Below are 136,245 nucleotides of genomic sequence, written 5' to 3'. Positions count from 1 at the left end.
AGAGCCCGGCCTCCCCCACGCGCGGGGCCCCACGCACAAGGTCCTCCCCGCCCCCTCCAGGCGCGGGTTCCGAGGTGCCTGGAGAAGGGGCGGTCCCGGCAATGTTGTTTTTCACTTGGGATGAATTCGATGTTAAATCCCCTGCGGCTGTTGGAGTCTTCAGCGCCCAGTCTTCCCCCACCCGGCCCCCTAGGCTACTGTCTCTGAGAAGAGAGGTTTTGGGACGGGACCTCCTTGGAGCCCCCTTCTCTCTCTGCCGGGAAAAACTTCTTTACATCAGACTAAAACTGAATCGTTGAGCAAGTTGAAAGGTGGAATTATGGGTATTTAACCCCCAAAATGTTTTTAAGAGTTGGAGTAAGACTTTTTCTACGATATATGGAAACGAGCCCGAAGAAGCCCCTCCACCTGTGCTCTGGGTTCTCTCGGAGTCTGTCCCCTCAGTCTATAAACACGCTCCCGCTTCCCGCATCCTAGGACACCTTCTCTGAGCCCTGCCACCCTCTCCACCCTCTGTCCTCTCGCCTTCCCCGTCTAACTCCAGATGCTGGGAGAAAGAAGTTCACCGCCTCCTCCCTCCTACCCTCAACCAACCCTGCTGACCTCCACCTCCCCACCCACATCCCGCCCCAAGCTGGCCTCCCTCCTTGTGGGACCCCGTGGGCGCTCCCAGGCTTCACCCTTCCAGCCTCCCTGCCCCTGTGCTCCAAGGGCCTGGTTGCCCCAGAAACGCTGTGCCCCCTGAGCTGCCCGGACACAACTACCTCTCCACCTGCTCCTCTGCCCAATGACTGACCCAGGACCAAAGCACTGGGTACCCTTCTGGGCCTTTTATTCTCTCTAGCCCTGCTGTCTTCCTGGCTCACGTCCCCACTCTAAATGGCTCCCAAGTCTGTTACCTCAGCACCATCTGTCTCCTGATTTCCTCAGCTTTCTGGTTGCCTGTAAACACTGCCTTTTGCATGTTCTACTCATACCTCCAGCTCAACGTGCTCAAAATGCAACAAGAATTCGTTCTTTATCTACATCACCCCTCCAAAACCAAAGCAACAATAACAGAAGTTCCTCCCTCAGAGCTCTGTATTGTTTTTTAATATATATACGTATATAATTCAAAAAGCAGTTTTAGGGCTTCCCTGGTGGAGCAGTGGTTGAGAGTCTGCCTGCCGATGCAGAGGACACGGGTTCGTGCCCCGGTCCGGGAAGATCCCACGTGCCGCGGAGCGGCTGGGCCCGTGAGCCATGGCCGCTGAGCCTGCGCGTCCGGAGCCTGTGCTCCGCAACGGGAGAGGCCACAACAGTGAGAGGCCCGCGTATCGCAAAAAAAAAAAAAAAAAAAACCGGAGAGGAGGACCTCAGATTGGGACAGCGAGAATTGTTTTTCTCTTTAATCTCTTCTGTTTAATTTTTTAACCATATGCATATATTGCTTAGTTAAATTATAAGTGTTTAAATAATTTTCATTATAAATTTCTACTGAAGAATTTTTTTTGGTTTTCTTTAAATTTTTTTATTGAGGTATAATTGACATATAATAAACTGCACATATTTTAAAGTATGCAACTTGGTAGTTTTGACATATATATACAACTGTGAAGCTCTCACCATAATCAGCATAGAGAATGTATCCATCACCCCTAAAAGTTTCCTTATGCTCTTTTTTTCTTTTTTTAATATATATCTTTTTCTAAATTTATTTATTTATTTATTTTTGGCTGCGTTGGGTCTTCGTTGCTGTGTGCGGGCTTTCTCTAGTTGCAGCAAGCAGGGGCTACTCTTCGTTACGGTGCGCGGGCTTCTCATTGCGGTGGTTTCTCTTGTTGCAGAGCATGGGCTCTAGGCACACGGGCTTCAGCAGTTGTGGCCCACGGACTCAGTAGCTGTGGCTCACGGGCTCTAGAGCACAGGCTCAGTAGCTGTGGTGCACGGGCCCAGCTGCCCCGCGGCATGTGGGATCTTCCGGGACCAGGGCTTGAACCCTTATCGCCCGCACTGGCAGGCGGACTCCCAACCACTGCACCACCAGGGAAGTCCTCCTTTTGCTCTTTTAAATCTCTCCTTCCCGTTACCCCCAGTGCAGTTACTGATCTGCTTTCTGTTACCACAGGTTAGTTTCTGTTTTCTAGAGTTTTCTATAAATGGGATCGTCTAGCATGTGCCAGGTTTTTTGCTTGCTTGTTTTTTGGTCTGGCTCCTTTCACTCAGAATAATTATTTTGAGGTTCATACATGTTGTTGGCAGTATCAGTAGTTTATTCCTTTTTATTGCAGTATAATATTGCATTGTACTACAGTTTGTTTATCCACTCAATTGTTGAATGAAACATTTGTGTTGTCTCCAGATTTTGGCTACTACAAGTAAAACTGCTGTGAACTTCCATGTGTAAGTCTTTGTATACCTTTTTTAAAATTAATTAATTAATAGTTTATTCTTTTATTTTATTTATTTATTAATAGTTTATTCTTTTATTTATTTATTTAGGCTGCGTTGGGTCTTCATTGCTGTGCACAAGCTTCCCATTGCGGTGGCTTCTCTTGTTGTGAAGCACGGGCTTAGTTGTTCCACAGCACGTGGGATCTTCCTGGACCAGCGCTCGAACCTGTGTCCCCTGCACTGGCAGGCAGATTCTTAACCAATGCGCCACCAGGGAAGCCCTGTATATCTTTTTATATTCTCTTTTCTCTTGATAGACACGTCAGAGTGGAATGGCTGGATCATATGGTAGGTGTATACTTAACTTTTAAGAAACTGTCAGTTTTCCAAAGTGATTGTACCATTTTACATTCCCTTAACCGTGTATGAGAGTCCCAATTCCTCCATATCCTTGCTGACACTTAGTATAATCAGTTTCTAATTCTAAAATTTTAGCCATTTATAGGTAAGTTGTGGTATGTCATGGTAGTTTTAATTTGCATTTCCCTAATGACTAATATTGTTAAGCAACTTTTCATATGCTTATTTTCCATCTATATATCTTCCTTAAAAAAATATCTCTTCAGATCTTTTGCCCACTTTTTTATTGGTGCTATGCGTCTGCTTCCCACTAGCTATTTGTTTTCTTACTGTTTTGAGAGTTCTTTATGTATTTCTAGATTCAAGTCCTTTATGAGATACAGGCTTTAGAAACATTTTCTTGTCTTTACAAAAAATAAACTTTTGCAGTGGTTAAGAATCCGCCTGCCAATGCAGGGGACATGGGTTCGATCCCTGGTCTGGGAAGATCCCACATGCCGCGGAGCAGCTAAGCCCGTGCACCACAACTACCAAGCCTGCCCTCTAGAGCCCATGAGCCACAACTACTGAAGCCCGCGTGCCTACAGCCTGTGCTCTACAAGAGAAGCCACCGCGATGAGAAGCCCGCACACTGCAACGAAGATCTAATGCAACCAAAAATAAATAAATAAAACACAAAATTTTTAAAAAAATAAGCTTTTAATTTTAGAATAGTGTTACATTTACAGAAAAATAGTGCAGAGAGTTCCCACACCCAGTTTTCCCTGGTACATTAATATTTGTAACATTTGTTACAATTAATAAACCAATATTGCTACATTAATATTAAGGCCCATACTTTATTCAGATTTCCTTACTTTTTATTTAATGTCCTTTTTCTGTTTCAATATCCCATCCATGACACTACATTAGTCTCCTTAGTTTTCTTAGGCTGTAACAACTTCTCAGACTTGCCTTGTATTAATAACCTTGAGAGTTTGAGGAGTACTGGTCAAGTATTCCGTAGAATGTCCCTCCACTGGGATTTGTCTAATGTTTTTTTCATGATTAGACTGGGGTTATGGGTTTGTGGGGGGAGTGCCATTTTTATCACATTATATCAAGAGTACATAATACTAGCGTTACTTATCACTGGGATGTTAACCTTGATCACCTAGCTGAGGTAATGTTTGTCATGTGTTTCTACTGTAAAATTACACATTCCCCCCCACCTTTTCATACTGCACTTTCTGGAAGGAGCTCACACTTAAGGGATGGGAAACTATGCTCTACCTCAAGAGTAGGGTATATGTTATTTAGACTTCTTCTGCATGAGAGATTTGTCTATTCTCCCCCATTTATTTACTTACTCAATAATTTATTTATATCAGTATGGACTCATGGATATTTATTGATATTTTATACATTGAGTTATAATCCAACACTACTTCACTGATTTTGTTGTGCAAATTATTCCAGCTTTGGCCACTGGGAGCTCTTTCAGTTAGGTCCTGTGTTCCTTTGACATATCTTCATGACTGTGTGTGTGGGGAGGTTGTTTATTTGTTTTGTTTGAGCATTTTCTTACCTCTGGCACTACAAGCTTCTTCAGGCTCATCTTGTGTATTTCCTGCCCAAGTCCTAAAAGCAATCATTTTTCTAAGAATCCCCAGTTCCTTTTATTGGAGAATGGTATTAGAAACCAAGATCTGGACATGAAGTGTGCTCCTTTCTTTTCTTTTTTTGGTAACATCTTTATTGGAGTATAATTGCTTTACAATGGTGTGTTAGTTTCTGCTTTATAACAAAGTGAATCAGTTATACATATACATACGTTCCCATATCTCTTCCCTCTTGTGTCTCCCTCCCTCCCACCCTCCCTATCCCCCCCCCGCCAAGGTGGTCACAAAGCACTGAGCTGATCTCCCTGTGCTATGCGGCTGCTTCCCACTAGCTATCTATTTTACGTTTGGTAGTGTATATACGTCCATGCCACTCTCTCACTTTGTCACAGCTTACCCTTCCCCCTCCCCATATCCTCAAGTCCGTTCTCTAGTAGGTCTGTGTCTAAGTGTGCTCATTTCTAATGGGTGTGGTTTCTTCTGGGCCCTCTCAGTTGACATAGCAAAGAAATATATGTATACTAACCCATGTATATAGATATGTCTGTAAATATTTCTATATATAACCATCTGTATCTATTTAAGCTAAACATGAGTTTATACTAATGGCTCCAACTCTAATCCACAAATTGTTCTGTCATTCTAGCCTCCTCTCCTTGCTCACCTATACCACTACACAGTAAGAAACCCAGCTCCTACAATCACTACCCATTTATTTAGTTGCTCAATTCCAGTATACATACGTCCCAGTATCAGAATTGTGAACCTGTACCCCTCCAGAAAATAACTTTAACAACTAGAACCAGTGCTAATGTCCAGTTTCTTCTGACTTTAGTCTTACACATGAAACTCATTCCCATATTTCCCAGAACTCTTTCTCCCCATCTCCTTTAGTGGGTTGTTTCATACATTTGTAATAGATTATTTTGTCACAATCTGCATTCTTTTGTAACTGAGCAGGACCCTATGGGGCCTTCCCAGGACAGACCCCCTCCCATGTCCTCTGCCTGCCTCTTGTTTAGCCTCCTAGGCCTTCCCCAAGTTCCAAAGAATAAGTTTAATCAGAAATGTGAGAAAATGCAGAAAGAAAGGAAACCAGTCAAGCAAGACAAAATAATAATAGTTTTGCCATTAAACAAAATCAAGGACTCTTATTTCCTCCTAAAGGGCTATAGACAATATTCTGAGCCATATCCTTCAGCAGTTTTGCAGATGCTGAAACCAGGCGGAAAAAGTTAACTGTATGCTGCCCACAAGCCATAGACCCAGACTGGTTGGAACTAGAAGGAACTAGAAGGTTGATGATGTTGACTCCTGATTACCTCACCACCAACCAATCAGAAAAATGCCCAAGAGTTGATCACACACCCACAACCCCCTCCCTCAGCCTGTCTTTAAAAACCTGTCCCTGAGGGACTTCCCTGGTGGTCCAGTGGGTAAGACCCCACGCTCCCAGTGCAGGGGGCCTGGGTTTGATCCCTGGTCAGAGAACTTAGATCCGGCATGCATGCTGCAACTGAGAAGTCTGTATGCTGCAACTAAGAAGTCTGCATGCCACAACTAAGAAGTCTGCATGCCACAACTAAAGATCCCGCACACCACAACTAATTCCCGGTACAACCTAAACAAACAAACAAATAAATAAATAGATATTTTAAAAATAAAAATAACAAAATTAAAACCTTTCCCTGGAAGCCATTGGGGAGTTCAGGTCTTTTGAGCACTAGCTGCCTGGACTCTGCTTGGCGCCTGCAATAAACACTGCACTTTCCTTCACCACAACCTGGTGTCAGTAAATTGATTTTGCTGCACGTGGGGGAGTGGACCCAAGTTTGGTTCAGAACAATTTCCTGAGAGCTCTCAACTTCCTAGATGATTTTGTAAATTTGTATGCATTACAGTTCACTCTTTGTGCTGTAAGGTAATATGGGTTTTGACAAATGCATAGTGTCATGTGTCCAGAATTACAGTATCACTATCCTAAAACAAAATCCCCTGTGCTTCACCTGTTCAACCCTTCCTTCCTCCTCACAAACTCCTTGCAAACATTGATCTTTTTACTATCACTATAGTTTTGCCTTTCCAGAATCATATAATTGGAATCATACAATATGTAGCCTTTTCAGATGGGCTTTTTTGACTTAAAAATATGCATTTAAAATTCATCCATGACTTTTCTTTCATCACTGAATAATATTCCCCTGAATAGATGTACACGGTTTGTTTATCCATTAACTCACCGAAACATCTTGATAGCTTCCAGTTTTTGGAAATTATAAATAAAGTTGCTAAAAACATTTTCATGTAGCTCTTTGTGTGGACATAAAGTTTTCAAATCAACTGGGTAAATACGTAGAAGGTTGATTGCTGGATCATATATTTAGCTTTGTATAAAACTGCTATACTGTCTTCCAAAGGGGCTGTACCACTTTGCAATCCCACCAGCGCTGAATGAGACTTCCTATTGTTCCATATCCTTGCCAGCAGTTGGTACTGTCAGTTTTTTAAATTTTAGCCATTCTAATAGATATACCATTTGTGTTTTAATTTGCAATTTCCTAATGACAAATGATGTTGAGTGTGTTTTCATATACTTAGTTGCCATCTATGTATTTTCTTTGGGAAGGTGTCTATGCATATCATTTGCCATTTCTTAATTGGTTGGCTTGTTTTCTTACTGTCAAGTTTTAAGCGTTCTTTATATATTTTGGATACAAGTCGTTTTTTAGAAATGTGTTTTGCCCATAATTTTTCCCAGTCTGTGACTTGTCTTTTCATTCTCTTAACAGTATCTCCTGAAAAGAAGACTTTTATTTTGGTGAAGTCCAATGTATCCACTTGTTCTTTTATGAATCCTGGTTTTGGTGTCATATCCCAGAAATGTTTGCCTAACTCAAGGTTATAAAATGAATTGTATTTTATTAATATTAATAATTAATATTTTATCAATATAATAAAAATCTTTTGTTTTCTTCTAGAAGTTTTGTAATTTGACGTTCAGGTCTATGACAGATTTTGAGTTCATTTTGTATGTGATGTATCATACGAGTCAAAGATTTTTGGGGGGGCTTCCCTGGTGGCGCAGTGGTTGAGAGTCCGCCTGCCGACGCAGGGGACACGGGTTCGTGCCCCGGTCCGGGAAGATCCCACATGCCGCAGAGCGGCTGGGCCCGTGAGCCATGGCCGCTGAGCCTGCGCGTCCGGAGCCTGTGCTCCGCAACGGGAGAGGCCACAACAGTGAGAGGCCCGCGTACGGCAAAAAAAAAAAAAAAAAAAAAAAAAAAGATTTTTGGGTTTTGGCTTGGGGGTTTTTTGGCATAGAACTGTCTAATCATTCCAGCACCATTTATTGCAAAGACGACACTTTCTCCACTGAAGTGCCTCTGTACCTTTATTAAGAATCAGTTGCCCATATATGTGTGGGTTATTTCTGGACTCTGTTCTGTTCCATTGATCTATTTGTCTATCTCTGTGCCAATACTATATTGTCTTGATTACTACAGCTTTATAATTAAGTCTTGAAATCAGGTAGCATTAGCTCTCCAACTTTGTTTCAGAGCGGTACTAAGTCTAATCATTCCCCATCACTGAAGTAACACCTTCCTTGGTAGTCTACCCAATGCTGCATGAATTATGGCTTTTTCCAGTCTGGCTGGTGGGAACAGGCACTATTCCTTGACGGACACTGCTCTCTAATCCTTTTGGATTGTCTTTCCTGGCCAGGGGTGGTTTTCTCACCCACATGCGCTGATCGGTTCTCTGCAGAACACCTGAGGGGTCTCCTCTGCAGATCTGGGGGTGACCTCTGAGCAGGTCTCTCCTCTCAGGTACCATTTCCTGTTAACTCTAGACTCCTTGGTCTCCCTGGACTCACCTCCACTCCTCCTCTGCAGGAGCCCCTCAGGCTCTGCCTCAGTCTCTCCCCGTGCACAGCCTGAAAACCCTCCCCAGGCAGGAGCTGGGGAAACTCAGGGCCCAGTTTCCTATCTCTCAGGGATTACTGCCTTCACCGCCTGATGTCCAGCGCCTTGACAACATTGTTTCACATATCCTGTCCGGTGTTTTTGGTTGTTTGGAGAAGGTGGGCGAACACAATCCCTGTTACGCCATCTTTAAATCTTGCCATTTATCTGGGACTTCCCTGGCGGTCCAGTGGTTAAGACTCCATGCTTCCACTGCAGGGGGCACGGGTTCGATCCCATCCCACATGCCGCGCGGTACACCAAAAAAAAAAAGCTTGCCGTTTATCAAGACTTCTGATGATCTCCCTCTCCACATATGCCTCCTTGCTGAGTCTAAGACGACCCTGCCAGGGTGCAGGAGGGCGAGGACATGTTAGGCAGAATGAAATGTGCCTGGCATGGAGGGGGACTGCAGGGCAGGGTTTGGGGGCTCATGCCAGTAGGAAACAGAAGAGAGAAAGGGGAGCAAGGGAGAGAAAGTCACATGGCTATAGAAGAGCAGATGGAAGAGGCGTGGGATCCAGGGTGGAGCTGAGGAAAGGAGACCCCGGGAGGCCCAGTGAATCACCCTGGGGCACAAGCTGGTGCATGGTAAAGCCACGGCTGAATCTGGCTCTGTGTGACCCAGGAGCTCAAACTCTGAACTGCTTGCAACTTGCCCTGCTCTGAGAGCCCGGCAAGAAAGATAAAGAGGGGAGAGAGGGGCTTGCAGGGACCTAGGTCAAGGGACCCTGCTGGAGGCTCACAGCTCCCAGGAGTAGCAGAAAAGTGGGACAACTGGGTTTTCCTGGGCCCAGAAGGGCCTCTTCCCTCCAGAAGGCTGAGTGGAGCCCCTGTTATGTGAGAGGCTTAGCCTTGGGGGCCTCCCAGGAGCCCAGAGCTCCTGCCCGGTGCCCCACGTGGTGCCGAGAGCAGGGGAGCAGAGGCGGTGTCTCATGGGAGATACCTTCTTGTGCCCCTGAAGATTCTGGGGGTCAGAACTGTTGTGGCCTGTAGAGTCAACCTGGCAACTTGCTGGACATTCAGAAGCCCAGTCCCCTGCCCCCTACGGGAGATGGAGATTGGATTCAGTTGGGCTGGGCCTCTGAGTCCCAGCTGATTCTTTGGCAGCAGGTGGTCTGGGATTCCATTCTGAAAGGCCACGGACATCTTTCACCCAAGAGTGCCTGGGGAGTTGAGGCCTGGGGAGAGCACAGGCAAGCGTGGAGGGAAGGAGCCCAGGTAGGCAGGCAGAGGTACGCTTGGGAGGGGGCCGCTGTCAGCATCCCTTTAAAGTCTGCCTTTAAAGGGGCTCCCCCCCATCCCAGGTCTTATCTCTGGGTGCTGTCGTGCCCTGGGCTCCCCCCCATCCCAGGTCTTATCTCTGGGTGCTGTCGTGCCCTGGGCTCCCCCCATCCCAGGTCTTATCTCTGGGTGCTGTCGTGCCCTGGGCTCCCTTCCATCCCAGGTCTTATCTCTGGGTGCTGTCCCCGGACGGAGCTTTCTCCGGGGCACCTCGGGGTCCCTGGGGCAGGAGGAGGGGACAGATCAAAGGGCAGGCGCCCTAACAACGGAACTTGAGATGGCCTCTTTGCATCCTGGAGAGGCCCAGACTGAGACAGGATGGATGGGAGCCCTGGGCCAGGGGGCAGGGAGGGGGTGTGAGTGGAGAAACCAAATCCTGGCGCATTCACTGTGGACAAAAGGAAGGGCTTGGAGAGGGGCTCAGCCTCCTCTCACAGCTGCTCTGGCTGGAGGCTTCCGGAAAGGTCTGGGGACATCTGATTCAGGTTCCCTTCAGGGGTAGGAAGGACCCAAAGGGGGTGGTGGTTTGCACGCCTATTGGTTGGGGACCCAGGCCCACTTGCTAAACCCTGTGTTTAGCTGATTCCAAGTTACCCATACCCAGGAGGGGGCCTAGGAGCAGAGCTGGGGGCAGGGGGGAGTAAGAAGTAGCCCCCTCCCAGATTCTCAAATCCCAGACATCCCTCCTGGGAAAGCAGACTAGCCACTTGGGTGTAACGCTATCCCTAGGCTTGGGGCTCCCCCACATCTGGAGCCCCAGCTGCCGACCCACCATGGAGGCTGGGAACTCTTCCCCCCAAATTCTGCCTGGTCCCAACGACAGTAGCAGAGCTGAGGGAGTAGCAGCTGTCTGCTCCGGGGCGTCTGGGCCACAGGCGGGCGCCAGGGCTCGGTAGGGGGTGATGGGGGGAGGATCCGTGTTTCACCTGCCTCTGGTAATCTGGGGCCTTGCAGTTGGTGTTAGGGTTGGGAGGGTATCTGGGATACAGTTATCCTTCTGCCAACTTTGGTCTGAGTTCAAGGAGACCCAGAGACACTGGGACCCTCAAACTATGTACACCGCCCCCCCATGCCCCGCCAAGGCCCCCACTGAGACCAGTTGGATTCCACATAGACTCACCGGACCAAGCGCCCGATGCAGCCAGGCCAGGTCTGGAGGTGGAGATGGGTGGGGACTGGGCCGGGTCAAACCAGCGGCAGGTGGGATGTGAAGGCCTGAATTCAGCCCCCTCTCCTCCAGGTTCTCTCATAGCCCATGACCCTCCCCCCAGCATTCTCCCTGAGCCTCGTTGTTCTCAAGCCCACCTGGGCTAGTCGCTGAGTACCAAGTGCCACAATTCAGCAACCGAAAACGATGCCCATTTATTAGCTCACAGTTTCCATGGGTCAGAGTCTGGGTCCAGCTTAGCTGGATGATCCGCTTGGGTCTCAGAGGCTGCAGTCAAGGGGTCGGTCAGGCTGCATCCCTGCCTGAGTTTGGTGTCTTCCGAGCTCGCAAGGTCGTTGGCAGAGTTCAGCTCCTAAGGCTGCAGGACTGAGGTTCCAGTTGTCTTCCTGGCTGCCAGCCAGAGGCTGCTCTCAGCTCCCAGAGGCTGCCCACAGTTCTTTGCCAGGTGGCCCTCTCCCAGGCCCTCTCACTACAGGGCAGGTTACTTCTTCAAGAAAGACCAACAAGAGAATCTCTCTGACCTCAGGGAGGGCTTCATTCTCCCTTTTAAGAGCTTTTATCTGGTTAAGCCAGGCCCACCCAGAATCAGCTCCCTTTGGAGAACTCACAATCAAAAGATTTGGAACTTAACTACAGCTGCAAAACCCCTCCATGTTCGTCATAGTCTATTGGCTAGAAGCAAGTCACAGGTTCTGACCATGCTCATGGGGAAGGGATTATACGCAAGGGTTTGACTCACGGGGTGTCCCCTTAGCCTTGCCTCTGCCCATGCCACCCACTGAGGGTCTTTATAACGTGGCCACCCTCCTTCCTCAAAGCTCTGCCATCTCTGGACTGTGGCAGTGAGAGCCTGGGCAGGGGCCAGTATGGACTCTTCTTTTTTTGCCTTCCAGGCAGCCAAGAGCTGCAAGTGGGCACGAGGCATCCGGGGGGTAGGGGGGGTAGGGGCAGGTGGGGAGGCTGGGACCCCCATCCTCAAGGGTGAGGCCAACCCCATAAAGAAGTCACTTTAGACCTTTAGGAGAGTCCAGGAAAGCTTCTGAAGGGAGGGATGATCTGAGCTGAGTCTGGTGGGATTTTGAAGGCAACCAGGGTTGGGAGTGGGTAGGGAAAGGGCTGCTCTCGCTGAGGGACAACCTGACCGAGGTGAATTTGGGGAACCGCGTGACTGTTGACCGACCACAAGGCTTTAGATGGAAGGACCAGGCTAGAAGGCAGATGCAGGAGGGCTGAGCACGGCAGGCTGGGGCGGCAATGGGGAGCCATGAACGTGAACTTCTGTGAGCCGGGGAAAGATACGCTATCCTGCCATGGACACAGCCGGGGAGGCCTGTCCCCCTCTCTAAACTGAGCCCCCACTACGAGCCAGACGCTCACAGTTTGGCGCTGTGAACGCAATACTGAATCAGCAGAGAGGGGATTTCAGGGATCTGCGAGACGAGTCAGGGACACAGACATCAACCAAATCATCAATTCCATCTGGAATATGAGGTCGGAGGAGAGAAGAGGGTATTGTATGAGCGTAGATCTGGGTTCCGACCTAGTCTGGTGAGTCCAAGGAGGCCTGGGGGGGGTGTGAAGGTGGCCGGTATATCACACCCCAGCAGAGAAAGGAGGAAACAGGAGAGTGCCCCCGGCTTCAGCCTGAAAGCAGCCTTCCTGTCCCCAGATCACATCCTCTCTAATAGCAAAGGCCTAGCCCAGAGCCAGCACCCTCCCTCTGCCTTCACACCCTGAGAAGGAAAATCCCGTGTGGGCTCTCCTGCCCGGGGGGCACAGCGGTGTGTCCCCCAGAGCGGTGGGAGACCCTCTGTGTGACCACAGCAGGCCCAGGGGCCCTGCCCCACTGCCTCGCTGCTCGACACACCCAGCCCCAGATGTTCTCACGCCCCATCGCCCCAGACACAGCCCCGGACAGCTGCACAGCTGGCCGGCCTGTGGGAGAGTGGGCCTGCCAATAGCCCTGGGAAGGAGGACAAAAAGGGGACACCTCAGACAAACAGATATGGCTCCCGGAGCCAAAGCATACACCCCGGTCAGAGGCCTGAGCAAGCAGGCTGGGGGGGGGGGGGGGGGCTTAACACCTTCTCTCCCAGCAGGGCTCCAAGCAGTCCCCAATACACTCATCTCTGCCATGCCCCTGCCTCCAGTCGGATGTCCCCGCCCCTCGGCCAACCCAGCAGGCTCTCCGGCTGGACAAGGGGAATCTTTCCCTGCTCCCTGGGGGCAGCTTCATTCATTTTCCTAGAAACAAGACACGGGTCTTGTCCCCAGGGAGCCAGGGTCTGGAAGTTCTTTCTGCTGTCTGACCTTGCTGCCACTCTCTGACTTGGCCACTGCTGTCCATCTGCTCCCCCTTGATCTCCAAGCAGAGAAACAGGAAATGCGTCCGGGAAAGGCAGGAGCAGAAGTGGCGGAGGCAGGGTCTGGAGGAGGCCCCAGAGCCTTGGTGTCCTGAGGGCGTCCCCTTGTTCTGGACGAGGCACATGCAGCGGGTGAAGCCTGGGCTCCCGACACAGTCCCCCACCCGCTGACAGCGTGTCCCCAGGCAAGATGCCGAGGTCTCTGCTGACCTGTGTGTCAGAAGGAGTGAATGTCGGAGCTGCCTCCCTGGGGCTCAGAGGAAGAAAGATGCATTTTGTGCAAAGAAACGGGCCTAGACCCCTGGGGGCCACGGTAAGCGCTCAGACAGGGCTGCCAGCCACTGCTCGGGCGACAGCAGGGCCAGCGTGCTCCAGGCAGAGACAGACCCGAGCCGTCTCGAGCTCCCACGCTAGTGGCAGGGGCAGACATGGAACATGTCAGCAATCAGCAAACGAGATCATCCCAGGCTGTGACGGGTGACAAGAAGGCATTCAGAGCGGGCTGGCTGGGGGCCTGGACAGATGGATAAGAGGCAGCGTGGGGAGGGCCAGGGTGCCAGGGAGCACCCACTTGTCCATCTCTCTGAGTCTGTGTCCCGCTGAGCAGACGGAGACTTAACGGTGAGTGGCCGCCAGGCCCCGAGACAGAGACCTCGCAGTGCTGACAAACGCTCAGAGAGACATGAGGTTACAGGAGCACAGAGCAGGCATCCTTCATCCCCGGGGCAAGCAGAGGGAGAAGAGAGGCTTGGGGCTCTTGGAGAGAACGTTCAAGGCTGGGATGAGGCAGGGAAGCCCTGTGAGACCAGGTATGAAAGGCTCTGAATGCCAGAGAAGGAGCTGGGCATGGTCTCCTAGGGCAATGGAGAGCCATGGGAGGTTTGGGCCCAGAAGCGACAGTTCAGATGTGGGTTCTGGCTGCGGTGAGGAGACGAAATTGGAAAGGCTGGCCTGAGGGGAGGCAGGGAGCCCAGGCAAGGGCCAAGCCTATGTTTTATGGAGGAAAACCAGTAGTTCCTGGCGACTGATGGGACCTGCAGAGAAACACTGGGTTTCCCTGAGCTGCACTGTGACTCTTCCTGCCCTGTTCAGTCCAACACATCTCAACACATCTGCTGGGGGCGAGAGACAGCCGCGAGCAAGCCAGGTGAGGGCCTCGAGGAGATCTTAGCTGGTGGGGAAAAACAGACAAGACACAAACCGCACTGAGAGTGGCGGTTTCTGAATTATTAAAGGAAAGTGGGACGGGCTGTCTGCTTTAGACCTGAGCTCCCTGAGGGCAGGGGCTGTGTCTCCCCTCCACACTCCAGATGCCTGAGGTCGGGACAATGTTTTCTCCATGAGGCTGGAGGCTCCCTAAGAGAGGGTCTGTTTCCTGCCGGTCCTGGGGCTGTAGTAGGGCAGCCAGGCGCCTGCCCACTCCCCACCCATCCTGAGGGGGCAGGAACAGAGGGAGCGGGTCATGTCATTCTGAAACACTCGCCAGCCGCCCACCATTTCCTGAAGCCAGCCCACGGCTCCCAGGGTGGCAGGACCACCCGCTCTATCTCAGAAGCATCTCTTGGGGTGTGACCGGGCCAGGGGAGGATCAGTTCCCCATGGAGGGTCTCCGCTGGGGCTCACCACCCTCCCCCAGCTCCAACCTTACCTGCCTGCGCTCCCCCAGCTGTAAGCTCACTCAGTTGCCCATGTCAGGGGAGACTGCTAAAAGGGCCCCGGTGGGCGCTGGGCAGAAGCCGAAGGTCCATAGTCATCCTCAGGAGGGGCCTGAGGGGGCAGGACCAGGGTTGGAAGAAGACCCTGGAGAGATTTTGCTAGAACAAGGAGGGTCTAGGAACAAGAGCTGGGAGACAGAGCCCCCAGCCTCTGCCCTCCATTCCTGTGGGCCTAGGGCAAAGCTCTTCCATTCTATCAGCCTGTTTACCCACAAGGTGATGGGCCTGGGGTGGTCATTGCCGTCCCTCTGGCCCTCAGTCTTTTTTTATTCCAACAGGGACAATCATCTTAGAAAACTGTAAGGTCAGGAGACCTCATGTGAGAGTGCCAGAAAGCCAAATGAGAGGGAATGCTGTAGAGCATGAGGGGTGTGAGGCTGACACTGAGGAAGCCTTCCTGGAAGGACGGGCAGGAGCCCCTGGACAGGCCCTGGGTCACTGCTGTCCAGGGCTCCATCTGGCTGGGCAGCAGGAGGGACCTGTGACCGAGGCATCGGGGGCTACCTCCTGCCCTTGTCGCCGGGATGGCCGGACTTCGTCCCGGTCCGGCTGGATATCCCCTCCTGGCACGCATGAGGTTTGACCTTTGACCTTTGGCTTAGTCATGGGGCGAGGCCGTTTGTCCACTCATCCCATGCCATTAGGTTCGTGCGGAGCCCTTTGCAGGCTCTGAGCGGGGCGGGCAGTCTGTCTGACGGGGAAGACACAGCCTCTGCCTTCAGGAGCCCAGTGGAGGAAAGGAGGCAGCCCCTCCCTCAGGGGAGAGGCCTATCACCTGGAGAAATGACCTAGGAGTTAGGCAAACACCAACCCCCCCTCCTCTGGAGGCAGCTGGACCCCCAACTGCGTGTGAATCTGAAACTGGATCAGGGAAGCAGGGCTGGCAGCATGCCCAGCAGTGAGTGCAGTGTGTTGGGGAGCTGGTGGGGGTGAGGAAACCCCCATGCATCCCCCTGCCCCCGGCCTGTCTGCAGACATGTGCACGGGTGTAAGGGAAGAGGGCTGGGTGGGGGACTGTGTGCGCATCCTTGGGCAGGTGTCCTGGTACCTGTGTTCAGGCCCGGGAGATGGGTGTGGTCACCATGGGGGCGTGGTCATGGGGGCGTGGTCCTCAGTGCTGGTGACGTGCTGTGCACAGGCTGCATGGAGGGTCTGCAAGGGTGTGAGGTGCAGCTGTGTGACTGCTCCTGCAACATGTGTGCGTGAGTCAGGATGCAGACCCCCCGGGGGAGTGGGGAGACTGGGCCCAGTGTCTGCCCCACGAGGTCATGCTGGGTAATCTGCCCGCCCTCCCTGGACCTCGAGTCCCCTGCACACAGGGAGGTGTCAGCAGAAGGCTGTGTGAGGCTTCCCCAGCTCCATCAGTCTGTGCTCTGAGCACCAGGGAAGACCCCAGGGGCCCTGCCTGCCCACTGCCAGGCCTTCTGTCTGCCCTTGATCCCTCGCTTTGGCGCCTGAACAACTGTGCCTGACCAGCGAATGCAGGCCGGGCCAGCTGTCACTGTGACATCCATTCTCCTCGGTGGGCCTGGGAGCTCCCACCCAGCTCCCCCAGCTCCTCTCGCCCTTCTCCCTCCCTGTTGCACCCACATCTGGAAATTAGGCAGGGTGACACCTGGAAGCATCCCATGGCCATGGGGTCTCGTGGGGTTCTGAGCCTTAATCCAGGAGCTGGGAGAGACGAAGGTGACAAGGAGTTCCGCTCCCAGCACCCCCAGAGCCCCACTTTCCACTGTCTCTGCCCCCAGCGTTCCCGGAAGATTCCTGGGGCCCCAGCCCAGACCAGGAAGAAGCCTTCTTATTTGCATATCACGTACATCTGATTTGCATGTGCCTCCTGGTTGGCCATTTCTAAACAACCCTGGAATTCGGATCTCACAGGACGCTGAGCCTTTTCTAGGAGTTTGCTCCTCTCTGTCTCCCCTTGACCCAGGTGTCTCCTAAAGGACAGTCACACACACACAGACCCCTCCCTACACACACCTGTTCCTGCACACAGGCACAAGAGTATACCAGCCTCCACCTACATGCAAAAATGCAGAGTCCTGGGCTTCCCTGGTGGCGCAGTGGTTGAGAGTCCGCCTGCCGATGCAGGGGACACGAGTTCGTGCCCCGGTCCGGGAAGATACCACATGCCGCGGAGCGGCTGGGCCCGAGAGCCATGGCCGCTGAGCCTGCGCATCCGGAGCCTGTGCCCCGCAACGGGAGAGGCCACAACAGTGAGAGGCCCGCGTACCGCAAAAAAAAAAAAAAAAAAGTGCAGAGTCCTGTTTCTTATCCCTGTGCACCCTCCCCCTTGCCCTGTGGAATACGCGTTGAGTATACCTCACACATGCAACTGCACAGATGCCCGTGCTTCTGTCCTCACACACACTCAAAACTCACACACATCTGTCTACACACATGCCCCCACAGCCCCAGTGCACAAGCAAACACAACTCAGCTTCACGTAGGAGTTGGGGGGCTGCACACAGAAGCTGCCAGTGAAGTGCCCTGAGCAATAGATCCCTCCCAGACCCCCAAGTGGGCAGGACTAGCAAGGGCGCTCCCGTGTGATTGGCTGGGAGGAGACAGCGCGGGTCAGGTGGCTGTTTTCAGTGGTTTTACCACCAGTGGGTCCCTGGTGGTAAGAGTAGCACAGTCAGAGTAGCGGTCCTTGAGAGTTTTGTCTTCCCTGAAATATGGCTCCAACCTGCATTTTCTGCATCATTTCTGTTGCTCTCACCCCAGGCCTCCTCCCCTTATTGGTCCCCAAACACAGCTTCCTTGGGTGGCCCTGCCTCTGACCTTTTTCTCCCTGCTCCCCACCAAGAACACCTCCCTGCTTTCCTCCACCATAAACACTCACACCTTTTTTTTGTGCTGTGCTGTGCCCTCTTCCTGGATGGGCCTCTTTCTCTGTCCACCCAGCACACTCCTATACATCCTTCAAGTCCCACCTCGAATGTCACCTCCTAGGTGAATCCTTCTCTAATCTTACCAGGCAGAAGTAATCTCGTTCCTCACTCTGAACATCCAAAGGCAGAGCAGTGGGGTGGAGAGACATGGTTGGTCCTAAATATCTGTACGGGGGATGCCTAGGGGCTTGGAGGCTGCAACCTTTCATTTGTATGGAGGGGACAGACTTTTCTGAAAATTGCAATTACATGGTGAGCACTTCGACTTAAATGATATTTTGTGTTCATTTTCAGGGGAAGAGAATAGGCACAAGAATCAGAAAATGCTGCTTCCATCCCTTCTGCTGTGCACCTTTGGGTGATTGTTGCAGCCTCTCGGGGTCTCAGTTTCCTTGTCTGTAAAATGGTCTCACTGTTGGGGATTATGAGAAGCCAATTAGAACTTGAACAGTTATGGCCTTAAATTCTCATTTCATTGAACAGTAAAGATTATTTTTGCTCAAAGGATTTTTGCTCACTTCTCTGTCTCCCCACTGGACTAGAAGTTCCTTCACAGCAAGGGTTATATCTCTATCTACAAAATGGGGATAATAATGGGATAGACCTCATTTGTGAGGATTAAATGAATTAGCTCACGTAATATGCTTAGAAGAGTTTGCTGGCACTACTCAGTGTTCACTATTATAGTTATTACCACATACCTTATCATTTAATTCTTACAGCCATCCTGTGTCGTTGGAGATATTGTTATCCCACTTTACATAGCATTTAGGAGCTTCCTTGCCAAGGTCACACAGCGAGCAAGTATCAGAATCTAGATTTGAACCTGGATTTAGCAGAGTCTTAACCACCGATCAGGATGTGACAGTTCTGGGCAGACAGATCAAATGTCCAGCCCACGACTTCCTGATACAGTTTATTTGCACATGCCCACATCCCTTACTGTGTCCCTACAGCACATAGGCCTGTGTTCCATCTGGACTCAGCAACTGATGACAGTGTGGGGCACCCTGAATAGGAGCTGCCCATTGGCCCAATCCCCACAGCTGACTGAGGTTCGTAGGTACCACCCTGAGAACAGGATTTCACCTGGGGAGGGGGAGACAGGCCCGGGGTGAAGCCCGGGGTGACGGCCCGGGGTGAAGCCTTTGTCCACACTGGCCCAGGATGCTGGTCATTCAGCCCCACCCCACATATCCATTCAGCCTTCCAGCCCAGAGCACCTGGATGGAGAGACACTCTCTACCCCACATGTCATCCCGTGAGTGCCGGACACTCGTGCTGGAAAGCTTGACCTGGAACGTGTTTCCATGCAGCAGGCCAAGCCTCACTCACACCACCGCGCACCAAATACTCTGGTGCAACAGCCTCATGGGGCCCCCCAGTCCTGCTGGGGAGAGCCCTGGGGGCAGCAGACGTCCAGGGAGGAAGGGAAACATGGAGTTCCCCAGTGTGCGTGGCAGCTGAATTCCTCCAGATCACACAGCCCGGCTCCCGGAATCAGTGGGAGCCCCTTTTCCTGGGCCTGCTGGGGGTTTGGCCAACAGGCAGCTGGAGTCCTTGGATGTTCTTCTGAGGGCCTCTCGTCCTATCCGTGTGCCCAGTAGCTCCAGAGAGCATGGCCCAGATGGCCAGAATCCCAGGAGGGAAAATCTCGGCTGGAGCCCAGCCAGCTCTGGGCTTGGGGAGGGCTGCAGGGAGAGAGCAGGGGAGCAGAAGATTAGACGCAGGGGCATGGAAGGAATGATTTCTCGAACCCCTTCAGGCTCCAAATCCAGTCTGCCCACTTCGGCCCAGGCTCAGAGAACCGGACACCCGAGACCTGTGGACACGGTCGTGACCAGGGCTGTGGAGAGAAGAATCTGACGGATGGGGAGGCAGCGGACTGCGGGGCACACCCAGGAGGACCTCAGCTTCAGCAAACGGCTCAGGGACGCGCTGAGCCCAACCAAGTACTGCGGTGCCGCAGCGCCCTCTGTTGGCCAGAGGCGGAGGCCGCCTGTCCAGAGCTCTGCAATGGTTGGGGGAAAGCGGATGCCCGCAGGACTCAGGCCCAAACACAAGTTCCCTAAAGGGCCCCAGGAGTCAGCGCCCATTGAAGTGGTCATCCGAGCTGGGAGAACCTTGGCGACTCCTGCGTCAATCCCTATTTTGTCGCTGGGAAAACTGAAGCCAAGAGAGGGGAGATGATTGACCGCAAAATGGGCTGGAGCCAGGGACTGGATTACGGGGCTGGCTAAGTCCCAGTGCTGGTGCCATGGGATGGCCTGGGATTTCCCAGTCACCCCCACCGCCATGCTCCCCACCAACCACCCGGAATCGACCTACATCCGGGCAACTCCAGACAGGTCTCCCAGCCCCGTCTCTGCCCCACCTCTTCTACCCAGACCCCTCCTATAACAATTCTAGAACCTCCCTGTCTCGCCACCAGCCCCCTCCTCAGACACCATACCCTCCAATCTTCTTCAGCACCCCCGTCCCCCAGACTCAGGAGACTGCCTGTGCTCCCCAACAACCAACGATTTCCCACGTAAAGCCTTCGGCTTTTTTCTTATTTTTTTCCCCAGGAAATGAAAACTTCAATTTATTTCTTTTCTTTTCTTTTTTTAAATTAACTTTATTGGATTTTCTTTTTAATTACAAACCACAGTACTACATGTTCTTTGTAACAGCTAAACAAACCAGAGGTATCTAAAGAAAAAGTCGAGAATCTCCTCTCTCCCTTTCCAGCCCCACACCCCTGAGATCACTAACGTGGTCGAAGGAGTGTTGTCTTTCCTTATTGCTCTAAGGCTGTTCACTCAATAGGTAGGAAGACTTGAAACCTGCTGTGCATCGGGCCCTGTGCGAAGCCTGGGCTACTGAGGAAAATAAGACAACAGCCACGATGCCCACTGCCCTCAAGGGGCTTACATTCTAGAAGCAGGAGGAGAGGCAATAGAGAGTAAATAAGAATATTTCAGGCAGTGATGAGTTCTCTGGGGGGGAAATGGTGGGGTGATGGGCTGGGATTGATGGGTTCTGAGTCAGGGACCCGGCCGCTTTGGGTGGAATTGCAAGAGGAGGGACGTTTGAGTTGAGGCCCAATAGAGGGCACTGTAGGCCACTGTTCGAATTGTTATTCTAAGGGCACCAAAAAGCCACTGAGCATAGGAAGGGGTTGCACAAGGACCCCTTGGGAGAATGGATTGAGGGTGGGCCAGTATGGCTGCCATGAGACAGAGGGAGAGAGAGAGAGATTTCTACTTTTAGATATTCCTTCTTTTTTATATAAAAATGGGCTTAGACTACATCCATTGCTCTGCTCATGTTCTTTTTCCTTCCAGTGCTTCAGTCAGAAAATGCAACTCCAGTTCCAAAGGGTCGGCAGGTCACACACACCCTGGGCAGCCAGCACCCCTCAGCTGCCGTAGCCCTGGTGGTTAAATCAATCTTTTAATTTTTCCAATCCAAAGGGTAAAAATTACATCACAGCAATTTAAGCAACAAAATTAATAAAGGAGTATTGGATTATAACCCAAAGTATAAAATAAATATCCATGAGTCCATACTGATTTAAATACATGATTGAATAAATTAATAAATGGGGAAAGAAGAAAGACATCTCCGGTGCAGAAGAATTCCAAGTAAATGACGTAGATACTTCATCCTAAAAGAGAAACGTATAATCCCCCACTCCTTACCTGGGGGCTGCACATAACGACTTCCTTCTAAAGGCATAATTTTACAGGGAAAAAGCCTGGCAATTAAGTCAAGAACTGTCATAAGTCACGTTGACAGTGTCTGTGACCGAGTCCAAATTGGCTCGTCCTGCTTGCCACACAACAGGCCAATGAGACGATGAGTTGTTCGGGGCAAGGAATAGCAGCTTTATTTGGAAAGCCAGCAGACGGAGAAGGTGGTGGACTAGCGTCCCAAAGAGCCCTCCTGGCTGGGTTTGGACGCAGCTTCTTTTGTAGAACAAAGAGGGGGAGGTGAGGAGGTGAAGTTAAAAAGGCGATAAGTCGCTGCAAATATTTCCTGGTTCCGGCCAGACTCTGGAAGGGATGTGTTAATTTCTTCTTTCCTGCAGACCTGGGCAGGATGTTTCCTGTGAGCTAAGGCTCAGGCATGGAGGCAGGTTTCCCAGAGATGAGCCATTACGTATACTTTAAGCTCTGCGCAACACCCTTTCACTGATTAACTTGTAGCAAAAACAATATAATACAAAGGTTAATGTGAAAGAAACAGATCCAATATGGAGTCAGGTTTGTTCTTCCCTATTACGTATGTACCCTTGATATGATGTGATAAGAATGGCGCTTTACCTCTGTGGTCAACCTCCCCAAAAGGCATAGCCCCCGCCTATGAGAAAAAGATCAAATTCCAGCAGAGGGGCATTCTACAAAATCCTGACCAATACTTCTCAAACTGTCAAGTCATCAAAAATAAGCACAGGGCTTCCCTGGTGGCGCAGTGGTTGAGAGTCCGCCTGCCGATGCGGGGGACACGGGTTTGTGCCCCGGTCCAGGAGGATCCCGCGTGCCGTGGAGCGGCTGGGCCCGTGAGCCATGGCCGCTGAGCCTGCGCGTCTCTGCAACGGGAGAGGCCACAAGAGTGAGAGGCCCGCGTACCGCAAAAAAAAAAAAAAAAAAAAAAAAAAAAAAGCACTGTCTGAGGAAAGGTCACAGCCAAGAGGAGCTTAAAGAGATTAAATGTAATGAGGTATCCTGGATGGGATCCTGAGACAGAAGAATGTAAAAACTAGGAAGATCTGAATAAAGTATGGACTTTAGTTAATAATAATATACCAGTATCGTTTCTTTAATTGTAACAGATGCACCATGCTAATATAAATTGTTAATATCAGGGGAAACCGTGTATGGGGTGGGGGGAGGGTTGCCTATGGGAACTCTCTATCTGCTCAATTTTTTCTGTAAGTCTAAAACTGTTCTGAAAAATAAAGTCTACTAGTTTAAAAAATACATATCTCATGCAACTGACAAGGGCTTAATTTCCAAAATATACAAACAGCTCATACAACTCAACAACCCAATCGAAAAATGGGCAGAGACATAGATATTTCTCCAAAGAAGACATACAGATGGACAACAGTCACATGAAAAGATACTCAACGTCACTAATTATTAGAGAAATGCAAATCAAAGCTACAATGAGGTACCACCTCACACCGATCAGAATGGTCATCATTACAAAATCTACAAATAACAAATGCTGGAGAGGGTGTGGAGAAAAGGGAACCTCCTACTTTGTTGGTGGGAATGTAAATTGGTGCAGCCACTATAGAAAACAGCATGGAGGTTCCTCAAAAAACTATAAATAGAGTTGCCATATGACCCAGCAATCCCACTCCCGGGCATATATCCAGAAAAAACTATAATTCAAAAAGACACAAGCACCCCTATGTTCATAGCAGCACTATTCACAATAGCCAAGACATGGAAACAACCTAAATGCCCATCAACAGACGAATGCGTAAAGAAAATATGGTACATATATACAATAGAATACTACTCAGCCATAAAAGAGAATGAAATAATGCCATTTGCAGCGACATGGATGCAACTAGAGATTACCATACTAAGTGAAGTAAGTCAGAAAGAGAAAGACAAATACCATATGATATCACTTCTATGTGGAATCTAAAATATGACACAAATGAACTTATCTACAAAACAGAAACAAAATCAGACATAGAGCACAGACTCGTGGTTGCCAAGGGGTTGGAGGAGGGATGGATTGGGAGTTTGGGATTAGCAAATGCAAACTATTATATATAGAATGGACAAACAACAAGGTCCTATTGTATAGCACAGGGAACTATAGTCAATATCCTGTGATAAACCATAACGGAAAAGAATATGAAAAAGAATATATATATGTATAGCTGAATCACTTTGCTGTACAGCAGAAATTAACACAACATTGTAAATCAACTATACGTCAATAAAATAAGTTTTAACAATACATACCTCATTGTTGTTTTAAATTGTATTTCTCTGACACCTGCTGAGGCTGACTGACTTTCCATATATATTTTCTGTTAACTGCTTGTTTATACTTCTGCCCACTCTTTTATTTTTTGCCTTTTTCTTATTGGTTTATAAAATTTTTTTCATAGTAAGGATACTAACCGTTTGTCTATTACACATGTTGCAAAGGTATTTTTTTTCAGTGTGTTGTTGACCTTTCTATTTTGTTTGTGGAAACTTATGTCCCTCTGAAATACTTTCTTCTGTAACCAAATCTTTCTCTCTCTCTTTTTTTTTTAAAGAGAAAGTCTTTTCTTTTTTAATTAATTAATTAATTAATTTGGCTGCATTGGGTCTTAGTTGCGGCATGCAGGATCTTCATGGTGGCACACGGGCTCTTTGTTGTGGCACGCGGGCTTCTCTAGTTGTGGCACGTGGGATCTAGAGCACACGGGCTCAATAGTTGAGGCACGCAGGCTTAGTTGCCCCGTGGCATGTGGGATCTTAGTTCCCTGACCAGGGATCGAACCTGCATCCCCTGCAGTGGAAGGCGGATTCTTAACTACTGGACCACCAGGGAAGTCCCTTTCTCTCTCTTTTTTATGGCTTCTGGGTTTCCTGTTCCCGCAAGGTTAAAGAGTTATTCTTCGAATTTTTCTCCTAATATCTTTAGCTTTTATTTTTCACTCTAAAACTTTAATCCATCAGGGGTCTATTTTGTAGGTGTTGTCAGGTCAGAGGGAAGGATTTGGCTTTATTTTCTTCCCGATGGGTCACCGATATGGCAGCATCATTTATTAAATAAATCGACTTTTCCCCTAAATTGACATTCCCCTTTAATAAATAAGTTCCCATACAGATCCTTACATCTGCGTCTGGAAGACTGAATTCCCCAGTTCTCCATGCTGCCATCGACATCCAGCTCAAGAGCCCATACCCACCTTCTCCTTAAAGGCTGTAATCCCCTACCCCATTCCTCCCAGCTGGAATCTGCCTTATCCCCACCTGACTTGCCATGGAATTCATCCATTCAAATTGCATACACGTTTATTGAGCTCCTCCTGAGTGTCAGGCATTGGACCAAAGAAGACTGTCCCTGTCTTCTAGGAATTCACAGCCTGGGGAGAGAAGGGAGAACAAAGTGAGGACAGGTGACTCTGGGGGAACAATGGTGGGAGAGGTGTCAATTCCATTCAGAAAAGCTTCAAGAAGGGAGTGCTGCCTGAGGTTGGTGAATGGTCCAATGGAGAGCAGGTGTTCACCCGACAGCCACGGAGGAAGGGGCCGCCAGGTGGCAAGAACTGTGTGTACAAAGGCACGGAGGCAAGGCAAAGCCTGGTGTGTCTGGGGAGCTGCAAGTGGTTCAGAGGCCCCAGGAAAGGAGTGTAGGTAGAGAAGAGAAAGCAAGGGGCAGTCTGCAGAGTGAAGCGTGAGACAGGCTGGGACCTGGAATCTGGGACCCTTTGCTGCCATGCTTGCACCTGGACAAAATACAAAGAAACTACAAGGGACTAAAAATAACTGCGTGCATGTACAGTTGGGGCAAATTATGGACAAAAAGATACAAAAAGACCAAAAATCCCGATTGCCGCTTCTGAAGAACGGAGAGCAGAAGCAGGGTACCGGGCATGCCCCCTGCACACAACACCGCCGAAGGGGTAGGCAAACCCCCTAAGCCCCCCCTCAGGCATGACCCCTGGACCCAGCTTGCCCTCCCTTTGGAGCGAGTGAGCAGGGGAATCTGTTGCTTGTTCTCACTCCCCTCTGCTGCAGCAGGGGTCCCAATAAAGCCTTGCCTGAATTTCTTGTTTGGCCTCTGGTCAATTTCTATTGATTAAGGACGTCAAGAACCCTGGTCCGTAACAAGTGGGGCCAGAGCACATGCAAGCGTACTGCAGAGTCTGCCATTTCTCCCGAGAAGCACAGCGTCGCAGCGAGTGCACCGACGCTCATTTCCCAGCTCCACATTCCGCCCAGGCTGTCACGTACTTAGTACTTTGCTTTCAGTTAGCTACTCTTTTCCCTTAAAATAAATTAATTTTAAAGGGTCACTTTGCATCACCTCCATAAATGGGAAACCAGTATCCCTTGCTATAAATAAAAGAAAATAGAACAAAAGCCTTAAAAGGAAACATTTCTATGAAAATTAAAATTGTTCATCTGTACTACTTTTTTTTTAAAGGAATCTCCCAGCCAACACAACAAATACTTCACTTTAGGACACACTGGTGTGGTGAGTAAAAGCATGGGTTCAGCAAGCCAGGCCGCCTGGGCCCAAATCTCAGCTCTGAAGAGTATTAGCTACGGATCCTCGGGGAAGCCAGCTTATCTGCTGAAGCCTCAGTTTTCTCATCTGTAAAATGCGGTAGTAATAGAAGCTACCTCAGTAGGTTGTGTGATTAAATGAGAGGATGTTGGTACCATTTCATGAATGTTCTCAATATGCATTGTCTAGTTTGGGGCTGCGGAAAGCCTTCCCAGGATTTGAAATAGGAGAAGGAGATCATCTAATTTGCATCTTGGAAATTAACCTCCCTTTGGCGTGAGGTACTTAAGGAATGATTGGGAGAGACCATTCCGGGCTGCTGTGGTCCCAGTGAGCAATGATGGAGTCCTGAAGCCTCCAGTGGGTTGGAGGAGAGGCAACTGGACGTTGGGAAGAGAGGCAGGGGGCAAGGCTGGCACCAAGATTCCAATGAGGTGGATGGTGGCGCCCTTCAAGGAGGGAGGAACACAGGACGCCACAGGACTGTGGCTCAGGATGTGAAGAGGATGATTTTGAATACTTGGAGTTGGCAGAGTCTGTGGAATCCCATGTCCAGAGTTGGCTGACTTTGGGCCTGGCGTTCAGGAGTGAGTAGGTTATGCCTTTGGGCTGAGGTCAGTCCCCGACCCCCAAGCCTGAAAGGCTGCAGAGCAAGCCAGTGCTGAGTCTCTGTGACGCAGGTGTGGGCAGCCGTGGTGGTCCAGGGCAGAACAAGGGTCAGAAAAGCACCCCCAGTGGCGTCCTTCCTGCTGCCTCTTCATGGCTGCGCTGACCCTTCCAGGAGTGGCCTGACTGAGGTCCCTTTCAGCCTGTGGCCACTCCCAGGCTCATTCCCCCCATGTTCTGCCCTATATTGAAATGTGGGAAGGGCTATGGCACCAAAGGGGAACAGTGATGACCCCAAATGGGGTGGAGGGAGAATACTAGGGAAGTCTTCCTCCCGAACTCTCTGGGGTCTCATCTGGCTACCACCCCAACCCTGCCCCCCTCCTCAGTGCCCTTCGACTCCCCCTGCCCCTTTGATCAGATTTGGAATCGGAAGGTCTTGATGGCATCTCCGCAACAGAAGCTCAGGTCGGTGCTGCTCTGGGAAGCCCTTCAACCTCCTGGATCCCCCTGACACTGTCTCCTCATCTCCCCCACCCCAACGCCCCGCCCCCACCCAGCGGTGCCCAAGAGTTTAGATAGGAGTTCCTTGAGTGGAGGTTCCGGTTGTCCTTCCTTCCGCCGCCAGGCGTCACCATCGGCCTGGAAATGGAAGGTGCAGGCAGGCCGTCTGGACGCCCGGGCGACCGTCGGAGGGCGAGGGGGTGATGCGCCCCGCCAGCCCTATGGGGGAGGAGGGGAAGGGACCCAGCGGGGTGGACGCCTCGACCTCCGGACGAGGCTGCCACGGGGGGCTCTGGACCCAGTGTCCGTTGGGGGTCCAGAGGGGCGCGCGCCCCTGAATTCGGGCCGGAATGGAGGCGAACCCGAGGGCCAGGGTGCAGGTGAGCGTGGCCTCTACGCCCACCCTGAACCCCTTCCGTGAAAAGGAAGCGGGAATTTCTCACTACAGATGTTGTACTGACCCTTTCACAAATAAAGAACTCGAGGCTCCCTTCGCGTGCCCGAGGGGGCACGACCCCCCTCCCCGTCTCAGTCGAGGCTATTTTCGCTCCAGAGCTGCCTCCTGGTCCGACAGCGACGTGAAAGCCTGTGGTTGACTGAATAACTGAATGCGTATATAAGAATAGGCGGCGTTTATTGAGCACTAACTATATGCCAGACGCCGTTCCCAACAAATTTATACTGTTATTATCCCTATGAAGAAACCGGGCACAGTGAGGCGTAATCATTTGCCCAAGACACAGTGGCAAACGCAGGATTGGGACCCAGGGGATCTGGCTCCAGAGCTCGATCGCGCAACGACGTCTCTGAGCAGCACAGGCCCTTCATTGTCTTAAGGCGTTGTCATCAAACGCCTGGGCACCGGGCACTGGCGAGCGAGAGGGGGCAGCGCGGCGGTCAGGTGAATCCTCGCCTTCCTCGCGGCGCAAAGCGCCCGCAGGCAGCGTCCCAAGTGCCCACCAGGCGGCGCGCTGACCCCACTCACGTCCGACACGACACGCCAGCGCGGTCTCCTTATCATCCCCCGGGGGAGTTGGCTTTGACCACGGCGACCTGTGTCCAGCCGACAGGTGGAGAACAGATGACCTGGTGCCAGGTGCGGGGCCCCTGCCAGGTGCCCTGCAGTCTAGCGGTGCAATTCAGGCCCTGTTTTTCCCCCTTGCTTCCCACCTCCGAAGATAACTGACGAGTAGCGGGAAGGGGCACGGCCAGACTCCTTTTGTTCAAGTGCTTCACTGTTTACAAAGCACTTTCCACCAGCTCGATGCAGATAAAGGACCAGGGTGTACATGTGCCCAGTAGAGAGCCAGACGTTCTCACCCTCACCAAGTCCTCACCCCAGGAGAGGGGCAGTGTGATCCCCCTTTACAGACAGGGCAGCTGAGGCCCAAGGAAGACAAGAGGTTCTCCCAGATCACCCGCACAGCCGATCTCAGAGCCAGACCCTAATCCAGGAGGGCTGGACCCCACGTCCTTATCCTTTCCTCTCAACAAGAGCACACGAGGGAGCCTTTTGAACAGGAGGGCCCTCCTGGCTGGAGAGACCTGTGAGAGGCAGGGGCATAGACAAAATGACCCCTCAAAGCCGGAGGCAGGAGGTAGGTACAGTGTGGGATGTGAGTAGCTTCCCTCAGGCTTCTGAGGCCAGGGGGTTCCCACCTGCTTCCTGGCTCCCCTGTCCCTCCCCTGCCCCATCCCCCCTCTCTTCCATCACTCTTCCCTGCATGACTGGCCCTGGCAGCCCCATTCTGCACCCTCACTGTGCTCTGTCCTTTGCGACTTCCTCCCACTCTCACCTCTGATAACTCTCGAGGCTCACACGCCTCCCAGTCTGGTCCCTTCAGTGGGAACTCCACTCTGCACCCAGCTCTTTGCTGCACCTGAAGCACCTGACGCCACCTGTCCAGGGTGTAAATTAAAAACCTGTAATACAAAACAAACCTGTAATACAAAACAAACACCTTTATCACAGGAGGAAGCCCCAAACCTTTCACTAGACCCATAGAGCCCTGAGCCGTCCAGCCCCGGCGCATCTCTCTGGCTCTGGCTCACTCCCCACTCCTTCACAATCCTTACTGCCTATGGCTTCTCCAAAGCACCAAACTCTCCCTAGTCTCTGAGCCTTAGCATGCGCTGTTCCCTCTGCCTGGAAGCCCCGTCCCCAGCTCAATGGCTGGCGACGCCTCCTCGCCCTTCTGGTCCCAGCTGAAACGTCACATCTCACAGAGCTTTCCCTGACCACTTCCAGGTAAAGTGGGCCCCCTACTTGGTTTCTCTCTTACTCAGAACTTGGTGATCTTCATCCTTCATACCACCTTCCAGCATCTCAGAGCTTGTGTTTTTGTATGCTTAGCTATTTAATCTCTGTCTCTCCCAGAGCCCCAATTCTCCACGCGAATAAGGACTGCCATCTCTCAATCACAGCTGTACCCTCACACCCAGCCCAGGACCCGACATACAAGTAGACACCCGATAACTATTTGTGGAACAAACGAGTCTTTCATCTTGTCCTCATCAGAACCCCATTCCCAGCCTTTCTTTCATCTCTGGCCTTTGCATGAGCTGCTTCCTCTGCCTGGAAGGTTCTTTCCTTCCCCTCCCACCTGAGCTGATCCACATATCACAAGACCAATTTCTCTGGGATTCGTCCTTGGCCCCCTCATTAGAATTAGGGTTTTCCTCTGGGCTCCCCTGGTTCCCTCTATGTAGCATTCTATCATAACACTTAAAAATTGCAATTTTCCAGGTAAACATGAGAGATTGTTAGCAATAATGAACTACTCCCCCCTCTCCCCCGCACCTCTCTGCTCCAAGCGGCTCAAGGGCATCCATTCTCTGCCTTTCAAAGCATGAGGAGCCCCATTTCCTATTTATTCAATAAGCGCTGACCGGGCACCCCTCTGTTGTTTTCTTTCCTCCAGCACTGGGGTGGTAGGGAGGAGGGGAGGCATATAGACAGGATTCTTCCAAAGGTGAGACTGAGGCAGGCGAAAGCATCAGGGGTGCTAAGCAAATGCCCAGTCGACCGACATCCAGGGTGCAAGTGGGTGCCAAGGAGGCTGGGGGCCGCGGGGCGGTACTAGCAGGTTGAGTTCTTCCCCTTTCGTTGGGCATCTGCTGTGTGCAAGGTGTGGTGGGGAGGGCATTGGGGGTAAGAGGAGAGGTGAGCCTGCATGGCAGACACACCTGGGGTTACCTCCAGCACAGCTGCGCACAGAGTTCACTGAATCTGCCATCTGTCTCCCCACCCTGGGAGCAGGTGGAAGGACCGAGGTTGGGTACAGTTGCCGGAGGAATCTCGGCCAAACCTGTGGTCACTTTTTTGTCTCTGCCTTGCCAGGCTGCTCTGCTCCTCTGAGCTGCTGCTTGTTCCCTCTATCCTGACACTCCCCATACACCAGTTTATCAAAGTGAAGTCCAGAGACCACCTCCATTGGCATTACCTGGGAAGGGGGCAAAAACGCCTGGTTCTGAGCTCCCATCTGCTGACCCTGGGGTGGGACCCTAGCATCTGCATGTGTACAATAACCTCTGCTTGGCACTCTCGAGTGTGAGAGCCCCAGTACTTCTGCTGCTTCCAGGATCAGCCCACACGCCCTCCTTGCCCCTGGCTGCTGGCTCCTGTCTGGGATCCTTTGGGGGCTGTTCTTCCTCTGCCCACCCCTTAAATGCCAGGGTGCCCAGGGGTCCTCCATCCAAGCCCCTTATTCCTCTTTCACATCCACACCTCCAGTACCCCCAGCTAGACTTTCATCTGCCCTTGTTTGGCCAACAGCACCCAGATTTGACATGACTGATACTGACCTCCCCACTTCCCCAGAAGCCACCTTCTACCCCCCAACACATCCTCTCGCATATAGTGCCCACCTCAGCGAGCATCCTGCCTATTGCCCAAGCCAGAAACTTGGGTATCATACTTGACTCTCTGTCTCCCTTCCTTCCTCATTTCAGCAACAACTCGATCCTGATTTGCCTCCGTCCTAAAGATGTTTTCAGTCTACCCCTCTCTCTCACCCCAGACCACTGCATTTATCCCCTAACTGGTTCCTTTCCTCAAGTCTTTCCTCTTTCCAGTGAATTTTCCAAAAGCTTTCTAAACTGCAAATCTGACTACACTCACCAGCCCCCTTAAAATCCTTCAAACGATTTTCAAGGTCCTAACCCCCTTGACCTGCAGGAAGGACCTTCCGCCACCTGGCCCCAGCTTGCCGCTCCAACTTCCTCCCCTCCCCACTGAGCTCCAGTAACAACAAACTGCTTCTTGTTCTGGCCTCCAGACCTTTGACCATTCAGTCAGTCCTTCGGCATCACCTCCTCCAGGAAGCCATCCCTCTCCGATCCCCCCACCGCCCCCGCCACCCCCCACCCCACCCCACCCCACCGCGCATGGTCCTTAGTGTATCCATCCTGCCTGGTAGAGGGATCTGTTATTCTACTCACCACACTGAGTTATACTCATTGATTTTCATGTCTCGGTTCCACGCTACGCAGTGAGATCCTTGAGGGCAGGGATGGTGTCCAATTCGTCTCCGTGTCCCAACCCCTGGCCTGGTGCCTGGCACTGAGGACAGGCTTGGCCGATGGATGATGGATGAATGCAGAGGGGAAACTTGAAGGAAGTGACAGCCAGGAAGAGCCAATAGGGCAGTGAAGGCCAGCCTGGCAGGAGGCGCAGCCAGAGCAAATGTGTGGGTAGTAGAAAAGCAAGAGCTTCCCTTCATCGAACGCCATGACTGCCTGCCAGCCATTGCGCCTGGGCTTCGCTTGCACATTCGGTCTCATTTAGTTCCTGCAACAACAGATCAAGACACTGGCATCAGAGAACCAAAGCAACTTGCCCAAGGTCACACAGCCAGGCTTGGAGTGGAATCCAGGGCTGTCTGGCCTGAAGACCTGTGCTCTTTCTGCTGGGTCACACTGCTCTCCTGGGGATAGCACCTCCTGGAGATGGACAAGGAGTGGGCCCAGCTACACACCTGCCTAGCTGAGGGCCAGAACCAGCTGCTCACGCTCAGGCCGACAGCTTCTTCCTCCCAGCCGGACCAGAGGCTCAGAGGCCAGACAAGGATTTATCTGTTCCTCCCTCCCCAGGCTTTGGGTGGGGGAGGGGGGTCTTTGACTAGACATGCACACCCCCCCACCGCCACCACCAGGGAAGGGCTGCTGCGTCCCATACTGCCCAGGGTGCCTGGGGAATGCAGGGGGCTCTGTGATGCTGTCTGCGCTCTGCAGAATCTGTCTCCCTCATCGCACTTGGCCCAGGCTGATATTAACATTCATCTGCATTCCCCGCGCACCCGCCTGGCAGATGGTGGGGGAGGAGGCTGGGTGTGTGCTGGGGGCTGCAGCCAGAGACCAAGCTGGGCCTCGAGGGCCAGAGCGGAGTGCCCACCCATCCTGCCCCATGGGCCCAGCCCAGGCTGGGGCTGTTCCAAATGCTGGGGTACCTCCTCACCCTCACAGCCTCTGAGGGGTGCTGGGTGCTAGAATCCGACCTTTGATTTTTCTAAGGACTAAAGGGGCCCTGCAATTCCAGGGAGAAAACCCAGAGATGTGGGGGGATGGGGGATGGGCCCCACCTTTGGGAATCTTGGATGAGGGTCATTTTCTTCCTCCTCGCCTGGGAAGTTTGCAGAGACCGGAGATAGAGACCCTGCTGGCATAGGAGCCCCACATCCCAGCCTGGGGCTCCCTGGATCACAGGGAGGGCAGTAGTGAAGAATGGAGGTACAGCCTCCAGGGAGGCCTTGCCCACCTGGCTCCCCAGCTTCTCAGGAGGCTTACCCCTGACCCCAGCCCCAGAATCCAGTCTGGACCCTAGTGGCCTTTTCAGCCCAGCGCTCCAGCCAAAAGTTTCCTGTTACAGCGACTGGACTGAGAGGTATTGGGGGGAGGCAGGGAGGGTTATCCCTGCCCCTCTGAGTAACGTAGAAGAGGAAAGGAACTGACTCCTGAGCAAAAGGAGTACAGGCTAGACACCTAGAAGAACTTCCCTCAGCACAAACGCAACTCTTGCGGAGAGAAGTGGACTTTGGGCTGTGGGAATAGGCTACAGTAAGGAAGACGTTCTTTTCTGGCTCTCGTAATGAGTTCGGGAAAAATGACCTTTCCAAATTCCAGGTCTCTTGGGATTCAGGGCAGGGCAGCGGATCCCCAATGCTCGCGACCGGGGACAGGCGCCCTGCCAGAGGGGTGGAAAAAGTAGTGTCCCTATTCCCGAGGCCACCACCCTCTCCCTTCCTCGCCCAGTTACTCCGCCCCCACATCCTGCCCCTCGCGTCCTAGGCCCCTGGGTTGCTGGCCGGCAGGGGAGGAGTTAACTCTGGAGGTACCGGCTGGGCTCACAGTACCTGCCGCCGCCGCCGCCGCCGCCGCAGCCGGTGGGAGGGACGAGGAAGCGGGAGCCGCCTGGGCGCCAGAAGCGCTCCAGTCTGGAGGGGCGCTGCGCGGGTAGCGGCGGCGGGTCTCGGCGCGGCCAGGGGCGTCCGCCAGGGGGCGCGCCGCGACGGGGCGGGAGGGGCCGTCTGGTCTGGGGAATTAGCACAGGGACGAGCGCGCGCGCGGGTCCCCAACACATCTGGGCGAGAGCGGCGCCGCTGGAACCGAGGGGGCATATCTGGAGCGGCGGAGCCACCGCGCAGCTGGGGCCCTTCGAGGCGCTCGGGGCACCCATCTGGGACCTCGAGAGGGGGCCGTGCCGCGCACAGCTGGACCAGGGGAGGGGGGCGGCGGCTGCACAGCTGGACCGAAGGGGGCGGGGTCGGTCCCGGGCGGCTGGCAGAGCGAAGGGCCGCGAGTGGCCTGGGACTGGAGCATGGGACGGCACGCCTGAAAGAGCAGGGGTGAGGAAGGGCCTGGTACCCTGAGGGGGAAAGACGAGAGAAAGGGGCACGAGAGCAAAGGAGGAAGATGCAACTGACTCGCTGCTGCTTCGTGTTCCTAGTGCAGGGCAGCCTCTATCTGGTGAGTGGTCCGCGGGGAGCGGCGCGGAGGGGCGGGGGCCGGGAGGATTGGGGGAGAGCGCGGGAAGCTTCCAAGCCCGAAAACTTTCTCCCTTCCCCTCAGCATCCCGGGGATGGAGCGGAAGCCTGGAGGCTGGGGGAGAGGGCGGGGCCGAGGCCAGAGACTGGACAGTAAGGGTTAATAGGGGCGGGGAGAGGGTGCTGGGCTGGCCCACCCACTCGGCCTCTGGTGGCGGGAGGTGCGACGGGCACGAGGGAAAATGCCCGCAGCCGTCGCCAAGGGTTACTCGACCCCTTCCCGGGCCCCGGGCCGTGCGGAAGGGTGGTGGGGGATGGCTGTGGAGCTGATGACCTGCCAGAGTCATCAGAGCTGTGGGGCTCTTCCCTGACCTAGGGGCCCCGCGCTCTGGGTCCATCAGCGTACGAGCCAGTACAGGCGCGGGGCGGCCCCCGCGTCCCTCGCTGCCGCCTTCCCTCCCGCTCCCTCCCTCCCCGCCTGTTGTTTTCCTCTTCTCTCCCGGCTGCGCGCAGCCGGAGCCCCACAGGACCTGGGCAGGCGGCTCCCGCCCCGGGCTCTCGCGGCAGCTGAGCGGAGCGCCCAGAGCCCGCTCCCCGAGCGCTCGCTCGCTCCTTCCTGGCGGCCCAGGACGCGCGGAATCGACCCCAGACCCCAGCCCAGGGCTCAGCTCCCCTCCGACCCACCAATTGGGTCGGGTGGCCAACCGCCACCCACAAATCCCGTCTTGGAGAAGCCTCAGCCCCACACCTGGGTCTGCCCTTCTCCTCAAAACAATAATTATCTTTGCCACCGTGTGGAAGAAGCCCTCCCTTATCACATCCCCACCCGGGGCCCTTCTCCCCATCCTCCAGCCATTCAGCTGTGACCCCCGGCGGCCGAGTACACACAGGTCTGCCGCCTTGAGCCCAGCCCTCAGAGCTTCCCCTCCTACTGTCCCTCTGCCCCACCCTTGGGTCCTGGCAGGCAGGGCCACCGCACACAGCCCCAGGCATGGCCAGGGCCAGAAAAGAGACCACAAAACCCTTTGGAGCCCTCCAGACCTCAGGCATCCCCCACCCTCATCCCAGGGTCACCAGCAAATCCAGATGCTGCCCAGCTGTGAGCTGGTGCCCCGGTGCTCATAACGAGATACGTAAGGTAAGTACTCTCTTCAGAAGCTGAGCAAACCCACACCAGGCAGCTGTCCTCAGGAAACCCGGTTCACTCCCTGATGCCCTCCTGAGCTGTCCTGTGTTTGAGCTCGTCAGGCTGTCCTGCTGGCCTTCCCCACAGCTCCTTCAGGAAGCCTCCCCAGATGTTGCCTGTCAATAGAGCTGATGCAGCAGAGGCCAGCCAGGCCTCCGCAGTTTACAGGAGATCCTGGGTGGGGATGGGGCTTGGATCAAATCCCAGTAGAAGGACCCATCTGGCTTGTGCGCCCGGGAGTGCAGTGGCTTGGGAGGTCTGACTCTGTGTGACAGCCTTGTAGTGATGTAACCTGTGAGTCTGGTGTCCCCATCTGTGAAGTGGGAATAATAAGAACTCCTACCTCCTAGTATAAGTAATGTCCTGGCAAGTTATCACCAGTGGTCCCCGGAGGAGAGTGTGGCCCTCCTGGGTATGGAACTCACCCCAGGTCTCCCTCAAATCCTCCTGCCAAAACCTTAACTGCATGTGTACTTGAGAGAGAATTTCGCTGGGTTCTGTTTTCTTTTCCATCATCTGTTGGTTCTCTTCGCCTCTGAAGGTAGAAACTACCCCAGGATAGGGGTGGTGTCTCATCCAACAGACTAGGAAGTCCCCAAAGGCAAGGGCTGTACCTCCCCTGTCAAACTAGGGGCTCTCTCAGCATAGAGATGGAGCTCTCCTATCTGACTTGGGGCTTTTTGAGGGCAGAGACTGTACCTCCCCCATCAGCCTGGGAATTTCACAGAGTGGGGGACTCTACCTCTCCTATAAGAAAGGGGTGCTCTGTCATCACAGCTTCTTCTATCAGATGAAGGCTCTCCCAACATCGGGAGCTGGGCCTCCCCCATTAGACTTGGGGCTCCCTAGGAGCTGGGGCCATGTACCTCTGCTGCCGTGGTCTACTGGAGAGAATTCTCCACCATCCTTCCAAGACTTTGAACAGTGACCAGAGGCAGGACAGTGGGGAGAGGAGCTAGGGGTGACCTGAGTGTCAGAACATGAGAGGGAACCACGACACAGGCCAGAGTGCATACCCAGCCCCCAGAGTAGGTGGGCAATGTGCAGGGCCCCCTCAGCCCCAAGTCAGAGTGGAAGGGAGGGCAGAGCGATGATGCCGGTGGTGGGAGGCAGTGAACCAGAATTCCTGGGTCTTCTGGGGACCCAGGTGCTCATTCTCCTCCCAACTCCCTCCACAGGTCATCTGTGGCCAGGATGATGGTCCCCCTGGCTCAGAGGACCCTGAGCGTGACGACCCTGAGAGCCAGCCCCGGCCCCGGATGCCTCGAAAGCGGGGCCACATGTCACCTAAGTCCCGCCCCATGGCCAGCTCTACTCTCCTAGGCCTGCTGGTTCCACCTGGCGAGGCATGGGAGGTCCTCGGGCAGCCCCCCAGTCGCCCGAACCACAGCCCCCCACCGTCGGCCAGAGTGAAGAAAATCTTTGGCTGGGGTGACTTCTACTCCAACATCAAGACGGTAGCCCTGAACCTGCTCGTCACGGGGAAGATCGTGGACCACGGCAATGGGACCTTCAGCGTCCACTTCCGACACAATGCCACGGGCCAGGGCAACATCTCCATCAGCCTCGTGCCCCCCAGTAAAGCTGTAGAGTTCCACCAGGAGCAGCAGATCTTCATTGAAGCCAAGGCCTCCAAAATCTTCAACTGCCGGATGGAGTGGGAGAAGGTGGAACGGGGCCGCCGGATCTCGCTCTGCACCCACGACCCAGCCAAGACCTGCTCCCGAGACCACGCTCAGAGCTCAGCCACCTGGAGCTGCTCCCAGCCCTTCAAAGTCGTCTGCGTCTACATCGCCTTCTACAGCACAGACTACAGGCTAGTCCAGAAGGTGTGCCCGGATTACAACTACCACAGCGATACTCCCTACTACCCCTCCGGGTGACCCTGGGCAGGCCACAGAGGCGAGGCCAGGACTGGAAGGACAGGCCTGCCCACACAGGAAGCCATCTGTCTGGATACTGGGCAGGGAGAGGAAGGGGCCTCAGGCGGGGAGCGCGGGGGTGGAGAGGGCGCCAGGGCCAAGCCTCAGGTGGCGGGGAAGGGGGCGCAGGTGCTGGCCCCAGCCTGAGGCTGTGGAGCGACCAGGACACAGGAGCGCTGGCCGAGGAGTGGGTTCTCTGGGCGGCCTCCCAGGACTTCCCCATGGAGCAATAGAGAGATGCTGGGTCCAGGAGGCCCCTGGAGCAAGCAGACCAATAAAGTCATGGAGGGGAGCCCAAGACCTTGGCTCCCTCCCTGCCATCCTGCGGAAGAACACAGCAAGGAGAGGGCTATTTCATCGGTGAGGACAGCACGCGGGCACTGAAGGATGGCGGAGCTGGGGCTTCCTGGGAGCCAGCACCGGAACTCTCCAGCCCCACCCAGTGGGCCGACCCGAGCCCTCATCCTGGACTGTGGCTTGAGGCTGAAGTGGTGACCTGTGGAGTCTTCGATGTCTTGACAAAGAGACCATCTGCCCCCAGCCAGGCCACCCCTTCCCAAAATTCCTTCTCTTGCCATTGCTCCCCACCCCCACCCTTGTGCTGAAGGGGACCCTCGTCCTTAAGCTGAGACAGGGGGCGATCGTAATTCTCGCAGCACCAAGACCACACGTGGAAGCCCACCCGTGAGCCACGTGCATCCCACTCCTTGCTGGCTCCTCGGGGAACGACCTTATCCAGCGAGTGAGCCTTCCATAGCCAGCCTTGCCCATCAGCCCAGGTCTTGCCAGGACAGAGATGCTGCCTCCCCTGTGGCCCATGGGACCATCTGCAGCTCGGGGCAGGGTGAGGCCACACCGCAGCGGGTGTGCTGGGCCTGTCCCGTAGTGTCTGTCTGTGGGGGTGGGGAGGGGGGAGGTTTTGTGAAATCATCAGTTTGTTGACTTCTGTGTGCAGACTCTCGTTCTCAGATCAAGGAATAAAGCTTTCCTGGGCACTGGACTCTGAGTTATTGGGGAGGGGTATGGGAGCGGGGGTGGGGAGGGCCACAGGCACCCCGTGGTCCGGCCAGAGTTTCTCAGATGGCAACAGGACATTTTCTGGAGTCCAGAGCTGCAGGGCTCCAACAGCTACTGGAGCTCATGCTCCAGGGCTTCCCTCTCCACCCCCTTTCCAGCCACGAAAGCTGGGCCGGTGTTGTGCCGGGGCTGGTAGGGGGTGAGGGTGGCATCTGCGAAGTAGCTGGGGAGGAAGAGGTAGTAGGTGGGATGGGCCACATAAGGTGTTCCCTGTCACCTTCCTGGATATCTGTCTGATGGGCCCACTGGGGTCCCAACACTCTTGTCAGTATTTTGCTCTGTGGCCTTGGGCAAGTCCATTGTCCTCTCTGGTTCTCTTTTCATTTTTTTTCTATAAAATGAGGAGCTTGCCATTTGGGAACCCAGAGGTTCTCAGATGTGAGTGGGCTTCTGCATCACCAAGAGGGTTGTTAAAACCCAGATTTCTGGGTTCTACCCCAGAGTTTCTAATTCAGGAGGTCTGGAGTGGGGCCTAAGAATTTGCCTTTCTAACGAGTAATGAGTGCCCAGGTAGACGCTGATGGTCCCAGCCCAGGGACCACACGTTGAGGGCCTCTCAGATGTCCTCTGAGTTCCCTTCTGGCCCTGGCTTCCTGGGACGAGGAGACACCTCTGATGCTTTTCCTCGTTGTGATTTCCAGCGGCTCCTCCTGCAGAAGTCTCCTGGGAAGGGTCCCTTCAGAGAATCAGGGGTATTGGGTGTTCAGTCTGATGACATGCTCGGGGAGAAACAGGCCAGGGTGGGGTAGGGACAGAAGGGGCTTGAAAGCAGCCATGCCCCTGCCCCAGCCCATAGGAGGGCCTCAGAATGGAGGGCTGCCCAGGCCACCTCATCTGGGAGTTAGCTGGGCTAATTCCATTCGAGCTCCATGTGGGGAAGGCTGGGCCCCTGCTACCAAGATCACAGTGCCCTCTCTGGAGGCCATTGGAGATCTGCTCTCTTGGGAGGGTGGCGTGCGGGCCCCCTGGGTCCCTTTTGGCCAGGTAGCCAGAGTGAGGAGAGTCCTAGCGTGAGGGTAGGGTGCTCTGGTCACCCGCAGCCTGTCTCCCCTGCCCAGCAGCACTCAGCTCGGACTATCGCCCTCACACCGCACAGCAGAGCTGGGTGGGGTCTCAGAAGCCACCTTGCTGTCGTCCCCCTCATAGGAAGGGACCCAGAAAGGGTGAGTGACTTGAGCCCACACTCCTATCCCAGCCTCTTCCCCGCCCAGCCACCGCACCTTGCTTGTGGGGCATCTCTCCTGAGCCGAGGTTTGAGACTCCCCAGCTCCTTCGCGCCACCCTCTCCCTCCCCACCCTAGGGACAGGGCTCGGGCCCTGCCTGCCATGGGGGGCTTGGGCTTGCTGGGCTCTGGTGCGTTGTCCCACCTGTGGACACACGCTGGAGACCGACCACGAGCACCTCCCACAGTCCTGTGGCTGCGCTGGGCCCCTGCTCTGTCCCCCCTGACTGAACTGTCAGCAGGGCGGGGGGCCCTCTGGCCCACCCCCCGGCTCCTCTCCTCCTGTAGAGAGCCAGATGCTGCCGACAGCTGGAGGGCTGGCCTGCCTGGCACACAGTTCTGCCTGCACGGGGCGGGGGTGTTCATTTCAGTAACTTCATTTTGCCCGCGTGCAGCCTCTCCCTCCTTTTCCGCCTTCCCCAGTAACACGGGCGGCTCGTCTCAATTAGGACCTTGCTAACAGATTTCCTCCCGAATCATAATTCTGCTGGAATAGACTTTGTGCTCTACCAGTCTTGCCATCACCAGATACTTCCTGTCCCCCCTGGTCCCCACAGAGGGAAGGGGTCCATCTAAGTATCTGGCTATGAAGAAGCCAACCTCTTCCCCCTTGGTGAGCAATGTCTAGGCATCTCCTGGGCAGATAGACCCCCAGTCCTCATCAATTGCTTGGACCTCCCACTCTTGCCATTCAAAACACAGGAGAGGGCTTCCCTGGTGGCGCAGTGGTTGAGAGTCCACCTGCCGATGCAGGGGACGCGGGTTCGTGCCCCGGTCTGGGAGGATCCCACATGCCACGGAGCAGCTGGGCCCGTGAGCCATGGCTGCTGAGCCTGCACGTCTGGAGCCTGTGCTCCGCAACGGGAGAGGCCACAACGGTGAGAGGCCCGCATACCGTAAAAACCAAACCAAAACAAAACAAAAACACAGGAGAGCAGATTCCTCAGGAACAAACCTGTCTCCTGTCCCAGGAAGAAGCTCTAGGTTCCTATCCTCACCCCCAACCCTTGCCCCCTCCCACTGCCCTTCAGTGGTTGGCCTGCTGGCCCCGTGGCCCTGTTCCCTCATCTGCTCAACTTGGCTGGGGGGCCGCCCCAGGGCAGGGGCCTTGGCTCCTCTGTTCGAGTGGAGCCTCTGGGACAAGCCTACCAGACTGGGGGCTCTTTGGGGACATGACCTGTATCTCCCCACCAGACTGGGGAGCCCCTGGAGCCAGGGTCTGTACCTGCCACGTCAGATCGAAGAGCCTCTGAAGCTAGGATCTGTGCCTCCCTCATCAGGCTGGAGTCTCTCTGAGGGCAAGAACTGCAATTTGGACGCAGTGGGGAAAGCTTATTCTTTTCTAAGCACCGGAACACCTGGAGGTGGTCTCTGCCCTCAGCCCTGCGCACGTCTGGGCAAGGATTCCCACCTGGGCCTCGGCATCGCCATCTCTAATGGAGTGAATATTCCCAGCGGTCTGTGAAGATAATAAGAGGGAATACATGTTAGGTCAGCTGGCAGCAATGCTGAGTCTTCCTCTTGATGAAGTTTAAGGCAAAAGCAAATGGGTGCCTGGGCCCCTCCTCCCTCCCTCCTTACCCACTTCCCAGGGATGAGCAAGCAGGAACTGAGTCACCCACTTTCCCATCCTTGGCAGGAATGCTGGTGACCTTGCATGTGGCAGACTTGTGTGGCGAGGCCCACTGCTCAGAGATGCACGAGGTGGTAGGTGGGTAGGGAAGCTGGGGGAAGGGCGTGTATGGGGGTGGAGGCAGCTGAAGGTCGTGGAGTGACCAGGGTGCTGGATTATTGAGTGGGTATGTGTAGGGGGTCGTGGGAGACACAATGAACCAGTGGCTCTGTGCTGGGAAGTGATCCAATGTCATGGCTGGGAGTAGGAGAGAGAAATGTTACTTCCGAAGGTTCTGAGTCCTCTGGTACTGCCAGGAGAACCAGAGGCTGGGGTGATGGGCAGGGAGAGGCACCACCAGCCCCGCTAGGCGGAGGCGAGATTGGCGGGGGACAGCACCTGCCAATTATACCAAAGTCCTGGAGTGGCAGCTGCTACCATCACCAGGACACAAATGCCAGAGGAGACACGGCACTCAGCAGCCGGGCGCTGGGTTCTGGTTCCACAGAAGCCCCTGTTTCCTGTCGGCCTGCCAAGCTCAGAGGCTGACCTGAAAACCACCCAAGCTAAGGTGCCTAGTTCAAAGCCTCCCAGTTCATCATCTCAGGGCCGCCTGGCTAGATGGTCCCAAGGGACAAGCTGGCACCTCCTGAACCAATGAACTGACAACAGGAGAGTTGCAGAAAGATATATCTGGATCCCAATTCTGAGTCTGTAACTTATTAGTCGGGTGCCCGGGACAAATGACATAATCTTCCAGAGCTTCCTTATGTGAAAAACCAGGGACCTACTACCTACCTTGGGGCATTGGTGGGAAAAATAAATGAGTTGCTTGACAAATGTTCCTCCTCTTCTTTGCTTCTGGAGATGGGGGTCTGTGTTAACTTCAGCCTTGCTCCTGGTGTGGAGAGGTAAAAAGGCCCCAGGCTGGAGGTAGGCGACCTGGGTTTCCATAATAAGTGCGGCAGAGACCACTAATATCCATTTCCCCTCTCTCCGCAGTCATGGATTCTCCAGTTTTAGTTGGGCACTTGGCTGCCTGAAAAACATACTTCATTTCTTTGCCTCCCTTGTGCCTAGATGTGGCCACGTGACTAAGATCTAGCCAGTAAGCCAGTTAGGTGGCAACTTCCAGAAATCTTAAGAAGTTGATATACACCCTTTGCCCCGTCTTCTTTGTTCTAGCCTCTGTCCTGCTGCCTGGAACATGTATGTGATTGCTGGAGCTCTACCTGCCATCTTAAACCACGAGGGATAAGAGCCATACCCTAGAAGTGGCCATGAGCTGGAAGAAGTCCTGGTCCCTGAAAATTTTGTGGAATAGAAATATCATACCAGTCCTAGGCTCCTACCTTCAGACTTTTATGTGAGAGAAAAATCAAATTTCTATCTTACTTCTATCAAATTTCTCTTACTGGGTCTCCATTTCTAGCAGTTTAGTCCAGCTCCACTTGATTTCGTGGATGTGGTTGAGCACTTCACTTCTGTGGACCTCAGTTTCCTCATCTGTAGAAATGAGAAAATGCTCACATATCTTGCCGCACTTCAGAGAGATGTTATCGACTCACGGGCAAGAAGGAACTTGGAAAAGCTCTGGTTCTCTGCCCCCTCTCCAGCACTGAGGCGCACAGCCGCCATTTGCGAGTTGGAAGAAGTTGCTGCTGCACTGCAGGGGGCTCCCAAGAAGCTGAGAAGCATCCTCTAGCCCTGTCTGAAAGGCCTCCAGTCCCCAAATTCAGCCCCCACACATCTGAGTCCCCATCCACATTCTGATGTTGGTGACACAAAATCGTTGTTCAGGGCCTGACTGATCCCAGCCAGATGGGATCCTAATTTAATTAAAACCCTTTAATTACCTGCAGCAACACAGCTTTGGAAGTCCAGTGCAGAAGGCGGCCTGTAACGGGGGGGGATCGTTGACAGGGCAGAGTAGGGGCTGCCCTTCCATCACTCTGGGAACCTGGGGTTGTAGAGCGTTTCTCCCACCAGGGTGGGCACAAACCGTACAGAGCAGCCTGTGTGGCCCGTGCTTCTGGCTTGGTTGGTTGACTGCCAAGCGGGGAGTGAGGCCCTTGGGAGCAGAGTACCAGCCACTTGAACCTGAAGCTGTCAGTGTTGGTTTTGTGCTTACACTGAGACCAGCACAGACTGTATAAGCTCAGGTCTGAGTCCCTCAAGACGCTGGCCCTGCCCGGGACAGTCTGGGTAGGAGCAGGTACAGTTCTGATTCCTGCTAATTGGTCTGGCTTAAGAAACAGGGGTACCTCTGTCTCCACCAAGGAAAAGCAATGCCCCTGTGAACTCAAGGTGTTATCCATCTGGGGAGGGAGACGAAAGGGGGTGACTTAGGTGGGCTGCAGAGGAACCATGTGGTTTCTTCGGGTCTAGTAAGGAGCTCCCTTCCTCCAACGTGGTGCTGGCCCTCCACTGGCTTCTCCCTGTGAAGGCAGAAGGCAGTAGCCCAGGCCAGGCCAGAGCCTGCCAAGCCCTGGCAGGGCAGACGCAGAAGCCTAGACTCCATGAGCTGGGCTGTTTTTAAGCCTTGTGGACATAATACGTTAATACCCTTCAGTTCTCCCTTAGTACTTATTCATTTAACAAATATTGTTTAATAAAGTCTCTGAAAGCTCCAGCTGGGCTCCATGGGGCCAGATCGTTGGGGGAAGAGGTTCAGTTCGCACTTGAGCCATAGCCTTAAAGGACATGTTCTACTGCGGTCAGCATGATGTCAGTGGCTAGAATCGAAGCAAGAAACCCCAAGAAGAAGAAAAAACTCAAGGGGAAAAGGTAGGAGCCGTGAGGCCCCACCACTCCACACCCCCAAATTTCTCCTTCCGTAGCTGAAGCCGGGAGCACTGCAGTTGAACGTGTTCCGCGGTACCCAGGCCTGTTGGCTCCCGCCTTCCCACCCCCTGCCTCTCTTCCTGCATCCAGCCGCAACTCCCCACTCCACCTTGCTTCCTCTGTTATCCCCCAGCATCCACGGCCCTCTTGAAAGAGACTGCTCCTACCTCTGACCCAGGTTGAGTCTGGAGTGCTATGTAACTGCCAACTTGGGGACTGTCACAGCGGGAAATGTGGATGTGCCCCCAAACTAACTAGAGACGGGACATAGGAGCTGTCATTCCCCATCACATCGAAGACTTGTGAGCACAGGGGCTGTGTGTCCTGTCCAGCTGGCCTGGAGGCTCCCCAGAGACAGGAGGGCCTTACTTTGAGGCATATCTGCTCAAAGGTGTCCTGCACACCAAACTCTCCCTGGGGAGTCATCCCTGATGGGCCTCACTGGACGGTGTGCTGAGGCATGATCACAGCCTTCACTCTGCCACCTTGGGAGAGGAAGTGACAACAGGGGGACAATCTGCTGCACTGTTCTCACTCCAGCAGCCCAGGTCCTCCTGGCTGGAGGAGAGGGTGGGCAGGAAGGGTGAGGACAGCAGAGGAGGAGGGCAGCATGTGGGTGTTCGCACACCCCTCCTCCCAGCTGTCCCGATATTGTGTGTTGTCTTCTCTAGAACAGTCTTCTGAGACCTGGCTCAGCTCCGGGGGCACAGTGAGGGGCACTGAGCGTCACAGGAAAAGCCAGGGTCTTCTGGCTCCTAACCCGGTACCTGCTTTTTCCTGACCCCAGGCTTCCTTGATCCGATCCCCTTCATGACTTGAGGGGTGGCCCCACCTGGGGTAGGATGGCCTGCACAGCCCCAGGGAGACTGGGCTCCCCCTCCTTGGGCTCAGAGCAAGGCCATTCCCCAGCTAGGGTGCGTTTGGAGAGAGTTGGGTTTGAGTACTGGTTGCCGTGTGGCCTCGTTCTGGTCCCCTCAGCCCTCTGGGCCTGGATGGCAGTCCTTCCCCCACCTGCTCACATGGTTCCTGCAGAAACAGCCCTGGCAGCGGTGGCTCCGGGTCCGTGTAGGGCTATTGCCGTCTGGCTGGGGCTCACGGGCAGCGGCAGAGGGCTGGTTTCTCCTTCTTCCTGGGGGAGGCTGTGGAGAGCAGCAGTTGAGAGCACAGGTTCTGGAGCCAAGTTGCATGGATTCAAGTCCTTGCTCTGCCGCTTCCTAACTGTAGACTTTCAGCAAGTTATTGTCTCAATTTCCCCATCTGTAAAATGCGGGGGGGGGGGTGATCTTTACCTGTCAGAGGGCTGTTGTGAGCTGGAATGGGTAAAGCAATTGAACCGTGTTTGGCACAGCTGCCCTGAGTACAGTCCCAGCCTATAGCCCTCTCTGTTCCTGGCCAAGCCTGGGTGTGAGGGAGGGAGAAGTATGGCCATGGGCAGGAATGCGCAGGAAAAAATACCCACAGGGAAGGTCAGAAGTCTACAAAAGATGACTCACACAAAGGAATCTACTTTTCTTTTGATTCCAGTTGAGAAATGGAGCTCTTGGTTGTATTTCTACTGATCCTTGGGCCAGGAATCCCCCACTTCTGCACTCCAGAAGCCCCTGGGTACTCCCCCTGGGGACCTCGACTGGTGAACACGACACAAGGCTCGGGGAATGCAGGGGGCCAAAGGGTCTTTATTTAGAAGCAGAGTTAAAGACCCACAGCAGTCAGCCAAGTGTACTCCCCAGGCGGCTGAGGCAGCCTGCAGGGGCCCCTCCTGCCTTACTTGCCCCACCCTCACCTCACCTGCCTTTATCACCTCCACCCAACGGATCAATTTCTCATCAGCCTGGATGGCCTGTGGTCCTTTGATGGTACTCCTGGGAACTGGGTGTGTGAAACAGGCCCATCTTGGACTGTAGCCCCGAGGGTGACTCCCTGAGGACTGGGCCTTACGTGACCCATTTCTTCTACACTTTGAGAAGGGCCAAGGGCATGGGGTAGGCACAGGGCCTGGCAGTAAATCTGCGACTCGCAGAGGGACTCTGAACGCTCTCTATCGTGAGAGTCTTTCACAGGGACAGAGAGGAGGAGAAGGGAAGACACAGGTCAAGGGGCAGCTAAAACCCCGACAGGCGGCATCTGCACTTTATAAATGAGGAGGATGCTGTTTGGGGAAATCGCGGGAAGGTGGAGGATACAAGAGTGTGGAAAGGTATATAGATGCCCCATTTACCAGCCTCGGCAGCTCCCAGGCCTGGGATAGGAGGGGCCTGCCGCTGCTCAGTCAGGCGCTGCCATCTGTCACATCTCAGCGGAGATCAGCACTGGAGGGCTCATTGTAGGCAGGTTTTTATTATTATTTTTTTTAATGCTGCAGGATCAGGCTCAAGACGTCACTCTAGTGAGCAGTACTGGAGACAGGGGAGAGAAATGTCTAGGAAATCATGGAAGCTTCCATGCTCCAGGAGGAGGGAAGGACAGGGAGCGGAAAAGGAAAGACAAAAGAAAAGAAGCCAAAGAAGGAAAACCATGTAGAAAAGACGGCCTTGCATTAGCAGGTGTGCATCATCCCTCTCCCCCTGGCCCCTCAGGAGGCAGCAGCTGCCCGAGAAACTGGGCTCCAGGGTCCTCAAGTTACATCCTCTCCCCAGTCCCTATTTTCACACCTCCAAGCCGAAGTGCTTCTGCCCTGCCTCTTACCTTCCTCTCTGGAATGCCTAATGTCAAGCACTCCTAGCTTTTGGAGATTATAACAAAGATGACGGTGATGATCATAGATGAAGAGCTGTTCCAGGTGACTGAAAGGTCTGGGGCAGGCTGACTCTTCCTGAGACTCCCCCACGCGTTACAGCAGGTGAGAACCTCAGAGCTCGCAGGACACAGGGCTGGCCAGGGGATGGCTCTCCCTCTCCCCACAGGGAATTCTGGCTCAGAAGATCCCCACACTCCCAAAGGTGCCCATTTCAGGGTCTCGTCGCAGATTTACCTTCCATTCCAAGAAATCCTAAAAGGCCACGGACTCTAAAGGCTACATATGGCTTAGGGTAGGACCAACAAGAAGTACACGGCAATAACAATAGCATCAGTGGCAGTTAACCTTTCTGGAGCTCATGAACGGTAGTCACCATGTTAAGGACTTGATATGTACTACTCATTAATTTCCACGGGAGGGCTTCCCTGGTGGCGCAGTGGTTGAGAGTCCGCCTGCCGATGCAGGGGACATGGGTTCGTGCCCTGGTCCGGGAAGATCCCACATGCCGCGGAGCGGCTAGGCCCGTGAGCCATGGCCGCTGAGCCTGCGCGTCCGGAGCCTGTGCTCCACAACAGGAGAGGCCACAACAGTGAGAGGCCCGCGTACCGCAAAAAAAAAAAAAAAAAAAAAAAATTTCCACGGGAACTCTATGAAATACCCATTTTACAGAAGAAAAACTAAGGCTTATACGTGCAGGTGCTTTGGCCAGGATCGTGAGTGGTGGCAGGAGATCAGAGCCGGGCTCCTTGACTCCAGACGCTGTGCTCTCTGAACACCAACCTTGGCTAGACCTCCAGCGCTGCCTGCACTCTCACCAACCTTTCCCCAGCCACTAGGCTCATCACACCTCCCAGCCCCGACGCTATCCCAGGGATTCTCAGCCATTGATCTTATTTCCTACTTAACACTCAAAAACGTACACGTCACCAGATGCAAGCTTGCTCAACTTCCTACTATGGGACAAACCCACGTTCTATAGGACTCTCCTCATACCCAGAGAGGGTGTCCCTCCTCTTCCTACCTATGCCCACCCACCCGCTTCTCCTCCCAGACCACTCAGAACCTCCCAGCACAGATGGTCCTTTCTCTACTGGACCTGAAAGCTTTTAACTGCTTCCTCTCTACTGGATCCCTCTCGCCAGCTTTAAACGTGCTCATGTCTCTTCCACACTATAGGAAACAAATGGAACTCCTCCCTCTACTCATTTCCTTCTTCCAGTTTTGCCCGAACTTTTCATTCCTCATGACCCACCCACTCCTCACCTCACCCAGATTGGGTCCCTTCACTGAAATGGCCCCAGCTAAGCTCACTAATGACTTCCATGTTGCTACCTCCAATGGGCGATTTTATCGTTTCTCTTATTATACTGCATTTGACACTTTTAACAGTTTTGTATTTGTTCTCTGACATGTTTCCTTCCTGTCTATCTCTAGCCAACTCTTTTCCTTCTTTGTGGCTTATCTTTTTTTTACTGGCCCTAAAATATAAGCATTCCTTAAGGTTTAGGAAGCTTTAGGTTCCTTAAGGTTCCTGGGCCCCCTTCTCTCTTCACTCTATACTCCCTGATGATCCAACACACCAAGGGCTTCACAACTACACCTCGAAACCAGTATATCCCAGAACCATCTCTCCAGTCTTGATCTCTCCTCTGAATCCTAGGCTCAAAAATTCAACAGCCCATGTGATACCTCCATTTGGAATTCTCAAGGCATCTCATAAGCAACAAGTAAAATGAATTTAATGATCTAATTCCCCAGTGTATCTTCCCACTGGTCTCTATGTTGGTGAATCCATCCTACTCACCTCGTTGTCCTTACTCTATCCAATCAGCAAGCTCTAACAAATTTGCCCCCTTAACCTCTCTCAAATGTATCTCTTCTCCAGCTCTGCCACCTCTGTAGTTCAAGTTCTGCTATCTCTTGCCTTCCTCCATCCCCACTCTCAACATCAACTTTTCTACATTCAAGCCAAAGATCTTAGAATAAAAATCTTGTCACCCCCTCCTGCTTAATAAAGCTTCCATGATTTCCCCACTGTTCTTAGTATAAGTACCCAGATTCTAAATGTGACCTGTGAAGGTCCTGCCAGGTCTGGCTTCTAGCTTGCTCTCACACTTCTCCACACTCCAGCCACCCAGCCTCCTCTGGGCTCCTAGAACACAGGCACCATATGCTCCCTCCTGAGTCTGCGCTCCATGCAGGCGATTTCTTCTGTGTGGAACGTGACTCTCCAACGTTACCAAGTTGACAGCTCTTCATCCTGCAGCTCTCACTTCAAAAGTTGCTTTCTTAGGGAAGCCTTTCTGGATGCCCCAGATGAGATTAACTCCCCACTCCAGGCTCTCACGGTGCCTTCCACATTTCTTTCAGAGCACTCACCATGGCTTGACGTCATGTCTTTGTGAGATTATTAAGGACACTCTCTTCCCCATTAGACTTGTCAGGTCCAATGAGGGCAGGGAGCAGTTAGTTTTACTCACTGTTTTTCCCTAGAAACGAGCACAGTCCCTGGCACATCATATATGGTATAGATAAATTTTTAGCAAAGAAAACAGAAAGGGCTCTAAAAATTCATTCTTAAAAGGCCAAACCAGGGCTTCCCTGGTGGCGCAGTGGTTGAGAATCCGCCTGCCAATGCAGGGGACATGGGTTCGAGCCCTGGCCCGGGAAGATCCCACATGCCGCGGAGCAACTGAGCCTGCGCTCTAGAGCCTGTGCTCTAGAGCCTGTGCTCTGCAACAAGAGAAGCCAAGACAATGAGAAGCCCACGCACCGCAACAAAGAGTAGCCCCTGCTTGCCTCAACTAGAGAAAGCCCATGAGCAGCAACAAAGACCCAATACAGCCAAAAATAAAAACAAATTAATAAATGTATTTAAAAAAAGAAAGGCAAAACCAATGCAAGGTTCTTAAACTTCAGTGGGTGCAGAAGACCTTGGGGATCACCCATTGGTATGCTGACCATGCTCAAACGCCCTCTTTTTTCCCTCTTTAACTGTTGTTCAGAGGTAATGGAGACATGAATATAGGTAATGGAGACATGAATGATACACTGTGGAGACCACTTCCCTGGAATGACTGAAGATTACATTGGATTTATCAGGGGATGTGCCTACTTTTCATTAGCGTTTCAATAAAAATAAACACTTCCAATACCTGTAAGAGATAGCAAAAAAATGTTTATTTACCCAGAGAGATTAAAATGTGTAATATGACTATTGGTTCATGTATCAATGTCAATCTATCTATAAATTTCCAAAAAGGCAGTACTTCATTCTACCATTAAACTAGTAAGTGCATTTTAAAGTGCTGTAGGATAACAGGAAATAACAAAGCACAGATGTTGGAGGGCAAATTTGAAAGCACACCAGTGGTGTGCTGGAACCAGTTCACACTGGCTCTATAAAGCCATTCGTTAAAATTTTCAGAAATTTTGAGAGATGTTTGTTAAATGGCCAATTAAAAATTAAATTGTATCAATGTACAACTAACAGCAAAAGTAATAAATACTCAAAATTCATCTCTTCCTAATTACCTTACACTTTACCATTGCCATGGCTTGAGGTTCTACTCGTTTACCCCATCTGTATGGTGGCAGTACTCGACAGTGGGGAGCTGCACACCCCTTCCAACTCTGCACCCGGTAACGTCACCTCAGGGTTTGAAATGGCCACAGTGGGGGTATTTACACCATGGAAACTAGCAAATGCTACCAATCAGGGCTGACATTTTGGGGAACTAAATGTTATACCTTTAAGTAGCACGCCACTGAGCAAAACCACTGCCCAGAAAAACATTTTAAGGGTCTATAAGAAATGTGAAGCCAACTTTTACTTGGAAGATGGATAGGTTAAAGAAGTATAGAAACATGTGTCTGTCTTGAGGAAATCATTCTCAAAACTGTGGAAGGGTTGACGGTGATTGTTTTCTCAATTTGAAGCTATAATTATTCTACAGACATGACTTTTATTACAAACATCAGTCACTGAAGTGTCTGTAATTTTACGGAACAACCTGTATACCATCACTTCTAAACAAACATAAATGTGTTGACTAAATTGAGATGTTAAGTTCTTAAGAGTGGGTGGGAGAGATTCCCTTCCAAACTTCTGGAAAGAGTGGCTTACACTCAAGCCATGTTTGCTTACCTTCTCATCAGTCTTGGCTTCTGCCTCCACCATTTGACAGAAACTGCTCTAAGGTAACCGCTGACCTCCTTCCTGCTAAATTCAATAGCTTTTCAGTCCTCCGTGTTATGACCCCCCGGCTTTGTTTCTGTGGGCCACTCCCGTCTCCTCCATTAGACTGGATTAGTGGAGGGAAAATCCTACCCCTCACCTCAAACCTAGCCTAGCACTGTGTTTGCCACTTTCTAGGTGCTCAGGCACTGTTTGCTCAGTCAGTGGCCTGAGTTTTCATCTCTGTGACCTTGAGCAGTCATCTCACTTCTCTGGATGTGTTTTCTCAGACATGAAAAGAAGATGAGTTATGTGGGGGCCCCTTTTTTTCCCTGACGTTTGTCAAAAGCTCACCTTTCAGGGTCTTGAGGGGGCTAAAGCTCACCCCATTTCAACTGAGCATTATGAGCAGGGGTGCCCACTTGGGCAAATTCTTAGATTTCCACTTTCTTTCTGGTCTGGGGGCCTAAGGCCCAAAGCTATTCCTTTGCCTTCTGCTGCTTCTTGGCTCAGAGCCAGGTTGAGTGACCTCGAGGATGTTACGGTTCTATCACCTTGGGATGAACGGGAGCTGCACAACACAAGCCGGCAAGCGTACAGAACTCCCGTGAGATCTGTAAGCTACAGGTCCTGGTGCAACATTCCCATACTGGAGTAATGCATATTTTATCTTCATAATGTTTTCCCCCTGAGGTTGATCCCCTTCAACTCCTTAGTCATTTCTGTTGCTTGTACTGAATTCCCTCAAGTCTAAAATTCTCTTTTCCTAGAGCTGCAGGAATCAGAACCAAAGAGTATTCCAGATGCCACTTTCTGCTCCAGCATTACAGGATTTACAGAGGGGGAATGATATCTTGCATTATAATAGCTTAGCCACATAAAGATCCCATCAGTCGACAACATTCAAGTTTCCGCTCTCATCTGGAGGTCAAAGCTTCTGGTTCTCCCAGCTCATTATCCCCAATACTGATCATCCTACATTTGCTTCCTTGCTTACTGTCTCCAGGAGGTGTCCACCTATTGGGTCAAAGTCCCCAAGGTGGCAAGGTCACTTCTGAAATTAAAAGGGGGGAAACACATCTACCTTGTGCATACACATACATAAAGAGCAGTCCGACCATACTCACCTGAATGCTGGATTAGTCAGCGAGCCATTAGAATTGAATCTAAATGATACAGGGCAGGGTTCAGGGAACAATCATGAGATAAAGGAAACACACAGGCCCGGGCTGATTAAAAAGATAATTAGCTGTGGAAAATAAGGTTGGGCTCCAGCCAAGAATTTGTCTTTGACAAAGATAAACCAAAGGATCCAATATAGTCATGTTGGGGGGATTTAGTTGCTGTTCTTTTATAGGAGTTGAAGAGCCAGAACAAAGCAACAGTCAGTTTCAAAGTACAGCTCAACTCCGCCGCCCCCCCACCCTGTTGTTTTGCTCATAAACATACAGGCTGTTTCCTTTCATCTGCACAGGCTCACGCAATATGGAGAACCTACAATAGGTTTAAGCCAGAATTATAAATGAATGCGCAGAGTGGTGGTCAAGCTAGAGATTTTTTGGCCTAAGAAAGAATCTTGATGTCTCTGGCTAGAATTTAAAAAAAAAAAAAAAAAAAAAGAAGAGGAACCTCTTAAAGGCCTAAAAGCCCAGCAGACTTACCAGTGATAAGGAAAAGAGAAGCATCTCTTACCTGAATTGTTAAACCTCATAAAGCTGTTTGAAATGCCTAATAACACAGCTTTAATCTCTACATAAGGAACAAGAAAAATTTTCCGTGAATGGCCAGATAGAGGGGGGCTGACAATAAGGAAGGAGGGAAGTTGGGGAATGATGCCAGATACAGTATTTGGACCTGAAACTGCAACTCCAAAGGTTCTGTGAAACTACTTGCCTGAAATATTGTTTTGATAAATAAGCCATATCCTTGTGGAATTGAAATCTCCAACTGTTCCACTGGCACGGACATCTCTGCAGTGACAGCACATGCCCCAGACTGTGGAGCTAACTTGAATTAAATTTCAGATGTGGGGGAACTCAGGGAGGGGCTGGTGGCAGTGGGAGGTTTATGAACAGTATGCTGGGGCTCTGATGTTGTCATAACCAGATGGCTTCAACTCTATCATTTAAACAGAAACAAACACGTCCAGAAAGAATAATGACAGGAGAGGCATCAAACAGCTTCACCTGTACCCGAAATCCTAACTGCTTTGTACCCAACAGTAAAGCCCACAGTGGAAATCCCGTAAATTTTGGGAAATCCCAGAAGAGACTTTCATCTTGCCAGAAGCTTGGTGCCAGAACTGCTACCCTCCTGAGGACATGTTCCCTGAACCTACCAGCCCCCAATCCACAGCTTTCTGTGAATGAGGAAGGGCAAATCTGAAGCCCGGTTTGTCCTCCTGGATCCTCTGACACACAGGCCAGCTGAGGCACCTTTCCAGAGCTTCTGCTCTTGCCATCCCCACAGAAAGAAAGCTTTACCTCAGATTGCGTGCCTAAACATTACAGAAATGGAACTTCCTCCAGTTGCTTACATAATCTTTTCAGGGTATCACATTAGAAGAACTCTCACTCAAGTTTTGTAACCTTAGGCATGTCCCTCAGGGTCTCAATTTCTCTCACCTATAAAATGGGAAGATGCTATCTGTCTCTCATTTATCCTACCCAACCCATCGAGTTGTTGGGAAGTTCAAATGAGATACTGTACAGGAAGGTTTGCTGAAACGTGAGCAGTGCTGAGCCAGTGCAGTTACCTGAGAGACAGTGTGCGTACAGGAGACCCTGGGTACGCCCTGGTCCCCAGATCCACGTGCTGATCTGGAAAGTGAGGACTCAGGAGGCACAGGACAGCAGCCAGGACATGGAGAACTGGGCACTTGCTCACATAGGTGACACTTAGGAGGAAACCGAGAAGCGCAAAGGAGTGGTTTCTAATAAGCAAATCCTGCCTTTGATTAGACTGATAATAGGTCAAATAATACACACCTTGGCCCAATGGCCAATGGTTCTCCAGTGTATCCCACTGCCCTGTCCAGCACTGCTGCAGGAAAGGCAGAGGAGGAGCCCCAGAGCATTCCTGTGAGCTCACTGGGAATTTGGACATTAACTTTTCTGCAAACACATCCAGTCAGTGACAGAACCAGTCAGAGATAAGAACTTCCCTTTATTAAGTCTCCACATTCATGTCCCCTTGATATTTTTGTATTTACTTAAGGAGAAGGGGGATTGGGAATTCGGTCTTAAAACATGTAGGGCGCAGGAAAGCCCACTCCCGTTACTCGCCTTGGCAGAAGCAGCCTGATTCCTCAGTAGGATGTGGACTGTGAGCTAAGAAGGACAAGGGACTGGCGGATGCTGGTAGCTCACAAAGGAAACTTGAGGTTAGGGAGACGCAATAAATTCCTACCGCTTAGACGTCCGGGGCATAACCTCTGCAAGCTAAAGAATCGAACTAGGCCTTCAAAATCCCTCAAGGGACTCAGGCCCCGAAGACGAGCCAGGTGAGTGAGACAAAAGACCAGAGATACCACACAGTACAAAATAGTCATTATTTATATTTTCAAAAAGAAAAAAATTAACATTTGGAAGTTCTCCCCTGTAGGAAGAGGGGCGAATTGGAAGGAACAGGACTGGCTCCTATGCAGGTGGCAAGTCAGGTACGAACAGCTGAGCAATCTGGGCTGGGAGTTTTTCCACACAGCATTAATAATAAAATTTCCTTTTCTCGTCTTTTTGCTCTGTTTTTGTTTTGTGTGTGTTTGTTTTTTAGAAAAAGGAACAGGGGAGAAGAAATAAAATCAGAGAAAAATGCCAAAAAACATTTTCCACAATATCTAAAAACAGAGAACCATAGTTTTTGTCAAGACAGTATGAATTCTGGATGAATTACTTTTTCCAGTTTTCAACACCAAATAAAGATTTTTTTTTCCAAAAGCTACCACATCAGAATACTCATCTTCTAGATCAAATCATCTCCTTCCCCTTTCACCTCTCCTTGTTGTTTTTCATAAAAGGGTAACGGGAAGTATTGTGTTCTTGCAAACAATAAGTGCTAACAACAAGAGAGCTCTTCTGATACTTGCATGGTGCGTGGTGAGTTCTCACAAATACCCAAGTTTTAGCACAGCTGGATGTACTAAAACTTAACATAAATACTACTGGAATCCAAAAACTGATTTTTGAGAAATTCTGCAAAAATCCTTTCTTCTTTCCTTTTCCCTTCTCTTAAAACTAAATGTCCTTTTTTAATTTTCGTTTTGCTCCAGGCACCTGACGATCTGTTCTGCTCAGTCAGATGCAGACAGGTTTCTCCAAAGTACCACCGCTGGGATGTCCTCAGGGCTAGCGCCTAAACTGAATCCCCGCAGTATCAAACTCGGCCAGGCCAAAGAGAACACAGTGACGCAGCAACAGGATTTTCATTAGGTTGAACAGCCCCGAGTCCCGGGCCCTTCCCTCCCCCCACCCCCATTTCCCCCAAGTTTACTTAGTGCTGTTTTAAAAGTCTGGGGCCACGATGCAGTCTTTTCCCCCCACAACGGAGTAGAAGCTCCACAGATTGCGCTGTCTACCTGGTGGTTTGTGGCAGCAACAGTGGCTGCTGCTTCTGGAAAGTAAACGGAGTCTTACAACAGGCAGGATCTTAGGACTGCTTCAGGCGCTTGCGCGGGGGTCCCAGGAACGGGCACTGTGCTGAAGCCAGAGAGCGGTACGCCTCAGCCACCAAGTGGGGATGTGACACCACCATTGACTTCCACCCGGAGGTCTCCAAGACGTCCGAAGCATGACTAGGAGAAATGCGAGAGATGGGTTACCAGAGGGGTGAATGGAGGATGAATTACACAGCCACCTAGACAGCCGAATTTCCCAGGGTTTGCTGCTTTGGGTGTCAATGCAAGACGTACTCAGACAGAACCCTTAACATGCATGAGAATTTGCTTGTTAGAAAACGTGCAGACAGGTGACCGGGTTACGACTGTTGTAACTCTGAAAACTAGGACTCTGAGACGCTATGTTCTCAGTTACAAAAGATGAAATGTTCCCCAGGCTCTTCTCTACATCATCAATGCTCTTCATATTCATTGGTGATGCTGATAAAGAGAAAGAGCAAGACTTCTCTGGGTCAGACAGCTCTGAGCTTCCATCTGGCTTTGCCACTTACTAGTCCCATAACCACAAAGCAGGTCATAGCCTGGGGCCTATTTGATAATCGAAAAAGAGGGGCTAATACTCACACTTCACTGAACAGTTAACATCTAAAAAGCACCAAGCAGGTGTCCAGCACAGAGTGAGCACTCAGGACAAAGAACACTTTGCTTCGGAACAATCTTACAGACTTAGAGGACATCATTTCCTGTTTTCAGGGCATTTTCTGCGTTAAGTAATGCTTACTCACCTACCCTGCGACCTCTTAGACCTCTCACCCCCCAGAACTGCTGTTTTGAGGGCTTTAGTGGTAGGCCTGCTTCTCTTCCTGGGGTTTTTTCCAACTTTTGCTCCCCATCAGGCAAAGGAGTATAACATGTCCCACTGAGAATTATTTCAGAAAGTAATATGGTCATTTAGGATGAAGGAACAGTTCTACTGGAATTTACACTTCTTTCTCAAAACAGTTATTTTACGACCTCGTCTCCTGATCATGCCTTCTCTTTTCCCCCGTTCTGCAGTCGACCGCTGGACACTCTTACTAACTCATAAAAATCCACTTCTGCTCTCCCAGAGATCTGCATGTCTTTTTTTTAAGCCGGTGAGTGTGAAGTACAGATACTATCGCTTTAGGGGACACAGCTTTTTCAGACCAGCAAGTTGTCATTTTCATCAATTCTGATCCTGCAAGGTAGTAATACACTTCACTCACCAATCAGATTAGACTGATGAAAGCAGAACCATTTTTCACACCGTCAAGCTGAAGGAAAAGATGGACACTCTCTACTTACTACTAAAAAGCTTAATGAAGCTACTCACCTGTTTCACTCACCAATTCAAAGTCTTCCTTTCTCATTCGTTAACTAACCCAACTACCCTGAAAGAACTTTGAAGATGACAACTCACTAGTTGATGAAATCCACTGCCTGAGTTTTCAGCTGATCTGCGCTGTGGAGGTCAGCCAGGATGAGAATCTCTGCGGCGTTCTCCACGGAGAGGTTACTGCAGAGGGCATCCTCACACATGACCTTTAAACGCTCCAAGGCATACTGTAAAACACAAGCGTGGCTGTCGTCAGAGCAGGAATGCTCTGGACTGACTGCTACTGAAGTTGTTTTCTTCAGCTGTACCATCACGTAACTGGATACCTTAACAAAACTGCACAGACCACGAAAATGCTGCTACTGCAATTATAAAACAAAACCACACTCCGAAGGCCGAAATGAACAGCATAGCTGTTGCATAGCTGCCATTCAAGTTCTAAAGTCTATCAGAAAAATGGCAATTATGGAATAGACCCATATCTTCAAGTTTTCCCCTACCCTGACTACCATTAAAGTGTCTCTTAAACCATCACCACCTACCCTTACAATGAGGTATTTCTCTGCTTCAAGTCGACAGGGACATTACATTTAAATTTCTGCAATCCTTTTATTTAGAGCCAGACTAGGGTGCAGCACAGTCCTTTCTACTTAAGCATTGTCACCAGCCCAGCAGGATATTCCAACTGTCCCATCAGGCTGTGAAAAGGAGCCCTGTGGTGACATTCACCAGCATCTCTACCACTAGTTATTCCTGAATGAGTGTCAACTAAAGGCCTCCTTTTCAACAGAAAAGGATAAATGGAGTCCTATCTTATCGGGGTTGAGGTTAAGATTCTTAGGGTAGAAGAACAAAGCAACAGAGACCCTGGATCCAGTTTCAGCCTAAAAACTTCCTATTTTCCAAGTAAAGGGTATAAATAAATGTTCTGGAAACGAAGGCCTAGGTTAACATTGGGCACATCTGATCTACCTGATTTGTTTTGATGCAACTGTGCTACTTGCTCTCAAATATATTATGAACCTACTAAGGAATTTCAGGGAAAAGGGGGAAGAAGGGATAAAGGAAGGCACAAAATAAAATGTCATTAATCAGCTCATAGGAGAATGATTTGCTCTGAGGGTATCCACAGTCTCCATATAGGTCCCATCTTGAGGGCCTGAGAACTGAATGACACAACACTCCTTCAGGCTGAATCATGACGATCAAAACAAGACACTTTTATTGTTATGAATTCTGGGTGAGGAGGCATATCTGCTGGCACTGTGATCTCCTGCAGCAAAAAGAGAATTTTATTGGTTTTGGGTGCAGCTTTAATTTCTTACATTTGAGTAACTAGAAAACAGTTTCCATGGAAAACGGGAATGACACTACACAAGAAAGAAATTAGGCTGCCGTTTTTGTTTTAAAAGACTGGAAAAGGTTAAGTAAATGTTCAGTCTTCATACAGTGCTGCAGAGAATATTCGTCTTATCCTTTCTCAATAAAATTCTTTTAAAAGGACTTTTACTGTGAATAGCTCTGATCCCTACTGCATAATTAGACAAGAGTAGCCATTTTCGTCCCTTGGGGACAAAGGTTTTTTTCTTAATTATGCTTCTGAAAAACCTGCCTAATGGTAGTCCTTACCCGGGAGATTGAAATTTGTCTCCTAGGCCTGGGCTATGTGTTTTGTTTTGTTTTTGGTCTAATTACATATGTCCCCAGGAGACTGGAAAAACTTAGAAGAAGCTGTTTTAGCCTCTTGGGTAAATTCTAGATGTTTAGATCCTTCCATGAAAATTTTCTTATTCTGTTTTCCTGAAGCTCACAAGGAGGTGTAAAGGTAAAAATGTTTTCAAATAAGCTTAGAGCAACGACTGTCTAATGGGAAATTTTGAATGGAATTTGAAAAACGCACCCTTCCGTTACTTCTCATTCATAAATTTAGAGCACCGCTGTGATTCAACTGCTTTAGCTAACACATTGTACTGAAAAGCACCAACCTCAGAACGTCAGTTCAGGCTGACCCCCGCTCTCTCTACTTACAATAGGTTCCCAGTAGGCTCTCTGGCTGAGGAGCAGGAATGAAAACCCAGGGACTCAGATGTCTAACCCTGGCCCTGAGAATGTACAACTCTGAGTTTTAGTATTTCTGTCTAAAAATTGGACCTTGTGACGCTACTCATCCTTATGGGAGCTCGACAATGAGGGGGATAAATGCCTGGCTGGTGTGTATAAGCACAAGTGGCTGCTTCACTGAAAATCGGAGGAAGGGGACTTCCCGGCAGCCCAGTGCTCAGGACTCTGTGCTCTCACTGCCGAGGGCCTGGGTTCGATCCCTGCTTGGGGAACTAAAATCCCACAAGCCATGTGGTGAGGCCAAAAAAAGAAGAAGAAGAAAAAAAAAAAAAATCAGAGGGCAGATGAGGCAGAATCATTATAAACTCATGTTTATAAGAAGCAGCCATTTGGGCTGTGTATTCTACTTCCCCAGAACTCACAGCGAATATTTTCTTTCCGTTTCCACTGGAGGCAAGTTTCCTCTGGTCAGAACTGAGCTAGACTGGAAGGGTATAGGATGTTCACATTGCTTAATTGTACTTAATAAAGTCTTGAAAGGTGATAAGAAAGGTGCAGCTATTATTCAATCCTTTTCACCGGTAGCACTGATTGGGTTTACATGCCTCATCCTCTACAAACACTCCAAAAAGATGATCAATAAAGATAAAACCCCCACTGTAAACACAAGTACTCTCCTCCGGGGTGCTAAGGGAGAAGGATGGAGATTACTCCCGGGAGTGAATCCTGAGAAGGCTCTAGTGCTCTCAGGCCAGAGCCAGCTGTGCCCCTCGGGTGGGCGCTGCAGCATCACGGCAGGAAAAGGAGGCACCTCCAGCAGAGAACCATCTTTCTCACGGGGTCTACTGCTGGCCGGGTTCAAGCCCTTTAACACCCTTGCCTCAACTGCCCCCCAATGTAAGAGAAGCTTCCACAGGGTAAATAGCAATCCTTTTACACCCCCCACCCCCACCCCTCAGTCACGTTTCCTCAGACCACAGGGCCTTGGAGGAACAGGTCACTGCTCTCTCTGGTCTATCTACACAATGAAAGTCAGTTTCCCAAAGTGTGTTTTGGGGAACACTAATCCCCAGAGGTGATCCTTGAGAAAAGTAACTCCAGGGTTAACTAAATTGGAGAAATTTGTCTATTATATTCTCTTTTAGAAAACTAACAGTACACACTGACATACTAAAGGTTCTGAGAAAGGTCCTGCTATAAAAGAGCAACACAAAAAAACCCAGTTTGACTTGGTGTTTCATTAACCTCTTCCCCTCAACCCTATTTTGGGAATCACCAGCCTGTTGTTTTAGGTAATAACCATATTTCCTTAAGGCTAAGATCTATATTTTTATTTTCACACTTTAACATTTCTCAAATTAAAACGTGTCTTACAATCAAAGCATACATTTATTGTAGTAGTCTCTCTTTTTTCCCAAAGATCTATTCGTCATCTTTCAATTCTGAATATGGTATATTTCAATAACTTCTAAGATAAAAGCTGAAAATGCTAATAAGCAGGATACTAGGTAAAAGTTATTCTCTTACTGACAAAGTTTAAATAAAAGTTAATGAACTCAAGAATATTTTTGTAAATTACAAAGCCAAATTATAAATCCAAATGTTAGTATTATCTGAATCTTTAAAATCACTGTGGTTAAATTTGAGATCGGCAAGAGAAGAGAGGTAAACATCAACTCATCCTTCTTCTCCATAATTAGGATGACCATATAATTTGCCCTTCAAAGCAGGATACTTTTGAAAATAAAAAGGGCGCTATCAGTAACTGTGTTGGAACACGAGTGTAAACCAAGACTGTTCTGGCCAAACTAAGATATATGTGGGACTTCCCTGGTGGCCCAGTGGATAAGACTTTGCGCTCCCAATGCAGGGGGCCTGGGTTCAATCCCCGGTCAGGGAACTAGATCCCACATGCGTGCCGCAACTATGAGTTCGCATGCCGCAACTAAGAGCTCGCATGCTGCAACTAAGGAGCCTGCCTGCCGCAACTAAGAAGCCCACGCGCTGCAACTAAGGAGCCCGCCTACTGCAACTAAGACTGGTGTAACCAAATAAATAAATAAATATTAAAAAAAAAACGTAACTAAGATATATGTTCATCCTGCCCACAAAGCAACATAAAAGCCCAGTCATGAAACTCAAGAGGTCACCAAGACTCCTAGTCTTGTTGTTATTGTCCTGTTCTCATCTCACCTTGTCAGCAGCTGCCAGCAAATCGTCAGCCATTTTATCGAGGTTCGGAGCCTTCCCCGTGTAAATGAAGCACATCATTTCCTTAAAAACTTCAGGCTCCACATCATTGATTTCAACCCGATTCTATGCCAAAGAAACTAAAAATGAGAAACATTCCAACGGAACAGAATCCCTAAACAATTTTCATGATTTTAAGCTCTGATGAAGAGAGGAGCTCATACCATTTTAAATCTAACACGAATGGGAAAGTTCTCTTTGCCCTATTTGATTGTAATAGCCTTTTCTCCCATCATATGTACCACCTTTGTTTTCTCAAATACAATAGCAAGACAACTATACCTTTGATTTTTCACCTTTCTTTTCCTCAGTAGAAACACGTGTCTAATACCCTCACCCAAGACTATTTGGATGACCTGCCTGGTATAGTGTTTCTGCTTTACCTAGAATGCTTCCAGACTACCTCTCTCTGCTCTCAGAAATTGTCTGTTCGGGGAACTCTACTCCATTTGAATAACATAATAAGACAAAAAAAACCAGGAAAATAAATCTGCTGCCAAACTGGGAAATGATCTGATTCTAGCCACCTAGCTAAAAAGAGGTATCTCTATCCTGTTACATACCTTTTTGCTTTCCTCCATTTCATGTTCAAACATGGCACTAAAAACTGGAGAACGAGCTACAAAGTGAAAGGAAAACAGAAACAGATATGGTTATCACACCAAAATCTCTTGGTTCTTCTGTTATGAAGAAGAGATCATTTTCTTTTTTTCTTTTCTGGCCACACCATGTGGCTTGTGGGATCTTAGTTCCCCGACCAGGGATTGAACCTGGGCCAATGGCAGTGAAAGCACCGAGTCCTAACCACTGGACTGCCAGGGAACTCCAGAAGAAGAGATCATTTTCTTTCCTGTCCCACTACTACAGAAATGGTCTTTTATATCAAATTATGCCAGAATTATAAAATTACTTTCTTTTTATATTATACAATAAGTGAATAATTATTATATAATACGTAGGGAAAATAAGAAATCACTTCTTTCAAAATAATTTATTGGCTTCATTCCAACCATTCATATTTCAAGGAGATTACTCAAATTACCTATGTTAGATGACAATGATATCCTCTGAGTAGATCTTGGGGTTCAAATGGAAGCTCCTTCATGGTCTAAGCAGGGTGTCCTAATACCTGCATTTTTGCCTGGAACAATGATACCTACACTTCCTCCGCTTCCAGGGACCACACAGCAAGGAGGTCAAGAACAGGGCTCAATGGCATCGCTTAGCTAGGTGAAGTGCAGGCTTATTTATGGCAGGCTGTCTGTTCCTCCAAGCCATGCATTATCAACAGAGATGGTAACGCCCCAAAGAGGTGAAAACAATCTTAGGTATCACAATCATTTGTGGCCCTTCAGATCTTAACCCAACTAGACAAAATCTTATTCCTTAATGTCTTAGTTTTTTCCTTAGGGGTGGGAATAATGAAAAAAAGGTTCAGAAACAGTGTTCTAAGCCATGCCCATTCTAGTCTAATGAACACCATGAAAAATAACTAAACTTAATTTCAACCATGAAAGTAATAAAATGGCTAAGAAGTCAAATTTCATCATGTCCAATAAATCAGGGGTTTTGGTGAAAGTTGAGACTACCAACCTCTATCGAAGAGAGGAGGGACAGATGGAATATATAGAAGGAGTTTCAGCTAACAGGCACCTGGAACTTTGACCTAATTTATGTCAGAAAGGACTAATTTTAGATTGGCCATTTTCTAACCACATAATCTTGGGCAAATCACGTAACCCTCTGAACCTCAATATTTTAATCTATTCCAAAAGAATATCAGTTCTCATTGTTCTTATCTCTGCAAGGCTATAGACTATAAGGTACTATATAAATACATTACAGAAGCTGAAGACTAAAGAGCTGGTGCTTTTAATAAAGAGGGAAGGGTCCAAGGCAGCAATACGCCTAGAGGGATCAGTGGATAGAGAGAAGCTGATGTTATGAGAATAAATAAAATGATCTAGGGAGACTAAAGTAGAGTGAAAAGAGAACTAAGGCAGACCCTTAGGGAATAACAACGTTTAAAGGGATGGGTGAAGAAGAGGGAGGCCACACATTAGAAGGAGCCAGAAAGCCAGCCAGAGAAACCAGAAGAAAGGAGTCAAATAATATATAAACTAGAGTCCCTCAAATTTAGGAACTAGCAGGTCATGTAACTTTGGAAAACCGCTTTTGTGGCATGGAGGCAAACTGAGGGTAAGTGGGAGGAAAGAATAGAGAGAATGAATATGTTAACTCAAGAAACTTAGCTCTGGGAAATAAAGAGAGAATTAACTAGAGGGAGAAGCTTGAGCGTGTTTACAGGCTGAGCGTGAACAGGCAACAGGAGAAAGAGATGGCAACGATACCGGAGAACAAGGGTCTAACTGGCAGAGTAAGGCTTCTGAGAAGGCAGCATGAGACAGAACAACGGTAGAAAGCAGTCTGCTTTGGACACGAAGAACACCTCCTCCACTGAGAATGCAGAGAAAATGCAAGGGAGAGGCAAGAGCCGAGGGAGAAGGGCCTTGATTTTCTCTTGGAAGAAGTAGCAAGGTCGTCTTTTAGGAGCTGGAGATTAAAGGAGAGTGGTAAAGGTGTGAAGTGTCTATTGTTGAGAAAAAGAAAAGGAGCTGACTACGCATCTGTAGAAAGGGGTCTCGGCAGTGCCGAGGGCCTAGCTGAACACAGAGGCACGCACACAAGAGTTAATGCCTTCCTTTAGCAAGTCTCAGTAACACCTAGTTGAGAGAGGGATCAGGAAGATGGTTAGACTGAGCCAGACAGAGGTTTTGCCAGGTGTGTACTTCAGAATGACAGGGCTGATGGTCTTGGTAAGAAATCTGTTACCTGAAGGTTCATGTGATTTCCTCTTACATCTCTTGGCCTGAATATAATTTTGTGGCTGAAAGCTACGCTTCCCTGTGAGGTAAGGCCATCAGTCTGCCTTAACAGTTCCTGCTGTGTGCCAGTCTTTCTGGTCTTAAAGACCAAGGGCCTATTACTAGAACAAGACCTGATCTTCCACGTCACTGGCAACATTCTCATTCTTCTAGTAACTTTGTATGGAAGAGAGGGCTAAGACCTCCAGGGCTGGGGATTTGGCTATGTGGTGGTTTAGTCCTGAGTCCAGAATCCTCTCCATTACATCCTAAGTCCCTGTCTAGGGGCTGATACCTGCTCTTAACCAGTGTTTTGACATCTAGCCTCCAGGTGCAAAGGCATCCAATACACATCATCATCCATTCCTTGCAAATGATGGCCTAAGTCCACTACAGAGAGAAAAAAAGAAGGAGCATTTTTATGGAGAGTAGCCTTTTTGGTTTTGACAACGAATGTCACCACAATATAAAAATATATTTAGCTGCAGTTTTTTTGGACTAGTTCAAAAAGTTGAAGTCATTCAAAAGGTGATTATGCAGCCTACTGTTTTTCCTCGTTTAACCACAACTAAAGCTCCCCATGAATAAATACCAACCTGCTAAGATAGCTTTGTGAGCCTGGAATTCCTGGCCAGCAACACACAAACAACAGTCTGTGAACCGGGAATTCTCCCACAGTCCTCCTAACTCATCCGCCAACCGGCACTCAGGAACCTTCACCATATTCATGGTGTTCTGGCCAGAAATGTTGACAGAATCTTGCACCACACTCACCTGTGAAAGATAAGAAAACACAGTCCAAAGCTTTTATTACCAGGAATTTTCTTCCCAGCAGGAGGAGAGATGACTTTTACCTTGTTGTTATGGTACATTTAGAAACTGATGTTAGGCATATTCTCTTGAAACCACCTTCACAAATGAAGTCTTTAACCTCTGGATCAAGTAATTTCCAAACTATCATGATCATACTTATTCTACACCATCTCAGGACAGTAAGGAGAGAGCCCCACAGATCTCCTTCTCTTCCAAACTTCTAACAAGCTCCGCCTTCCCTGCCCTGAAGACCTGGGCAAAACCCCCAGAGGGAAAAAACTGACAAAAACAAATGTTAAACCTCAAGTATTTACCTTATTCTGCCTTAAGCAAAAGGTTAAATATAAAGAACTCTATAGAAACTACCATTTAAACTAAACTCTCCAGAGAAAAGACTCTAGTAAGCCTAAGAGCACTTCACTTTTTCAGTTGGGTCTGGAACAGAAAAATAAAATGCAGCTTCCATAAGGCATTTCCTCACAAATGTTAGTTTAATGAACAGGACTGGGCCTGCAAGATCTTGCGTAGTGGTAACTGGGTGGGTATCCCACACCATTTATACCCTCACTCGGTCATTGGTGACAACGACATACAAGATGACTGGCTCCAGCTGGGCATGCACTTACAGCTGTGCAACACAATGACGACAACGGGTTTATAGAGGAATCCAACTTGCCGCTTGGCTTCAGCAGCAGCATGGTTTAACCAGGTGAATTAACTGTTCAGTCTAGAGAAAAACCCTGGTAACTTCTAGATGGATCAATGAAGCTCACATAAGTTTGTCAGGATACAAAATACAAGGATTTATAAACCATATAACGTCATAAAATAAATGTAAATGACCAAACTGAAGATGAGACCGAACAGATCAGTCTTCCGCCTGACAACCCTGGCTATGCGTCCTCTCCTGTATCACATTAGGCTAGAAATGTTCAAATGAAAGCAGAATTCACAAACCCTGAGAATCAGCTCCCCACTCTTGCTATTCCTATGAGTTAGATGAGAAAGACAGCTGAGGAGCATCCTAAATGACCCAAATTTCTTTTAACCTTCAAGAGGCAAGTCATCCCTTCCTTAAATGCAGTCATAAACCCAGAGGCAAAGTTAATGCCCCATCCAAGTGACCTGTAGTCCCTTCTGCGTAGGAGTGAGATATTTACTATCAGGTCATGAAGTTTATTCATTTGTTTAAAGCTGGCTGTTACGGTCTTGGGCAATGAAGCAACCAAGCTAATGAACTATGAATGTGCTTAGCATCAGTACCACATTTATCAGAGCCAGAGTATAACATTATTTTAATAGCCCAGGACCCAACACAAACCACTCCACAGAGATCGTCCCATGTAAGATCTCTAATTTGGTTCAGCAACTTTCTCATATTAACACCCTTACTTCTTTGATATAATATTAACACCGAAAGTAGAAGTGGCCTACTTCCAGTTTTAGCTTCAAAATACTGCTGATTTAAAAACAAACAAACAAAGCACCAAGGAAAAGACCAATTAAATCCAACTTCCTCATAGGGAAAGGCAGGAATCGCTTGGGATGGCCAATGAAGGGAATGGAGAACGCTTTTGGCACTGGGTTCCTAAGCTTGAATTAAACCAGGCTGACAGGAGCCCAAAGTCATTAACATTTGATGGCAATCTACTAGACTGGGTAAAATGAACTGGCAAGAGCCAAGCTGATTTGCAAACTGTGGTGACCAGTGGACTCTGTGCTGGTTGCACGTGCACTTGGTAACGAGTGCGGCCCAAAGACTGTGACTCCTCTCACTGGGGCAATTCCTCTCTTCAGACACAGACAGGAACACAGCAGGAAGGAGAATGTACCTTTACTGTCTGAGCCAGACTTGTTCTGCAGATATATGGATGCCTGGAGTCTCCAGAGCTCTGAATGTCTGGCACCTCTTACCAACATTAAATACGCTTAATTAAAAATAAATTTTAAATGGCATACACAAATGAGTCTTCAGAGCCCAAACTTTTAACTTAGAAAGGGATTGTTTTCCTCTGCAAATGATGATGCTAAAATGATACCATTTTGAGAAAAACTAAAGATTTTTTTTAATGCCTATAAAGTTGACTACGGAGACTCATTCAAAATTGCAGCTGTGAAGATGACGTGACTGTGACATTTATGTCTTAGAAATGACTGCATGAAAATGTCTCAGGAAGGCTCTATAACCCTCTAAATTTCAAGTTGTAAAAGGGCCTCACTTTTAAAGTCAATTCCTTTTCTTAAAAAAGAAAATTTCATAAAAGACATAAAATTTCATAAAAGATTGTGCCATTTCTTGTTTACTTTGTCTAAACATAGAATGTCAAGGTAAAACCACTGAAATATATTTTTAATTTCTGTATAATTAAAACAATCAAGAAAAAATAAACAGACGGCATATAGATTGTTTATAGCAGCAGCACTATTCCTAATCAAAAGACTAGCAACAAACTAAATGCCCATCAAGGGACTTCCCTGGCGGTCCAGTGGTTAAGAATCCGCCTTCCAATGCAAGGGACGTGGGTTCGATCCCTGGTCAGGCAGCTAAGATCCTGCATGCCACAGGGCGACTAAGCCCACACGCCGCAACTACTGATCCTGCACACTCTGGAGCCCACACGCTAAACTAGAGAGCCTATGTGCTGCAACTACTGAGCCCGTGCGCCACAACTAGAGAAGCCCACGCACCACAACTAGAGAAGCCCATGCACCGCAACTAAGACCCAAAGCAGCCAACTAAATAAATATTAAAAATAAATAAATAAATGTCCATCAGCAAGAGAATGAATAAACAATCAACTGTCGTGTGAATACACAGCAAACTACTGTACAGCACTAAAAATCAAGAATTATAGTTACATTCACAATATAAATAAACTTTAGAAACATAATATGAAAACAGCAAGTCCTAGATGACTACATACATCCTGACACCATTTTCATAAAGCTCAAAAACAAGTGAACCTAAACAATATATTGTTCAGGCATGCAAATAATGAACAAGGGAATGATAAACAATTCAAAAGCGCTATTCATTATCATCATCTGAGTAGGGAGACAACAGGTCTAAGGGACAGGGGAGAAGCATATATAGTTCTCAGTTATTGGTGATGTTGCTGGGTTGGGTGGTAGGTTTACTACATTATCATGTTTTATAACCTATAATGATAATACATATTTAATCACCAGTTTTGTAGGTCAAGATCAAATATTATTAGCATTTTCATAAGTTCAACTAATATATACAAATAATCCATTTAAAAATGATAAAAAGAAAAATTAGTAGACCCACATATTTAAAATTTGGCAAAAATACATATTCCCAGGCTTTGAACGGATATTCTGTGTTTGATAAGGAAAGAGATGTTTTAAGAGTTAACTAGGGGCTTCCCTGGTGGCGCAGTGGTTGAGAGTCCGCCTGCCGATGCAGGGGAAACGGGTTCGTGCCCCAGTCCAGGAAGATCCCACATGCCGCGGAGCGGCTGGGCCCGTGAGCCATGGCTGCTGAGCCTGCGCTCCACAATGGGAGAGGCCACAACAGTGAGAGGCCCGCGTACCAAAAAAAAAAAAAAAAAAAAGAAGAGTTAACTAGTATTGAGATATTTCATATTTGGTATTTCATATTTCATATGGTATTTAATATTTCAACTTTAATTGCAACATTACAAAGAGGCACTGGAATCTTCTACCTGTCAGAGGCATAAACACTGACGGTGGAATACATGTATATTTATTGCTAACAGCTACTTGCTTTCAATATAAATAAGTGGAAAGAAGATCAATAGAAGCTGAAACATTTCAAGTAGATTTTCTATGGTCCAAATTGTTACAGAGAAAATTAAAAGTGTAAAGCTTTCACGATTCTCTCTTTCATTACCAAAAGAAAACTTGGTAGAGCCCATGTTTCCTTGGGTAAATGGCATTCAGTTTCACTTAGTGTAGCACAGCAGACTAGAGATGGAAAATGGAGAGCTGACATAGCCCTGACACTAATTTGCTGCACAATGTTAGTAAACTTACCTGACCTCCTTAGGCACTGCTTCTCTCCCCAGTAACATGAAATGAAGAGAAAAGAACGAACCTAGCTCAAAGGATTGTGATAAGAGACAATTAAGGGAATGCGTTAACTAAGCAACATCAACTTGGAAGAACTGCCATACTTCCTAATAGTCAGACAGAAAGATCACCGAGAATCAAAAGTGAACCCAGTGCAGCACATTACAAACAAGACTACTCAGTCGGCATTTTTCAGAGTTTCATTAATGGTTTTACCACTGAAATACAACCCAAACACACAAATGTGTGATTCTCAGTCTTTCGCCTTCGGATTCCCTCTTGTGGCCTCTGGGAACAGACCAAAAATATCCACAAAACAACTGTACTTATTACTTACATCAGGACAGGACAGAAGTGCCTGGGCCAAAGACCGAGTAAGGAATGGAACAGTGGAGTACTCATAACCTAAATTTGTATGTGGACATCAACTTCATAAAGGCCTCTAAATTATAACAAAATACTAACTAAACCAATAATAAATAAATATGAACAAAATAAATTTGTTTATAAATATTCTATTGATAGAAGTAGCACAGGTCAGAAGGATAGAATTTGCACCAAAGGACGATCCAGCTCTGAAATGCACTAAGAACTTAGATGAGCTGCAGACATTTTTAAAACCCACACATTCAAAACACACCCCCCACGCAACTGTCTTGCAATGCTGAATGCTACTAAGTCCACAGAGAGCCTTGGAACAGAAACGAGTCTCACTAGGCACAAGCCCAAGAACAAGAAGCAACACTCAGCACCTGTGGCCAACAGAGAAGTGTGAGAGGAACAGATGGCACACCTGGTCCGATGGTAAGAAACCGATGGCATCAGCAGAACTCAACAGACGTTTCCCTGTTCAACATCTCCTCATTTCCAAAGTGTCATCTCACTTCCCTTCTAAGTCAGTAAGGCATTTCTAAACTTAACCACAGGATTTCTCCTAAGAGAATTTCATATGGGGAAGCAAAGAGAGAGTGCACCTCGGACTTAACTACAGGATGAGAGATTGCCAAGTGAGGGCAGGCCAACTGGTTTCCAAATCAAGAATGTCAATACAAGGGCTGGAGCAGATGGAATGGATCTGGTGATGGTATAGAGGGGAAGCATGTAAGAAAAGGCTGGACCCACTGTGGACTTGAAAATGCTACAGTAAAGGTTTTGGTGTTGCCTAAAGCACCAGATGCATTATTTAGAGGCGATTTCTCTTCCTTCAGAGAGCAGTTCAAAAATTGGCTTTCATTTCCAACAGAAATTAGAGTTTTCCACTCTTTTAATTTTTTTCTGAAATATAGGATCTCTAAGGTGGGTGAATATTAAATTGATGGTTTGTTTATGTAACATCCAACATGACATAAAACCACCTAATTGTTCTCATTTCTCCACTTGGGCAACTGAGTATGATCTATAACTACTTGGATTTATGTAGAATTCAAATTCCAAGTCCATCAGACAAAAAACAACTGCAAAATTTTATGTATTTTTACAGACGCCATCACTCTAGTATTTCCTTCTTTTACTTAGCAATTAAAAAGGAGAAAAGGTAGTTATTATGCAAACTATACTTTATGTATTCAGTGTGATATTTTAATAAACTATAGCTCCCAAATTTCCTAATCATCAGCAACTATTCCGTGGAAATATTCAATGAGCTGTGACTTGGAAAAGAAGCTGGCTACTGCTGGCCAGGCCTCGTCTACAAAGGGGCAAGGTTCCTAAGAGACACGTTTCCTACTGTGCAGGCGGTGATATGCCTATTATTTGACAGAGCACACTGCTAGTTGGGGAACTTGCCTGCACCTTCCCCATGAAGGCACAGTGGTCATTTTCATAAAGTGGTGTTGCTCAGGAAGCAGCTCCTTGACCATACGATGTACAGGGAATGCCAACATCCCAGCTGACTGGAGGTTTTATTCATTTCTTACACTGTGAGCTTATGAGTATTTATATATGTATTAACAGCATGAAATGACCAATTTGTATATACTCATTAAAGAAACCATTTTTCAACTCACTCTCAGTTCGGGAATTTTACTTCAAGGCTTCTCCTATAAACCTGAAAAAGGCTCCTTAGGTCGTTGGGGAGAGAAGGACTCTCCTAACTGACTACAGATAACTCTCTTAGCTAACTATGAGTTAGAGAGCTTTAACCTTTTTAACCTTCACTCTAGAAAAAATGGTTCTCACCTTCCTATTTCACAATTACCAGCAAGACAAACTGGAGACACTCAACAACCGGTAAGAGTCATTTAGTTCGAAAAGCAGAAAAGGAAAGTGCTCTATCAAACACACGTGGACTTCATACTCAAGGAGGAGCCAGAAAGCTCAAGGAACAAATACGTTTACATATCTAGTTGCTGGTCATTCTCCTCAGCTTAAAGTTAACAGTCCTTCCAAATGCTTTCTGAAAAAATCCACAAGGAAAAAGCCAGAATTCTGACGCAAGCAGCTAAAAAATCACACATACCAAGATAGTGCACAACCTTTGTTTTTAAGAAAGTAACAGGTGGAAAGCTGAGATGCCCAACAACCTTGAAATCACGGCACAGCTTTTCAGTCAGTCACACAAATCGCATTTGTGCAGCACCACTCCACTTGGGGATTTTTCTCACTCACCATCCTTGATACAATACAATTATGTCTACTGATACCCATCAGGTCTGGGAATTGCTACTCTCACAGCAGGGTAAAAGGACTCACCTCACAGAAGAGCGTAAGCTTGTCGTCAGGGAGAAGCCCATTGGCCTCATCCAAGAGAAAATCTCTACGGATGAATTTTTTGAATCCCCAGTCTTTGCCTTGCACAAACCTATATGCCCGTTGACTCTCTGGAGTGAAAAAAAAAAAAAAGTTATATTTAGGATTACTCAAAAAACCGTATCAAACCCACAATTTGTCAATGTATAAAGTTGCCATATGTGAAAATAAAGAGTCGAACAAAGGTAACATTTACCCATAGCTTTGGTTTCTTCTCCCTTGGCATTCAGGATGGAGAATTTGAATTTTGCTCGAACTTCACTCTTTGGACAGCTGACCAGTAATAGGTAAAGTGACAGGTAATCTTTGCTCTCTTCATCTAGCCCTTTTGGGTTTACCCGCAAACACCTACCCAAAACAGAAAAAAAAAATGTCGAAAGCATCCATGTTTGTAGGCTCATGAAAGGACAGGAGGGAACTAGAACATTCAAATCGAGAGGGAGATGTTAAAAAAACAAAACAGACAAACAAAAAAAAACCCAGGCCCCATAGAGGAGATTCTGATTCAGCGAATGACTACTTGGAAATCACTTTTCTAGAGCAACCTGAGGCACCTTTTAAAAAGTAAACAATAAAGGGGCATCCTAGGATCTGACAACACATCCCCTGCATCTCTTCCTCTTTCCTCATAATCTCCCAAATCAGTCTTTATTCCCCTAAAATATTTTAAAATTCAGCCTAGGCTCAATCTATTCTAATCCTCAATCTCAGGAAAAGCAGCCCCTTATTTTGCTGGGATTGCAGTGAAACCAGGAAAAAAAAGTCAGTGAGCCTTTCAATATCACCTTGGGAGAGAAAAAGAATTCTAGAGGAATATGTTAGTAGTAAATAATCTTTTATAGATATTTTATCAATCTGGCAATAATATTCTAAGATTAAAATAAAGGAGGCAGCATGGAGGAAGCACAGACAAAAGTAAACTCCCATTACACAGGGTAGAGTTCTAAGCCAGACTTCTAAACAGAGTTAGAGATGCCAATATGTTACCAATGGATCAAAACAAAATTCAGACAGAATAGGTTCAACTCAGTTAAGTTGTAAATGTCATTAGCTGAACTGCATGTGGTTCAAACACGGCTTCTACCACATATAATACACAGGCCATATGTATCCTTAGGCCTTGCCAGTGTTATAGCACCTCTCTCAAACAGGTGGCCCAATTCAGTGCTTCTCCAGGAAGTGCATATGCCACATAGATCACTACACAATTGTGCTAAAGATGCGGATTTAAATACAATGCCTAAGAATAAGCCTTCTCTCAGCACCTAGTAGTACACTGCTTATGTACATGGCCAAAAAGGACTAAACGAAAGGAGAGTTGTTAAAACTTTTCAGTGGGATATCAGAGGTCAAAAATGGTGGTTCACAGATATGTGTTCTGGTCTTTGTAGAGAGCATATGGTTGTATCCATAACTGCCTGCCCCTCCTAAAGAAAACACATGGTTTGGATAGGACTGACCCCCACTTCCAGATCCTATTCCCCTTGCCACAGGGATCAACTGAGGGAACCTAGATCTAAACCAATCAGTGCATTCTTGGCCACACAGTTCAGAGCAAGTTCAAAGCACTTGTGGGATGGTAGCGGGTGATGCTCATTGCTACCGCCAGTCACCCTTCAACCACAAGGGAAGCTAACCTTGAAATGTCAAACAGTGTGGAGAGCAGGGCAGAGCAGAGAGCGATGGGGTCCTTAATCTAACCATTGGGCTGGCTGCTGGATCAAATTACCTTCAAAGACATCCTACACCATGGGCATTCCAGGTACATAAGTAAATAAATCTCCTTTGTTGTTTAAAAACAGGCAATCTAAAAGTCAAGAGATATTACATTAAAATCTAGATCTCTTGCTTTTCTTGAAAAATCAGAAAATAGGGCTGGTCAGCCCTTATTCACACATGCCTCTAGTCAGCTGGAGCTGAGAAGCCACCACTTCTTTTAGAAGGACATTCACTAGTTTGCCAAGTGGTCAACACTCACACCACGTATGGACGTTATTTACAACACTGGCTCTCTTTACACATTTACATTACCCTACAGCCATGTGAGTTTGCTGATCCCCTGATATACTCATTGAATTAATTCAACAAATATACAGTGAGCATCTGTTATGTATCAGACACCAGGGAATACATTAAGAACAAAACAAAGTCCCTGCCATCAAGGATCTTCCACTCCAGTCAGTATCCTGTGAAGCCAAGCAAAACAGGCAACTTATAGAAAAATTTGTATAGCTAAATGTAGTCTTCCTCACCATTTCAGTTTATCATTGGCTCCTGATGAAAAGGTTGAACTTTTAATGACTTCACCCATTTCCTCCCGGCAAAAGCTAAAGTTATTGATGGTCCACATGTAGGAGAATTTCACTACTTTGATCTGTTGATAGAAAACCAGGAAGCAATTAAATAGGAAGTGGGCAACCTGAAAACCAGGCTGGAGATCAGATAATTTTCCCCCTCCCTCCCTCTGCATAATCCCATAGGAAGACAGCACTGTTTGGCCAGCATGGAGGCTCAGCCTTTTCTGTCTCTCATCTACATTTTAAGAAATCTCACGGTGACCAACTGCTTTCATAACTTTTCTCAGCTTCTGAGAAACACTAGACGGAAAGTGAGAAAAACATGGACAAGGTTGGGAAAGCAGGTGATTAAGCCACACCTAAAATGAACCTCTGCTCAGAGCAGTTGCTTGATGATTTAGATGTTGATACCACTGCCTGGGGTTGCAATCTCAAACCTGGTTTCCCCCTAAATTCCCCAACAGAGGAATACACTTCCATCAAGGTGGATGTAGGCAGCAGATCCAGTTTCAAAGATTCCCCTTTCAAGCTCCCGTGAATGCCTAGGGCATTCAGATTCCCCGTGGAAAACCAAGGCATGGAAAGCTGACAAGTACTTTATCTAACTATTTGGCAGGTATGACCCAGAGAAAGCAGGAAAGCCAACGTAGAAAAGAAATCTGATTCCTTTCGTCCCCCAAAATCCTCCCAAGAAGCACCTACCTGTGTGTAACACCAGCTCTCAGCTACTGGGCCACTCGACATTTCTGCCGGAGGTGGAGGACTTGGAACCCTTGACATCGCCAGTTTGAAGGTTAAACAAGATTTCCAAAGTCAGGGGACAAAGACTTCTGTTCCTCTTCACCCTGGATGATGCAAGAAGCAAGAGAATTTTATTAGATTAATGGTATACTATCCTACTGTTTCCATTTGACCTTCCAGAGACTGGAAACTTTGCCTCCTGCCTGGAATTCTCTACCCTTATCATTCAAATGGCTTCTTAGCATTCAATGTTAACCTCAGAGAAGATCACCTAACCTAAAGCAGTCTCATCACAATGATATCACCCTATTTTAATCTTCTGCACAATACTATTTAATATTATCTTACCAAATGAGTGTACTCAAAGGGTACTTAAAGTACATCCATGAAAAGGCTACCTAAAGAGGAGACAGCATGGTGAACACCACATACAGCTTTACCACTGTACGTGGGCTCCTTCCCTTGAGGGTACAAATACTTCACTCCTAAAGGAAAATTACTTTGTTATCTTTCCAAATACTGTCTCATCTTCTCCTACACTTCAGTGCAAACTTATTATTAAGAATAAATAGTCTTCTGGGCTTCCCTTGTGGCGCAGTGGTTAAGAATCCGCCTGCCAATGCAGGGGACACGGGTTCAAGCCCTGGTCCGGGAAGATCCCACATGCCTCAGAGCAACTAAGCCCATGCACCACAACTACTGAGCCTGCGCTCTAGAGCCCGCAAGCCACAACTACTGAAGCCCGCACGCCACAACTACTGAAGCCCACGCACCTAGAGCCCGTGCTCTGCAACAAGAGAAGCCACCGCAGTGAGAAGCCCACGTGCAGCAACGAAGAGTAGCACCCACTCACCACAACTAGAGAGAGCCCATGTGCAGCAACGAAGACCCAAAACAGCCAAAAATAAATTTTTTAAAAATGAATAGTCTTCTATTTATCAACCCATTGCTGGCTGCTCTCTGTAAGGGCAACATTTATCCCTTTCTTAGATGTTTTCCTTTCTCTGTATCATTAGAGATCTCTCTCCACTTACACTTCACTGGTATCTGATTTTCCAGATTCTTCTTGCTTTCTCTGTTCCTCTGTTCCACAGTATGGAGCTATAGGAACTCTCATACACTGCTGGTGAGACTGTAAATTATTAAGTATATTTAGGGTAGGAATTTGCCATATCTAGTAATGTTTAACCTACTTATACGTTAAGACTTAGTAGTTCTACTTTTAACTATATATGTGCTAAAGTAGTGGTTCTCAAACTTTAGGTGCATCAGGATCACTTGCTAAACAGATTGCTGGGCCCTGCCCCCCAGAGTTTTTGATTCAGAGGTTGGGCCCAAGAATTTCCATTTCTAACAAGTTCCCAGGTGACCCTGATATGCCCTGGAATACTTTGAGAACCACTGTCCTAGAAAAACTGCACACGGGCACAAGAAGACATAGACAAGGTCGTTCAATGTGGCAGTTTGTCTGTAGACAAACAAACTAAAAATCCATTAGGCGGGAAACAGATAACTAAATTGGGTTATTTCCATACAATGGAAAACTACTTCAGGATTTAGAAGTAATGAACTACATCTACAGCACCACGGAGATGAGTGAGATCTAACACGACACTAATGAAAAAAAGCAAGTTTTGGAATGTCATGTGCAGTACACTATTTATGCAAATTTAAGATTTATATATTATTTACAGATATATGCATACAGCAGAAGTGAAAAAAATCATTGACAAGCTATGTATCAGATTCCTGATGGGAGAGCAAGGATGAAGAATGAAGCTGGGAAAAGAATGTAAGACATTTCAAGTTGATCTCTCATGTTTGTTTAAAAATTAGGATGACCTGAGGCAAATATGACAAATGTCTTTTAGTTTGGGATGAGAGCTATTTTAGTATATACTACCTTTGTACTGTTCTGCTTTATCTTTAAAATATATTTTATTGGGACTTCCCTGGTGGTCCAGTGGTTCAGATTTCACCTTCCAATGCAGAGGGTGTGGGTTTGATCCTTGGTCAGGGAGCTAAGATACCAACCACATGCCTCTCAGCCAAAAAATCAAAACATAAAACAGAAGCAATACTGTAACAAATTCAATAAAGATTTTAAAAATGATCAAAAATGATAAAAAAAACACCTTAAATACAATAAAATATATTTTATTAATTGTGGGAATAGTGTAAGGATGTACTTACTCCATCATATCATACATTGTCTGGTTTACAATATACAAGGGAGAAATTTCTTTCCTGAACACCTGGTGTGTTTTCAGCTATGGACAGACAATATGAATCTATATCTGATAATGCTGCTCTCTTTGCTTGGCTACTAGGAAGCCCTGAGACAAATCTGACCCATCTCTTGAAACTACAGGCTCATATGCTCATTCTACATGCTATACTCTATATAGGCTCATATGATCCCTCTACTATAGCTTTATTATTATTTTATTTTATTATTTTTTGGCTGCATTGGGTCTCTGTTGCTGCGTGCGGGCTTTCTCCAGTTGTGGCGAGCGGGGGCTACTCTTCGTTGCTGCACGTGGGCTTCTCACTGCGGTGGCTTCTCTTGTTGCAGAGCACGGGCTCTAGTTGGGGGGGCTTCAGTAGTTGTGGCGTGTGGGCTTCAGTAGCTGTGGCTTGTGGGCTCTAGAGCACAGGCTCAGCAGTTGTGGCACATGCGCTAAGTTGCTCTGAGGCATGTGGGATCTTCCCGGACCAGGGATCGAACCCGTGTCCCCTGCATTGGCAGGCAGATTCTTAACCACTGCACCACCAGGGAAGTCCGAATAGCTTTATTATTTTCTTAACATTGTTATTCACTTTGCTGTAATTCCCTGAACTGATTTATTTTACTGTTTGATATATTAAGTATTTCTGGAAACTGCCTCAAATCCTTCGTAGAAAGAGGTAAAAAAAAAAAATCACTCAACTCACATTCACTGGCCACTTAATAAACATGGAGGAGTAATAAGATATAGTTGCACCCTCACAGAGTAATACCATCAGTATTACCAGAGTCCCCATTGGTTTTAACACTATCCTACATGTGTTTATAGTTAAAACATCCCATGTAATCACACATGAAATTAAGTCTTATATACATGATGTGCTATTTCACTTAAACTAAGCACTGCAATGGAATCTGGGCCTCCCTGGTTTGTGCAATTCAGGAGTCATGATAATATCAAGAAAAGAGACCTGTGATCAAGGTAGACTTGCATTTGATGGAAAACATATTCTCACAAAACTGTTTACTTATCTAGTAGTGAGTAAATGCACCTTAGGCGGTTTTACAAATCCCAGTTACCATTACTGCCAGTAGGAGCCAGAATGAATTTTCAAAATTCCCAATTAAAACTATCTTTTGAGCGGGTTGGAATGAAGATGTGAATTTTACATGTTAGTTAAGAGCATAAAACTTGGCTCTGTAGGTGTGAGGTGCAGGCTCAGCTCTATATTGATAGATCATAAAATACTAATTTGAGTTTATTTTTGAAGTTTAAAAAAATACTTCAAATTTATCTAACAATTAACAAGTTAAGAATTCTCTAAGCCTAAGAAAAAGACAAGTTTAAAAACCAGTTTATTTTAATGGCTTAACTGTTGCTACTGAACCATGGTTCACTATTACAACCAGGAAAAAAATACAACCTTGGTCTTGGCCATTTTTACCTATCTTTTTTGCTTCTCATTTATTCTGTAGAGAAGTCTTTGGTTTCTTTTAAAATATCACCAACCTTTCTTCCAATTTTTAAAAGTGTCCAACCCAGCAGTCAGTAGAACTGGAGAACCGGCTTTAGACTCTGAGGAGGTCTAACCACACAATCTGCTGGGAGGGAAATCGACTAGGACAGCACAAATCTAATTAATTTCACTCACAGCAGGCACCATGGGCAAAGTGTTCATAAGCAAAGTAGCCTCCCTGTACGTGAACTCTTCAGCACTTCATGCCAACTGCCGCAGATGCCCAGCAGAAAAACAATTTTAGGAAATAGGAGGTCTATTTGAGGGTCATGGTTTGAGAACCTTTGTAGGAGACAACTAGCACCAAAATATACTGTTCCTGGCTTCAAACAAGTTAAAACAAGACTGCCCAAGTTCTCTAATGAGAAATTTATTTTCCCAGGCTTAGCAAACTTCCCAGTATGCTGACAACTCAGAGGCTGAACATATCTGTTATACACCACCATTTATTTTCCTGTTCACTCTATTAAATCCTGACAATTTCATGTTGTTTAATATAATACACAAACATGCACAAACTAGATGGCTGGGAACATGGTTTCTTGCCAAAGAATGGTTTGTTAGGGACTTTTTAAAGCCTGTAACTATTTTTTCTCTTGGTTTAAAGCCTGGTACAGTTTCCAAGTAAGGAAAAATCCCAATGTTGTAACTATTTTAAACTTGAGAGACGTTTGCATTTTCCAAAACAGAAGATGCCAAAAAGACTTGACCAAAAAAAAAAACAAACAAAAAACAAAAAAACCCCCCCAAAACTATAGAAAGATTTGGGTATATTCATTTTTGAGAAACTTTTGGGACCTCAAAGGAATGTCTGTATTTCTTCTGTTACAGTGTCCTCAATCATATACAGCCCAGGAGGTAATAACTTCTTTCTCATTACCCCAAGGACAGATTATTACAGGTCATACTGACTTCCTCTCTTGCAAGGTTTGAATGACTTCTGAATATTTGTTATGGGTAAACTTTTTGCAGATCAATCTACTCTAACAAAACACTAAATGCACTTTTTTCTTTTTCTTTTCTGTTTATTTTAATTTAGAGACACTTCTTAAAATGAAACCAAGGGCAATCAAGAGAGACTTCAATCAGCAAAGGAAAGACTAGGGTTTATCGTGTCTCATGTCTCATGTCAGGTTCATGTTTCCTAAAATTTACAAGTTAAAGATGACTGCTTTTTTAAAATTGAGATATAACTGACATGTAACATTGTATTTTTTAAAAATTCTTTAACAGAGGGAGTTAGAATTGAGTGAATCTAAAGATCAAGAAGAAAAAAGTCAATAGCCTAACAAAAATGCGTAAAGAACAGCCAATGGTTTACAGACATGTAAGTATCAATGGTTCTTAAATATGTGAAAACATAAATGCAAATTAAACCACACATTAATTCACCCAGTGAATTGGCAAAAATTAAAATGTTTGATAACACTTGCCCAGGATAAGGAGAACATTTCTGATTAGAGTATAAATTGTTATAAACTTCATGAAGGGAAATGCATATCAGAATGAATAAGAAATGCATATACCCTTTGATCCAACAATTCCATGTCTAGAAATTTATCCTACTAATATATTTAATATGATAAATATAAAAGGTTTTTCAATGTGGCACTATGTGTAATCACAAAAACATGGAAATAACCTGAAAATCCATCAATAAGGGATGGATTAAATAAATTATGATACAGACAATGTAATAATAAAGCTATTTAAAAAAGGAATGGGGAAGCTCTTTCTACCTAAAGAGGCAGAAATATTTACGTATGTATGTATGTATGTATGTGTGTGTGTAAGATATCTCTGTCTGTAAAGCTACACAAGACTCTAGAGACACTGGTTACTTCCAAGGAAGGAAACTGGGTACTTGGGTGGGAAGGAGAATTCCCACTGTTCCCATTTGTACTTACTGAATTTTGAACCATGTGAATATATTACCTTTTCAAATAATGAATAAAAATATTTTAAAAGGAATTAGCAGACTTCACAATGAATTCTTCTTGGTTATGAGACGGCTTATAAGTCAGACCCTTATGAGAAACAAGACAGGAATTCTTCAGTGACTTCCACTCCTATCCAAATAAAATCTACCTTTTGTCATGACTGCCAAAGCTTCAGTGTACCTCCCTGACCTCATCTAACACTTACCCTTCTCAATCACCATGCTTTAGTCACTCAGGCCTTTAATTCTACTTGGCAAACACATCAGCCTCTTTCCTCAGCCTGGAAAGCTCTTTCTTCCCTCAGATCTTTTCACAGCTGGCTCCTTCTTGTCATTTAGGTGTCCTATCAAATGTAATATCCTCAGAGAGGTCATCCCTGACCACCAGATCTGAAGCAGTCCCCACTTCTAGCCTCTTTCATCACATTACCCTATTCAAATTTCTTTTTTAATACCACTATCTGAAATTACCTTGTTTTTATATTTTCACTTGTCTACGGTCTCTCCCACTAGAAGTTAAGCACAATGAGAGAACAGCATCCCCCTGTGCCTAAAATGGTATCATAATAGGCACTCAATAAATATTTGTTCAATGAAATTGCTGTTGACTAACTAGACTACTGTCTTTTGGGATCATATTTTTCCTTAATGAGCTCTAGTTAAAAGATTAAAGTTTGGGAGTTGCTGAATGAGTAACAGCTATAGGAATCCAAGCATACTCTTAAAACAAGAAAATATTTTAAAAAGAAAACTATCAGTTGATCTCCTATTTTGAAGAACTAATTTAATACATTCCAAAACTACATTCTTCTTTGATTAAAAAAAAAAAAATCCAAGAAAAGTTGGGAGAAAGAGAAGTGTGCAGGGCTAAATGGGAAGTTCTTGAACCCATAAGACAATAGTAATCTAAGCACATCTTCCAGGATAAGTCGATCCTGAAAGAACCATTACAGCAGCTGTCAGAAACAGAGGACCTCTCAGTTATTTCAAGTTAAATTCCATACAGTAAAATTCCAGTATACTGATAAAAATGAGGCAGATTCTTAGTGTTTATTTAGATTTGATCTATAATTTTCATATCTGACACGGGGTTTGATTCCCTTAAAACTGACATGTAGAGAAACAATAATTAACATTAAATATATACACATGTACACATGTGTACAGATATAAAGAGAGACAGGGAGACATACCTTTAAGACATGTATAGACACATTAAGTTTTTTCTATACCAGGCTAAGATGCAGAACTTATTTTCTACCATAGCCAAATATTTAACTAAGAGTTCAACTGTTCTTGCAACTGTTGTGTATAAGGGAAACTTAGAAGAAACTACTGTATACAAGGAAAACTCAGAAACAAGTATAGTATTACATATGCATGTCAGTACCTTTAAGGTTTTCCCAGTTTACAGATCTCTTAGGCAAGCATAGACTCTGAAATGACTGTGAGGATTAGACATGCTTTTGTACATAAAAAGGCTATTTTTCCTTCTTCTCCTCAATCTAAGTGTTACAAGATAAGAGTTTTATAGAAATACCCCAGCTAGTAAAGTCCATCCAAAGTCAAAATGAAGAGGAACAAGAAGATACATGAAAGAATTTCAAGCCGTGGAAAGCAGAGTAAACAACAGACTGCTCCCACTGGCTCCCAAACCTCATCACGTGCTGGCTGTTCACAGCCTTACTGCCCTTCTCTATAGGTTATAAATAACTACAAAGTGTCCTTGTCCCCAAAGAGACCTCAGCAACCAGCTCAAAGGTTAAAATATGGAATAATTCTCAATATGGATGCAACTTTTCCAGTTAGGAAAAAAAAAATCAAAGAGCAGAAAAATTTATTGCCAATTTAAGTTAAGGGCTAGGGAATCATTCCCTCCCCCTAAAAACTATCCATTATGTAAGAGTTGTTGATATGGACATATTAGCATGATTCCCTACCCCAAAAATACGTCCAGGGACAGCACGCTCTGCTCCAAATGCAGAGGTCTGTCCTGGAAAGAGGTAGGTGCCATTCAACAGAATTGTAGGATTGCATCTCCTTAGACCTTAAAAAGACTTACTGAGTTTTTGTTTTGCTTTTTAATTTAGGCACAAATGACTACATCTACATAACAACATAGAAGGAAAAAATTCCTGCCTCCACTTGGACGGAGGGTCCTGCAGCATAAACCATGATGGCTGCAACAGGCACAGGTTTCACAAGGTCTGGGTTCTTTCCATCAGGTGATGTGCTGCTGTTGTGAGTTACTAACCCCCTGCTAGGGAAACAAAAAAAACCCTCCTCTAACTGCTTTAAAAAAAAAAAAAAAAAAAAGGCAGATAGCGTTCATAGGATTAAGCTTCTCCACACATCACCTTCAAAATGCATCATCTGGGAGATGTCTGAAATAGAATGACATGAATCCAGATCAGCAAACAAACCTGACTATAAAGGGGCTATTTCACTTCAAAGTGGATCTCAGTTCCAAAGGAAAACACCTTTAGAAATGAAATTAGATAGGCAGAGGCAATCAGCAACTCCTCTCTTTTCACAAATTATAATAATGTGTTGATTCCACTGAATGGCTTGGGCAAAAATCTCTGGGGCCACAAAGAGCAAACCTAGGAAAGATGAAGATTTTAACACATCCCACATGTTATCAAAGACTTCTCCTCTAGGTTGAGAAAATTTATTCTAAAACAAGAGCTGGAACAGAATTTTAAAAAAGAAGAAGGAAGAGGAAGAAGAGGGAAAAAACCTTATGGCTAAGAAGACTCTCTTTATTATATAATTATATTCCCAAAGCTGTTTTGAGATATGAGAGACAGTTTTTCACCTTCTCTCTCCCCTCAGCTACAATTATGAAGAACCTTATAAAATCAAATAGTAAACAGATGAATGCCTTGGCCTTAATACAATTTAAGCATGTCTAATTTGCAAGGAATTCAGAAACAAAAGAGTCATTTCATGAAACAAATAGGCAGAGTTTGCATAACCCCACAGGATCCTCTGGCCTTTACAGAAGCCAAATTCAACAAGCAGTTCTCTTTGGCCATCGATGTTTCAGTCAAGCCATTTAAAAATATTTCTTGTTAACACAGTCTGGCTACAGAAAGGGCTCAAGGAAGGCATACCAAAGAATAAATTCTAAACTGGTCTTAAGGTATATAATTTGGAATAACTTCATTAACTTAGAAGCTGAAAAGACCCACCTGCTCCAGAGGATTTGGTCTACTACAAGGGCAACCGATCCTCTTCAGCGTTTACTACTACATACTATCTAGCAGTACAGAATTCAGTGTTCCCTGGAGACTCTTACCTTTATGAGTGACACTCAGACCTCCCCCTACCTATGAAAGAGAGATTGAGGTATATGTATGCTTTACTCTCCTCCTTTAAGTATGGTCTTAAGTAAAGAAATCTGATGATTGTTTACATGGACCCATGTTCCTTACCTAGAAACCACCTGCAAAAAATAAATTCTCCCTTCTTCCAAAGTTATTAAAAAATAAGCCAATTTCTATGTTAATGTTAAGGTTCTAACTAAATTAAATGGGACAAAGGATGAGCAGGAAGTTCTCAGTTCGAAGTGTTCATTCCAAAATTCGTGACGCAAGGAAAAAGTAAAACCACACAGGCAGACAAAACAGGGGAAACTTAGACAGAATGTCCGTCTTAACACAATTTCCTGGCTCCCAATGATTTTTGTCAGAATTTAAAAGATTAAAATGCAATAACACCTATTTTACCCAATAAAACTGTGTAAAAACATACATAAGCATTTGAGGCAAGAATCTCATGCCACAAAGCAAAACTTTTAAGATGGTAGCCAGAATGGTAGAAACAGCTGTCTAAGTTACCCATAGAGAGATGAGCTCTAAGGTTCATACACAAAGGCAACCTGCTCAGAATCAAACTCCTTTTATATGTAGAGTAAAAGGGAGCCCATGAATTGCTTTAAGGTATCTCCTTTTATAAGCTGGAATTCAAATTTCCCTGAAGATCTTTTCTCAGGAGAAAAATAATCTTACTCTAAAGTCTCCATATCATGTAATATCAAAAAATGTAAATCCAAACATCTTTTCTCCTCTCCATCATTAGTGTAAAGCCTTATCCTGTAGGTACTAGTCACCAAAGAAGATCTGAATAAATAACTATTGTTTACTCCAGGAAAGAATATTTAGAATAAAACCTCTTTTGAAACCATTTATGAAAAATGTTTCTTTAACACTGATTGTAATCCTCATTATTTAAAAAAAAAACTTACATGCTCACCTTACATGACTTCCAACTATGCATACTATCTGCACTGAAATGAAACAGTAGATTGCACTACAAGATGTGCATTTTTTAAAGTCATGATAAATATTTCTATGCATTTCATTCCACTTCTGTCCTCATGATCTTAAACTATATTTAAAATTAAACTATGTGAAAACTCACCAAGTCAGTAGGAAGACTCTAATTTGTCTTGTCTAACAGGAAATCTTCGCTGGAAATAGAGATGATGAATCAGACTTAACAAGATTCTGAATCTCATGCAAGTCTTTACTTACTTAGGCTATTCTGAAAAGGGAAAATCTTACAAAAGCAGGTGATACATTAGCTAGGATTTACTAGTCAAAATTACCATTCTTATATCTCATCACTAGTTCTGAGAGCTCTATTTTCTAGTCATCTCTCAAAAAGATTATACTTAGAAATTAAAGTCAGAAATATTCAAGCTAATTCCTCTAATGAACTGGCCTATGAGTACAGCAAAAATGAAATAAGTGGCTTGCCCTGTGTCAATATTTACAAGATTTACAAGAGGGGAGTGACCACTTTTGCCAGCTACTTCACAAAATGCTAAAAGAATTACTATCAAGTTTCTATGTAAAAAAAACCCTTTATAAAAAGTGCTCTTGGTTGACCAGATGGCTTCACAGGCGAATCCTATCAAATGTTTAGAGAAGAGTTAACACCTATCCTTCTCAAGCTCTTCCAAAATATAGCAGAGGGAAGAACACTCCCAAACTCATTCTACAAGGCCACCATCCCATCACCCTGATACCAAAACCACACAAAGATGTCACACAAAAAAGAAAACTACAGGCCAATATCACTGATGAACACAGATGCAAAAATCCTCAACAAAAGCCTAGCAAACAGAATCCAACAACACATTAAAAGGATCATACACCATGATCAAGTGGGGTTTATCCCAGGAATGCAAGGATTCTTCAGTATATGCAAATCATTCAATGTGATACACCATATAAACAAATCGAAGGATAAAAACCATATGATCAACTCAACAGATGCAGAAAAAGCTTTCGACAAAATTCAACACCGATTTATGATAAAAACTCTCCAGAAAGTAGGCATAGAGGGAACCTACCTCAACATGATAAAAGCCGTATATGACAAACCCACAGCCAACATCATTCTCAATGGTGAAAAACTGAAAGCATTTCCTCTAGGATCAGGAACAAGACAAGGTTGCCCACTCTCACCACTATTATTCAACATAGTTTTGGACGTTTTAGCCACGGCAATCAGAGAAGAAAAAGAAATCCAAATCAGAAAAGAAAAATTAGAACTGTCACTGTTTGCAGATGACATGATACTATACACAGAGAATCCTAAAGATGCTACCAGAAAACTACTAGAGCTAATCAATGAATTTGGTAAAGTAGCAGGATACAAAATTAATGCACAGAAATCTCTTGCATTCCTATACACTAACGACAAAAAATCTGAAAGAGAAATTAAGGAAACACTCCCATTTACCACTGCAACAAAAAGAATAAATTACCTAGGAATAAACCTACCTAGGGAGACAAAAGACCTGTACGCAGAAAACTGTAAGACACTAAAGAAAGAAATTAAAGATGACATAAACAGATGGAGAGATATTCCATGTTCTTGTATTGGAAGAATCAACATTGTGAAAATGACTATACTACTACCTAAAGCAACCTACAGATTTAATTCAATCCCTATCAAATTACCAATGGCATTTTTCACAGAACTAGAACAAAAAAATTTCACAATTTGTATGGAAACACAAAAGACCCCGAATAGCCAGAGCAATCCTGAGAAAGAAAAATGGAGCTGGAGGAATCAGGCTCCTGGACTTCAGACTATACTACAAAGCTACAGTAATCAAGACAATATGGTACTGGCACAAAAACAGAAATATAGATCAGTGGAACAGGATAGAAAGCCCAGAGATAAACCCACACACATATGGTCACCTTGTCTTTGATAAAGGAGGCAAGAATGTACAATGGAGAAAAGACATCCTCTTCAATAAGTGGTGCTGGGAAAACTGGACAGCTACATGTAAAAGAATGAAATTAGAACCACTTCCTAACACCATACACAAAAATAAACTCAAAATGGATTAAAGACCTAAATGTAAGGCCAGACACTATAAAACTCTTAGAGGAAAACATAGGCAGAACACTCTATGACATAAATCACAGCAAGATCCTTTTTGACCCACCTCCTAGAGAAATGGAAATAAAAACAAAAATAAACAAAAAGGACCTAATGAAACTTAAAAGCTTTTGCACAGCAAAGGAAACCATAAACAAGACGAAAAGACAACCCTCGGAATGGGAGAAAGTATTTGCAAACGAAGCAACTGACAAAGGATTAATCTCCAAAATATATAAGCAGCTCATGCAGCTTAATATCAAAATAACAACCCAATCCAAAAATGGGCAGAAGACCTAAATAGACATTTCTCCAAAGAAGATACACAGATTACCAACAAACACATGAAAGGATGCTCAACATCACTAATCGTTAGAGAAATGCAAATGAAAACTACAATGAGGTATCACCTCACACCGGTCAGAATGGCCATCATCAAAAAATCTGCAAACAATAAATGCTGGAGAGGGTGTGGAGAAAAGGGAACCCTCCTGCACTGTTGGTGGGAATGTAAACTGATACAGCCACTATGGAGAACAGTATGGAGGTTCCTTAAAAAACTAAAAATAGAACTGCCATATGACCCAGCAAACCCACTACTGGGCATATACCCTGAGAAAACCATAATTCAAAAAGAGACATGTACCACAATGTTCACTGCAGCACTATTTACAATAGCCAGGACATGGAAGCAACCTAAGTGTCCATCAACAGATGAGTGGATAAAGAAGATGAGGCACATATATACAATGGAATATTACTTAGCCATAAAAAGAAATGAAATTAAGTTATTTGTACTGAGGTGGATGGACCTAGAGTCTGTCATACAGAGTGAAGTCAGAATGAGAAAAACAAATACCATATGCTAACACATATATACGGAATCTTAAAAAAAAAAATGGTTCTGAAGAACCTAGGGGCAGGACAGGAATCAAGACACGGACGTAGAGAATGGACTTGAGGACACAGGGAGGGGGAAGGGTAAGCTGGGATGAAGTGAGAGAGTAGCACTGATGTATATACACTACCAAATGTAAAATAGATATCTAGTGGGAAGCAGCTGCATAGCACAGGGAGATCAGCTTGGTGCTCTGTGACCACCTAGAGGGGTGGGATAGGGAGGGTGGGAGGGAGGCTCAAGAGGGAGGGGATATGGGCTACATGTATACATACAGCTGATTCACTTTGTTATACAGCAGAAATTAACACAACATTGTAAAATAATTATACTCCAATAAAGATGTTAAAGAAAAAAAAAAGTGCTCTGGGTAAATTACACTGAAGCAAGATACGTTTAAACAAAGCCATGTATCCTACGGTTTTAATAAACAGCTGCCACACTGAGGTGGCTGTTGAAGACTGGTGAGGCATCTTAGCTAAACACCACCCCCCCACACCTAAATAATCTACCATAGCCTACAAAGTCACTCAAAACAGAAACAGGGATAAGAGCGGTTGCAAGGGTTCTAGGAGTATAACCTAGGCAGGAAATTCTGGTGCTATCTTCCTTTTTGTGGGAAAATGAAGTACTGCATACACTGTAGGTGATTCTTAAAAAACAGCATCTTGGGACCTCCTTGGTGGCTAGTGGTTAAGACACCACGCTCCCAGTGCTGGGGGCACGGGTTCGATCCCTGGCTGGGGAACTAAGATCCCACATGCCACAAGGCGCAGCCAAGGAAATAAAAGAATTAACAATAAAAATTAAATTAAAAAAATTTACTAGCTCCTCTTTGCTGCTTTCATTTCGAAAACAAAAACAGAATCTTTTCCTGAAAATGTAAATGCTATCTTTAACTGGTACACTGGTACAAATAAGTTCCTCTTACTTTGGTTAACCAAGTCTAGTTACTGTCAGTAATGGAACGAGCCCTCACCAAAAGCTGTACTGAACTATTGACTCTAAAACAGGACAAGTCACGATCAGAAGATTTAGAGTAGCAAGAGTCAGGCCGAATTCATTTAACAGATTATTTACTGCACACCAACTGTGTTTAAGGTTTCGGTTTCTCAGTTAATTTGTTTGAATGAACACTTTTAGGCCTAGTGGACTGGCAAAATTTAGAGTCTGACAATACCGATAAGGACTGGGAGGAACAGGAGCACTTTCACACTGCTGGTAGGAAGACATATTAGCACAACCACGTTGAAAAACAGTTTTTTCTTATCTAATAAAACTAAAGATTGGGACTTCCCTGGTGGTACAGTGATTAAGTATCCCCCTGCCAATGCAGGGGACAGGGGTTCGATCCCTGGTCCAGGAAGATCCCACATGCTGAGGAGTAACTAAGCCCGTGTGCCACAACTACTGAGCCCGCACGCCCTAGGGCCTGTGCTGTGCAACAAGAGAGGCCACCACAATGAGAAGCCCACTTGCCGCAACTAGAGAAAGCCTGAGCGCAAGAATGAAGACCCAATGCAGCCAAAAATAAATAAATAAAATTTTTTAAAATGTTAAAAAAAAATTAAAGATCCATTGTTCAGTTTGTTAAAAACTAAACAATTCTACCCCCAAACACAGCCAAGAGAAAGTCCTGCACATGTCCATCAGTGCACATAAATAAGAACATGCACAGCAGCAGTGTTCCTAACAGGCAAAACATCAACAGTAGAATGGATACACAAATTGGGGTATATTCACGACAGGGTTCTACATGGCAATGAAAGTACGGTTCTACATAACAACATGGATGAACTTTACAAACATATAGTTAGATTCTGAAAGAAGACATAAAAGAACACATATAGTATTATTCCATTTAATGTATATAAAGTTCAAAAACAGACAAAACTAAGTTCTATTGGTTTGCAATGAATCCCAGGTAGTAAAATCACAAAGGAAAGGAAACTACCATCACAAATGTCAGGTTAGTGACACCTGGCTATGGGTTATGCTCTACAAGTAACACAACACAGCAAGCTTCTTCTGGGCGCTGGCAACGGTATATTTCTAGGTCTAATTGGTGGTTATATAAGTACTTGCTTTTTTTTTTTTTTTTTTGCGGAACGCGGGCCTCTCACTGCTGTGGCCTCTCCCATTGCGGAGCACAGGCTCCGGACGCGCAGGCTCAGCGGCCATGGCTCACGGGCCCAGCCGCTCCGCGGCATGTGGGATCTTCCCGGACCGGGGCACGAACCCGTGTCCCCTGCATCAGCAGGCGGACCCTCAACCACTGCGCCACCAGGGAAGCCAGTACTTGCTTTTTATAATTAAACTTTAAACTATACAGTTATGTTTTGTGTATTTTTCTATGGGTTATATTTCAAAATAAAAATGCATTAAAATAAAATCATAATTTAAAATGCATTAAAATATGCAATAAAATTACTCAATAGAGTATATGTGCATGTGTGTATATATCTCCTCCAATGTCTAAGGGTGAATATAGTGTATTGCACAGAATATACCCTTGATGTTTTTTTTTCAAAGACAGTTCAGGATGAGAACTCAGTAATAAATGCAGGGCCACCCAGGAATGAATATCTATAGACAGGCTTTCCTATTATACATTCTTTCTCTGAATTTAAATGCAATACCTAAGATCTGCATTCCTGCGAAATTTTCGGTACTGACACAAATGTTTAAATCTATGTATGACTACTCACCAGGAGCCACTAGTTAATATCCAAATTATTATAAGATACAAACAAAAGCTTTTGAAAAAGCAAAGCCAGGACACAAGTATTTTTTGGTATTACCTTTTTAGTTTAATCATGTCCTCTGATGGAACCTCCAATGATTTCCATCTCAACTCTGAGTAAAAGCCAAAGTTCTTACAATAACTGAAAAGGCCCTGCACAATCTGGACCTCATTACCTCTCTGGCCTCATCTCCAATTATTTTCTCCGGAGTTCACTGTGTTCCAGCCACACTGGCCTTCTCTGCCGCTGTTCCTCAGACAGAATAGGCTCATTCCTGCCTTAGGGCTTTGCATTTGCCCTTTCTTCTACCTGGATAACTCTTCCCCTAGATATTCTCTTGGCACACTCCCTCCCCATTGTTGGGGCTTTCCCTAATAACCACCATCTCTGTGAGGCCTTCCCTGACACCCTTAAGCATGTCATCCCCTCCCCCCAAGCCATAATCCTATTTCTCCTGCATTGCTTCATTTTTTTCTATAGCACACAAAGTCATTTACCACACTTTACCTGAGATGTAAGAAGGCAGACTCTTGTCTGTTTTGTTGCTGTACCCAGACAGTATCTGGCAAGTGGAAGATCAGAAACAAATACTTATCTAATAAATGACTGAATTAATCTCCTCTTCTTTTGGATTTCTATCCTTGAAAGATTAGACAATAACTTTATACATTTGAAAAAAAGAAGGCTTCCCTTCTCTGTAAGTCAAATTTATTAACAAAGTTTGTTTTACTAACAAGTTTCAGATTTATGCTCTTATTAGTACTGAGTCACAGGTAAGACTTATAAAAAGTTGATACAAACTAAACTGTATTTTCCCCTAAAACAAATGTGCAGTGCATGTTTTAGTGACGGCAATGCTGGGAGAGCCCAGAGAGACAAAAGTCAAGAGCTCTCCTGTACTGCTGGTGCAGGTGTGCGCTGCCGTAACCACTAAGGGAATTACTCAACAAGATGTAGCAACGAAGACTGAGTGATTGCTTCCTTTATTTATACTTTTCATTAAAGTTTCTTTTTTTAATGAGCTTATTTTCTTTAAAGTCAGGAAAAAAGGTGTGTTAAATAAAGAATTATGCAAACAAAATATAATTTCAAGAAGAAGGTTCTTTATATTATACTTTGATGCCCACAGAAACAGTAAAGTCTTCTGTTATGTATCCAGATGAAATATCCCAAGACAGTAACTACAGTTAAAAGAAAAAATTATTTTTGACTTAGGAACTAAAACTTTTTATAGCAGAGTTTCCAGAGTGGAAGGGAAAACAAAACCCCATGGTGTTAGTATTCCACATAAGAACATACTTTTATTCTAAAGAAAGATTTAAAATAGGAACATTTCTCTGCAGCATAAAACATGGAATTGACAGGATAAAGAGCAGGTAAAGAACTCCATTCAAACTTAGTGATTACAACATAAGGAAGAAAAGTCACTGAACAATTCACTGCCTACTGAGTGATTACACATACTTCTGAGTATGCAGATAGAGCTTATACTTTTGGTGGAATACTTCACCTAAAATAAAGGCAGAATAAGCCTAGATCCGAAGGTTACTTTCCAACCACAATAACTTGTGACATGAACCATATCCTAGGACATAAACAAATCTGAAAGAAAATACACAGGCACCTGATATTCTACAGTTATGTTTATTACTAAGATTTCCATTTTAAGGTCTTATCAATTACTTTTAAAAATACTTAGCACATAAATTCTTAAAGATAGTTGATATATTCAAGAAAGGAAGTCCTACTCAAACACTTCAGCTGGCGGAGTGTATTATTAGAGAAGAGTAACCGTTTTCATTTGTAACACTTTAACATTCCAAGTGCTCAAAGCTCTGAACGGGATCCACCTTTAAAGTGGGAAAAAAAAAAACAACCCTAGAACATAAAAATTAAAAATACACCCTGGGACTTCCCTGGTGGCTCAGTGGTTAAGAATCCGCCTGCCTGTGCAGGGAACATGGGTTCGATACCTGGCCCGGGAAGATCCCACATGCTGTGGAGCAACTAAGCCCGTGTACCACAACTACTGAGCCCGTGCTCTAGAGCCCATGAGCCACAACTACTGAGCCTGCATGCCACAACTACTGAAGCCCGTCCTCCACAACAAGAAAAGCCACCGCGATGAGAAGTCCGTGCACCGCAACGAAGAGTAGCCCCTGCTCGCCGCAACTAGAGAAAGCCCGCACACAGCAATGAAGACCCAACGCAGCCAATAAATAAGTAAATAAATAAATTTAAAAAATACACCCAACCTCACAATAATGACTAAAGTATAGTGGATTAAAGACTCCAGAAAAAAAAATATAAATGAAAACTGGGACTTCCCTGGTGGCGCAGTGGTTAAGAATCCACCTGTCAAAGCAGGGGACACGGGTTCGAGCCCTGATCCGGAAGATCCCACATGTGGTGCTGCAACTAAGCCCATGCGCAAACTACTGAGGCTGCACTCTAGAGCCCATGAGCCACAACTACTGAAGCCCGCATGCCTAAAGCCCGTGCTCCACAGCAGAGAAGCCACCACAGTGAGAAGCCCACACACTGCAATGAAGAGTAGCCCCTGCTCATCACAACTAGAGAAAGCCCACATTCAGCAACGAAGACCCAACACAGCCAAAAAAAAAAAAAAGAAAAGAAAACCATTGGTCATTGAAACATATGGTCCCTGAACAAAATTTATCTGTAATAATTCTAATCTAAGGTAAAGGTTTACTTTTTTTTTTTTTTTTTTTGAGGTATGCGGGCCTCTCACTGCTGTGGCCTCTCCCGTTGTGGAGCACAGGCTCTGGACGCGCAGGCTCAGTGGCCATGGCTCACGGGCCTAGCCGCTCCGCGGCATGTGGTATCTTCCCGGACCGGGGCACGAACCCGTGTCCCCTGCATCGGCAGGCGGACTCTCAACCACTGCGCCACCAGCGAAGCCCAAAGGCTTACATTTTTAAAATGTCTAATTTGGCTAAGAATGCTCCAAGAAACTCCTTCATAAGTATCAGCTACATTTGGTTCATGATGAATTTGTAAGACAAGAATTGAATGAACTAGGTTGGCAATCAACCAACTAAATACTAGTCCTACATTTAATGAGTCGGAAGTATTCTAGGAGTTAAAAAGTAATGACAGAAAACATATAACGGAGAAAGGGAAAACGTGAGTAGTTACTGATGTTTATGAAAATCAGCTATTGGATATGAGACAATAAAAATATAAAATGTTAAATGCAAAGGTTGCCAAATTTATCAGAGTCCATAAAGAACCCACAGGATGGGCTTCCCTGGTGGCGCAGTGGTGGAGAGTCCGCCTGCCGATGCAGGGGACACGGGTTCGTGCCCCAGTCCAGGAAGATCCCACATGCTGCGGAGCGGCTGGGCCCAGGAGCCATGGCCGCTGGGCCTGCGCGTCCGGAGCCTGTGCTCCACAACGGGAGAGGCCACAACAGTGAGAGGCCCGCGTACCGCAAAAAAAAAAAAAAAGAATCCACAGGAAAAGAACATTTCAGAGCCTCTGGCCTTAGTAAAAGAAAACTGGCATTTCAAGTTAGAGAAGGTTTTCCTCATCCCTTCCTCTCCTTCAAAGGATGATTGTGAATACCAAAGTGGTAAACCAAATGGGAGAATTCAAATAAGATATTTAGGACAAAAATCAAGCCACCCAAGCAATAACAAGGAAGAAGGAGGAGGAGGAAAACACCACATGAGGTGGTTGTTCACTGAAGTTCTGTCTGTAATGGCAAAAAAAAAAAAAGGAAACAATTTAAATATCCATCGAAGGGGTTTGGGAAAACTGTGAAATATACATACAGAGAAATTAAAAAATTAAACAGCTGAAATGAGGGACCTAGATCTACATGTATCCAGATGGACAGATCTTGAAAAACAAGAATAAATGAAAAAATGACTGCAATAGAATTTATTTATACATTCACACACACACTCTGCACAGGATGCACACTAAGTTTATGGTCATAGATTGTCTCTGGGGAGTGAGGTGGGAAAAAGGACTGAGAAAGTGAATGAAGAGGACTTCAGCTGAAGGTCTCACAGTCTCTCTACTTTTTGTTCGGCTTTCTTTTTCTTTTTTTTTTTAAATATTTAGTTATTTATTTGGCTGCGTTGGGTCTTAGTTGCAGCATGCGGGATCTTCGTTGTGGTGCGGGATCTTTTGTTGTGGCACACGGGCTTCTCTCTAGTTGCGGCACACAGGCTCCAGAGCGTACGCACGGCTTAGTTGCCCCTGGGCACGTGGGACCTTAGTTCCCCGACCAGAGATCAAACCCCTGGTCCCCTGCACTGGAAAGCAGACTCTCAACCACTGGACCACCAGGGAAGTCCCCAAAAACAATGAATTTAGAGGGAAAAGTAGATTAGAAAAGCTTTAAAAAGTTGACATCAGAGTAGTCTGAAATCAAACCAAAAAAGCCAATGAATTCAGTCCAGATCTTCTCAATAATAAAAAATTTAGCTCTTGGTGAAATATTTTCCCCAGTTGATGGGAACACAGCACCGGGGTTACTTAAGCAGAGGGAGTAAAGAGACTGACGTTATATACTTCAGTAAGAAAGTACATTTTAAATAAGGATAACACTCATCCTAACCCAGTATATCCTCAGAGACTGTCAATCCTCACAAGGAACCATATTTCCACAGAACACCTTCTCCTTCCTCTCCATCATCTACCTCTAACCTGAACACCTGTCCTCCCACTTTCCCTAATTTTACTCACTCTCCTCTAAGACCAACCTCTCCTTCAACCACCTCAAAGTATAGTACCTAAACTCAAAGACAGATTTTTAAAAAGAAAACTTGAGACTTTTGGAAATGATTTAAATGCTTTTCCCCCCTTTCAAATCTGTTTTTCCTCCCTCTTGCTTCACTTTTTCCATTCCCCAACCTGTTTTTTTCCTTCTTTTCTCTGGCTGACCAACAGTTGCTTTCAACTGCTAGCAAGCCTCTGGCATGTTTATACTTTTCCCTTCTTAAGGAAAAGATACTCCAAGTAAATCGAACAAAATGCCTCTCCATAGCCCAAGAGCAAATAAAGGGAAAATAACTTAAAAGTAAAAAATACTAATATTTTGCTGCCTTTCATTTTCATTACGGATAGGAATAAAGTTCTAACTACCAAATAAGACAGCAAAACCAAACTTACATTTTATCATCCTCATAACATTTAAATTTATCTAGGGTCCTCTGTTTCACAAGTCCCTTTGGTTAAGAATTATAAGGCCACTGAGAATAGGTCTGTACAGTTGAGTACTACAGCCTAATGGAAACCATAATCTCAAGATTCACAGTAGAGATACAACCGGAGCACTCCCACCCCCATCTTCCTTGTCTTTTTATTTTTTAATTTTTTGGCCATGCTAATTTTCTCTGTATCATTCAAATTTTAGCAGACGTGCTGCCAAAGCCAGCGCTTCCTTATCTTCTTTAAAGGGACTTCTAAGGTCGTTTCGTGGTAAATGCTTTAAGCTATATAACCATTCCCTCACAAGCAGTATTCAATGCTTCACCATCTTCCAAGTACTTTGACATTCATGATCTTATTTGGGATTTATTAACAGCTCTGTGAGGCGTGCAGGGCAAGTATTTTACAAATAAGGAAACAGAAGCCCAGAGGTTACAATCTACCATGGTTACATGGCTATTAAGGGGGCTGAGTTAAGACTGAAGTCTTTCAACTTCTAATCCAATACTTTAATTCCTGTGGCTAGGTGATTCTTAGATGAGGTATTATTCAACACGGAGGAACTGGAAAAATACCCGATAGAAGATACATACATACATATATATATATATATATATATATATATATATATATATATGTGTGTGTGCGTGTATATATATATATACCCTAACTTTCGATTCTGATTTCGTTTTCAAGTGGCAACTCTGTTGAAAACTATGCTCTTTTGTTCTAACAAATTCTAAGCACAATTATTAATGACACCTGGGCAAACTGTTGATAGGCTCATGCCTACTTTCAAGACTAGACCCTGGGAACAAATCATATGTCCTCACATTTTTTTAAGGACTTTCCATATTTTAGCACCTAATCATCATTAATTTTTAAAAATAAAATGGCTACTTTTCTAACATGCCAGAGTATTTTCTAGCCTGAGTTTACAAAAAACCAGTGTCTTTTCCCCAGGAGATCTCTCTCTCCTTTGCCACAAGCTTACAGAATTAAAAAGCACAATTTCTATCATTCCTTAATTATATTCATCTGAAAAGTCTAACATGACGAAAATACTAAATGGCACTATCTTCTACCCAGTTGCTCAAGCCAAAACCCCTATCTTCTCATATCCCAACTATCAGCAAGTCCTGTCAGCTGTCCGGCTTCCTAATACAGTCCACATTTATCCATCTAAATTTTACCCATTTCTGTGCAGTTTTCTCTCATCTGAACCAGCGGTAACTGGTGTCTAACTGATCTTCCAGCTTCCTCTGTAGCACAATCTATTTGCCACACAGTAGCCACAATGAACTTCAAAAAGGTAAATCATATCATGTCCCTCTTCCATTTAACCACACTTAGAACAAAATTCAGTCTCTTTACCTGACCCTATAGGGTCCTATAAAAACTGGTCCATTATGCCAAATTTATCACCTATCCCTCACTCCAAACACACTGACTGGCCTTTCTATAAATAAGCCAAGCCTGTTTCCACCTCAGGGTCTTAGTGCTATCTTCCCTCAGCCTGGAAGACCCTTCTCCTAGTTATTCACATTACTTGCTTCTTGTTATTTATGTTTAGCTCAACACTCATCTCTTTTAAAAAAGGCCTTCTGGGGACTTCCCTGGTGGTCTAGTGGATAAGACTCCCAATGCAGAGGGCCCAGGTTCGATCCCTGGTCGGGGAACTAGATCCCTCATGCATGCCGCAACTAAGAAGTCCTCATGCCGCAGTGAAGATCACTCGTGCTGCAACTAAGACCCGGCACAGCCAAAATAAATAAATAAATGTTTTGTTTTGTTTTGTTTTAATTAGAAATTAAAAAAGGCCTTCTGTGACCACAGCCAAAAGTAGCAGCCCCATCCCTACTCTTCCATGGATTTGTTTTGTGTGAATTAATCCTCTACACTGTCTACAGTTTATAGAGCCTGATCATCTTCTGAGTGCACTTATAATACTGACATTCTGGTCCTGCAAGTCTGAAAACCAGAACCTAGACAGTGGGGGCTCTGCTGAGATAACGCCCAGTTCAAGGTCAGAAGCAGCCCCTGGTCTTTTTCTTGTTTGGGTCCAACAGACACTTGATTAAACTTTCTTTCTTCTTTCGGGGGTAAAAATTTTTAACAAAGCCATCCTTGATCTTTGAAACTTTTCTTATTGTATCCACTTAGGCTTCTCTTTTTAAAAATTATAATATCAAGCCTGTAGACTCTGTCTTGCCTTAAAGAAATCACTAGTTTTGCTGACCACTAAGCCTTATTCTGTAGTACACAGTTTATTTTCTATCAGTTAAGGGAAACAACTGATCATAATGGGACTGGGAGCCGAGATCTGTTTTCTGAGATGGGAAACTGGCTTACAAGTAGAAAAATAAAAGGTAGACGTAAAAGCATTTTTGGAGATGGAGATATAAATAATAACAAAAATTGCAACAAACGCCTTTTGGGTGATAGTAAAAAACCAAGAAAACTTGCTAATGCTACTTAATTCTTCAGGAGTAAAAGACTGAAGTGATCTGAGTAAAGTGAAGGGAGTTCTCGGCTATGAGCCTGAACACGCTTTGAGGGCAAGGGACGTGTACCCAGATAATCCTGTATTGTGCCTGGCACACAGAAGGTGCTTCATAACATCTGGTGAGTAAAGGAATTAGCAAAATATTCTAGAGATACAAAAGGATTTAATGGACATCCAGTAAAATGTTTTACAGATTGTTTTCCAGTCTTACCTAATGCGACTGTTCAAATTAAGTCAACTGTCAGGATACCCAATTCTACTGCTCAGTCTACATTCGCAACAGAATTAAAGCGGCTATAGAAACTGGATTCCTCCCCAAGGATGCGAGGTTACAAATATAAATTTGCAACTCTATTTGTTCTTGGCCCTCTGTAACCTCTTCTTCCTTTCAATTCAACCAAACCTTAACTGATTAAAGCTGCACATATTTGACTCTGATCCTCAAGCTGTAAAAAGGCTCTTTTACTCTATTTCCTGAAAACCCTTTCCTTCAAAGCAACGAGTCATCTTATTAGCTGAATCAAATTATTATCAAATAGAGGTCCCTTTTTGGGAGAGCTTATGGATTATTTAAATTTTGGAAGACTAAGTTTCTCCCACGTATACAACTAGTAGAGTCACAGCAAAAAACAGATTTTTATCCTAAGTCCAACAACTACTCTGAGCATTAATAAATGTGTTCCCATTGCTGAAGCCCTAAAGTCAATCAACCATAAAAAATATGCACTGAATACAGTTTGGATGTCCAGTCCCATGTTAAATCACCAGCCTCACTACTACCAATTTCTTTGCTTGGTTTGAATTAAAAGAAAATGTTTCTGGCCTTGAAGAGCCAGGAAAAGACTCAACTTATAGTTAAAAGAAGAACTCATATTTTCAAGAACTGAGGGTTCCTCCTCAATATATAAATTTTCCTCCTTTAAACAATTTCCCTACCATCCTTTTCAGTATACTTGGTCTTTAAATAGGAAGCCATTTAGAAGACACAAAAATTATTTCTCCATCTATTCATCCCTGGAAACTAGATGGAACAAAAGCTCAGTAAAATCAGTTTTAAAAATCTAGATAGGGCCTCCCTGGTGGCGCAGTGGTTGAGAGTCCGCCTGCCGATGCAGGGGACACGGGTTCGTACCCCAGTCCGGGAGGATCCCACATGCCGCGGAGCGGCTGGGCCCGTGAGCCATGGCCGCTGAGCCTGCGCGTCCGGAGCCTGTGCTCCGCAACGGGAGAGGCCACAACAGTAAGAGGCCCGCGTACCGCAAAAAAAAAAAAAAAAAATCTAGATAGTCAGCTAGTATTCAAATAAAAAAGGGAAGCTTTGGACTCTAGACACAAATTCATTTCAAATATTAAAAACTTACAGAACTCATAAATAAACTCACTTTTAAGGAAAAGTTACAAAATGTAGGTAAGAGTTAACACTACCACTTTACCTTTATTGCCAGAGGTAGTTACATGAAGATCTGTCTCACAAAGGTCAACATTTTATTGGGTCTTTCAAAATCAATTCTTCACAATGAGAAACGGACATCAGTTAAATAAACTGTTAGAACAGAACAAGTCAATATATTTATAAGCTCTTGCTGTCCTTGGGACCTGAATTCTAGTGTAGGCTTTGTAGATACTTTGCTAAATCTAAGTTTTCTTATATTTAAATTGAGGGCAACTGTCCAAGGCTCTCTAAGCTCCCTTCTAGAACTAAAGTTCTATGACCCTTTGGAAAAACTGTTAAAATGACATCTGCCTCTCTACACATATGCTTTTAAAAAAATAAAAGCAATATGTACTCAGTATAAATAATTCAAAAGTTATAGGAAGCTATAATTGAAAAGTAAAAGTTACCTCCCAGACACCCAAGTCCCTCTTTCCTAAGCCTAAAGACAACCACTGTTTTCTTTTGTAGCCTCAGAAACAAGCAAAAAAACACACAAAACCAAAAAAAGGCATGTACCAGCACAGACACACACACACACACACACACACACACACCACACACACACACACTCATACTCCTTGGAGGCACACACATACCTTGATCTTTCTAAAGGCTGCAAGGAATTCCACTGTACCCTGATGTGTGGTTTCTGGGTTTTTGCTACTGCAAACAATGTAGCAGATAGGTGTATCTGAACATAAATGCAGCAAGCCCAAGTCTAAGCACTGTTTATTTTGATAGATAATGCCAAAGTGCTCAACAAAATGTTGTACCAATATATACTCCCCATCCACATGACTGAATGCTCAATTCTCCCACACCTTTGAGTACAAGGAAGCACAAAGAGTAGGTGAGAGTGAGCAACTTGTACTGCAGATTCTATTAATTCCAAGGAGATCAAGTTCTATCTTAGATCAGGATGTGGATTTAATAGCATGTATGGCTAAATTCCTCCGCATATAATCTGGCCACTTTCACCCAGAGATGGATATCGGTACACTGAAAAATCAATTTAGTTCCTTATCTTCTTCACTGCCAGAGGATCCCTATTAATTCAGCTGTTTATTCCCAAGTTAAATGGAATAGTACATGATCTCAGAGTTGGTAAGTGTTAACAGAGCACACAGAAGTAACTCCTGGGTATTTTTAAAGTGTTTTTTAATTAAATAACTGGTATAATGTCTAGCATGGAGTAGATACTCAATAAGTAACTTAATTAAATTAATGAATGTCATCCACGTTGAAAATATCATCTTAGTTTACTAGGAAGTATTTGCAAAGGACCATATAAACATCAGGCAACTCCAGGAGGAGCACATGAGTTTCTAAAAACAAAGTAAACATATATAAAAGTTCTCATTTTACTTTTCTATAATTCATTATTTTAAGTATTTCTTACATCTTCAGTTGTAGTATGCCATCACATGGTGGGGAGGGAGCAACAACTTTGGTCTTACACTGAAATGTGGAAAAATAAATTTTTAAAAAATTTTAGAACCAGGGAAATGAGGTATATCTAATGCCGTATGTTTTCAGCAGAAGCTCCCTCTAATTTTATAAGAAAAGTGGTTAAACATAATTTAGGAACACCCACTATGAGATTATTCCCAACACATAATCTTTCCTTTCCTCATCCAAGTAAACCAACCACACACAACACTAAATCTCTTAAGAAAACTGCCCCCAGTTTCTTCTATTATCAGGAGATCACTAAAAAAAAAGCCTCAGTTTTAAGGATCAACACGAAGCACTCAAATCAAAGCCGACCTTACATACACTTAACACGTAAAACTCACCAAACACAGCAAGTCCTATGCTAAGGGCCAGAAGCATCTTTCAAAATGAGGGAAGTCTTCTCAACCCTTGCTCTGACTACAGCACAAATTATCAATGGGGCCCAACTCCAGACACTGGGCTCAGAGCATATAATCCAACAAGGCATCAACTAGGAAAGGGAGGGGCAGTTGAAGTAAATGGGACACGAAGTCAAATATAAGGGTTACCTGGCAAGGGTCCTGCCCATGACCTTATCAGAAAATCACATGGGAGGTCCCCAAATTCCACCACTAACAACAACCAAAAACATACCCTTACCTGTAGGCCCTTTAGGATTGGTTGCAGCTGAAAAGAATTAAAGTCTTCTAGGTGCTAGCAAATTCTACCTAATGGAGTTCAACGTCCTATCTACCAGAATGAACTCCACAGATTAGAAGATAAAAATTTTAGGTTAACAGTTTTCAAATAAAGATTATAAACTACAGAAAAAACAAATATTACAGTCACATAATAAAGGAGGCAGGCCTCAGACTGAGATGAAACAATTACGCCCTTCAATACAATCTACAGTTTCCAAGACACACAAGAATCTGTTTCTTGGACTTGAGATTGGTATTAAGTGGCAATGGATTAAGACAGAAAAATGACGACCTGAAACTAAACCAAAAATCAAAGACACTCAATTTAACACTGAGTTTGCACACACTGTCAGGAACAAACTAAAGCCACTATTAGTAGGGTTGCTGTGTTAAATGGCAAACTACTATGACATAAGTAACTGGTCATAATTGGCTGGTAGACAGTCTGATAACCAAAGTGCATACTTATTGGTTACTGCCCATACTTGCCAGAAAAGTTCATCCAGTCAGATCATGTAATACAAATGACTTCCAAAAGTAAGCAGTAGTTGACCTCTGTCCCCCACTGTATGAGTTTTCAATGAGCACGCGCTCCAAACAAGGCACAGCAGTCAAGGCACAGGCCAGCGGAGGAAGGGAGGTGTCTTCGTTTTCCACTGCTGCATAACAAATTATCAAAAATGAAATTACATGTCCAGTGTCTTTAAGACTGCCACATAATTTATAATTAACCCAATCACTCCTATAAATATCTCATGTCTATAAACTTTGACTTTCCCAACTGTTGTTAATTTAGCTAATTCAAAATATTTTTGTTATTCTTGGCATTAAGATACTGTTATCCTCATTCTTTATTCTAGAATGAAATTATAACCTTTATTTCAATCCCTACCATACTTGAAGGAGATGAAAACATTCAAAAAGAAATTGTTTACAATTATTTTAAAAAATACTGTAGATATCTATGGGGAAAAATCATTCACAATTTACTGGTGGAAAAGAAGACTGGGTCAGTATAATCTGTAGACTCTTCAGACCCTTTCCTGCCCCTCTGTCTTCAAGTAGGAGATAACCGAAGTAGGGGGAGGACGGATAAATTTAAATCCACCCATTTTCTTATTTGTCAGGTTGGTCAGAGAACTGGTGGGAATGTTTAGAAAAATTTGTTAATATGAGACTCTGGCATTATAAAAAGTTCTAAACAGATCCCGTTAAAAGGATACAAAAGTATCCACAGAACTCTGGGTGCATTCATTTATGTATTTAGCATTTGTATATACAGTATCATTTACCTTTCTGTGTACAAAATTTTTGACAGAATTCACATGTAACAACCACCAAAATCAGAATACAGAACAAAATATATGCTTTCAGGCAAGTTATTAATACTCAAAAAAACTCCCTGTACCTCAGACTCCTCACCTGCAAAACACAGGTAAGAATACCTCCATCATAAAGTTACTGTGAAGATTAAATGAGTTAAATACAAGTAAAACGCTTAGCGCAGAGCCTAACACACGATAAGTGCTCGGGAAACATCAGCTATGTTCTTTCTTTCTTTCTTTCTGGCTGCTTTGGGTCTTCATTGCTGCACACGGGTCTTCTGAGTTGTGGTGAGCAGGGGCCACTCTTCGTTGCAGTGTGCAGGCTTCTCATTGCGGTGGCTTCTCTTGTTGTGGAGCACGGGGTCGAGGGCGCGTGGGCTTCAGTAGTTGTGGCTCGCAGGCTCTCGGGCGCAGGCTCAGTAGTTGCGGTGCACAGGCTTAGCTGCTCCGCAGCATGTGGGATCTTCCCAGACCAGGGCTCGAACCTGTGTCCCCTGCATTGGCAGGCAGATTCTCAACCACAGCGCCTAGTTTTTTAATAATACTCTGACACTAGGAGGGGAAGGGACTGAGCAGACACATTTTCTAGGTCATGGAAAAGACTGCCCCTCAATGTACCTTAATAAAACCCTCACCATGTACCTTAATAAAACGTCATTCTGGTTTACCTGTCAGCCCAATGTGAGTTTGGCTAGCCACTTTTCTCTGAGACCAGTCAACTCTGGCGCACCGAAGAAACAAGTTTACTTGAAAAACTGAGGAATGGATCCTAAATCCTAAAGGCCCAAAAAAGTTAACAGCATCCTGAGAAGGCTTGTCCGAAGAGCTAGTCAGTCAGCTTATGACCTTGGTTCCCTCTAAAAGGCAACACTGGTCAAATATGCTTCAGTGAAAAGAATGTGATGCTAGGAGGGAGATACTTGAAGTATACCACAAATTAGCTTTAACACGATTATGTACTTTAAAGAGAGAGTCTGAGTTTTAAAAAGTACTAGTCAGTTCCCAATTATCCACACTAAAGGAGGTGAAAAGTGGTGTAAATAATTCAAAACAGACAGTAAAAAAAGAAATCCTTAACATTCGACTTTAGAATGTAATTTTTCCTATAGATTTATATCCAAAATTGCACCTGGATATGATCAACCTCACAGCATCCATTTGAGGCTCAATCTTAGGCCACAAAATTCTTTCAAATGCAAGTCTCTAAATGTTATAAAGAAGTAAAAGGTGAGAACAAATGAGTTTAATCGGTCTAGGCCTGGTAAGCCAAGAGAGATCATCCAACTGAGGATTTTTGCTCCCACAGACATGGGGGTGCATTATTGTGCCTAAGGAGCTGGAAGTGGGTAGCAGCCTAACTGCAGGCCAATTTATTTCATAAAATCAAGGTATTCTTGAAAGTTTATGTAATCATCTCAAGTGCCAGAAGACTTCAGCAACCACCCTGTCTAAACCCTTCGATTTTACAGAAGAAACTGAGATCCACAAAAGTTGCAACATGCTGTCAAACTATATAATAAAATGAATATTTAAGTATTGGGAAGTTCACTTTTTTTTTGAGATATAACTGGCATATAACACTGTGTTAGTTTTAGGTGTACGACATAATGATTTGATATACATATATATTGTGAAATGATTACCACAATATGTTTAGCTAATATCCATCATTACACAGTTACCAAAAAAATGTGTGTGTGTGTGTGTGTATGTGATAAGAACTTTTAAGATCTACGGGAAGTTCATTATTTAAATAATTCACTTATATAAATAAATAACCTATATTTCTTGCAAAAAATTGACTATTCAGTTTGCTTAAATTGGGCCACATATCTGCTTTATCTTAAAGTTCCCTACTGTACAACTTCAGATGTACCAAAAATAAAATCAGTCCTCTGGAATATAACTTAACTCCAATAGAAGCCTCTCCACTGCACCACAACATGAACCCTCCTTTCCAATTAGTCTAGCCGCATACTCTAGCCTATCTGTCAGTTGATACACACCTTCCTCAAATTTGTTCATACAATTCTGAAGGCCAGGAACATTCTCCTACCTCGTATCTGAATACTACTCTTCTGGATCCAGGTCAGGTTCCACCTTGCCTTGAAGCATTTCCTAATCACCTCAGTTCACTCTGAATTCCTATCATATTTATTGTCACTTCTTAGCACTTAACAAATGTTACTTAGGATCCCTTATCTGATAATATAAGATGCCCAGAATTGTAATTGTTCTTTGTATGTGTTTTTCCCTACCCCCAAATTCTCTTTTTTGTAGGTGTAGTGAGAACATGGAATAGGTATTTAAAAATCAAAACAGAACAACTTAGATGAGAAGAGGAAAACAGCTGGTAAAAGGCTAAAATCGATTTTTTTCCTTTATTAAAATGTCCTTTGGGGACTTCCCTGGTGGCGCAGTGGTTAAGAATCTACCTGCCAATTCAGGGGACACAGGTTTGAGCCCTGGTCCAGGAAGATCCCACATGCCTTGGAGAACTAAGCCCGTGTGCCACAACTACTGAGCCTGCACTCTAGAGCCCATGAGCCACAACTACTGAAGCCCGTGCACCTAGAGCCCATGCTCCACAACAAGAGAAGCCACTGCAATGAGAAGCCCGCGCACCGCAACTCGCTGCAACTAGAGAAAGCCCGCGTGCAGCAACGAAGACCCAACGCAGCCAAAAAATATATAATTAGTTAATTAATTTTAAAAAATGTCCTTTAATGTTGTTTAAATATCTTTTCAACTATAAAGATATTAAAAGAATAATTAGGAAAATATGGAACATTGCATAATCTTCAACACAGCAATTCTGTCCACTTTAGGAATCCATCCTAAGGAATCAATCTGATCAGTGTATAAAGATTCATCACAGCATAATTTATAAGCAAAAACTGGAGAAAAAGGAAGTTCATTAGGAGGGAACAGGCCAAATAAAATATGATGCATCCATACAACATATTTCTATGTAGTTACTTTAAAAGAGTATTAGTAATGACATGAAAATTTTAAAGTTGTTTCTATTTTTTCCTATTTCTCCATGATTTAATAATCAGAAAAAAGCAAATCTTTTCACTCTGAAAAAAATATAGTGTAGATTTGAAATAACATACAACTATTTACCACTTAAGAAGTGACACACTAGCTCATGAAGAGTAATCCTTAACAATGTATCAAAGTCAACATGTAATCAACTTCCCTGCTGTTTTCATGTTGTTTCTTCACGCCAGAAGTTTCTGAAATAATTACCAATAATTTTCATTGAAGGAAGTTTTCACCTATTCAGAGGACAGACATCTCCATAAGTGGTGACAGGACGGCAATGAGTCAAGTCATCGTCAAGTCAAGTTATATTCCAAAGGTCAGTGACGATGACCACCACCAACACCCCATCATCAGACCAACAAGGCAGAGGGGAAGTCCATTGAGTTAGCATCTCTAATCAACAGATGTGAATACTGGAGTACATGAAGACCAAGATGGTACTCTGTGTCTTTTTGTTGACAGGATTTCAACTCCAATGGCTCCCACAGCCATTCCACTTCAGATGCTCACTGACATTCTCATACCTTAGCAAGGATCTCTTGGAATTTTTTCTACTTCCCAGATGCTAACTTCCGAATTTTTCTCTCTGAACTTCTATTCCATCTACCAAGAGGAAGGGAACACTCAAGACGAGAAAACAAGTACAAAAGCCCTGAAGGAGGACCTAGCTGGGCATATTGGAAGAACAGAAAGAAAGCCAGTGCAGCTTGAACATGGTACACAAAGGAAAACTGCAGAAGAAACTGGAAGGGATGATATCACAGAGGGCCCAGCAGGTCATGATAAAGACTTTGGATGTTGTGTTTTCAAAAATGTTTCCACTCCCATGGTGAACCAATCTTATGTAAATAAAACCTAGATTTATGTTTCAAAGCTCACCTGCTCCTCCAAAACCCAGTGCAATAGATTAAACTGCCTGCCTGCTAAGCGGCCTCTCTTAAATGTCAATATATGCAAAGTCAAACACTATCTTTTTTCCCAAACCAGTTCCTCCTGACTATTTTATATCTGTTAACAGAGCGACCATTACACCCAGGCCTGCCTGACATCTTTTAAAGCTATCTTTCATTCCTTGTCTACTGCCCATCCCCACTACATACAGGCTCCACAGGTCCCCAAACCTCCAACCTACTCTTTCTTTTCTAGTCCCAATGCCCCCATCCTAGTTCACACTAGCACCAATTCTTATTCAAATTACTGGGATAGGCTAAACTTCCCAGACCTTCAGTTCCTTCCCCATCAAATATATCCTATATGATGTCATTTAGATACTTTTAAGACCATCAACAAGCAGGTTATATACAAATTTATCACCTCAAGTTCTGACTTTACGTCAAGCTCCACTCACATTTCTGCCTACTTAATGTATTTATACTCAGCCTCATTCACATCTCAAATTTTAACATGTCTAAAACTGAACTCCTGACTTCTGATCTTCCCTCCAAATCCCACACCTACTCTTCCCATTCCTATTTCCCACTCCCATCTCAGTAAGTGGCACCTCTACCCATCCAATTACTTGAGCCCGAAATCTGGGAGTCATCCATGACACTTTCTTCTCCCTAAACCCCCACATTCACTCTAAAATTAAACAGATTTTCTTTGACATACTTCTCAAATAATCTACTTCTCTCCATTCCCTCTGCCACTGAGTTCCACCTGCAAAGATGCTTATTCAGGTTGTATGAGGTGCAGCCCAGGCTTCAGGAGCTTTAAAAGCTCCCCGGGTGGTTCTGGCATGCAGCTAAGGGCTCACCCTCTGCTCTACAGGTCCTGGACTCCTACGAACCACTCCAATCTTATTTCTACTACTTTCTCCCTTGTTCACCTAACTCTACCCATCCTGACCTCCTTGCTGGTGCCTTGAACATGCCAGGCACATACATTCCTCCTGGCTTTTGCCCTTGCTACTCCCTCTGCCTGGAGTTTCTGGTTTACTCCTCCACCTTCTACTTCTACAGATATTTACTCAAATATTACTATTGTAGTGATTTAGTGAGACATTCCCTGGCCGTTCTATCGAAGATTGCAATCCCCACCTCCACCTCAACGCTCAGCATCTCTTTCTCTGGCTTTATTTTTCTCCTTGGGACTTACCACATTCTAACATAACATATATTTTATTTATCTTGTTTACTGCCTGAATATGCACTTCATGAGAGCAGGGATGTTTGTCTGTTTTGTTCCTTAACTACATCCCCAGCAGCTAGAACATCATCTGGCACAAGGTAGGTACTCTATTAAAAATTTAACTCCTCAGCAAGGCCTGCCCAGATTCCTCAATTAAATTTAATTTCCCCATTATCCCCCATAGTAATTTATTCCTTTCCTTCATAACATTTACAGTAATTTGTAATTATATTTTGTTTATTTGTTGAAGTTTCTTTCCTAGAATGTAAATTCCATGAGAATAGGGATTTTCTGTTTGGTTCACCACTATATACAGCATTCCTCATGCTTAAGTGGCACAAAGCAATTTAAAAATTTTTAGATGAATGAGTTAATAAATGATTGAGGTCAAATACATTTTCTGAAAGCACACTCTGATCATGTTATTGTTTCAATCAAAAACTTTCGAAGTCTCTCCATCACTCACCACATTAAACCCTAACTGCCTGGCCTTGGTAGAAGACCTCCCACGTTCTGGGCCAATTTACTTTCCTGTCTTGCTCCTATTTTCCCATGTGTCTTTTGCTTCAGCTACACTACACTGCTCATTATTTCCAGTACGCACCCTATACTAACACTGCATTTCCTCACCTCCACATTTTTACTCATGACATTCCTTCTGCCTGAATTCCCTTCTTATTCCTGCCTATCAAAATTCCAGCCTTTAAAATACCTACCCTTCAAAACCCAGCTCAAATGTAACCTTCACAAAGATAGTCCTCCCACCCTAACTTTCCCAATTGAATGGTCTCTTCCTCTTCTTTTTTTGTTTTTGGCCACGCCATGGGGTTTGTGAGATCTTAATTCCCCGACCAGGGATCGAACCCGTGCCCTCTGCAGTGGAAGTGAGGAGTCTTAACCACTGGACCGCCAGGGAAGTCCCTCTTCCTCTTCTAAACACCAAAACACATAATACTGGTTTAATTCCCCACTCATTTCGGAACATACCCTCCCCCACCTTTTACAAACTCTTTTGCTTATAATTACTCAATAGATATTTGTTGAAATGAAGTCAGTTAACACCACTAGTCCCCCTTCTCTGTCATAAAACATATTTAAATTTGGGGAGAGGGGGTGTCCTCTTTCACAAGACTCTTTAATGACCAAAAAGACTTAAAGCTGAAATAGCAGATTCCTAGCCTTAACCTTCCCTTCCATGCTTTTTCTGAAAAGGCAAGATCTTCCCAAATGTAATTTTTGGAGCTCAGATTTTTTAATGTACTCAACTGCTTGAAAAAAATGTTAAGCTGCACGTGCTACTATGATGACATAAATTCCATATGCCATATTAAAATGGGTTACCCTAAGATTATGACATATTTGAAAGACTATCTGGCTAAAAATCTGAATACCTTAAATTCTGCAGTTTGAAAACGATAATTACTAGGAAAATATTTCTGTTCAACAAGAAATCTGAAACTTTTTATGATCTTTTAAGTATCCCACTCATTTCTACATCATGTTAAATGATGTTAAGTAACACTACCAGCAATCCAGTAAAACTCTACCATGAAACACTTGTTGTACCTCAAATAATAGACTTTTGTTTCCCTACCCACTGGGGTTCCCGAAGCGTAGTTCAGAGATCCCTGAAAAGCCCCTTTCATTGAGTCTGTTAAGTTGAAACTATTTTCATAATACTAAGAAACTACTGCCTTTTTCATTGTGTTGGCATTTGCACTGGTGATACAAAATCAATAATGGGTATAACTGTGGATGCCTTAGCTTAAATCAAGGTGACGGCATCAAACTGTACTAGAGTTATGTGTGTCTTTTACCATCATGGACTAGTGATCTTTTTAAAAAGTCAATTTCACTTAAAAATGTTCTTGATGAAGCAATAAAAATTACTAATTTTATTAAATCTGAGCCCTTGTACAGGTCTTTTAAATATTCTGCGTGATGAAATGGGAAGTATGCAAAAAGCACTTCTACGGGATAGTACATTGGTTGTCTCCAGGAAAAGCAATTGTGACTCTGATTAGTGAGCTAAACTAACTGCTTTTTTTTTTTTTTTTTTTTTTTTTTTGCGGTACGTGAGCCTCTCCCTGTTGTGGCCTCTCCCGTTGCAGAGCACAGACTCCGGACGTGTAGGCCCAGCGGCCATGGCCCACGGGCCCAGCCGCTCCACGGCATGTGGGGTCCTCCGGGACCGGGGCACGAACCGCGTCCGCTGCATCGGCAGGCGGACCCCCAACCACCGCGCCACCAGGGAAGCCCAACTAACTGCTTTTTTCATGGAACACTACTTTTACTTGGAACAAAGGGCAAACTGTCGTTATTCAGACATGAATATTTAGCAGGCATTTTCTTGAAAATGAAGTGATTCTGTCCCTTCAAGGAAAACAATTGATAGTATTTGTTGCCAATGATAAAGTCCAAGCTTTCAATCAAAAATTAAAATTTTGGAAATACTGTAGCTGCTTAATAGACGCCCAATACTTACAAATTTTTCTGATAAGAAGGACAGTGATATTAGCTAATGTGGGTTTTTTGGTATTATATTATAAAACGTGTCATTTGGAAGATCTGCTTAACTCAATGAACCAACATTTCCTAAACAACCAATGCATGATATTATAAAATCATGTATCATGATATTATAAAATTCATGTAAATGAATTTTAATGTAACAGTAACATCGTATGATTTCAGATTCCACACTGCAGCCTAACTTGTGAAGAAACTACCAATTATCAAGTTTTGGTGTAGTATCAGAGAATAATATGCACAATTGTCTGAAAATACTCCTCCCTTTTCCAACTACAAGTCCTTTAAGGCCATATTTTCTTCATGTATTTCAATCAAAACAATTTATCACATCAGATTGAATACAGAAGCAGATATGAGATTCTAGCTGTTTTCTATTAAGCTGGATATTTAAGAGATTTGCAAAAATCTAAAAATGTCACTCTTCTAATTTTTTAAGTTATTTTCATAAAAATATATTATTTGTGTTAATATGATAGCTTTTTAAGTAATTATTTTTTCATGTTTTTTGTTTTAATTTCTAATTTAGTAACTATCACTAGATATAAACCACATAAAGAAAATCTCAATAATTTTTAAGAGTGTAAAGAGGGACTTACCTGGTGGTCTAGTGGTAAGGAATCCGCCTTCCAATGCAGGGGACACAGGTTCGATCCCTGGTCAGGGAACTAAGATTCCACATGCTGCGGGGCAACTAAGCCCGCGCACCTCAACTAGGGAAAGCCTGCTCGCCACAACTAGAGAGAAGCCTGCGTGCCGCAACAAAAGATGCCACAGTGAAGATCCCGTGTGCTGCAAATAAGACCTGACGCAGCCAAATATAACATATAATAAATAAATAAAACAAATATATATTAAAAAAAAAAGTGTAAAGAGTTCTGAGACCAAAAAGTTTTGAGAAACACTGCTTAAGAGAATTTGCCTCTGATTCCAACCCCAAACTGTTTTTTGTATCCTCAACCAGAGTTGAACCTGGGGTAGATATCTGGCCCAGGGGAAATCAAGCCTTAGACTGACCAAATCAGATATTGCTCAGGAATCTGAATTAAGCTTCATGGATACTGAAGTCTGTTTATGGTGGAACACTAGACTCCATTAACTCTAACTGCTGAAGTATTGTACTTGGAACTGTTTTGGTGCCAGCCCTTTCTGAAGCCTTGCCGTTCACCTTTTCCTTGGATTCGACGACAGCTATTTCCTTCTGATAAATCTTTTATATGAGCTATTTTAAATGGGCTTCTTTTCCTTATGATCAAGAAAGCCTTAACACCACAGAACCTCAATGCCGTTACCAGAAGTGTTTCATCTGGTGTCCTTGTATGAAACAACAAATTATAACAAGATTCTCCTCCATCTGAAGACCATATTCCCATATAAAAAAAAAATTATCACTCCAACAAAACTAAAAATTGAATGTAAATTATCGGCTCATTCAGAATAAGAGACAAACTTAATGACCAGCTGCAGATAAGGGAGGCTTGATTTTTTTCTCTCTTTTGGAGAAGACCATTATATATCATGTCAATACAATTTAGACAGCAAATGGCTTCACTGCAATACACCAATCTGACAGGGTTTTTCAGAGAGGTTGTTGAACAGAAAAAGAACAAGGTAATGAGACCTGCCCTACCAGATATGAACAACTATTATAAAGCTATGATAATTAAGGCAGTGTAGTACCAGCACAAGATATGTAAACAGACCAATGGTACAGAATATAGAGAACACAGACACAAATCCTCATATATTTGGAAACATGTAGGTGGTATTTCAAGTTGTAGGGGGCAAATATGACTATTCAATAAATGATGGTGGCATATCAGGTTATCCTATGGAAAGAAAATTAAATCCCTACTTTGGGTTATCCTTATGAAAATAATTAGATCCCTACTTAACACCAAGCATCAAAATAAATTCCAGGTGGATTAGAAACCTGAATGTGAAAAGCATAACTTTAAAACTTGTAGAAGAAAATACAGGATGTAACTATTACCTCACAAGAAACACACAATATAAAGGAAAAAAAAAATCCTACTTTAAAGTTTAAATTTAGTTTCAATAAAAGATAAAGTTAAAAAACAAATTAGGGGCTTCCCTGGTGGCGCAGTGGTTGAGAGTCTGCCTGCCGATGCAGGGGACACGGGTTCGTGCCCCGGTCTGGGAAGATCCCACGTGCCGCGGAGCAGCTGGGCCCGTGAGCCATGGCCGTTGAGCCTGCGCGTCCAGAGCCTGTTCTCCGCAACAGGAGAGGCCACAACAGTGAGAGGCCCGTGTACCGCAAAAACAAAAACAAAAACAAAAACAAAAACAAATTAAAACATACCCATTATGGATGGCTATTATTTTTTTAAAAAAGAAGAAAATAACAAGTGTTGCCAAGGATGTAGAGAAACTGGAACCCTTGTGCACTATTGGTAAGAATGTAAGATGGTGCAGCCACTACATTAAACTGTATGGAGCTTCCTTAAAAAAGGTAAACATAGAATTAACATATAATTCAGCAATTCCACTTCTGGGTATATACCCAAAAGAATTGAAATCAGGGTCTCAAAGAGATATTTGCCCGCCTATGTTCAGAGCAGCATTATTCACAACAGCAAAAGGTGGAAGCAACCCAAGTGTCCATTGGTGGATGAATGGATAAACAAAATGTAATTACATACATACAAAGAAGTATTATTCAGCCCTGGAAAGGAAGGAAATTCTGACACATGCTAAAGTATGGATGAACCTCACAGACACCATGCTAAGTGAAATAAGCCAGATACAAAAGGACAAATACTGCATGATTCCGCTCATATGAAGTATCTAAAAGTAGTCAAAATCATAGAAACAGAAAGTAGTACCTGTTTCCAAATACCAAGAAAAGGATTATGTAAATCTCAAATTAAGGAGATGAATGATTACATATACATCTTTTTTTTCTTACAAACAAATAGATTGATAGGAGGAATCAGAGGTCTTCAGAGAACTACTGCAAGCCCTCCTTTGATGTAGCTGGTGCCACAGCCTGAAGATTTATGCCAACAGCTTCTTAGAAAGCAACAGTCAAGAATAAAGGTCTCTAGGGCTTCCCTGGTGGCACAGTGGTTGAGAGTCCGCCTGCCAATGCAGGGGACACGGGTTTGTGCCCTGGTCCGGGAAGATCCCACATGCCGCAGAGCGGCTGGGCCCATGAGCCATGGCCGCTGAGCCTGCACATCCGGAGCCTGTGCTCTGCAACGGGAGAGGCCACAACAGTAGAGGCCCAAGTACCGCAAAAAAAAAAAAAAAAAAAGAATAAAGGTCTCTGGGACTTCCCTGGTGGTCCAGTGGTTAACTCTCTGCGCTTCCACTGCAGAGGGTGTGGGTTTGATCCCTGGTCAGGGAACTAAGATTCAGCATGCCGCACGGCGTGGCCAAAAAATAAAAAAACTTTTTAAAAAGAGTTGTTGGGGCTTCTCTGGTGGCGCAGTGGTTAAGAATCCACCTGCCAACGCGGGGAACACAGGTTCGAGCCCTGGTCTTGGAAGATCCCACATGCCGCGGAGCAGTTAAGCCCGTGCGCCACAACTACTGAGCCTGCACTCTAGAGCCCACGAGCCACAAGTGCTGAGCCCACGTGCCACAACTACTGAAGCCTGCACACCTATAGCCCGTGCTCTGCAGCAAGAGAAGACACTGCAATGAGAAGCCTGTGCGCTCCAACGAAGAGTAGCCCCCGCTCGCCGCAACTAGAGAAAGCCCGCACGCAGCAACGAAGACCCAATGCAGCCAAAAATAAATAAATAAATAAAATAAAAATTTTTTTAACTGTGAAAAAAAAAAAAAGAATAAAGGTCTTCATGGTCAAGCAACAGTTACTGTCTGAATGTAAAATTCCCATTCTGCGGTCTGCATCCAGCTCTCCCAAAGCAGCATGACCAACTCTGCCACACAGAGCAACTAAACAACTCCTGCCAATTCTATTAAAACATGACCATAGTTGTAAGCATGAAGGCCCAAGTGTTCCCTAAAGAGGCTAAACTTCAGAATCTTTTTTCCTATAATGGGAGCTTGTCAAAAACAAAAGTAAAAGAAGCTACTGGATCTTAGGAGCAAATGTATCAGCATAGCCTTTCAGAGTGATTCACCATGACTGAAAACAAACACAAGAAACAGGTGTGCTTCCCTGAATACACAACCAGAATTTAATATGGAGGCAGTATTGTTATGAAACTAGGTTAAGAATAACCTTATAAAATCTGAAAGTAAATATGACAAGATGGTAAAAAGAAAAATGAATTTCAGATAAATATCAGAATACTGTTATTGTCAGGCTCTGAGTAACTTGAAATCAGTAAGTTACTCAAAATACCACTAAACGGTAAGAATCTTATAAATCATTTTCTGCTAAGGCAGGAATTAGTTTAGCCCCAAAACAGTTTTAGAATGTAGTTCCACTGTATCTTTCATTTATATTATCCTTCATTAGTGTGATGGATTTTCAGAAAACACTATGGATGCATCAACATTTCTGAGTCCATTAGTACACGATAAAAATCCACAGGATCCAGCACTGTTCCACAACCTGTGATAAGACAGCTAGATATCAGAGTTCACGGCCTATCTGAAAATTTCCCCTAATTAAGAAAAATTTGTCTCTTTTTTATGATGAAATCTAGTGATAATGAAAAAAACATGCTATTACAGCATAATCTTACATAACAGTCCAACTGTGTTGGAGAAATGTGTGTAATTGAGGAAAAGGGAGGAAAGACAAACACATACTTGTACATATATACATATACACACAAAGATTTATAACAATCAAAACCCCATATCCCCAAAATACTACATACAAATTATCAGTTTCTAAATTTCATCCTGTGTACCTTTCAATCTCAGAAAAAAAGCAAGGTTGCTCATGAGAGAAGAAACTCCCCAGTCTCCTCTATAGCTAACCTTATATTAACGATGTCGGGGTGGAAAGCAATGCCCTCTTCAGAGATACTACCTGTCTTTCACAAAGACTATTCAAGATAAGAAATCTGTGAGGTCTCAGATTCAGAATCCAGCAATGCCAGTGGCACAGAAGTGAGTCAAACACTAGGTGCATTGTGTTAAAAGAAAGCCACCTTTAGTTTTTAGAATGTGGTGCCAGAAACTCCCTAGGGAGATGAACAACATAATTTATTAAAAGGGAAGAAAACGTAATTAATGTATATATAAATGTACAGAGGTGAGGTGAGGGGACATTTGAGACAAGAAAAATACAAAATGATCCAGGGACTTCTTTTACTAGAAGCATTCAGACACCAAGCTTAAGGGTTCCCACAGGTCAAATATGGGACATTTTGAGAATCAAAAAACGGCTATAATTATTGGTAAAACATAGACTAAATTAAAATCCACGCGTTTATAATGATACTAAAACCAAGAGAGCAAGAAAAAGAAACAATTCATTTGCTATCATTAAAGGTATACCAACTCCTTGTTCAGAAAATTGCTAAAGGGAAAATTAAGAATTTACCTGAACTTTTGGGAAGAAATTATGATTTATTCCTAACTGATGAGGGAAATCTTTACAGAAGATGGAAGGCAAAGGAATGGCAGAATTCGAAAATTACCATTTTGTAATAACCAAAGAAATAACTGATTCAGGCAAGGATCATCATCAGAAGGTGAAAGGTTGCTGGAGAAGTAAAACACTATCACGCCAAAGTGTCACCACTCTACAGATTACTTGCTAATTACAAAGGGGAAAAGAGTCTTTACAGTGGAGAGAGCTGGTATTTATGATCTTGAACAAACAAATTCATCACCATTAACAGTCAGACATTATGACATGATGTTTCTCTTACTGTGATGTGATACGAGGTACATAGCATCACCTATGAAGTATTATTACCAAAAATGTTTAACCTGAATCTAACCAAGACTTCACTGCCAGTTTGTAGGAAATACAGAGATAAAGGAACAAATTAAATGAAACTGTGAGGAAACACTCAGAAAATTCCAGAAGTGATATGTTATACAAGACAGATGGCCTGGTCTCTTCAAAAAGGCAGTACTGCATGGCTCCTAAATAAAGGGTTCTAGATTGAGAAAGAGACTAAAGAGGGGACTTCCCTGGCGGTCCAGTGGTTAAGACTTCACCTTACAATGCAGGGGGTGCGGGTTCGATCCCTGGTCGGAGAGCTAAGATCCCACATGTCTCGTGACCAAAAAACAAAAACAAAAAAAACCCAGAAGGAGGCTTCCCTAGTGGCGCAGTGGTTAAGGATCCGCCTGCCAATGCAGGGGACACAGGTTCGAGCCCTGGTCCAGGAAGATCCCACATGCCGTAGAGCAACTAAGCCCGTGTACCACAACTACTGAGCCTGCACTCTAGAGCCCGTGCCCTGCAACAAGGGAAGCCACAACAGTGAGAAGCCCACACACCACAACAAAGAGTGCCCCCTGCTTGCCTCAACTAGAGAAAGCCCACGAGCAGCAACAAAGACCCAACACAGCCAAAAATAAAAACAAATTAATAAATAAATTTATAAAAAAAAACAGAAGCAATATTGTGACAAATTCAATAAAGATTTTTTTAAAAAAAAAAGAGAGACTAGGGCTTCCCTGGTGGCACAATGGTTGAGAGTCCGCCTGCCGATGCAGGGGACACGTGTTCGTGCCCCGGTCCGGGAAGATCCCACATGCCACGGAGCGGCTGGGCCTGTGAGCCATGGCCGCTGAGCCTGCGCGTCCGGAGCCTGTGCTCCGCAACGGGAGAGGCCACAACGGTGAGAGGCCCGCATACCGCAAAAAAAAAAAAAAAAAAAAAAAGAGAGACTAAAGAGACATGTTTGGAGAAAAAAATACCAATAGCTAACAAGCGTTGCATTGGAGACAATTGGGAAAATCTGAACATGAACTGGGTATCAGATGGTATTAGGAAAGTATTGTTAATTGCCTCAGCTGTGACAATGTAAGAACAATTAACTAAAACAATGTTTTTATTTTAAAAAGATGCATCTAAAGTAAAGCATTAAAGTATTAAGGTGTCATGATATCTACAATATAAAGATTTATATATTATATGTAAAGACACATACATAGATAAAGCAAATACAGAAAACATGAAAAATTGTTGAATCTAGGGGATAACTGGTATAAAGGTGATAACGGTACTGTTCTTTCAATTTTTCTGTATGTTTAAAATTTTTCACTTAAGCAGTTGTGGGGGGGCTCAAAATGTACTTCCTCCCGGAAGGCCTTCCAAATGACCTCGCCTCTAAATCTTAATCGCTTCTTTACAAAGTCCTCTCAGCATGTAGCACAGTATATTTCTGTTCCTGTTCTGTTTTCTAATTGTTCTCTTATAATTTGATACATTCGGATTTGGTTTTCCAATAAAACTGTAAGCTCCTTCCAGCACAGACATCTTTTAATTCTTTTCTATTTTCTCAGAGGTCATAGCGAAGCACAAATTCTGCAATTAGCAGACTTTTTTTTTTTTTTTTTTTTTTTTTTGCGGTATGCGGGCCTCTCACTGTTGTGGCCTCTCCCGTTGCAGAGCACAGGCTCCGGACGCGCAGGCTCAGCGGCCATGGCTCACAGGCCCAGCCGCTCCACGGCATGTGGGATCCTCCCGGACCGGGGCACGAACCCGCGTCCCCCGCATCAGGAGGCGGACTCTCAACCACTGCGCCACCAGGGAAGCCCCTAGCAGACTTTTTTAAAGTACCAGTAGCGAACCGGTTTTCAAGGCAGAAACAGAGACACAGATGTAGAGAATAAACGTCTGGACACCAAGTGGGGGGATGGTGGGACGAACTGGGAGATCAGGATTGACATATATACGCTAATATGTATAAAATAGATAACTAATGAGAACCTGCTGTATAGCACAGGGAACTCCACTTCGCTGCACAGTAGAAACTAACACAACATTGTAAAACAACTATCCCATTAAAAAAAAAGTAAATAAAATAAAAATCAAAAAAAAAAATAAAAGTACCAGTAGCAGTATTCTGTGCAGGCACTCAGAAAAGCACCTTAACTAACTGGGTTAGCTTTCCAACTCCTCAACAGAATGGCAGTTCGCTCGTATAAACAATTTTGAGTCACTGCTATCAAAAAGAGATCATCAAACATCACTTATGGGCTTACAGAATTTCACATAGAGAAACTAGCAGCAAGAGTTAAAGGGAGAAATTAGAATATAGGTTCTACATGTCTTCCTAGCGTTGTTAATGGATTTCCCGTGTTACCCAGGCATACAACTTTATTCTCATTATTCTTCAGTCCAACAATGTCTATCACCACCACCACCCCCATCTGCAAAACAGTGACAGTATTTATCCACAACTCCTGGGTGTAATGAATCTTAACAAGCTACATAATGAACTTTAAAAACTTAGACAAAAGAGTGCACACTTTTTTTTTTTTCTCTTTTTGGCAGCGCTGCGCGGCATGTAGGATCTTAGTTCCCTGACCAGGGATCAAACCCATACCCCCTGCAGTGGAAGCGTGGATTCTCAGCCACTGGGCCACCAGCGAAGTCCCCTGCACAAAGATTTTTAAAATTTGATAATACAGTGTTGGTGAGAAAAGAGGCAGACTCATACACTGCTGGCAGGAATATAAATACAACCTCCATGGAAAGCAACTTAGCGATATCTAACAATATTAAAAACACATATATCCTTCCACTAGGAATTTATCCAACAGACACCCATGTACATAAAAAGTACATACAAGGAGTTAATTGTAGCACTGAAAACAACCTAAGTATCCAATAAGAGCTGGCTGAATGACGGTACATCTATACAGTGGAGTATCTGCCATCTTTCAAAATGGGAGAGGTACTCTATGTACTACATGAAATGACAGCCAAGATATACTAAGTAAAAAAAGCAAAGTGCAGAATAGTGGGTACAGTATCTTATTTGTATAAACAACAAATAAAAACAAAATACCAACGAATACATAGTTGTATATGCTTATAAAAGCATTACCTCTCGAAAGGTAAACAAAATACAAGTAACAATAATTTCCTTTGAGGGAGGTAACTAGAACGATGAAAGGAGGACAGGAGAAGAAAGATTCTTCCCTCTCTCTGTGTAGCGTTTGAGTTTTATTTCATATGTATGTACATGTGTTACCCATTTAAAGAGTTATTTTTTTAAACATGGCTCTGCACCAGTTCGAATTATGTAATTAATATTATCTTAACCTAAAAGCATTTCATGTCTTCATACCATGAAAATTTTACATGAGACTTCAGTGAATTCAATCAGATAAAAACAAAGCATCCTACAGGACAGAAGCCTACTGAAAAGAGAAATGGACATTTATTACCTCCATAGCTTTACTACAAGATTTTACCAGACTACCTGATGGAAGTCTGGACATAGGCAACATTAAACATCTCCAAGCACCAAACTAACCACTATGAAGAGCTCTAAAAGGAGAAGTCCCAAAGTACCAAATGGACACCAGCCACCCCCAGCCTAAGTGTGAAGCTGTCACAATAACTTACACTCCTCAGTCTTCACACAAGGAAAAAAAAGATGAGTCTCCAGCTCTTTCACAGGACACAAGAAAATATATGCCCCCCCAAATTCCTGTGCTTCCTCTGTGTCCTCTCTCGGCTCCAGCTGTAACCATGGCAACAGAAAACAGCACAAAAGACAGCTGAACCATGAGAAGGCCAGAGTTAAATGGAGAAGTGAAAAAAATATATATATACTTTAAGGCCCAAGAACATAAGGTCCTAGAGTTAAGAATGGCAGCAAAAAAAAAAAAAAAAAAAAAAAAAGCCTTGAGAGGCGAATACCAAAGAAAGAACACAAAGGAAAGAGAAGAGAAAATAAGGCTCACTAATATGTCCCATTCCTAAGTTATCCAGATAGGAGACAAGGTTGGCAAAGACAACTGAAAAACACAGAAAATGTGCACACACACACCCCCAACAATTTAGTTATTCATTTCAATGCTATTCAGCAAACCTTTTGCTTGTAACAGTTTATTAACTCCTCACTCTGTTGTGATGGCAGAGGTAAGAAGCAGCAAGTATCCAAAGCAGTGGCAACACAGGAAGGAGTAAATTAAGGGACCACGTGTAATCTGCCAACTGCAAACCCTGGTTCTAGATCACTGAAATATTACTGTACCTTAAAGTTAATTTTTAAAAATTTGCTCTTTGTTATTTGCAAATGTGAAAGAAACACCACTCTTGTTACTTAAAATTAAAACGTCCACTGGGTAATTTATTGTCCACCAGTAGTTTCAGATTGCTTTTGTTTTCATGTGCTCTTCAGAGCATCAATAATGTACAGCTAAAACGAAAGCGCTAAGGAAGATCTTTTACCAAAAAAGAGGCAAATAGGTCACACAAAGTAGGAGGGCTGGAGATGAGAGAACCCTGACGTCTTGATTTACAATTACTATTCTAAGCCCTATACCCTTCGCTCTTTATCTAGTTCTGTGAGAATAATAAATAACTTTACTAAACGAAAACTCCCCTTACTTTCGTTTTTATGACCCTAGTCCTCCTTAGAAAGGCTACCAAAATCCCCTGCCAGAATAACTGAATGGGTTGGGGCACCTACTCCTAAATTTAGGGGAAGTTTGCATTAAAGATACAACATGACGATGGGAGTATCCGAGGAAAGAAAAATAATGCTAGAACTAGGAGCTGCAGTGACAGTTTCAAAAGAAGGGTCAGCGTGGGGCATGTTGGCTCTGGGAGGCGTTTGTAGCCTGGGAGTCTCTAGGACAACACAAGATGCGAACGGTGCTTTGCCATAAACTCCCTTAAATAATCTAAATTCTCCCTTTTGGATAAAAGCAACAGGCTCACTATCTGGCACCAAGTCTAGCCCACTGCCCGGGAAGAAGGCAGGCGCGTGGTCAAGGGTCTCTTTATCCCGCAGGTCCCTGCAACACAGCGATGCGCATGCGCCCCGAGGGCAGCGAACAAGCACCCCTGGCTCGTTCACACTCGCGCATGCGCAGTCACCCATCTCGCCGCAGGCGACAGCTCACTATTTGGCAAGGGGGATGGGGCTGGGAAAATTATGGGGGGGGCCGAAGGCGGGGGCGCGTTTACGGTTGATTAGGCTCTGGCATTCGCGGGCCACGTAACCCGGCATGTGGGAAACGGGGCAGAGAAGAGTTATGTGAGGTGGCGGGGGGGGCGGGAGTGTGTGGGGGGTCAGTCACCCCTTAAGGGAGACGCCCCGCCCCCACTCCGACAGGACAACCCTCTTCCTCGACTCTCCTCCCCCCACTCACCTGAGAGCGGCGGCGACAGCTGCTGGTCCCCGTCCCCCTGCACTCGCCTCATACTGTCCGCAACATCCGGGACCTGCGGAACCGCCGATACACAAATACACACACACTCGGAGCGCGCACACTCACACATACACACACACACCGAAACACACCAGCCGGGGCGTCATGGCGTCAGCACGTCGACGCAGCGAGCGCGTACCCGCCAGGCCCCACCCCGCACGGCCTCCGCCCCCTCTACTCCCCTCCCCTCCCCTCTCTGGGTTCTCAAGCCTCTCCTCCCTCTGCTTCAAGACTCCGCCTACCTTCCCTAGTGCGCATGCGTCCCGGTTCTCACCAGGCCCCGAGGATTTGAGGGGAAGGAGGGGCCTGAGAAGAAAGAGGCGGGAACTCGGAGGGGGTCGCGTGCAGGGCGCGGCAGGCTTCGCGGAGGTGCGAGGACGAAATAGAGGCACACCAAGAGTGGGAGTGGGGTGGCCGTAACAATAAAGGCATTTAACAACAGCAACTTATACTTACAAGCAGGGTGTGGTTTACTAACGACTTTACCTCATTTTTTTCTAACCGTCAGTAAAATATTTTTTAGACTTTATGATGATGTTAGAGACTCTTTTAAGTAACATAAAACTGAGCATTTGGAAACAGAAAGGAGAAGGACCGTTCTTTTGAGGGAAGGCAGGCATATAGGTGGCTTAACTGAAAGGAAGCTGATTCAGTGACAATTTATTGTCTTGGACACCTGGGTCCCCAACTGGTCTCACATCCTAGCTCCCCAAGGGCTATGGTTGATTCCTGAGTTGAGTAAAAGAAAAAAGTCTCAGGGGTTTCCCTGGTGGTCCAGTGGTTAAGACTCCACGCTTCCACTGCAAGGGGCATGGGTTCAATCCCTGGTCGGGGAACTAAGATCCCGCATTCAGTGCAGTGCCGGCAAAAAAAAACAGGAAGTCTCAGAGCATCTTGGCCCTGGGAGAAAAAAGTCATCTCCACGTTATTATGTTAGAGTCATAATGTCAGTGATGGGATATTTGTTATTGTTACAATTCTTTCCTTTAGCTTCAACTGTAAAAAAATTATTCTTACTGAATCAAGCCAAATAATCTGGAACAGGCGTTGTCTCTTTTCCATACTGAGATTATACCATTACGTAGACACGCACACAAGTGCACGAGAAGGCATCGTATCCAAAGGAGCAACCAGATGAATCTATGGGTCGTGGGGTGATAAAGTGTGGGCCCTGCCTTGGGGATAGCTACCGGAAGCTCTGCTTCTGTGGGACTGTCTCCTGCCACATGCATCCTGGCTCTGGGTGGCTGGTGAGTCTGTTCAGCAGGGAAAGCTGGGAGCCCATGAGCAAAGCCACCGGGGAGGCTGTGACAGTGCCAGGCTGCCTTCCACTTTCAAATATGCAAGCACACCCTACAATCCCACAGCTTAAAATGTCCTAGGAATGACAGACAAAACACTCTAAACTCCTTAAGCTTGCTCAACCCATATTTCAGCCAAAATGATCAAGAAATGGAGATCCTAAATTCAACAGTGATGTGGTTACGGTGCCTGCCCCACTGAAAACAAAAAGCACTTTCGTCACCTATTAGGCTGGTGCCTGAAACTTTCCAATTAGATTTCACTCATCATCAGCAGCAAATATTTCATTTTGTTAGCTGAAGCCAGCGAGGTTTTTGGTCCTTGGGAAGAATCAGAGTGCCCCCCAGGCAACCCAGTAACCAGTTACAAGTAACTGATTCCTGGTGTCACTGAAACTGTTCAGTTCCTGTTCTTTTGACTTCAGATCTCACAGGATGGCAGGGAAGAAAGAAAAGGGGTACTGCTTGGAGGGAGGAGCATGGAGGTGGGAAGGGGTGCAGAAGGAGGAAACTGGAGGCACGGACAACATACTTTAGCTACCTTACAACTGGGGCTAATCATTACAGTTTAGTCAGATTCTGCCTGGGACCTGGGAAGTGACTCCTCAGAGCTGGTGAGTCTGCGCCAGCAGCTTGTCCAGGCTGGCCCTGAATCTCCAGAGAGGTAGAAGGACATAAGAGTCCTATCTCCATCTGTAGCCTGGTGTGACGAGGCTCCCATTCTACTGTGGGGACCATACCGCCCACCTGAGATGTGATCCCACCAGCCTCTGTACAAAGGACTTTGATTTGGTGTGGATCTGATTAAATGACTGTAGATGTCCTTGGAAGCACTGTGTGGAAGAATTTTAAACAGCTTCTCCTTTTTAATATGCACTTCCTCTTCAGTTTTAATTATTTTGTTCCTACATTTTCCCTTTCAATTTACTAAAATCTAGAAATGTAATTAGAGCAGAAGCTGGGCTCAGAGAAAGCTGCCAGGATTTCTACAGCATGATTAAATACACTAGGCATCCCTTTAGTGTGGGGCTGAAAAATAGGATTCTCATTATTATCTTTCCTTATCCAGGAAAGAATCAGTACCACGTACAGATACGGATTTATTGAAAACGCAGCACTAATTAAAAACTCACCCAGCCTCTTGATGAGGTTTGGGAGGGGAGGAAGTGCAGTTATTTCATTATTTCCTCCATTTACTGTTTCATTGTTGTAACCACAACAAGCAAGGAACCCCCTCTTCTCTCCCCTCACGAGGGACTTAATGAGGCTTTTATCTGTGCAACAACAATCAACCTTACAATGGTACCAATTCAATTCACTGCTCTTTGTGATGGTAGGAAACACACAGAACTTGTTTTCTTAATCCAAAACACAAATGACAAAGTGTTCTTTGGCCATCACGAGCCAGGTCTGGGCAAGGAATCTGTCCCAAAGACCCCTAGACGTCTGGTATTTATTCTGCCAATGAGGATCTTCAGCTCCATTTTACAGTCCAATAAGCAAAGGTATGGTTTCCCTTGAAGGTGTAGGGGAGGTAGAGGCAGGCAGGAATGAATAGAAGATGAGTGCCTGGATAGGAGGTGGAAATTCAGGAAGGAAGATCCTTAGTAGGGGCATGGTCCTGTCTAAAGTGACAGATGACACCCCCTGGGATACAGATGTAAGACCACACTCAAGGAAGCATACCAACAAGAACACACTGATGAGGTTGTGCTAGGGCTGTGATGGGGTTTAGTAGAAAATTGGCAGCGATGAAACATTTATTGATTGATTAAATTTCATAGTGAAGCAGCTGTGGCTTAATGAATGAGCTCCAGCCACCTCGGAGACTCAAGTTCAAACCCAGCACTATCGCTTTCTACATATAAACTTGGACGAGGTTCTCTGAGCCTGTTTTTCCATATGAACAATGGAGAAAATAATGCTCACCATATCATAATGTTGTGAGGATTAACTGAAATAATATATGAACATAGCACAGTCCCTCTGCACGGAATAGAATAGACCCCACTTATTTACGGATGTATTACTGAATGTGGATTTGGGGGTAAGTGTTCACATGCCTGCTGGTCTTCAAGCCTCACTCTAATCGGTGTGCCATCCGTGCTCCTTTCCTTTATGCCGTTCTTTAGAATTCTTCAGGAAGCATGGAATCAAAGAGAGCAGCACGGGCTTCTCGGCCAGAACACTGACACTTGCTAGCCAGGGTCCCTGAGCAAGCTCCTTGACCTCAGGGTCTGTTTCCTCACAGATCAGTCAGGTTTCTGGTTGTAAGAACTGCCCCAACGCTGGCTATATCAGCCCCAACTGGAACTTACTGAAGAAATATCTCTGGCTCCCAGAATTGTCAGGAGCTGAAGAATCAGTCTTGGAAATTCGGCAGAAACCAAGGGCTAGTGGAGGAAGAACGACAACCTTCTTTAGTAGGACCTTCTGGCCAGGAGGTCCAACCGCTGGGCACTGCCACAAAGTGCCACCAGCAGACACATGGCTCCGGCTGCTGCCGTTGCAAAAGGACCTTTAACCTTTCTTCCATCTGTGTGCCTCAGGCTGCAAACCCAAAGCCCAGGCAGCAGCACCCTGTTGACTAATCCTAGACCACATCCTGGGCCCTGACCACCATGGGAGAGGGGGGAGGGGCGGTGAGGAGGGAAACGAAGAAAGGTCTCGCTTGCCACGGTGTCCACAGTGTAACGTTCAGCACTCCTTCTCACTGACGCTGTCCGCAGCAGGGTACTCATCCCAAACAGGAAGGGGGTCAGATGCTGGACCACCAACCCTCGCACCTCATCCTTGAAACAGGGCATTCATCATAGGGTAGTAAGCAGCGTCATATGACATGTTTGTTCAAAAGTGCTTGGCATATGAAAGACATTCTGTTACTTTACTTCCCTCTTTTATAAAAGGCTTGGAATGGTGTGCTTAGCTGACGATTTGATCAATGTGCTTATAGATATTGAAGTTCTGAGTTTTTCAGATGGTTGGGAAAGATCATGTCTGAAGAGTGGAGTATCAAGCAGACGAGAAGCAGTGGGAAAGAGAAGAGAGGAAATGGCAAGTCTGAGTCCACCTTGTCTTTGATTTTTGTCCTGGACTGGCCACGCAGCTCCATCTCCATCTTGTTCATCTTTAAAATGGTTCTAAGAATTACCTAAAGTCATTGTTTCAAACTAAGTTTTAGAGGGTCAATATTTGCTTTCAAGAGAGAATATATTACCAAAAAATGGATTACATTCACTGTTACGAATTATGTTCAGTGGTTTCTTGGCCCTATTCTGAATGGGCTTGATCCACTACCTCTTGGTATTTGCCCTAAAATAACATTTACCTAAATGTAGATAAGTTGTTTAGGAAAAACATTTTTTTTCCTCTGCCTCCACTCAAATAGAAATTACTACGGATTTTACAACTTTAGATTATCCTTGCCATGGCTCTACTTTATCAAGGTGAATTGATTTCAACTGAAAGTTTATTCTACATTAGAATCCTATTTTTAAAAGGGAATTTAATCTAAAATTCTATCATGGAAGGTCTGTGCCCAAATGAACAGTCACGTAGCACTTACTGAGTGCTCCCCAGGTACAGAGCTCTACGGAGGTAACTACAGGAGAAATCAAAAGAAATAGAAATAGTGTCCCTATTCGCAAAGTTTTCAGTTTAGAATTTAAAAATTTCAAAACCGGAAGGGACCATACTGATTCTCCAGCCCAGTGGTTTTTGAACAATGTTTGCCTCTCAAGCTCTGGGCTTCTGAAGATTTGCCTCAGGGGTTCCAGGGAAGGGGGAGCAGCAAAGGGGGCTTGGGCAGTCCAAGCCAAGCCAGTCTGGTTCTCTATCCACTCATTCAGGCCAGAAATTGGGCACCATCCTTGAGTCCTCTTCTCCCCTAATACCTTACCTCTAATCCATCAGGAATTCCCATAAATTCTAGTTTCAAAGTATCCCTTGAATCCATCCACTTCTCTCCATCTCCCCAGTCCCATTCAAGTTCTAGCCAACATCCTCCTTGGCCTGAACCACAGCGAGAGGGTCCTAACTGGTCTTCCTAATTCTTTGCTGTCCCTCAATCTATTCTTCACTCAGCAACCTGGGCAATCTAATTAAAACTTAAGTCAGATCATGCTTCACCCCTGCTTAAAAACTTTGAATAGCTTCCCATTGTACCAAGAATAAAACCCAAACTTTGTACCACTGCTTTTAAGAGTCTCACGTTCAACTATGTCCCCCGTTGCTCTTTTCTTCCCCATCTTCATTTCATCTTCTTCTGGCCATCTATCAATTCCTAGAGCCCATCAGCCTCTTTCCTCCATGAGCATTTGTGGTTACTATTCCCCCTACCTTGAACAATTTTCCCCTAAACTCTTCACATTGGCTGGTTCTGCCTCTTCTTTCAGGTCTCAGTTTAATTTTTACAGCCCCAGAGAACCTTCTCTGACCACTTGCCTTATCTAAAATAAGGACCTTCTTGGTATCTTGGTACTCTGTTTACTTCCTTTACAACACTAACAATAATTTGTAATTGTCTTGTGTATTTACTTGTTTATTATCAATCTCTCCTAATCAATTGTTGGCTCCAGCCTGTTTGTTTCTTTTGCTCTCCATAATGTCCCACCATTCAGCACGGTGCTGACACATGGACAGAAGGTGCTTAGTACGTACTGAATGAATGAATGTACCACAGAAAACCCTAGACTTGTCTGGAATGTCAAAGAAGGTTGGAAGCATGAAAGGAAGGTTAGTAGGCAAAGAGCGTGGAGAAGGGGAACGAGGAAGGAAAGCAGGCCAGGCGGATAAAGATCCTAAGGCCAGAGAGAACATGGAGTTTTTGAGAAACTCAAGGAAAATTAGTGTGGCTGGAGTACACAGAGTAAGTGGGAGGGCTGCGGGGAGTGGGTCAGGAGGGTTAGGAATAGCCAGCCAGCGTGTCTCCCCTATGAACCAAACCGCAGGACTGAGAACAGGGGAGGAGTGAATTCCCCAAAGGAAATTCAGGGCCCTCTTGGCAGAAGGAGGAAATGAATGCAGGGGGCCAACAGCGGACGACCATTACTCCTGGTTTTTCCTTCTACCTCTCTGGCTACTCCTTCTCAGTCTCCTTGACAGGCTCTTCCTTTGGCCATCCTTTGAATATCAGCTTTCCTTGGATTGTGTGCAGTTCCTCTCCTCTTCACACTGTCCTCTCTTGCCTTGAGATGGCTCCTTTATTCTCACCGCTCCACTGCCATCGATCTGCTAAAGAATATTCCAAATCTATCTCGAGCCAGGTCTTTCTCTTGAGCTCCACTTACATATCCAACTATCAACCTGATATCTTCAGTTGGATGGTCCATAGGCACCTGAGATTCAGCAGAGGTAAAACCTGATTCTCCTCCGGTGCTCTCTTGCCTCACCAATAGCTCAAGCCTGGGAACGGGAAAGTGTCCTTGACTCCTCAATCCCACTTCTAATTCAACACCAAGTTCTGACAGTTCCATGCTTTAGTTATCTCCCAGTTCTGCCTACTTCCTTCTGTCTCCACTGACACCTCCCCAGTCCTTTCTGGGATTGCAGCAGCCTCCTCCCTGGGCTCCCAACCTCTGGTCTTCACCCTTCCAGTTCATGACTGCTCTGCAGCCCGAGTGAGATGTCTAAGAAGTCAATCTGATTGAGTCACTTATTTGTATTCCACCCTTCACTGCCCTCGATATAAAAACCATACTCCTTAATAGAGGTGAAAGGCTCTTTACCAGTGACCTATGCCTTAGTCTCCAGGTGGTCTCTGATGCTTCCCACCGCACCTAGCAGTAAGGTTTCCTGTCACACAGAGAACTACTTTCAATTCCCTGAGTAAACCAAGTTCTCTCTTTTTGCACATACTGTTCTCTCTTCCCAGAACAGTCTTCTCCACAGATTTCCCTGCCCCTACCCTCACCTTCCCCTGGTTAATTCTCTGCTGATTCTCCAGCTTCAATTCATCCGTCTGTTCCTCCAGGAAGCTGTGCATGTCCCCTAGCCCTGAGCTAGGTCTTCCCATATTCCTCCTCTCACTGCAACCCCTGTATCGTGGTTGCCTGATTCCCTCTCTGTCCCTCACTAGATGGCAAGCTCTTTGCGGGTAGGGATTTCCCTTTTTTTTCTCTCTCTATTATGTTTTCAGCACAGGGAAGCATTCCTAGCATGTAATAGGTATTCAGATAAATGCTTGTGTGATGAATAAATGAATTAACTAGTGAAAGAAACATCCTTTCAGGAACTTGGATCCTGTCGTTTCAGGCACAGAAGCCTCCAGGAGCTTCCTCTTCCTGCATCCTCTGTTTGGTCACAGGCTGGTCGGCAGCCTGTGAGAACCCTGAACAATCTGCTTGAGAGGCTCCTTGACTCACTGCATCCACTGGGAGCCCAGTCTTCCCTTAAAAGGCCACCTTATCGGAAAGTACCAGTGATGGCATTTATGAGCTCTATTTTTATCTGTGTTGGAAAAGTCTCAAAGTTAATTCCCAAGCCAACGACATTAAACTCAGGAACATGGATGAGCAAGAAAGCATCTACGTGATGCCTTTGAGTCACAGCTTTGTTTTCCGTGGCAAGACTTCCAGTCCTCCCGGTCACTGGGCCCTTGTTTTTCAGGACCGGCTGACTCTAAAAAGCTTTTGGTCCCCCATTCGTTAGAACTAGATCCTGCAGCCCTTAGTGGTCTAGGAAATGGTGTCCTCTTCCTTAAGCTTTGCTTAACTCTGCTGGGGCCTTCAGAGAAGAACACAGAATAGATTGCCAGACACCTCCCAGTTTATTCAAACCAGCTTTCTACCCCCATTCCCAAATGGGAATGAATCGTGGGTGATAGCATTGCTAGCAGCAGGAAGGAAGGAGGCGCGTGGCCAGAGGAGAGGGCTCCCGATGAGCTTGGCCAGAGAGATAATTGGACAGAAGCTACAGAAATGAGAAGAGTAACCCAGCAGAGCTGGCAAGCAAGTCGAGGGCCTGTGCCAGGGAAAGGATTCGCTGTCAGAACTGGGGGAGATTGAGAGAGAGAGAGAAGGGAGGAGTATGGAGAGAGGAAAATGGCATGAACGACTGAAGGAGGAAGGCTGCAGGAGGGAAACAGGGAGCAGCAGAGATGGGAGGAACCATAGGTAATTTGTAAAGTGGAGAGGAGGGAGGGGGCACACATTTCCCTTTAATCCAAGTGGGGTCCTTTGGGGAAAGGGGATGTTGGAGAGTCAGGTGGAGGCCCCAGAGAGATGGTCAGTCACACCCCCCCACGGCAGACTCGAAATGAGACAAGGAATGTTCTCACTCCCAGATTCAAGGTACTAAATTGGCCACGATCCCTGCCTCTGGAAATTTAGGAAAGATAGTTTTTGACAAAGGATGCTGGAACTCGGAGGACTCGAGCCACTATTTGAGTCTCCTCCCCTTTCCCTTAGCAAAAGCCTAAACAATTCAGGATCCATGCCCCACTGTCTTGCACCCCGATCTCCCCTTCCCAGCAGCACCCACACAGCCCAGGATCACAGCCCCCTGTGCGTCTCTGCCCCTGCTGGCTACTCTGCGCCAGGGACCAGCCTGAGAGCTTGGAGTCTGGGCTGAGTCAGCACTGCCTGTGGGAGAGATTGCTTCCTGGAAAGTCTTGCTTCAAAACTTCGGGCTGGCCAAGCGCCGGTAGCGAGCAAGAGGCACACTGGAGGCTGGACGATGCATCTTTGGCTTTCAAGATACCTCTCACCAGAGAGAGAATCATGGGACAGAAATTTCCATAATCCCGCTTAAAGAGTGACTCCAATGTACTTCAGGCTGCCCCTCCACCCTCCACCCTCTCCGCTTCGGAAAATCACATTTTTCAGGTCTCACAAGAGATTTCAGGGCCAAGGTGGAAGTCTGATTCCTGATTGATCTGGTTACTTCTCCTGTAAATCAGACAAAATATATGTTCTGAGCCTCAGATATCTATTTTCTGAAGATATGTCCTTATTCATTGGGGCAGCAAGAATGCTCCCTTGTGTGGGCACAAGGCAGAACCCTCTCTTGATAAAAAGGACAGCATACCGTTAGTAGGACCAGCAGACTGCTCCAGGGGCCAAGCCCCCGCTCTGCCTCTGGGGGCTGCGATGCGGAGTCTAAGCCATCCCCACCCTTCTCTTCAACTTGGGAGTTTTGATCCCCCCAATGCAGGGTGAAGGGTCATTTTGATGGTCTCACTTTGGACAAGTGAGAAGAGGGAGCATTTTACTTTGACCCCCACAACTGCTTGCTATGCAGCGGGCACTCTAGCGGGTAGGCAGTGAGTGGGTGGCAGCAGCTGCCAGACACCTTCCCCTGAGGATGTATCAGTTGGTGCCAGAAGCCTCTATAAGCTCTTTCTGATCTCCGTGCCAGCGACTACGGGTCCTGGAAGGAAGCCAGGCGTCCACCGTGAGCCCTGCATTCTTCTCCACCCCCTCATCCGCCGAGAATGAGGTGGGATGGCTTGGGAGCTCACTGAGAAAGGAGCCGATGGTTCTTAGACACATTTTCCAGCTGTCACACCTGCTAACGTGGGAACTCACACTCATGAACACGTGCACACTCAGCAATAAATTGTTTCAGGCTTTCTTGTTCCATCCGTCCCATGCCCAAAGCAGTGGGAATAAGAACTTCCATCAACAAACTGTGGTTCCCAGTTTGCCTCCTTCTCCCTCCCTTCTTTCCACCCTTCCACAAACACTTATTGATGTCTGACTGGCACCTACCCTGTGCCAGTCACTGTTAGGGGCTAAAGACACACGGACACAGTCTTGGGGGAGAAAATATATGTAAGTACTAATCAGACACAAGGCAGTGTGATACAGTGTTGCAATATGAGAGGTGGCAAACTGGTGGCCATGGGCCAAATCTGACTTGTAGACACGTTTAGTTTAGCTGGCAAGGAATTTAAAAAATTGTCAGAGTTCACATAAAAATCAATATTTCCATCTGTTTTTGAAATAACACATCTGGCAGTAATCTGGAGGAGGTAAAACACCACTGTCCCCTTTAGCTGGGATGTGCTCTCAGTGTCATAGGCCACATACCCACCCCCCACCTCACCCACTTCCCTGTTGAGTTAAACTGGTTCGTTTCGTTCATCCACGTTCATTACCACCATCGTGCACGTGTTAGAATTTGGGACCCTTAGAATGAAAAGCCATCAGAAGACCCAAAGGATGGAACCATCAGCTCTGCTCAAGGGAGTCAGATCAGTTATCCTTTGAACTAAGTCCAAGGACTTTGTTGATTTGATGACTCGTATACTGTTTCTCCCCTGCCCCCATCGTCAGATGCATAAGGGAAAGGCTCCAGTCGGTTCCCTCCTCCAAGCATCTCCAGCCCACAGCAGAGTGCCTGGTACAGGGATGATCTCAATGCACACTTGTGAAATGTGTTGAATGAATGGAGCCGCTAGAAGCATCAGGTGGAAAAGGGAATTCCAAGCAGAGGGAACTGTGGGTGCAAAGGCGTGACAGTGAATAGTATAGTGGGAAGCTGCAAATAGTTGGTGGTGAATGGGGGTGGGGGTGGGGTGCCGGAAGTATGAGGAGGGTGGGATGAGGTAGGGTGGAAACAGCAGGAGTTGAAGCCGGGAAAAGACTCCCGTGGGACCCGGAAGGGCTTTTTAGAGTGTATTAGGAAGGTAAGCACGGAATCTTGGAAGTGATTTAAGGAGTGGAGTGACAGGATCAGAGTCTTGCTTCACACGGATGACTCTGGCAGGGTGGTGGGGTGGGGAGAAATGGGAAGCTACAGAGGGAAGACGGAAGCAGCAAATAGAAACTTCAACTCAATATTCCCCTTTCTGAGGCCCTTGAAATGCCACTGGGGATCTATTTTAAGAAAATGGTGCCCCCTGCTGACTTGGTCTGGGCTTGCATCTCCCCCTGGCCAAGAGGGAAATTACAAAATGTTTTGGCCCTGAACAAAAGTATCTGGAGGCCCTGGGCACGGAATTGCAAGTGGTGATGCATCTGAGAGTGCCTTCCTTTCCTAGATGAAGAGGGGCCCATGAGAACGGGTGACAATGACTAATGCCACAAACTGTTGCCAGATAAATACAGAACACCAGCTAAATCTGAATTTCAGATAAACAAGACACAATTGTTTGGTATAAATATGTCTCAAATATTGCATGGGACATACTTATACTCAACAAGTATGTGTTGTTTATCTGAAACTCAAATTTAGCTGGGCATCTTGTATTTTTATTTGCTAAACCTGACAACCTTAGATAAAGTGTGTTGGAGGGGCCAGGAGAAAACTAGAAATGAAATCGGATGCGTTACCCTCCTTGGGTTTCTCTGCAAACTCAATCTCACCCCTCCATCTAAACAGAGCTGGAGATGATACTTTCTCATACTTTATAGTGTTGCCCAGTTATACGATAACTCTATTTGGGAAATCAGTTTTCATTAAATGAGCCCATGATTACAGCGGACCCCTAAGAGAATCTAAAGAGAGCTGTGGACCCTTTTTACAGCAAAACTAACCTACTAGCTTGACATATGTGCGAGCACCTGTGTTACACACACATTCGTACATTAAAATTTCAGGGAGTTCTCAGCCTTCGTGTAAGAGTGACGTTCCCTCTAGGGCTATGGTCTGAATGTGGCAGTTCCAGGGTCCTGAGTAGGAGGAAATGGTGTCTAGTCAGCCCCTAAGCTAAAACATGATGCTTCTGCTAGCTCTGGCCACCCACACACCATGACAAAACACAGAAGTGGGCAGGAAGAAATATCCTGTCCCCCCCCACCTTGGAGAATGCCTTGAACCTCTTCCCTCTTCCACCTCTCCCAGAAATAACAAGGAGTTGGGCATATTTGGACAGAAAACCCACCAGCCCTTGTGGACTTGTCCCTCAGCCGAGTGGAAGGCACGGGATGAAATCGCTCCCCGTTCCAAGACCCTCTTTGTTCTCCTTTCCAGCCTTCTTGCCACGGCATGTAGAGCACCCTGGTTCCCAGTCTGAGGACTGTCAGAAATTAGCTTTCAGCAGTAGGTGGAAGTTCTTCCAGGATAAATTCTGGGTGCTCTGAGCTGGGTGATGAAAAGTCTCGGCCTGAACATCCTGGGAGCAGAACTTGGAGTGGAGGTGCCGCGTCTTGTCTCCCTCCCGCAGCCCTTAGAGCCTGCTCTCCTCTTGACCCTGCAGAGGGAAGGCAGAAGGTCAGGCAGATGTTGGTTTAGACTCTCAGAATGTTCTAAATGATGTAAAACCTCATCGCCTGCTGCTTCCATCTTTGTCAGCATATGCTTATGCGACATTCAGCTTCAGTAGACTGAATCATGGAATACAAGCCCCAAACTGACCCAGGTGTTTCAAGCCAGCAATCATAGTGATATGCCTACAATGTATTACCATAGGATGACATTTTATGTTGAACATTTTCTGCAGTTAATCAATTTTTCTTATTACCTATATAGTGGTATGATTTCCAACTATCATTTCTTTGGAAGAAGGATTCTTTATTCCGAGGTGGATAGCCTTTCCTAAAATTTTTGGACTTAAAGTGTCCTTTTGTAAGCCATAATGATATTAGATTTTTTTTTTAAGTCCTTACTTGAAAATATAAAAAGCCAGCATACTTATATCAGCCCCCCAAATTATTTGAAAATTCTACTGGATCAGGAAATCCAAACAGCCGGAAACCAGTGCCTTAGCCTTAGCTTGCTGACCTCTGACATGTGCTAAGTGGAGGCTCACTCTGGGCCCTGCCCTGCCACGGAGTCGTGTGACCTTCAGCCGATGCACTTTGGTGGACTTTGGGCTCCCTGTTCCGTATATGGGGAGACTTGTTTTTGGCCTAAGCTCTCCCCAGGAGTGTTGTAAGGATAAAATGCCATGAACTAAAAGAGCTTTGGGAAAGAAGGAGCTCAATAAATATGAGATTGCTGTTCCTAAAGACAGCTGGTGTGTTTTCAGTGGGAAGGGCTGAATGATCCCGCAGAGACCCAGGACACTTTCTCTGCCAAGACATCTGGGGAGAGTGACCAGCACCACTCAGAAAGTGTGCAAACTGTTCCACCGACAAGTGGGACCAGACGGCAGAGGCAATGGGCCTCCTGAGGAGGTTGGCTTCTCCCCCTCCAAGGGCATAGGTCCAAGATGCAACTAGAACTCGGGGAACCTTGAGTTCTAGTTAATCTCTCTGGGACACACCCAGGGACCTACTGCAAGTTGCCCCCTTCCCTAACTTGTTTTTCCATTTATAAAAGGTGCAGATGCCTGCTCAGTCCTCTTCACAGGGGTGTTACAGGGCTGTGAGAAAACACATCACCCAATCCTAAAGAACTCACTTTAGAGATTATACACAGTGAATGTTTAATTCCTGCCTTTAAGTCCTTTGAACAACAACATATAATTTTTCTTCCTTATAATGATTAATTGCAGAATAGCCTTCCCTATGGTTTTACCCCAAATCACATTTGTGCATCGCTCCCCTAGCCCTAGGCTAAGAGGTGTACAGGAAATGGAAAAACCACTCTACCATGAACCTGAGCACAAACACCTAAGGAAGTAAGCCAGATAGTTTGACCAAAATAGACATTAAGTACAGTACACCCCAAAAGAGAAACACAGTGCTTGGGGAAATGTGTGTCCGGTGCCCTCCCTTATACACATAGCTGAGAATTAACTGCAGATGAAAGTCCTTTGATGCTTAGAAACCTGAGACATCAGGCTGCCCAGGGTTAGTGATCAACAGTACTTCTGTTTGAACTTGCCTGGTATTTCACGTTTATCGGTACCATTATAACCTAGCAGAGTGTTACCAACGCCGAGTCTGACTTGGCACTCTCAGTTCCTGTGATCCTGTAGGTGAGTACGCCACCCCGAACGAGCTGGCAGCTCACACAACATTTTAAAATATCTTGCAGTTGAGCTGAAATGACGCCTCCCTGTAGAGCCACTCACCTGCTCCTGTGCTCTCACTTGAACTGAGTTGAAGCAGGAGCACAGGGAGAAGCAGGCAGTTTAAAACCCCATTCCCCACTTGGCGGTAG

The 136,245-nt window shown here is 45.7% G+C and overlaps 2 protein-coding genes across 6 annotated transcripts; one reads left to right on the top strand and one right to left on the bottom strand.

The window, feature by feature from the left end:
* The first annotated feature begins 33,515 nt into the window (after positions 1 to 33,515).
* On the top strand, positions 33,516 to 38,154 carry NXPH3 (neurexophilin 3). Of its 3 annotated transcripts, none has more exons than XM_067714261.1 (3): positions 33,516 to 34,034; positions 35,016 to 35,189; positions 36,416 to 38,154. In XM_067714261.1, exons 1-3 carry the CDS (start codon positions 33,981 to 33,983, stop codon positions 37,118 to 37,120), a joined length of 933 nt encoding a protein of 310 aa, XP_067570362.1. In that variant the 5' UTR covers positions 33,516 to 33,980; the 3' UTR covers positions 37,121 to 38,154. The 3 variants fall into 3 exon arrangements, with proteins under 3 accessions (XP_067570362.1, XP_067570364.1, XP_067570363.1); XM_067714263.1 differs by having other exon boundaries at positions 33,529 to 34,034; positions 35,120 to 35,189; XM_067714262.1 differs by lacking the exon at positions 35,016 to 35,189 and having other exon boundaries at positions 33,533 to 34,034.
* A 16,211-nt stretch (positions 38,155 to 54,365) lies between these two features.
* On the bottom strand, positions 54,366 to 122,094 carry SPOP (speckle type BTB/POZ protein). 3 transcript variants are annotated; one of them, XM_067717081.1, is made up of 11 exons: positions 121,895 to 122,094; positions 102,108 to 102,277; positions 74,590 to 74,732; positions 73,843 to 73,964; positions 71,787 to 71,938; positions 71,534 to 71,661; positions 64,570 to 64,747; positions 61,673 to 61,728; positions 61,053 to 61,175; positions 56,883 to 57,025; positions 54,366 to 55,618 (listed from the first exon to the last, which is right to left on the bottom strand). In XM_067717081.1, exons 3-11 carry the CDS (start codon positions 74,665 to 74,667, stop codon positions 55,474 to 55,476), a joined length of 1,125 nt encoding a protein of 374 aa, XP_067573182.1. In that variant the 5' UTR covers positions 74,668 to 74,732; positions 102,108 to 102,277; positions 121,895 to 122,094; the 3' UTR covers positions 54,366 to 55,473. The 3 variants fall into 3 exon arrangements, with proteins under 3 accessions (XP_067573182.1, XP_067573181.1, XP_067573180.1); XM_067717080.1 differs by lacking the exon at positions 102,108 to 102,277 and adding an exon at positions 84,737 to 84,785; XM_067717079.1 differs by lacking the exon at positions 102,108 to 102,277.
* Positions 122,095 to 136,245: the final 14,151 nt, after the last annotated feature.

This window comes from Pseudorca crassidens, chromosome 19 (genome assembly GCF_039906515.1).
Source record: "Pseudorca crassidens isolate mPseCra1 chromosome 19, mPseCra1.hap1, whole genome shotgun sequence".
Classification (NCBI taxonomy): domain Eukaryota; kingdom Metazoa; phylum Chordata; class Mammalia; order Artiodactyla; family Delphinidae; genus Pseudorca; species Pseudorca crassidens.
The sequence above is the reverse complement of the archived record's forward strand: the minus strand, read 5'-3'. Positions and strand labels throughout refer to the sequence as shown.

Bases quoted from the DNA above. Each gene is read 5' to 3' on its own strand.
- NXPH3 (XM_067714261.1), top strand. From the start codon at position 33,981: ATGCAACTGACTCGCTGCTGCTTCGTGTTCCTAGTGCAGGGCAGCCTC. The intron at 34,035-35,015 runs GTGAGTGGTCCG...GGGTCCTGGCAG, and splicing joins TGCAGGGCAGCCTCTATCTG to GCAGGGCCACCGCACACAGC. The intron at 35,190-36,415 runs GTAAGTACTCTC...CTCCCTCCACAG, and splicing joins CTCATAACGAGATACGTAAG to GTCATCTGTGGCCAGGATGA.
- SPOP (XM_067717081.1), bottom strand. From the start codon at position 74,667: ATGTCAAGGGTTCCAAGTCCTCCACCTCCGGCAGAAATGTCGAGTGGC. The intron at 61,176-61,672 runs GTATGTAACAGG...TCTTTGGCATAG, and splicing joins AAATGGAGGAAAGCAAAAAG to AATCGGGTTGAAATCAATGA. The intron at 57,026-61,052 runs GTGAGATGAGAA...TGTGTTTTACAG, and splicing joins TGCTGGCAGCTGCTGACAAG to TATGCCTTGGAGCGTTTAAA.